General features: G+C 45.0%; 2 protein-coding genes and 2 non-coding genes across 6 annotated transcripts in view; 1 reads left to right on the forward strand and 3 right to left on the reverse strand.

Annotated features, from left to right (window-relative positions):
* Positions 1-5,183: 5,183 nt before the first annotated feature.
* On the reverse strand, positions 5,184-65,532 carry HECA (hdc homolog, cell cycle regulator). Its single transcript, XM_029058163.1, has 5 exons — positions 65,187-65,532; positions 65,013-65,120; positions 23,487-24,530; positions 13,814-13,968; positions 5,184-8,187 (listed from the first exon to the last, which is right to left on the reverse strand). Exons 1-5 carry the CDS (start codon positions 65,341-65,343, stop codon positions 8,023-8,025), a joined length of 1,629 nt encoding a protein of 542 aa, XP_028913996.1. The 5' UTR covers positions 65,344-65,532; the 3' UTR covers positions 5,184-8,022.
* On the reverse strand, positions 40,906-40,978 carry TRNAR-UCG. Its single transcript has one exon. It is a non-coding gene; the product is annotated as a tRNA-Arg (tRNA).
* A 30,824-nt stretch (positions 65,533-96,356) lies between the features above and the next one.
* On the forward strand, positions 96,357-96,494 carry LOC114809369. The gene has a single exon (XR_003757156.1). It is a non-coding gene; the product is annotated as a small nucleolar RNA SNORA7 (small nucleolar RNA).
* A 1,996-nt stretch (positions 96,495-98,490) lies between these two features.
* ABRACL (ABRA C-terminal like) overlaps positions 98,491-106,195 on the reverse strand; it is a 14,739-nt gene continuing 7,034 nt past the window's right edge. For all 3 annotated transcript variants that reach the window (XM_029047759.2, XM_039911166.1, XM_029047768.2), the window contains exons 2-3: positions 101,270-101,344; positions 98,491-99,083 (exon numbers count right to left, since the gene is read on the reverse strand). In XM_029047759.2, the coding sequence (XP_028903592.1) occupies positions 98,899-99,083; positions 101,270-101,330 (246 nt within the window). In that variant the 5' untranslated portion in view covers positions 101,331-101,344 and the 3' untranslated portion in view covers positions 98,491-98,898. The remainder of the gene's footprint in view (positions 99,084-101,269; positions 101,345-106,195) is intronic.

A 106,195-nucleotide genomic window follows, 5' to 3' on the forward strand; every position in this document is an offset into this window, starting at 1 on the left:
TTGTAAAGTACAATTTGGCAGCAGATAGAGACAATCCCTCACAATGGGCTTACAGTCTAGAAATTTGATATTCGCCCCACTCGCAACCCACAACAGTTCTGGTACATACCTTTATATTTTATAAAGTATTTATATTGTCTGTTTCCCACTTTAAACTGTAAGTTCATTAGGGGCAGGGAACATGTCTAATTGTATTGTACTCTCCCAAGCACTTAGTACAGTGCTCTATAAATAGCAAGCACTCAATCAGGTCTGAGCTCCCCAAAGTCACCCCTCCGCCTCTCCCCTCCCCCCCAACAACCCCCTCCCCTACTTTCCCATCCTTCCCTGCAGTATCCTCAGAGGACATCTCCTCCCTCCTCGCAAGTGCCACCCCCTCCACCTGTGCCTCGGACCCCATTCCCTCTCACCTTCTTAAAACCATCGCCCCTGCCCTCCTCCCTTCCTTAACTTCTATTTTTAACCACTCGATCTCCAAGGGCTCCTTCCCCTCTGCCTTCAAACATGCCCACGTCTCCCCCATCCTAAAAAAACCCGCTCTTGACCCCACTTCTCCCTCCAGTTATCGTCCTATCTCCCTACTACCCTTCCTTTCCAAAATCTTAGAACGAGTCGTCTACAATCGATGCCTAGAATTCCTTAACTCCCATTCTCTCCTAGACCCCCTCCAATCTGGCTTCCGTCCCCTCCACTCTACCGAGACTGCTCTCTCTAAGGTCACCCATGACCTCCTTCTTGCCAAATCCAATGGCTCCTACTCCATTCTGATCCTCCTTGACCTCTCTGCTGCCTTTGACACTGTCGAACATCCCCTCCTCCTCCATACCTTATCTCACCTTGGCTTCACGGACTCTGTCCTCTCCTGGTTCTCCTCTTACCTCTCTGGCCGATCATTCTCGGTCTCCTACGCCGGAGCCTCCTCCCCCTCCCATCCTTTAACTGTTGGAGTTCCTCAAGGGTCAGTTCTTGGCCCTCTTCTGTTCTCCATTTACACTCACTCCCTCGGTGAACTCATCCGCTCTCATGGCTTTGACTACCATCTCTACGCAGATGACACGCAGATCTACATCTCCGCCCCTGTCCTCTCCCCCTCCCTTCAGGCTCGCATCTCCTCCTGCCTCCGGGACGTCTCCACCTGGATGTCGGCCCGCCACCTAAAACTCAACATGAGCAAGACTGAGCTCCTCATCTTCCCTCCCAAGCCCGGTCCGCTCCCAGACTTCTCCATCACCGTGGATGGCACGACCATCCTTCCCGTCCCGCAGGCCCGCAATCTCGGTGTCATCCTTGACTCGTCCCTCTCGTTCACCCCACACATCCTATCCGTTACCAAGACCTGCCGGTTTCACCTCTACAATATCGCCAAGATCCGCCCTTTCCTCTCCACCCAAACGGCTACCTTACTATTACGGGCTCTCGTTATAGCCCGGCTAGACTACTGTGTCAGCCTTCTCTCTGACCTCCCTTCCTCCTCTCTCGCCCCGCTCCAGTCTATTCTTCACTCCGCTGCCCGGCTCATCTTCCTGCAGAAACGATCTGGGCATGTCACTCCCCTTCTTAAACAACTCCAGTGGTTGCCTGTCGACCTCCGCTCCAAACAAAAACTCCTCACTCTAGGCTTCAAGGCTCTCCATCACCTTGCCCCTTCCTACCTCTCCTCCCTTCTCTCTTTCTACCACCCACCCCGCACGCTCCGCTCCTCTGCCGCCCACCTCCTCGCCGTTCCTCGGTCTCGCCTATCCCGCCGTCGACCCCTGGGTCACGTCCTCCCGCGGTCCTGGAACGCCCTCCCTCCTCACCTCCGCCAAACTGATTCTCTTTCCCTCTTCAAAACCTTACTTAAAAATCACCTCCTCCAAGAGGCGTTCCCAGACTGAGCTCCTCTTCCCCCTCTACTCCCTCTGCCATCCCCCCTTTACCTCTCCGCAGCTAAAGCCTCATTTTCCCCTTTTCCCTCTGCTCCTCCACCTCTCCCTTCCCATCCCCACAGCACTGTACTCGTCCGCTCAACTGTATATATTTTCGTTACCCTGTTTATTTTGTTAATGAATTGTACATCGCCTTGATTCTATTTAGTTGCCATTGTTTTTACGAGATGTTCTTCCCCTTGACGCTGTTTAGTGCCATTGTTCTTGTCTGTCCGTCTCCCCCGATTAGACTGTAAGCCCATCAAACGGCAGGGACTGTCTCTATCTGTTGCCGACTTGTTCATCCCAAGTGCTTAGTACAGTGCTCTGCACATAGTAAGCGCTCAATAAATACTATTGAATGAATAAATACCATTGATTGATTGTCCAGGGTCACACAGAGGCACAAGGTAGAACAAGGTAGAACCCAAGTCCTCTGACTTCCAGGACCGTGCTCTTTCCGACCAATCTACCCTTCTTCCTCATGATACCATGCATATTATATCTTTACACTTACCTCTTCCCATTTTCAACAATATTGGTAACATTTCCAGCCTATTTATGCACACTAATCCATATTAATATTGTATACTTAGGAATGTTTGTGAAATGCCCTAGGGTTCCACTGTGGGTTGTACTTGGCTTATAGCCTCAATTTGGGAACCCTTGAACTAGGGTTTCTCTAAAACAGGACCTCTACAATCACAGCCTCAAATTTTGGATGAAATCTTCCGGGAGTCAGAAGGTCATGGGTTCTGATTCTGGCTCTGCCACTTATCTGCTGGGTGATCTTGGGCAAGTCACTTCAGTGCTCAGCACATAGTAAGCACACAGTGAGTGCTTAACAAATACCACAATTATTATTATTTCTTCAAGGATTTCAACAGTGGAATTGGTCACTTATCAGTGAAAACAACTTTAGTGGTCTACCTTATTTGAATGTCATGACAGAAACATCTCTTCTTGGCTCTGTACAACTTTCATATGGTAACTTTCTGAAAGCACAACTGGGGGGTCTTAAGAAAACTCAAAAACATTTTACTACAGCCACTTACCTAAATCCTATCACAAATTTTCAATTATAAAAAGGAAGTGATGTCACAGGGTTAGTTTTCTGTGATTTTATTACTTTTTGGTACAGACAGATCACATACAAAATTCCTCTAACACCACACACAAATGATACCATAATCAAATATTTCATTCATCAACATTCATTTGCTATATACATTGTCTTCCCTCTGCAAAAGTGCAATCCAAGACATATTGACAAGAAACCTTTACTGACAATATCTTTTTGAGTTGGTTTTAGTGATGTTTGTCCGTTACAATTACCTTGTGTAACATTAACGTCCACAGCATGTGAAAGTCAACTTGGTAGAGGATATCCACAAAGTAAAAATACCACTTTCTCCACACCCATCCCTTCTCATTCCCCTGCCCCCGCTTCCAATTAACCTTATCGAAGAAACTGTTTTTTGTAGTCACTACTCAAACCAAGGATTGTACTAACGTAGCGGTTTGGGTGGAGAGGAAAGGGTGGATTTGGTGATGTTGTAAAGGTGAGAAGGGCAGGTTTGATTACGGAGTGCAGTTATGGTAGCAGTTGGGCTGGAGAGGAAGGGGTGGATTTTAGCAATGTTGTGAAGGTAGAACTGACAGGATTTGGTGACATCTTGTCTTTTCTGGATGTGATAAAAAAAAAACTTCAGCCCGGTCCTCTTAACGGCTGTCAAATTTCATGGGTGGTATTACATTTATAAAATATACCATTCTGTCGGGATCAAATAATTTGTAAACCATTTTAGAACATTCAGTAAAAATATCTCCTTTGAAAAATGGGTTTTTCTTGAGATGGCTTGAAAATGAAAGGAAGTTTTTTTTTCTTAATGTCCTTGTGAGTCTCTCCCATTGACAACATGGCACAGATTCTACCCTAGGATTGGAGCACAAAATTCTACTGCTTAGAGGGTAAACTGGGATAGGGGAAAGCAGAACCTGGCTCACAGAGGGAAAGGGACAAACACCAAAAATGAACTTTCCATGTACAGTGCTAAGGTTCGCTAAAACTGAGAGTTTGAGTTGCCCATAATGTAACTTCAAAAAATTGAAATGAATAGTAAGATTAGGGCATTTATTAAGTGTTTATTATGTGTTAAGTACTGGGGTAGGTATAAAGTTATCAGATCAGAAATAGTTCCTGTCCCTCAACGTGCTTACAATCTGTTTTATCCTCATTTTACATTTGAGGAAACTAAGGCCCAGAGAGTTTACTTGATTTGCCCAAGGTCCCTCAGCAAATGAGTAACAGAGCTGGTAATAAAACCCAGACACGTCTCCTGACTCCCAGTGCTCTTTCCCTTAAGCCAGTTTTCATCATTACTTAGCAATGTTAAGTAAGGCAAAAACAAATGTTGAAGCAGGCAAGCAATGCCATTCTGAAGTGATTAATCCCTCTGAAGAAAGAGATGTTTCACGATGTCACCTGGCCTTATCTTCCTAAGGAAGAGAAATAAAATCTCCAGGGTAGGTATCAGTGGCTTTTACTCCAGCCTCTGACAAGAGTACTTCGAGGACAACAGTGTGGGTGTCAAGCACAGACACCCACACCTACCTACAAGCAGTGGCAATGGCAGCAAGATCACAGCTTCTGCAGGGAGCTGAGATTGTGATTTACCCACAGCTCCCAAGTTTTATCTCTTCTCTTTACCCATCTGCCCAAGCAGGGACAAAGAGCTCTGGTGTGGGGTACTCAGGGCTGCTTTTTGGGTTTCAGGAGCCATAACCTGAACCCAGTTCTCTAGTATGCGGAATGTGATACATGCTTCTCCCCCTCTAAACTATATGCTTGTTGTGGGCAGGGTATGTGTGTTTATTATTGTATTGTATTCATTCATTCAATAGTATTTATTGCGCACTATGTGCACAATACTGTACTAAGTGCTTGGAATGTACAATTGGGCAACAGATAGAGACAATCCCTGCCCAATGACAGGCTCACAGTCTTATCGGGGGAGACAGATGGACAAAAACAAGACAACATATGATAAATGTAACAACAATAAATTGTACTCTCCCAAGCACTTAGCAAAGTACTCTGCACACAGTAAGCACTCGATATGTAGTCAGGGCTCATGAGTTCGAATCCCAGCTCTGCCACTTGTCGGCTGTGTGACTGTGGGCAAGTCACTTCTCTGTGCCTCAGTTCCCTCATCTGTAAAATGGGGATTAAGACTGTGAGCCCCACATGGGACAACCCGATTCCCCTGTGTCTACCCCAGCGCTTAGAACAGTGCTCGGCACATAGTAAGCGCTTAATAAATACCAACATTATTATGATTGGCTGACTGATCTCAAACATTTCACTGGCCTTTCGACCTAGTCCAACCCAACACAGTGGAATGATGACCCCATGTGGGACAGGGACTGTATCCAAACTGATTATCTCATTTTGACCCCAGCACTTAGCAAAAATATAAGAGCTTAGCAAATGCCACAGTTATTATTATTATTATTATTATGGCCATGTTCCTTCACAGATCGCTGCTTTACAGTAATCTATGTCCTGCATACACACACAACAAAAATGTACCTTCAACAGGTGATGGCCCAGTTCTCAAGATATTGACAAAAGGAGAAAGCATTTAATGGCATTTTACTTTGGAAGGGAATGGGGAACAAAGAACTGAACCTGTCTATTTATTACAATGGTACTTAAACCCTGCTCTACTTTAGTCTCCAAAGCAGAAGAATTTTGGCAATACCTAGACTCCTGTAAATCAAAGGATCACTTGAAGTTTGAAACCAAATGACAGTGTACAGTTTTATCCCTTCATACAACACAGCAACAACACATCCTGATTTCATCTTAAAGATAAAGATGAAAAGATCATTTTCTTTCACAGTAAGACCTTGTTTTATCATTTTTCAAGGGATCAAGAAAAATAAAAACTAAGAGGAAAAACAATGTTAAATGCCAGAGGCCCGATGACTTGTGGGGTTTAAAAAGAACATTAAAAATTGAATGCCATTCACAAGAAAACGTGTTAAGTACAGAAGTTAAGCAAGTTTCACTGTACACACTTTACTAGAGTAAGAAAAATGAGTGGCAAACGATTTTACCATTCACATTAACTTCAGAAACAAAGTCCAAATGGTACTCTCAAGACAGAAGTTCGTCTGAGGTTAATGTTTGGGCATATAATGGGTTCATCACTGGAACACTGAGTGCAACTTCTCAAGGCTTGTTTCCTCTATATACCTCTTCCAGTGAAGTTAAAAATTGGCAGATAAGAGAGCTGTGTTTCTCCTCTCACAATATCTCTAGCACTTTGCCCTGCTGTGGCATGTTTTCAGACCACCAAAAATCAATCTGGAGGCAACAGTTGACACTTAGAAGCACACAAAGTGAGAAATAAAGGGCATTATTCAAACGCTGTGATCCTCAAATGCTGGAGTCTCTAAATACGTCATGGAGTGTATCTCTAACTCATTGGCAGTCATGCCCAAACACTTCTGAAAGCAAAAAGGAACCCGGTTTCTCTGAGAATAGAAAAACGGAAGAAATTATTGTTCAGGAATAAAAAGGACTTGCCGTAACATAACATGCATCTATCAAACACTTTATGCATTCTCTTGTTAAGTTCCACTATACCCAACTATAGTCTCGCCTGCAAATTTGTAATTCCCAGTTCACCTTAATTTGAAAAACCGCAACCTAGTTCTATACTTATGTTTTAGGGCCATTCTTTGAAATCGGCTTTCCAGAATCTAAGGTTTTATTTCAGTCATACTCTTGAGTGGAAGTGTATCATGGAAGAGACCACAATCCGCTTGAAAACCAGATTTTAAACTGTCTCAGTGATAAGAGTTCTCTAGGAAATCTACTAGTGGCAATGGTTTGTTCTGCCCATAATTTCCCAAATGATGACGCTTTGATTGTGAGTTCTGCGTGGGACAGGGACTAAGTACAGTCGAGTCATCTTCTGTCTGCCACTGTGCTTAGCACTACAGTATTATAAAAGGTCAAATTGGTACGTTTTCTCTTGCCCTATCCTTTCAAGAAAACCAGTCCTTCCCACAAAGTCAAACACTATGATTTCAGTAGTATTTGGAAGGCAATTGGAGGGAATGGCAGGATCCGAAAGTCTATCGACTTAGATTATTGTAGCTCTGAAGTTAAACAAGTGTATCACTCCATTCCAAAATTGTTATAAAGAACTTACCTGACAGCTAAATTACAATAGCGATGAAACGGTACTCCAACAATATCCACCTCCAAATGATCTGTCAGTGAGGGTAACTTTCATGTCAATGTATACTGCAGAACACTACGCCAAGATACAGACTAATACACAAAACGCCTCTCCTGGCACAGATTTACATTCACTTGTCACATAGTTTAGTTTTCTCAAATCCCAGGCAAAACCTGAGAATGAAGCTGAAACCATTTCCTGTTTGAATGGAGTTGGCCTCCCTACCCCAAAAAGCAGCTGAACTCCATCAGGCTTCCAGTCTATGCGTTTACACGTTTCCTTCCTTGCCTCCCCGCCTTAACTTAAAGCTATTTCAAGCACAGGCCCTCACTCCACGGGGCCAGGCCAGGGTGATGGTCTCCCTCAGATTTCTGAGCTGGACACCTAGGTTTGCTCATCTCAAATCTCTGACAAGACCTGAGAGTTTCCCATCAGGACCAAAAAGAACCAAAATTTTGGCTTTCTGATCTATCCGCTCTCTGAAGGCTTTCCAATCCCCACCCCCTACTAAAATCCCTGCTCCCATTTTTTGTCCCCACGCTTAAATTTAAAAGTTGGCACCTCTGTTTCAAAGATCATTAAACATGGTTTTCCCCTCCCCCAAACTCACGTGAGACACACCGGGGCCCAGGACTAGCTAGCCCTGGCCTTGGCCCTGGGCTAAGACCTGGGGGGTGTGGAGAAGAGGTTAGGAGTGCTGGGGGGGTGGGGAGTGTCAGTCCCAGATTTAGTAACATACATATACAAGAAACCTGTTCTTTAAATTACAAAAGAAATTAATGTCACAGAAGTTTCCTATAAAAGATATGTAATAAAGTAGTAATACCCATAAAACAACTAATACTAAAGCAAAGTTTTTGTCAATAAGCCTCCAGAACTTTAAAAGAAGAAAATGGCTTCACAAAGTGGTAGTCTAGGTTCCCACAATGTGGGCACTGCTGGACATTGCTGTACTCTGAGAAATACTGCATTCCAATCCGAACGTCGATTACTGGTTTTCCACAGTGCTTACAGTTCAGTCGAGCCTGTGGGAAAAGAGGAAAGACACCTTTGAGACACGGCTTCATCTACTTCTTACAAATCCATAAATATAAAAATAAAGTTGGACCTTCCTCTACTACAATAATGCCAGAAAGGTGTTGGTTATCAGGAGTACCTATGCTTGCATCAGCAAAGAAAAATAGCTATTGGTATTGTGTCTTAGTGCAAAGCATAGTAAAAGTTGTTTTGTATTTTAAATCAATCATATTTACTGAGTGCTTACTGTGTGCAGGACGCTGTACTAAGCACCCGGGAGAGTGTGACACAACAATATAACAAGATACAATCCCAGCCTACAAGGAGTTTACAGTTTTTATGGTACTTGTTAAGTGGTTACTATGTGTCAAACACTGTCCTAAATGCTAAGGTAAGTACAAGTTAACTAAGTTGAACACAGTCTCTGTCCCACATGAGGCTCATAATAGGAGGAGAACAGCATGGCCTAGTATACAGAAGGCGGACCTGGGAGTTAGAAGGACCTGGGCTCTAATCCTGACATCACCACCTCTGCTGTGTGATCTTGCATAAGTCACTGAACTTCTCTGAGCCTCAGTTACCTCAATTGTAAAATGAGGATTAAGACAGTGAACTCCATGTAGGACACAGACCGTGTCCAAACTGATCACCTTCTATCTACCTCAGTACTTAGAACAATGCCTGGCACAAAGTAAGTGCTTAACAAATACCATTAACAAAAAAGAACTGGAGAAATGAGACAGACAAGTTAAGTGATTTGCCCAAGGTTACACAGCAATTGGCACTGCCATGATGAGAACCCCGGGCCATGCTCTTTCTGCTGTGCCACACGGCTTCTAAGTCAAACTAAATGACATCGAAGGGTAGGAGGGAGTAGGGAGAGGGCTAGTTTGGGAGCCCTGATGAAGCGTAGCAAGAGACTCCCATGGCTGGATCTCTTCCTAGCCCTCCTACCTCTCCTTCCCCAGATCTCCGGTCGTTCCTCCAACCAGCCGCCCCCAGTGCAGCTGCTGACCACCCACCACCCCTCAGCACTTCCCCTCTGTTCCCACTACCCTAATTTAGAGGGCCCATTTGACTATATCCCAATGTTTAGAAGATAAACAATTCAAGCGTTTAGTACAGTGCTTTGCATACAGTACGCACTCAATAAACGCAGTTGAATGAAATATCATAGAAAGCTGACGTTACCCAGGTGAACTGGGCTTGAGACTAAAATGGAGAATGAAGAATTTAACTACACGAAACCAAATTTAGCAAGCTCAGAGGCATGAGTTAAATGTTTTCTGGTGACCTGGACTCCGCCTTTTTTCCAATTAAACCCAACCAGCTTCAGTCCAATCAGATTCTCATCTTTCCACTTTATTCTATGGCCCAAAAGAGACACCTGAAATATGAATCACTCAATTCTGCAGTGTGGCTCAGTGGAAAGAGTACGGTCTTAGGAGTCAACAGTTATGGGTTCTAATCCCGGCTCCGCCATGTGTCAGCTGTGTGACTTTGGGCAAGTCACTTTACTTCTCGGTGCCTCAGCTCCTTCATCTGCAAAATGTAAAAAGCACTTTTCTAAGTGCTGGGGTAAATACAAGGTAAACAGGTTACCCCATGTGGGGCTCACAGTCTTAATCTCCTTTTTCAGATGAGGAACTGAGGCACAGAGAAGTTAAGTCACTTGCCCAAAGTCACACAGCTGACAAGTGGCAAATCTGGGATTAGAACCCATGACCTCTGACTCCCAAGCCCATGTTCTTTCCACTAAGCCATGCTGTTTCTCACTATGACCAGTATAAATAACCCAGAATTTGCAGTTGTTACATTTACACCCTTTTATAACCACGACTCTCAGTGAAGTGAATTCATTTTTAGAAGTTTTTGTGCAAATCAGAAAAAGAGCATCTCCTAATGGATATAGCATGGGCCTGGGAGTCAGAAGGACCTAGGTTCTAATTCTGGCTCCTTCACTTGTCTGTTGTGTGACCTTGGGCAAATCATTTAACTTTGTGACTCAATTACCTCATCTGTAAAATGGGGATTAAGACTGTGAGCCCTATGTGGGACAGGGACTGTGTCCAACCTGATTAACTTTTATCTACCCCCGCGCTTAATACAGTGCGTTACATATCAAACTCTTAATATTTTTTTAAAAGTGCTTTACTGAACAAAGGGCATAAACATTGTTGCCGAACATATCCTACTTGATCACTATCTCCTCAATATCCCATCATCATCATCATCATCAATGGTATTCATTGGGCTTTTACTATATTCAGAGCACTGTATTAAGCATTTGGGAGAGTACAATACAACAGTCCATTGAAAATGCCATTTTCCAATTCAAAATGTCCTTCAAACACCACCATTATCAACAGGGAGATCTGGTCTCTTCAAGACTCTTAACTCCATATTTCATTCTCAATATAGCATCCTGGTTTCTTTTTGGTTCCAAACCCTTCAAAAAAGCTTTCCTTTCCTGCCTTAATAATCTCCATTTAGGAGACAGTCGATCAAAAAGAAATCAGTATGTAAAACAGAGACTAGCTCTGTTCCTTCTCTAGAAAGGACAAATGAAGACAAGACAGGCTTAAACTGTGCCAGGAAAAGTTTTGCATTGGTATAAGAAAGGACTGCATGTTTGCATGATGTGAGGTCTTGGAATGGGTACCAGAAAAGGATCTAGAGTCTTCTACTACAACCCAGCCTTTAATGCCAACCTACTCACTGTACTTCCATTTTGTCATTCTTCCATCTCACTGCCAACCTCTTGCTCACATCCTCTCTTCTGACCTGAATTTCCCTCCCCCTCATATCCAGACGACCACCACTCTCCCAACCTTCAAAGCCTTATTAAAATCACATCTCCTCCAAGAGGCCTTCCCTGACTAAACCCTCATTATCCCTTCCCTCTCTCCCTTCTGTGTCACCTGTTGCATTTGGCTATGTGGTGTAGGGAGAGAGCACAGGCCTGGGAGTCAGAAGGTCATGGATTCAAATTTCTTCTGGGCTTCCAGTCCCGTGTTTTATCCACTAGGCCATGTGGTTTTTCATGTTTTTATATTTTTTCATATTATATACTTGTTTATATATGTACATATATGTATGTATATGCATATATATATATAGCCCTTATGTCTTTAAAGATTTCCTCCCCCTGTTGCCACTGAAAATCGATCTATTGAGTGCTCACTGTATTCAGAGCACTGTACTAAGTGCTTGGAAGAGTACAATACAACAATAAACCATCACATTCCCTGCCCACAATGAGCTAACAGTCTAGAGAAGGGGATAACTGTGGTATTTGTTAAGCACTTACTATGTGCCAGGCACTGTACCAAGCATCGGGGTGGATACAGCACTTAGAGCAGTGCTTTGCACATAGTAAGTGCTTAACAAATGCCATCATTATTATCACAAGCAAATCAGGTTTTGATTTAAAAAGCCACATGGACTACTGGATAAAGCACGGGACTGGAAGCCCAGAAGGCCTTGGTTCTAATTCTGGCTCTGCCACTTGTCTATGTGACCTTGGACAAGTCACTTAAATTCTCTGTGCCTCAGTGACCTCATCTGTAAAATAGGGATCATTCATTCATTCACTCAATCATACTTACTGAGCACGAACTGTGTACAGAGCACTATACTATGTGTTTGGAAGACTAAGGTTGTGAGCCCTATGTGGGACAGGGACTATGTCCAATCTGATTAGCTTGTATCTACCCCACCGCTTAGAACAGTGCCTGACATACAGTAAGCACTTAAATACCATTATTATTACAATATAACAATAAGCAGACACATTCCCCACCCACAACAAGCTTACAGACTAAAGAGAAGCAGCATAGTGTAGTGGACAGAGCACATGCCTGGGAGTCAGAAGGTTATGGGTTCTAGTCCCGGCTCCGTCACTTGTATGCTGTGTGACCTTAGGAGAGTCACTTCACTTCTCTGGGCCTCAATTCCCCCACCTGTAAAATGGGGATTAATTGAATCTACCCAGCGCTTAGAACAGTGCCTGGTACATAGCGCTTAATGTATATCAGTATTATCATAATTATTATTATTAGAGGGGGAGACATTAGTATAAATTACAGATATGTACATAAGTGCTATGGGGCTACAAGTAGGGATAATATTAATAATAATAATAATGGTATTTGTTAAGCGCTTACTATGTGCCATGCACTGTTTTAAGCACTATTAAAGGAAGTTGGGAGCCCCGTGTAGGAAATGAACTGTGTCCAACCTGATTATCTACCAGCGCTTTGTGGAATATTTGGCACATAGTACGTGTTTCACAAATACCATTAAAAAAAAATAACACAGTAACTACTGATCAATTCAGAGAGGGATATAGAGCACCTTTTAAAATGTTCTTTAAAACCCCATGATTCTGCAGAGAAACTCTGTCATTTCATGGAGAAAATCTAACAGAAACAAGCTCTCTGAGGTTTCAAACACACTGTCAAGGCATTGAACTCCTCCTGAGAAGGGACTTTATCCTCCACATCTCTCATCTTCCAAATCTCTCGATTCTAAAATCTTAAACGCAAAGCAGACTTTACTAGCCAGTGTAGCTCCCAGATGTACTGGAAGCCATGAGAATTTTGTGTCTGACTGCTGGACTGTTTTGTTCTTCTCAAAATTATCCTATAAGCCAGAAGGAGGAATATTTTAGACACTAACAAAATTACATTCCAAATCACTTATCCTGAAAATAACAAACAACTTTTTGGCACTTTTTTAAAGTGTTATTTGTTACACACTTACTATTGGTCAAGCACTGTTCATAGCCCTAGGGAAGAAACAAGTTAATCAGGACAGATACATCCTGCCCTACATGGGGACAGAAGGCAGCGGGGCTCAGTGAAAAAAGCACAAGCTGGGGAGTCAGAGATCATGGGTTCAAATTCCAGCTCTGCCGCTGGTCAGCTGTGTGACTTTGGGCAAGTCACTTCACTTCTCTGTGCCTCAGTTAGCTCATCTGTAAAACAGGCATTAAGAGTGTGAGCCCCACCTGATCACCTTGTATCCTCCCTAGCGCTTAGAACAGTGCTTTGCACACAGTAAGCGCTTAACAAATGCCAACATTATTATTATCATCATTATTATTATTATGGGGCTCACAGTCTAAGTAGAAGGGAGAATAGGTACTGAATCCCCATTTTAGAGTTGAGGAAACTGACCCATACAGAAGTTAAGTGATTTGCAGCAGATGTGTCAGAACCAGGATTAGAAACCAGGTCCTCTGCCTCCCAGGCCTGTGCTTTATCCACTAGGCCATGATGCTTTCCACTTGACAGTACTGTCTGTCAACATCCTCTCTCCAAACAGGGTCATAATTGTTATTGTTTGGAAAGCACCAACCAAAAAAACCCCTAAAATTGTTTTTAGAACAGTATTTCACATGGATCCTACTGACTCTCTCAATGAATACTTATTAATCCTCTGCTCCTTCCATTCTAGGTTCCAGCTAAAGATTCTCAGGCTCCCCAACAGCTCGAGAAGCATGGTAAACATGTAAACCAAGTGGAAATCTCCTTCAGGAACAATGTGTATCCCCATAGGTCAGAATCCCATTTGTCAATCCAAGCTACCCAGAGAGCTCATGTACTTTTGCATTCCAAGAAGGATACCTACCTGACAACATGGAGAGGCTGCCAAAATATCATAGGTGTACATGGTGCCCAGTTGGTGCCAACTTCCATCCCATCGTGACTTACACTTAATGCAGATTATTTTATGAACCCCTTCTAAGCAATCCACGCACACAGCATACAGATGCATGAGTCTCCCTGAGGGTAGAAAAACACCATTTTTTATGCAGAAATGATTTTAATAATTATTACACACAACTTTTATTCTAATCATAATAATCATCATGAATCATCCTCTGAAAACAAAGATTTGCTCCATACACACTTTATCCCACATGGATAGATAAGAACATGAAGACACTGGAACACCAACCAGAGCAACTAATCTTCTAAATTAGATTACTGGGTTTTCAGTCACCCCCAAATTAAAATACTTTAATATACATAATGGATCATCTTTAATAATTAGCAGTTCTCAGTGCTTTAGCAGTCCAAGTGTAAAGAAACTGGACTACAGATAAATAATTTGATTTCATTTCCCTTCTTTTCTATCACATTTTTCTTTCACATGTAAAACAGAGTAAGCATTGTACAACAAACCTCTTCTCCAGTTCTCAACAGTTCAATCCACCTAGAAAGTCACATACATCATTCAAAGTCTCTGACACCCAGGAACTGCTTCCTCTGCAATTTTAGCCAACAGATGTGAATCTCACAGTATAAACCAAGGAGTACCAAACTAGCAATCCTGTGTCCACTAAACCATTAGTGTTTTCAGCCAAATAAACTAAACATGGGCCTAGGAAGAAAAGTCTGAACTCTAATCCTAGGTTTTTATGTCCATCCTCAAGGTGGTCTGGCAGAAGGATGATCAAGTGATTACCTTATCTAATCACAAGAACAAACTTCCCCGTGTTGAAAGGATCTTACGGTAAAATGGTGAAAATGCAGTAGATTGACTCTATAAAGACTTAAATCTGGTTCATTAAGGGTTTAAGCTGTATTAAGTGTTCATAGAGAGACAAAGAGAGAAAGAGAGAAATGGAGAGGGAGAAAGGGGATGAGAGAGAGAGAAGCAGTGTGGCCGAAGATAAAGCACGGGCCTGGGAGTCCAGAAGGACCGGGAATTCATTCATTCATTCAGTAGTATTTATTGAGCGCTTACTATGTGTAGAGCACTGTACTAAGCGCTTAGAATGAACAAGTCGGCAACAGATAGAGACAGTCCCGGCTCTTTGACGGGCTTACGGTCTAATCGGGGGAGACAGACAGACGAGAACAATGGCAATAAATAGAGTCAAGGGGAAGAACATCTCTTAAAAACAATGGCAACTAAATAGAATCGAGGCGATGTACATTTCATTAACAAAATAAATAGATTAATGAAAATATATACAGTTGAGCGGACGAGTACAGTGCTGAGGGGATGGCAAGGGAGAGGGGGAGGAGCAGAGGGAAATGGGGGGAAAACAGGGTTAAGCTGCGGAGAGGTAAAGGGGGGGTGGCAGAGGGAGTACAGGGAGAAGAGGAGCTCAGTCTGGGAAGGCCTCTTGGAGGAGGTGAGTTTTAAGTAGGGTTTTGAAGAGGGGAAGAGAATCAGTTTGGCGGAGGTGAGGAGGGAGGGCGTTCCGGGACCGGAGGAGGACATGGCCCGGGGGTCGACGGCGGGATAGGCGACACCGGGGGACGGTGAGGAGGTGGGCGGCAGAGGAGCGGAGCGTGCAGGGTGGGCGGTAGAAAGAGAGAAGGGAGGAGAGGTAGGAAGGGGCAAGGTGATGGACAGCCTTGAGCGGAGGTTGATAGGCAACCACTGGAGGTGTTTAAGAAAGGGAGTGACATGCCCAGAGCGTTTCTGCAGGAAGATGAGCCGGGCAGCGGAGTGAAGAACAGACCGGAGCGGGGCGAGGGAGGAGGAAGGGAGATCGGAGAGAAAGCCGACACAGTAGTCTAGCCGGGATATAACGAGAGCCCGTAGCAGTAAGGTAGCCGTTTGGGTGGAGAGGAAAGGACGGATCTTGGCGATATTGTAAAGGTGAAAGCGGCAGGTCTCGGTACTGTATAGAATGTGTGGGGTGAACGAGGGAGACGAGTCAAGGATGACACCGAGATTGTGGGCCCGAGAGACGGGAAGGATGGTCGTGCCATCCACGGTGATAGGGAAGTCTGGGAGAGGACCGGGTTTGGGAGGGAAGATGAGGAGCTCAGTCTCGCTCATGTTGAGTTTTAGGTGGCAGGCCGACATCCAGGTGGAGACATCCCGAAGGCGGGAGGATATGCGAGCCTGAAGGGAGGGGGTGAGGACAGGGGAGGAGATGTAGATCTCCGTAGAGATGGTAGTCAAAGCCGTGAGAGCGAATGAGTTCACCAAGGGAGTGAGTGTAAATGGAGAACAGAAGAGGGCCAAGAACTGACCCTTGAGGAACTCCAACAGTTAAAGGATGGGAGGGGGAGGAGGCACCTGTGAAAGAGACCAAGAATGACCGGCCAGAGAGATAAGAGGAGAACCAGGAAAGGACGGAGTCCGTGAAGCCAAGGTGAGATAAGGTATGGAGGAGGAGGGGATGGTCGACAATGTCAAAGGCAGCAGAGAGGTCAAGGAGGATTAGAATGGGAATCTAATCTCGGTTCTGCCACTGGCCTGCTGTGTGACCTTGGGCAAGTCACTTAACTTTTCTGTACCTCAGTTACCTCATCTGTAAAATGGGGATTAAGATTATGAGTCCCATGTGGGCCATGGACTGTGTCCATCCTGATTAGCCTGTATAATAATAATAGTGATATTTGTTAAGCGCTATGTGCCAGGCACTGTATTAAGTGCTGGAGTAGATACAAGGTAATCAGGTTGGACACAGTCCCTGACCCATAAAGGGTTCACAGTCTTAATCCCCAATTTACAGATGAGGAAACAGGCACCGAGAATTTAAGTGACTTGCCCAAGGGCACACAGCAGACAAGTGGCAAAGCCAGGATTAGAACTCTGGTCCTTCTGACTCCCAGGCCCTTGATCTACTCCACTGCATATAAGAAGAGAGCGAGAAGTTACCATTAACAGTGAAATTCATCTATGGGAATGTGTGTGACTGAAGAGGTCAGTATAGGACCCACAGTCCTAGCCACGCTGTGCACAAAGACTGAACCCTGGTAATTTTGAAAAGTAGTATCTAAGCAATCTATAAACCATCCAGTCCACTTTACAGACAAAAATTAAGGAGTCTCAAGTAGTTCTAAAATCTACCATCATTTCTTTCTTTCAATAAATGCAATTCTTATTCCTGGGGGGAAATGTGGTTAATTTCTTGCAAGGAAAATGCATTTTAAAGGAGACCAATTCAAGTTCAAAACCAACAAAAATTTTCTCCTTTAAAAACTGGGCATTAATTCATTCTACTGAGTCTGGCCCTACACAGTGAGCACCTAGGAAGACCTTCAGTAATAAGTATTTTTCAGTTTTAAGGGCAGATACAATCGATTCTTGGCAGGAGAATTTCTTTTTCAGATCTCAAAGTTAAAACAAATACTTTACCTTAAGCTTATGTTTTCTTTACTCTAGCTAAGTATCAATTTGACCAATTCTAAAGGATTAATTTTCCAAAGCTGAATTGTGTAGTTCACTGTACTCACAGCTAAAACAGAACAGGCTTGTTACCATTCAACCAAACTTTACTGTAAATGGAAAAGAACATCCCGGATCATTTTTCAAGGTTGAAAATCACCATATGCGAAAGAGCAATCTTAAAGAGGAACAAAATTCCTTCTGGGAAAGAGTTAATATTTGTGATTTCTCGGTCAGAACAACAAACTATCTTTGGAAAATGTCAAACACGACCATATTACATGTTTGAACCGAAAACCTCTTACATTTCTTGGAAGTGAAAAAGAGCAAATTTGATGTTATTTTTGTCTCCCCTACTTTCTCCTTAAAATATCACAAAATATTAAAGGTACCATAGTAGGCCCCAGGCTCCTTAGTTAATTTTTAATTTAAAAAGTGAGTGTTTCTAACACACTCTTTAGCGAGGCACTAGCATGTCTGCTGTATTGAAAACTCCTGCTTGTCTGAACAGGACATCTTCTCAGGATTTTTTTTTCAGAATAAATGACTACTGCTCTGAGTCTAGACAAAGCCTGGAGCAAGACTATGTCCCAATTCACTACTATTATTTAATCTTGAAATGGTGAGATATAGTCAAATTCACCTTTGGGCATGACTGAGTAATTGTCCCAACTGTGGAAATGGTGGAAACTCACTATTCCGACCATAAATGATGATAAGAAGCTGTCATAAGCTGTGCTTTTATAGTCATGAATATACACCTAGAGTCTTTAATCTGTCTTCAGTTATAGTTTATACAGTATCCTCAGCATTTCTGATTTATAGGAGGGGGATGTGAATGACATCTGATTATCCTCTATCAATCTTAGCACTTAAATAGTGCTTAGCTCATAGGAAGCACTTAATAACCACTACCATCGTTATACCTGAATGATTTATTCTTCAAGTCCCTAAAAAAATTAAGCTGGAATTTCAAAATAGGGGAAGCCATGCCTCTCAGTTTCAATATATGTGAAGTAAATGAAGATAAAGATAACCAAAGGTTACACATTAAACCACAGAAAAGCCCAAGAACCAAGAAAAAAGAAAACGAAAATCAGCTAGTGTATTTTTAGGTCATTTCACCCATGTCATTTCTAACGAAAGTGGACAGAGCACGGGCCCTGGTTCTGCCCCTTGTCTGGTGTGTGACTTTGGGCAAGTCACTTTACTTCTCTGTGCCTCAGTTCCCTCATCTGTAAAATGGGGATTAAGACTGTGAACCCCATGTCCCACATGGACATAGACTGTGTCCACCCTGTTCAGCTTGTATCTACCCCAGCACCTGGTACTGTACCTGGTACATCATAAGCGCTTAATAAATCAATCGTATTTATTGAGTGCTTACTGTGTGCAGAGCACTGTACTACGTGCTTGAGAGAGTACAACAATATAACAGACATATCCCCCACCCACAATGAGCTTACAGCTAGGGGAGGAATCAGACATTAATATAAATAAACTAGATACGTACAAAAGTGCTGTGGGGCTGGGAGGGAGGATGAATAATGGGAGCAAGTCAGGGCAAAAAGGGAATGGAAGAAAAGGAAAAGAGGGCTTAGCCAGGGAAGGCCTGATAGGAAAGGCCTCTTGGAGGAGACATGCCTTCAATAAGGCTTTGAAGTGGGAGGAGAATCTGCCATATTGTCTGTCAGTTATGAAGAGGGAGGGTACTCCAGGCCAGAGGAGAATGTGGGCGAGAGGTCAGCAGCAAGATAGATGAGACTGACAGGTGAGTAGATTGGCATTAGAGGAACAAAGTGTGTAGGTTGAGTTGCAGTAGGAGAATAGTGAAATGAGGTAGTAGGAGACAAGGTGATTGAGTGCTTTAAAGCTGATAGTAAGAAGTTGCTGTTGGATGCGGAGCTGGACGAACAACAAATGACACTTAAAAAAAAATACCAAATTCTGGACAAAGGGTAGGAATCTGTAAAGTTCAGACATTCACGTAGCATTATGCCTACTCAGAACACTACCCATGATAACTGAATTACCCTCATTTTACCCATCAGAAGCTTGTGTCTACAGTATGTACATCAAAGCTGTGATCAGTGGGTCCTTTGTGACCCAAAGTGAGGTTATCTGTGGCCCTCAGAAAAGCTGTCCACAGGAGGGAAAAAGGAGGAGAGAGAGAGCAATGTGGCTAGGGCAGTCAGCCACCATCTTGGTCAGCAGTTGAGCTGTGCGCTCCAAAGTCCTCTGCAGCCAAAAACAGCCAGGCTGCTCAGCAGGGGAAGGGGGAGGCAGATGCTGCTGTGCTTCTCCTGCTGCTTCCACTGTCCCAGGGAGAAAGACCATCTGGGTGTTTATGTGAGAGACAAGAAGAGGAAGAGAGAGGGAGAAGAGAGAGGGAGAGAGATAGGGAGTATGTCCCTAGGTCACACCTGCCTGTTTTCTCATCTATTTCCCTTTCCTGTTTCCTTCTGCCCTGATTCTTGGACCACTGGTCCCAAAGGCTCGGAGCCCCTGGCCGTTAAAAATTGTATTTCCCAGAAAATAATAAAGAATTCTACTCATGAATATTTATTTTTGTTCTATTCAATGTACTATGTTCCCATTAATTTTACAAATTATTTAATGGTAATGTGGAGGGTTGAGGTGTGGTCCACATGACACTGCATATTTTCATAAATGGCCGATCCACAGATGTGAGCTTGACAATTCTAGTCTAGAGAAGTAAAGTAATTTGCATATACCCACACAAAGAGTTCAAGGGCAAAGTTTTGAATGAAACATAAGTCTGCTAAAGTAGTCCCCATGCCCCAGAACACTAACCCAAACTACTTGTCCATGTTGGCTTTCTCCCTCTTTTCTCTTCAGTCATAATTAACTCACATTCACTGATCCACTTGATGATAAACTATTAGAATCAGCACAGCCTAGTGGAAAGAGCAGGGACAGGAAGTCAGGAGACTTGAATTCTAATCTCAGATCTCCCACTTCCCTACCCTGCAACACTGAACAAGTCATGTAAATCACCTGTGCTTTAGTTTCTTATCACCTATAAAATGGAGATTAGATACCTGCTCTCCCTCTCCTTTAGCATGTGGGACAGGGGCTCTGCTTCCACTCTGCTTATAATGCATCTACCCGAGAGTTTAATTCCTGCTTGAACATAGTACATAGTAAGGACATTAGTATAATGATTATTATTAGATGCCACCTTGTCTTCAATCAATCAATGGGACCCATTTTTTCAATGTTTTATGGTATTTATTAAGCACTTACTATGTGTCAAACACTGTTTTAAGTGCTGGAGTAAATACAAGTTAATTAGATGAGACACGGTCTCTGTCCCACATGGAGCTCGCAGTCTAGGTAGGGGAAAGAACAGGAGGACTGAGGCACAGAGAAGTTAAGTGCCTTGCCCAAGGTCACACTTCAAGCACTGAACGCTTATTGTGTTCACAGCACTATGCTACTCACTTGGGAAAGTATACTACAACAGACTTGGTAGACACAATACCTGCCCACAAGGAGCTTACACTCTACTGGGGCAGACAGACACAAAAACAGATTCAGGATAGGAGAAACGGTACTATTTACATAAGTGTTGTGGGACTGGGTTGAATACCAAAGTGCTACGCAGTCCAGTTCATAGTCGACGCAGCGAGGAGGGCAAATAGGGGAAATAAAGAGCCTAGTCTGGGAAGGCCTCTTGGAGCAGATGAGATTTTAGGAGGGTTTTGAAGGTAGACGGTGGACTGTAGGACATGAAGGGGGAGGGAGGTCTAGGCCTGAGGGAGAACATGGGCAGGGAGACAGTGCCAAGAGATACCGTGTTGAGATACAGAGAGCAGGATGGTGTTAGAGGAGCAGAATATGCAGATTGCATTGCAGAAGAAAATCAGTAAAGACAGATAGGAGGGAGAGAGCAGACTGAGAGCTTTAGAGCTGAATGTAAGGTTTCTGTTTGATGCGGAGGTGGATGGGCAACCAACGGAGGTTCTTGAGGAGTGGGAAGAATAAACACAACAGTTTTTCAGAAAAATGATCCAGACAGCAGAGTGAAGTATGGACTGGAATAGAGAGTGACAGGAAGCAGAGCAGTCAGCAAGATGCAGTAATCAAGACAGGAAAGGCTAATAATGATAATTATGGTATTTGTTAAGAGCTTAGTAAGTGCCAGGCACTGTATTAAACACTGGGATAGATACAAGCAAATCGGTTTGGATACAGTTCCTGTCCCACGTGGGGCTCACAGTCTCAATCCCCATTTTACAGATGAGGTAACTGAGGCACAGAGAATAATAATAATTATGGTATTTGTTAAGCACTTACTATATGCCAAGCACTGTTCTAAGCACTGGGGTAGATAGAAGGCAATCAGGTTGCCCCGCGTGGGGCTGTCTTAATACCCATTTTATAGATGAGGTAACTGAGTCACAGAGAAGTTAAGTGGCTTGCCCAAGGTCACCCAGCAGACAAGTGGTGGAGCCGGAATTAGAACCCACATCCTCAAGCCCGTGCTTTCTACTAAGCCACGCTGCTTCTCGATGCCATGCTGCTTCTCCTTGCTGCTTCCAAGGATAGGTGCTTGGATCAGAATGATAGTAGTTTGGATGGACAGGAAAGGGCAGATTTTAGCCATGTTGTGAAGGTGGAACTGACAGGACTTAGTGAAAGAATGAATATATAGGTTGAAAAAAAGAGATGAGTTGAAGATAATGCTAAGGTCATGGGCTTGTGAGACAGGGAGGATGGTTGTGCTGTCTACAGTGATAGGAAAGTGAAGGGGAGGGCAAAGTTTGAGTGGGAAAATGAGGGTTTCTTTTTTGGGCATGCTGAGTTTGAGGTTTCAGAGGGACATTCAAAGTAGAGCTGTCCTGAGGTGGGAAGAATTGTGAGGCTGCAGAGAAAGAGATAGGTCAGGTCCAGAGAGGTAGCTTTGGGGATCATTCTTGTAGAGATGGTAGTTAAAGCCATAGGAGAGAACGAATTCTCCAAGGGAATGGGTGTAGTGGGAGGATAAAAGGGGACCTAGAACTGAGCATTGAGGGACTCCCATAGTTAGACGGTGAGAGGGAGAGGAGAAACTTGCGAAAAAGACTGAGGAAGAGTAGTGAGAGAGAGATAAGAGGAAAACCAGGAGGGGACAGTGTCAGTGAAGCCAAGGTTCTAGACTCATTGAATAAATGTCCCCGTGAAAGAAACAGGCAAATCAATCAACAACACGAAAATCAGTCGAAAACAAGACATTTTTACAAGAATTGGGGAAATCATCCCCACTCATGGGCCCTCATAAGACAGAGAATGAAGGATCCTATCTTTTATTTTTCTTAAAACTCTTAACCTAAACCAACTTTGAAGGACCTAACTGGATTTTCTTCAATCAACAGCTCTCTCACCAGCCCAGCATTCACTCCTCCCATCTCCTGAGCAGCCCCTTTAACCAGTTTAGGGATGGGGAGAACAAAAGTCTGTCTATCCGTGCTCTTCATAGATATGGAGAGATTCTTCAAACCTTCGATCATCACTTGACTCTGTCTTCCATTTTCATACTCTCTTTTCCTTGCAGTAGCCTCCATCCATTGTCAAGGACCACAAGCTTAGGACATGTGATCCACTTCCTCCCCAGATCTGACTTACACCAAGGCAGAAAGTTCTCTTTTTTATATATTCAGTTCTCTAGAATGTAAGCTTGTTACAGGCAGGGCATGTGTCCACTAATTGTGCTGTATTATACTCTCCCAAGAGCTTAATACAGTGTTCTACACATAATAAGTGCTCAATAAATACCACTGATTGACTGATACAGAACCACTTTCACTGCAAGTTGAACTTTCAGGGTAACCTATCGATTCTTTAAAATTTTTTTCCCAATCAGATGGGGAACTACATGCTCAAGAAACCCTGAGGGAAAGCCCCCTCAACATAGGTTAGAAACAAACCACAAAATTTCCCCAAGACCAAGGTCACAGGATGGAACATAAAAATTGTATAAGATTGAAACGTTTCACCCAGTGAAACAAATGTCAATCTTCAAATTTTATCAAGCTTCTGACTAGGAAAAAACCAAAACTATACTCAGTACAGCTAAAATCAGACCTGAAAAACAATTTACAGGTTTTTTAAACAAAGGGAGAGTTAGCGGGGCAGGGGAAGATGGGACTGATACCTGTACCTTGAAGGTGACAAGGAACATCGTATTCAATCTCATCGTGTCTCGATGGGCTCAGAAAAAGAGTTCCATCCACCAGAGGGAACTGTTCAAACACCGGGAGGGTCCGGTGACAAAGGGCACAGTTTACCACGTTCCTGTGGCTGGCACTAAGGGCAGCGAGAATGAACTTCCGGAGATCCTCCCCCTGACCCACATGAGCGTCGTCTTCCATCCGAACGTGGAAAGTGTTCAGTTTATGGCGGGGGATGTGGGCAAGCAGCTCGGACAGGTCGAGCCTCCTCAGGAATTGCACTGGAGCGTCAAAGTGTCCAGCCCTGTGGGCCTGTAACCCAGCCGCCCCGTAGTCAAAGTGGGCGTTCCGGAACATGCCGCCACCAGCAGCCATGTTTTTCTTGTGAGGCTCGAGGTGAATGGCATTCTTTAAAAACTCCCCCAGGTATCGGGAGGAGCGGGGGCCACTGAAATGAGCAGGGGAGAGGATAGCGTAGCCTGTAGGAGGGGTTTGGCCAGGGGAGCCGCAGGGGGAGCGCATTCCATAGCCGCCAGCATTGACGCCTTTCTCCTGCGAGTTCTGTCTGTCCATCGAGTGTCTCCGCTGGAGGTCATGGTTCAAACCCTTCTGTGGCTTGTTGAGAGGCCTGCATTTTTTTGCCTCCTCTGCCACCTCCGCCCCGGCCCTGCCCATGCTTTTCTCCGTCACGGCCTTCTTCTTCTTCTCATCGTGCATGCGCTTCACCTGGTACCAGTCCGTGTCCTTCTTCAGGTGGCCCTGCCCGCAACGGCAGGAGCAGAAGCGGAAGGCCAGGTCGTAGCCCTTCTTGGTCCACATGTTTTGACGGCACTGCTTTTCGTTCCAACTCCGGGCTCGGCCAATGCAGTTGAACTGGACGAGGATGCTGCTCTCCCACTCGTAAAAACACTGGAGGTGCATCCAGTTGCTATAGGGGCAGTGCTCATTGTTGCACACCACCTTCTGGTAGTCGTCCTTTTCGAGATCTACCGGCCTTCCGAAGCTGCAAATCAACGGTGTGGCGCAAGGAGCTTCTGGGAGCAATAGAAATGGGCAAATTAATCACAGTGTATGCAGCTCACAATTCATTAATCACAATATTTAACTTGAGGCTGGCACCAGCTAACAAATCAAAGCTAATCAAATTAAGGATGTGCCTATTTAAGCAAAAAAAGCATGATTTGTCACCTGTCAAGATTCTGCAGCTTGAGATAAACAATAGAGATAGGATTGGACAGGAACTGTCACTTTTCCCTAGCCTTCTGTTTTCCAAAAAAATTTCCTTTTCTGATTTTATTTCCAGAGGTACAGGGAAATGGGCTATGTAGAAGTCAAATCCTCCAAAGTTCATCTACCTATCACTGGGATCTGTTACACCCATTTGATGGGAAAAGCCCAAGAGAATGTATTTATCAGACAAATAAATTTATTAATTCAACAGTATTTATTGAGCACTTACTATGTGCAGAGCACTGTACTAAGTGCTTGGAGTGTACAATTCGGCAACAGATAGAGACAATCCCTGCCCAATAATGGGCTCACAGTCTAACGGGGGAGACTGACAGCAAAGCAAAACAGAACAAAACAAAGCAAGTAGTCTAGCACAAACATCATCAAGATAAATAGAATCACAGAGATATACACATCATTAACAAAATAAATAGGGTAATATATAATATATACAAATATGCACAGTGCTGAGGGGAGGGGAAGGGGGAAGAGCAGAGGGCGGGGTGGAAGGGAATAAGGAGGGGAGGAAGAGCAGAGGGAAAGGGGGCCTCAGTCTGGGAAGGCCTCCTGGAGGAGGAGAGCTCTCAGTAGGGCTTTGAAGAGGGGAAGAGAGTTAGTTTGGAGGATGTGATGAGGGAGGGTATACCAGGACAGTGGTAGGATGTGGGCCAGGGGTCATCGGGGGGACAGGCGCGAAAGGGGGACCGTGAGTGAGTGGCAGAGGAGAGGAGTGTATGGAGTGGGCAGTAGAAAGAGAGAAGAAAGGTGAGGTAATAATAATGATAATAATAATGTTGGTATTTGTTAAGCGCTTACTATGTGCAGAGCACTCTTCTAAGCGCTGGGGTAGATACAGGGTAATCAGTTGTCCCACGTGAGGCTCACAGCTAATCCCCATTTTACAGATGAGGGAACTGAGGCCCAGAGAAGTTAAATGACTTGCCCACAGTCACACAGCTGACAAGTGGCAGAGCCGGGAGTCGAACTCATTACCTCTGACTCCAAAGCCCAGGCCCTTTCCACTGAGCCACGCTGCTTCAAGGTGATGGAGAGCTTTGTAGCCAAGACTGAGGAGTTTTTATTTCGTGCAAAGGTTGATAGGCAACCACTGGAGGTTTCTGAGGAGGAGAGTGACACACACCCAGAGCGTTTCTGTAGGAAGATGATCCGGGAAGCAGACTGAAGAATAGACTGGAGTGGGGAGAGACAGGAGGAAGGGAGATCGGAGAGGAGGCTAACACAATAATCCAGTCGGGATATTACGAGAGCTTGTACAGCACGGTAACAGTTACGATGGGGAGGAAAGGGCAGATCTTGGCGACATTGTGAAAGTGAGACCGGCAGGTGTTGGTGACAGACTGGATGTACAGGGTGAATGAGAGAGCAGAGGCAAGGATGACAGCAAGATTGCGGGCCTGTGAGATGGGAAGGATGGTATTCATTCATTCAATAGTATTTATTGAGCACTTACTATGTGCAGAAAGTAATCCTCTCTCGGATATGAGGGAGGGCATTCCAGGCCAGAGGCAGGACATGGGAAACAGTGTTTACTGCGGGCATAACACTGTACTAAGGATTTGGGAGACTTCAACACAACAAAAGAAATACATACCATCCCTACCCTACCCTGTTTCCCCTATCTATATTTTAATGTCTCTCTCCCCCTTTAAACTGTCAGCTCCTTGTGAGCAGGGTTCAGGTCTACCTACTGCTTCCCCTAAACACTTAAGAAAGTACAGTGCAATAAGGTCAAAGGATTTAGAAAGGGAACTATGGAATGTGTCTATCAACTCTGTTGTATTGAACTCTCCCAAGTGCTCAGCACAGTGCTCTCCATACAGTAAGTGCTCTATAAATACCACTGATGATGATGATGATGATGATGATGACAACTGAAGGACTGCTTTTAGGTCCATTTATTGCAAACAAATGGAGTTAAACTTCAGAGACAACAGCATGACGTACTGGAAAAAACACAGGCCTGGGAATCAAGAGACCTGGGTTCTAATCCCAGCTCTGACACTTGCCTGCCTGGTGACCTTGGACAGGTTACTTAACTTCTTTATGACTCAGTTTCCTCATATGGAAGATGGGGGATTCAATACCTCCTTCCCTCTTAGACTGTGAGCCTCATGTGGAACACTGACTGAGTTCAATCTAAGGAATAATTTACTGATATTGCATTTACCCAATGAGACAAGGACCGTGTCCTATCTGCTTATGCCGTATATGCTAAAGGATCTAGCACAATGCTTGCACTTAGTTAGCTCACTGTGGTCAGGAAATGTGTCTACCAACTGCCATTTTGTACACTCCCAAGCACTTAGTACAGTGTTCCACGCACAGAAAGCACTAAATAAATACAACTGATTCACTGACTGATAGGAAGTACTTTCAATCATATTTACTGAACACTTACAGTATGCAAAAGCACTGTACTAAGTGCTTGGGAAACTACAACATAACAGCAGGCACATCACAGTCTAGAGGGAGAGACAGACATAAAAATACATAAATAAAATACAGATATATACATATACAGTGGGGATAGGAGGGAGGATGAATGAAGGAGCTAGTAAGAGCAGCACAGAATGGAATGGGAGAAGAGGAGAGGAGGGCTTAGTCAGGGAAGGCGTCTTGGAGGAGATGTGCCTTCAATAAGGCTTTGAAGTGGGGGACAGCAATTATCAGGCTGATATGAGGAGGGAGGGCATTCCAAGCCAGAGATAGGATGTGGACAGAGGTCAGTGGCAAGATAGACGAGATTGAGGTATAGTGAGAAGGTTAGCAAGAGGAGCAAAGTGTGCAGGCTGGGTTTTAGCAGGAGAGTAGCAAAGTGAGTAAGAGGGGATAAGGTGATTAAGTGCTTTAAAGCCAATGGGCAACCACTAGAGTTTCTTGAAGAGTGGGGAAAAGTGGACTGAAAGTTTTTGAAGCACCTAACCAATACCATGATTATATTATTCAAATTAATAACATTATTTTAGTATTATTAGCCAGTAGCATCTATTGGGCACTTACTGCATGCAGAGCAATAAAGAGAGATAATCCCTCTCCACAACGGGTTTACAGTCTAGAAGACGGGTTTACAGTCTAGAAGGTACCTCAGTGAGGATTGAGACTGTGAACAATACATGGGACAGGGTCGGTGTCATATCCAATTTGCTTGCATTCACCCTTGCGCCTAGTAAAGTACTTGGTACATAGTAAGCACTTAAATATCATCATTATTATCCTCTGGACTGTAAGCTTACTGTGGGCAGCGAATGTGTCTGTTCATTGTTGTACTGTACTCTCCCAAGTTCTTAGGACACTGCTCTGCACACAGAAAGCACTCAAAAAATAAAGCTGACTGATTGATTGGTAATGGGACCCTGTTTCCAAACGTCTTTTTCCCTTATCATTCAATACACTTAGCTCGCCTTATTCTAGCCATTAAAGTGATATGTATTTCCCGTGGCCCTTCAAACTAGAAAAAGAAGACACTGAGGGTAAAGTTCACCTGTGAGTGACCGTGCGGACAGAAGGGCCAGTGAGGGGTCCAAAGTCCTAAATGCACTGTGCAAAGGTTGTCGCTTGTACCATCCTGCTTGCTAACTGCAATTCCTGGCACTGTTTTCACTTTTGCCTCCTTGATTCACGATCAAGAACAGCCACTCCTTTCTTGATGGTAGCGTGGGAAATGGCTCAGCTGGGGTGCCATACCACCCGAAGCTTTGTTTTATTGTATCCTTACAACTTTTCCTCTGTCTTCCTGACTTTAGGTTTCCCAATTTCAGCTCATCATTAAGCAGCTGTTTGGGCTCCTACCATCATGCAATGGCTCACGTCCTTCCCAGGGTGGTTCTGGTGAGGTGAGGAACACTAACTTCATTCTAAGCCTTCACTGCCTGTGAAAGTCAAAGTGATAGGTCATAGGGGATTTAACAGGGAACATCCGTTTTTGATGTCAAACTAGAAACTGTCCTCTAACCTGGATTTGAAAACAAGTCCCTCTTTTGCTTTTGACTTTGGAAGTGGAGAGAGTGGTGTCTGCCATATATGGAAAGGGAAGGAGTTCCAGGCTCAGGGGAGGATGTGGGAAAGGGGTTGGTAGTGAGAGGGACAAGATTTGAAAGAGAGGGACAAGATTTGAAAAAACAAGTCCAGTCAAATCCTGATGACCCAACCCAATGGAGGGAAGCAGTGTACTAGATTAAAAAGAGCACAGGAAGACCTTAGGAGCCAGCAGGTGTAAATCTCCTGTCATGACAAACGAGCCTTGGCTTGTGGGGCTCTGGGACAGAGAAGCACTATGGCCAAATGTATAGATCACAGGCCCGTGAGTCAGATGGACCTGGATTCTAATTCTAAAACACTCGTCTACTGTGTGACCCTGGCCAAGTCCCTTAACTTCTCTATACCTCAACAAGTTCATTTGTAAAATGGGGGTTAAAACTGAATCTTGAGCGGGATAGAGACAGCGTAAACCTGATTAACTTGTACCTACCCCAGCACTTAGAGAGTGCCTGGCACATACTAAGGCTTAACAAATACCCTTAAAAAAAAGGAATTAATTGTCTTGGCAGTGATTTCTGTAACAACAAGACTAGAAGTCTCTCGCCCTTGCCAATCATGTTCCTGCCTGCTGGGGCACAGAGAGCGACAAGCTCATCTCTAGACTGCCAGCTCATTTTGAGCAGGGAATTAATCTGTTACAGTGTTATGTTTTGTACTCTCCCAAGCACTTAGTACAGTGCTCTGCACATAATAAGCACTCAATAAATACGATTGACAGACAACCAGAGAGTAGGCAGGCATGGATGCAAGTACTTTGCGAAGGCATTTTCCATGCAGGATTTACTGACAGCCAAAGCAACCACAACACACAGTACCAATGCATTATGATCCAGCAGACAAGGGGAGCTACTGTGATTTTCACTGCCCACATTAGCCTGCTACTTTTCAGGATTTCTGCTGGGCCTATGCACCTCGCAGAATGCCTTAAGTGGATCTTCAGTCAGAAATTTTCACCACTGCTGACAGAGCCCCCTAGCAAGCATTCCCTTACTTATGGAGCTAAGATGGAACCCAGTTCTCCCCATTCCCAGGGGGTTCTCTAGGCAGCAGTCAATCAGTCAATTGTATTTACTGAGCACTTATTGTGTACACAGCACTGTACTAAGCATTTGGGAGAGTACAATAGAGCAGACACATTCCCTGCCCAAAACGAGCCAACAAAACCTGGGCCGTTCACAGACAGTGGCAGGGAAGAAAGGAGATGGCTGGTGAAGAGTGACGCCCCGGACCAATGGAGGCCAGAAACTGCCACATTAACAGTCTGGCAAGAGCTTAAAATCTATGGCAGATAATCCTCACAATGAATGATCTACCCATGGGCAATCAACACAGGGTGAAGAAGTGCACTACCTCTGCCATCTTCTTCCTAGCAGGTTCACAAGTGGCAAATTGAAATTAGCAGACTTATTAATAGACCATAAAAATCAGCTAGAAGCAGCTGGAAATCACCGAGAAGCAGCCTGTATGTCAAGAAGCAGCATGGCTTAGTGGATAGATCATGAGCCTGGGAGTCAGAAGGACATAGGTTCTAATCTAGAACTGTAGATTAGACTGTAAATTCATTGTGGGCTGGGAATGTGCTTATTGTTGTATTGTACCCTCCCAAGCGCTTAGTACAGTGTTCTGTACACGGACCACACTCAATAAATATGAATGAATAATTCCAGTCCTGCTACATTGCTGCTATGTGACCTTGGGCAAGTAACCTACTTCTCCGGGCCTCAGCTACCTCATCAGTAAAAAGGGGATTAAGAGTGTGAGCCCCATGTGGGACAGGGACTGTGTCCAACCTGATTAACATATCTAACCCAGTGCTAGTACAGTGGTTGGCATATAGTAAGTGCTTAGCAAGTACCAAGTGGGGGAAGCAGCGTGGCTCAGTGGAAAGAGCCTGGGATTTGGAGTCAGGGGTCATGGGTTCTACTCCCGGCTCTGCCACTTGTCAGCTGTGTGACTGTGGGCAAGTCACTTAACTTCTCTGGGCCTCAGTTACATCATCTGTAAAATGGGGATTAACTGTGAGCCTCATGTGGGGCAACCTGATTACCCTGTATCTACCCAGCGCTTAGAACAGTGCTCTGCACATAGTAAGCACTTAAATACCAACATTATTATTATTATTATTACCATAATTATTAGCAAGAAGGCTCTCCACCAACGTTCCCCCTCTTACATACCAGGTCTCTTCCCCAACTACTCCCCAGCTCCCGTTCCTCCTAAACTAATCTAACTATCCCTTGTTCTCAACTCTCCCTCCTCCATTTCCTTACTCAAGCAGTTCTGTGGCCTGAAACTCCCTCCTTCCTCTTAATCTGACAGGCCACAGCTCCCTCCACATTCAAAGCCTCTAGAAACTGCATTTCCCCCAATAAATCTTCTCCAACTAACCCCATAGCAACCCAAAATCCATCTCTGGGAACCTGTATGTACTTATGTATGCTTTGTCAGCACTGGAATATATAGAATCAATTGTACAGTTAATTATTCTGATTATTTTTAGGTATTATTATGTTTGTCTTCCCCATTAGAATGTAAATTTATTGTGGAAAAGGAATAGGCCTTGTTCTTCTGTTGAACTTTCCCAAGCAGAGCACAGTGCTTTGCACAAAGCATTTTCAATAAATATTTCTACTACTACTACATCCATCCCAGGTAGGTGGCTATTTGCAAAGACACTTAATCTAACATTGTGGCAAACTCCTTTGTCACTCCTGTTTTTAAAGCATTTGCAAATTAAAAACAAACAAGGGGAGACTATACTGATTCAGCCAGTAGGGATGCACCAAGGCTCATGACATTGTGGCTAGGGAGATCATTTAATCAATCAGTCAATGGTATTTCTTGAGCACTTACCTTGTGCAGAGCAATAATAATAATAATAATAATGCTGGTATTTGTTAAGCGTTTACTATGTGCAGAGCACTGTTCTAAGTGTTGGAGTAGATAAAGGGTCATCAGGTTGTCCCACATGAGGCTCACAGTCTTTATCCCCATTTAACAGATAAGGTGACTGAGGCACAGAGAAGTGAAGTGATCTATCCAAGGTCACAGAGCAGACAAGTGGCGGATCTCCCGGGCCCATGATCTATCCACTTGATCACATACTCAGTTTTCCAGATCAGCTATATTGGGGTTTAGACAAAGAGCCATCTAGAGCAGACCTAGAGTCACTTTTCCCAGACTGCTCCAGATCTAACCCAAGGGGGCATTGCAGCTTCAGGAGCTGCAATGTGTAGAGAGGAGGAGGAGGAGGATGTCTCCGACAGCCCCTTATCACACATTAATGACTCCGTGTCATGGGAGATGGCTTTGGGAAAGTCCCAGCCACAAGTTTAAAACTATTAAATTCGGGATAGGATTTAGTTTGATCACTTCCTTTCTTTTTAGTTTGTTCCTCCTCCGTGATTTACAAGTTGTTTTCAAAGATGATCAATGAACTACAGAAAGCTAAACCTGAACCTCATCAAGGGCCAAGTATACTGTGCCGCCAATAAATCGTCTCACTTAGAAAGATACCCTAAAGAGAATAACCTACTTTGTTTTAAACCTTTAAGGTAGAATATCAATCATATTTATTGAGTATTTACTATGTACAGAGCACTGTACTAAGCACTCGGAAGAGTACAACACAACTAGCACATTCCCTGCCCATAACAAATTTACAATCTAGAGGGGGAATACCATTGTGGAAGTGAACAGTTGTGGCAATTTCATGCCATCCAGTGCAAATTTACCATTCCAAAAGCCGCTTAAGGATTTTTTTCCCCTCTTCCAATGCTATTTATTAGTTTATTTTAAGAGCACTTTAAGGACAGGATGTAATTATGAGATTTTATCCTTTTTAATATTAACAATAATAATAACAGTGGTATTTATAAGTGTTTGCTACATGTCAAGCACTGGGGTAGATACAAATATGCAGGTTGGACACAGTTCCTGTCCCTCATGGAGTTCATGATCAAAATGGGAGGGGATAACAGGTATTTAATCCCCATTTCACAGATAAGGAAACTGAAGCTGCCCAGGTAAATTAAGTGACTTTCCCAAATATGTATTGGGACTTTCCCAAATATGTATAATATGTATTTCCCAAATATGTACCAAGTCCATTTGGTACATGGTGCAAACTTATCCAGCTGAGTTTCGAAAGAAGATTTTGGCCTCCTTATTCATAGGCACCAAACCAAATTAAGGTAATGGAATAAAAGAACAATACACAAATCAATATTTTAGATGGTAAACTTCTACTATATCTACATATACTTTTTCTTTGATCTTTCTGTCTATACCTAGTGAATATTTTCTTAATACAGTGATTTTGAAAGAACGCCAACTCCATTTTGACTTCAAGAACTAGAGATTATTTTAGTTGCTATAGGCCTTTAGAAAGAAACACAAAAACGGTAAGGATGGCAAAATCTCACATCTCCTGGATCTTTTTTAACAATACTGACAGTGATTATGCAGGAGACAGATCCAGATCTAAATCCTATCTTCACGGGCAGACTTTTGTCATAACATGAAAACCCTGTGGCTCTCGAAAACATCAATTTGGATGACACATATAAATGCAGTTTCATAATAGGCCCACAAAGGTTTTTCAAGGAGAAAAACAGCCCGGAATAAGATGCATGTTTTCAAAACATTTTGATATGGGTACTTGATGATTCTGACATAGGCGGTGAGATAGACCTGTACTAGTATAGAGGGTGGGGGGTGGAGGTTTATTAAGTTTTACTAGGACAACAACGCAAAAGAATTAACCCATTTGGAGCAAGAACTTAGTGCTTCCCACAGTACATACTTTGCCACAGGATGATTACCTGGTATATTGCTCTCGCGTAATATCTGCTTAATAAACCTTCATGGTGGTGATGATAATGATCATTAGGGTTTGGAGAATTGGGAAAATGATTTGCTAATTCTTCCTTTCTTGAAAAAAAGGCTTCCTTTCTTAAAGTTTGTCCATCCCTGTGTATTTTTCATATTCAGATAGTCCAGATATTAATAAAAAGATGCTCCACGTAGTCTGCCTCTTCCTTTCCTTTCTTACATTTTAGTGTCATGTGCTGTGTCATGTGCTAGCTGGAGGAAGCAAGCGGACATTCTGACAAGTCCAGGATGTCCCAGAGCAGGCTGCACAATACCTCACTAAATGGAATGACTGGAAGGGATCCTGATTGATCACTTAGTCCGATCTTTCACCTAAGCCAACTCACAGCTAATCTATCTCACCAGTCAAATCTTCTTTCTTCACAATTTCTCCAGAATCCACCCCTTACTCTCCGCGCAAACTAGCACTACCTCGGTCCAAGCACTTGCCGCATACCATCTTGACTACTGCATCAGCCTCCTCGCTGACTTCCCAGCCTTCAGCCCTCTCTAGATCACACTTCCTTCTGCTTCCCAGATCATTTTTCTAAAACGTCCTTCTGCCCACTCCTCAAATGCCTCCAGTGGTTGCTCATACATCTCCGCATCAGGCAGAAACTCCTCACCACTGGCTTTCAAGCTCTCAGTCAGTTTTCTCCCCCATTACTTATCCTTGACACTCTTTCACCACTACCAAGTCTGTTCACCTCACTTATTTATTCCATCGCAATTAAGTGCTTACTGTGTGAAGAGCCGGGTACTAAGCGCTTGGTACAATACAACAATAAGCAGTGACATTCCCTGCACACGCGAGCTCACAGTTCGGGGGGTGAGGGGGGCGGCGAGGGGGCGGCATGGAGGAAGAGGCACAGACATCGATACAAATATATAAAATTACAGATATATACATAAGTGCAATGGGGCTGGGAAGGGGAGCAAAGGGAGCAAGTCAGGGCTACACAGAAGGGACTGGGAGATTAGTGGGTTTAGTTTGGGAAGGCCCCTTGGAGGAGATGTGCCTTCAATAAGGCTTTGTGGGGGTGTGTGGAAAGAGTAACTACTCTCTGTGCCTTAATCTCATCTCTCCCACCTTTGACCTGTTGCTCACACCTTCCCTCCTGCCAGGAACTCCCTCCCCTCATATGACAGACCACTGCTCTCCCTGTCTTTAAAGACCTTCTGAAAGCAAAGCCTCCGTCCTGCAGGAGTCCTTCCTGACTGGTCTTTCATCTCCTCATCCTATTTCCTCCCACTGAATCACCTATGCACTTGAACCTTCCCCTGCAAGCACTTAATCCACCCCCAAGACACTTTCCTACCCCAACAATACTTCTGTACATGTCTTTAAACTCAACTTATTTTTAAACTCAACTCAGTTGCTTCCCCCAACCTTTAATTTATTTTAGTTATCTGTCCTCCCCCACTAAACTATAAGCTCTTTGAAGGCAGGGGATTGAATCTACTAACTCTATTGTCTCCTCCCAAGTGCTCAGTACAGTGTTCTGCCCAGATACAAATTTATTTATTTATATGCATATAAATAATTATCATTGATTTATTTATCCCATTTTTAGAGGTTAGCAGGAATGGTGAATACATAAGTTCCCTCAGTAGCCCATTCTAGTAATAACCCATCCTGCCAAAATGTTCTTGTTTTTAACTAACCTTACACAGCAGTTTGAGCCCATTTAGTAATAATTGTGGTGTTTGCTAAGAGCTTATTATGTGCCAAGCACTGTACTAGGTGCTGCGGTAGATACAAAATAATCAGGTTCCACATGGGGCTCACAGTCTAAGTAGAAGGGAGAATGGATACTGAATCCCCATTTTGCAGATAAGGTAACTGAGGCACAGAGAAATTATACAACTCATCCAAGGTCTTTCAAATACAATCCAGCCACACACTTCATGCTGTTGAAATTTACTGAAATTTATTTGTCTTTACACTTCCTTCTTGTGAGACAAGAGCGCTATTCTAACACAGAGACCCTCAAAAGAAAAGCCAACCTGAAAACCTTTCATTCCAGGCTTGAAAACTTAGTCCAGAAGAAGAAAATACAAAAATCCCAAATGTTCAAACTACCAGATTTTTCTTGTAGATCCAGAAACACATATTCATATTATTTTGTCAATATATGTGTAATTGTACACAAAAATTTCCTGGATGGCATCAGAGTGCCCTAAATCCTAGTACAGTGAAATCTGCTTTAAAACACCAAGCATCAGAAAAAAGTGCATTTAAAATAAACTACATTTCACTTTTATTAAAGAAAAACAGAATGGCTATTTAAAAACACTTTAAACATGTTAGACAATGAGGATTTTTCTTTTTGCTTTTTAGAGCTTTCTTGAGCAATGAGAAGGAGCAGTATAATATAGTTTTATGACAGGCTACAAATGCCAAACACTGGTCACTTTGCTCTAACTTCCTCCTCATCCTATAAATCTAGCAATACTAGGCATAAATTCTTTGTATCAAATTTTATGTTTAATTTAGGAATTGTCCATTCTAAGGAATAAACAAAGTTTTAATGTGTGGTTCTTATCCAGTGGTCTGGACAACAGGAATACTATGGAAGCAGCATGGCCTAGTGGACAGACCCCAGGCCTGGGAGTCGGAAGGACCTGATTCTTATCCCGGCTCAGCCCCTTGTCTCCTGTGTGATCCTGGGCAAGTCACTTCACTCTCTGTGCCTCAGTTTCCTCATCTGTAAAGTGGGGAATGAGACTACAAGCCCCATGTGGGCCATGGACTGTGCCCAACCTGATGAGCTTGTATTCAACCCAGTGCTTAGCACAGAGCCTGGCACATAGTATTATTATCATCGAGTGCCACTGAGTTGTTTCCGATTCAGAGCGACTCTACAGGCACATTTTCTCCAGAACATCCTGTCTTCGGCCATAATCCGCAACCTTTCTAACAGTTCTTCCGTTATGACTCTTAAGGTCCCTGTCCCTCTAGCTGCTGAACTGCCTCTTTCATGTTTTCCTGCATTAGTGTCTTCTCCAGAAAATTAGTCCTCCTGATTATGTGTCCAAAATACGCTAATCTAAATCGAGTCATTTGGCCTTCCATGTGGGACAGAGACTGTGACCAACCTGATTAGCATATATCTACCCCAACGCTAAGAACATTGCCTGGCACATAGTAAGTACTTAACAAATACCATTTTAAAAAAAAGAAAACCGACTGATTGGGCAAGAAAGCAAGGCTAATCACAGCCTGTTAAAAGGCTGGACTCCACCCAGCCTGCAGGCTTACCCACAAATAAAGTCCTGGGCCTTGAGTCACTCTAGCTGCTATATGAAACAGGCTGATGGCAAACCAGGAATCATAAGCACCTTAACTGAATCATCAAGGAAATTTGGGAGTATCACAAAGTTGCAACTGGATGGGAGAAAAAAAATGCAGAATGCTTAGCAAGTGCTAGGTTGCTGAACCTATAAGCTCCTCAATCAATCAATGGTATTTATTGAGTGCTTACTGTTTAAGAAGCATTGTACTAAGACCTTGGGAAAGTATTATAGAGTTGGTAGACATGATCCCTGCCCATAAAGAGTTTACAGAGTGGATGGGAGACAAATAATACAGTGAGACAAGGGAATTGGAATTTGTATATAAATGTAGAGGGTACAGATCCAAATGCATAGGCAATGCAGGAGAGGGTGGACAGGGGAAATGAGGACTTAGTCACAGTAGCCCTTTGGAGGAGATGTGATTATTAGGAGGGCTTTGATACCCATACCAGATGTCTTTTTTTACGGTATTTGTTAAGCATTTACTATGTGCTAGACACTATACTAAGTGCTGAAGTAAATACAAGATAGGGTTGGGTACAGTACTTATCCCACATAGGGCTCACAGTCTTAATTTATTTACCCCTTCCCTCAGCCCCACAGCACTTACGTACATAAACATAATTTATTTACTGACTGATTACCTGATTGATTGAATCCCCATTTCACAGATGAGGCAACAGAGAAATTAAGTGACTTGCCGAAGGCCACACAGCAAACAGTGGCAGAGCCAGGATTAGACCCCAGGTCCTCAGAATGTAAGAGAGGTTGCTGCATTATCTGAGGATTAGGGGTCTCCACAGACTTAGCTCGAGCCCAATTTACAGATGCAGTCTGAGGTCAAGCCAGATGGTGAATATCAATCAATCAATACCTTCAAAACCTTATTGAAGGCACATCTCCTCCAAGAGGCTTCCCAGACTAAATCCCCCCTTTCCTCTTCTCCCCCTCCCTTCTGTGTTGCCCTGACTTGCTCCCTTTGCTCTTCCCCCATCCCAGCCCCACAGCACTTATGTACATATCTATAATTTATTTACTTGTACTGATGTCTGTCTGCCCACCCCCCGCCACCCAGCCCCGCACCACCCCAGAGTGCCCCAGAGTGTAAGTGCTCATTGTGGGCAGGAAAATGTGTCAAAAGTGTCAATAATCGCTCAGTAAATACATTTGAATGAATTAATTTATTGAGCTCTGACAGTGGGCAGAGCACTATACTGAGTGCTTGGGAGATTAAAAGACAGTAACAATAAAAACTACTAATAATTACAGTATTTGTTAAACTTCATCCATTCATTCAATCATATTTATTGAATGCTTATTGTGTGCAGACCACTGTACTAAGCGTTTGGGAGAGTACAATACAACAATAAGCAGACACATTCCCAAATTTACTATGTGCCAAACGCTGTACTAAGAGCTGGGCTAGATACAGTACCATAAGATCAGACAGTGTCCATAACCCACATGGGGGTCAAAACTGAAGGGGACGGGGAGAACAGATTCTGAATCGCCACTTTATAAATGACTTCAGTGACTTGTCCAAAATCACCTAAGAGCCAAGTGGTAGAACTGGGATTAGAACCCAAGTCTCCTGACTCCCAAGCCTGTGCTCTTTTCACTAAACATGATCCCTGCTTTCAAGGCACTTACAATCTAGGAGTTTAAAACCTATGTGTAAACAAAAGTTCCTGAATCTAGACTGAACCAATCCAGGGAGACAAGAAAGAATAGAGATGCTATTTGTTATGAAGGTGTTTCATGATGGTGGGAAGCAAACAACATAGCAGAAGAGAAGAAAATGCACAGAATCTTCTGAGTTAAAACTACAGGGTCTTACTGGACAGTTCTAATAATAATAATAATATCATTATTAAAGTGCTGTGTGCCAGGCACTGTAGTAAGCATTTGGGTTGAGGGGACAAAGGGGTATACAAGCAAATCAGGTTGGACATAGTCCCTATCTCATAAGGGGCTCACAGTCTTCATCCCCGTTTTAGAGATGAGGTAACTGAGGCTCAGAGAAGTGAAGTAACTTGCCCAGGGTCAGAGAATACAAATGGCGGAGCTGGGATTAAAACCCATGATCTCCTGACTCCCTGGCCCATGTTCCATCCACTAGATCATGCTGCTTCTCTAAACTTGGGATGTGCCAGACTTCCAAGGAGCACCAACTGGATTACTGCATCAGCATCCTTTCTGATCTCCCAACCTCCTGTCTCTCCCCTCTTCAGTCTATACTTCACTGTACTGCCTGGATTATCCTTCTACAGAAACACTCTGGGTATGTCATGCCCCCTCCTCAAAATTCTCCAGTGGTTGCCTATCAACCTTTGTAGGAAGCAAAAACTCCTTACTATTGGCTTCAAAGCTCTCCATCACCTTGCCCCCTTCTACCTCACCTCCTTTCTCTCCTCCTAAACCCAGTCCGCACACTCGGCTCCTCTGCCGCTAACCTCCTCACTATGCCTTGTTCTTGCCTGTCCTGCTGTAGACCCCTGGCCCACTTCCTATCTCTGGCCTAGAATGTCCTCCCTCCTCACATCCACCAAACTAGCTCTCTCTCACCTCTTTCAGGAGTTCTTCTGAGACTGAGCCCCCCTTTACCTCTGCTCCTTCTCGCCTCCCCATCGCCCCATTCCCTCCCTCCCTCTGCTCTACCCTCTTCCCTGCCCCACAACACTTGTGTAAATTTGTACATATTATTCTATTTATTTTACTATGATGTGTATATTTCTATAATTCTATCTCTTTGGATGCTATTGATGCCTGTCTACTTGTTTTGTTTTCTGTCTCCCCCTTCTAGACTGTGAGCCCGTTGTTGGGTAGGGATTGTCTCTCTCTGTTCCCGAATGGTACTTTACAAGTGCTTAGTACAGTGCTCTGCACATAGTAAGCACTCAATAAATACCACTAAATGAATGAATGAGCAGAGCCTGAAACACGCCCACCACTATCCCTTACCCATTCATGTGTCAAATCACTTCCCAAGAATATTTCACAATCAATATAATTGCAAAGCAGTATAAACGGGTAAACTGGGCAACCATGTTTAAAATTAATTTCCATCTGACGTCCCCCACCCCCCAAAAAAATTATCAGATGATACTGGACTCATCTGTTTCTTATATTACAACCTCAAATCAATCACCTGAAACCATCCATCCCCATTTGACAGTAACTGAATTTCAAGCAGTGTGGCCTAGTAGATAGAGCATGGGGCTGGGAGTCACAAAGACCTGGGTTCTAATTCCAGCTCTGCCACTTGTCTGCTGTGTAACCTTGGGCAAGTCATTTTACTTCTCTGGGCCTCGGTTACCTCATCGTAAAATGGAGATGAAGACTGTGAGCCCTATGTGGGACAGGGACTGTGCCCAACCCCATTTGCCTTTGTCCATCCCAGGGCTTAGTATAGTGACTAGCACAATGTAAGTGCTTAACAAATACCATCATCACCCTCCCCTGCAGCCTTTCTGCTGGATTTCACTTCTACTCTCTTGGTGCTCTCATAAAAAGAATCCTGCAGCTCTAGGGCCAACAGAAAATCCACCAGAGCTGCTCAAATACTCAAAGACTTCCCAAAGGACAAAAAGTTCATGGCATTTGGCCTACCTAAGTGAGAATTAAAACAGCATAATCAGAGTTCATAGCATGATCCCCTCCCTCAGCCCCACAATAATAATAATAATAATAATGTTGGTATTTGTTAAGCGCTTACTATGTGCCGAGCACTGTTCTAAGCGCTGGGGTAGACATAGGGGAATGAGGTTGTCCCACGTGGGGCTCACAGTCTTAATCCCCATTTTACAGATGAGGGAACTGAGGCACAGAGAAGTTAAGTGACTTGCCCACAGTCACACAGCCGACAAGTGGCAGAGCTGGGATTCGAACTCATGAGCCCTGACTCCAAAGCCCGTGCTCTTTCCACTGAGCCACGCTGCTCCTCTAAGTGAGCGACCACGAAGGGACTCGAACCCTCAATCTTCTGATCCGAAGTCAGACGCCTTATCCATTAGGCCACGCGGCCCCGGGCACAACTCCACGGTAATATTCATAATTTACTTATTTATATTGTCTGCCTCCCTCTCTAGGCTATAGGTAGGGAACGTGTCTGTCAACTGTTATACTGTACTCTCCCAAGATTTTAGTACAGTGCTCTTCACACAGGAAGCACTCTATAAATACGAGTAACTGATTGAAAATACCTTGCCTCCGTCAAACCTGGTCCTTCACACAGGTAGTAAATAACACACATAGTTGGGATTCAAATTAAACTTTCTACTACACAAAGTGAAACGTTCCTTAAAAACAACACCAGTTGTTAACATAGCAGCACTATAAAACACTCCTTCTTTTATACCATAGTTATAATTTCACCATGGGACACTATTAAAGTAGCCATTATGTGACTGAGTTACATCTGCTGAGAAGAACCTATAAACTTTTAAATTTCCATAACCTGGAATTCCAGAAAGTTGGACTTGATCCAGCCAAGAACTCAGAGCTAATATTTTTACAAAAAACATTAATCATTCAATGATATAGAGTATTTAATGTATGTTTAATTACTACAACAGAGTCATCTAAAATGATAACCCTGAACTGAAGTGTTTGGGTTTTGTTTTTTTTCCAAATTTCCTCTAATCCTTTAGGTCTGTAAAAAGCAGGGTAGGAAAAAAACCCAGAAACCTTCAATACTTTTTTCTTTAAAGGAAATATGATCAAACCTGAATTGTTTAAAACTGTCTCCAGCCTAGGCTCAAAAGATATTTTAATCATTTAAATCACAGGAAAAATACTATCATTTGGGTATGTTGGCTCAGCACGTCAACCAAGACATGTCTGTATAATTGTCATTTTCTACTACAACATTTTAATGAAACAGAATAAATTGGGATAAATAATCATCATGAAATCTGTACTTCTGGGCGACTGTTGGTACTCCTCCAAACTCAGTAAAGTTATATGCCTCTCACACTCTTAAAAACCTTATTCATAAAGCCTAGAGGATTTGGGGGGGAGCTGTTTTTTAAGAACTGAAACTTCATCTGCTGGGTTTTGTTCCTGTTCCAAGCAAAGACCATCTGCTTTTCAACTTTCTAATTTTAACCCCTTTCAAAAAGAGAATCAATTTGCCCAAATGAAAAAATGGTTCATGCTTCACCTAGCAAACCATAGCTGGTTATTATTTCACCAATTCTACCTCTAGAAGCCTGACGCATAGAAATATCTGAACAGCACTCCCTTTGGGAGCAGCAAACTTGCACTTTATCATTATTTAGTTCCATTCCTCAAATGAATGGTTTGGTGAAGTGAAGGTATGCTGAATCCATTAGCATCTTGGTTCACATCCAATTTAGGTAGGAAAGAGTTAAGTCATTCTCACACTCTAACTGACAAAGTTTATTGAGCAGGTGTGAACCCAAAAACATAAAGGGGAAGGAGCATGGCCTAGAGGAAAGAGTATGGGATTGGGATTCAGAGGACCTGGGTTCTAATCCCAGCTCTGCCACTTGTCTGCTATGTGACCTTGGGCACATCACTTCACTTTTCTGCACCTCAGTTACTTCATATATAAAATGGGCGTTAAGAATGTGAGCCCCTTTGGGACATGAACTGTGTCCAACCAGATTATTTTGTATCTACCCCAGCACTGAATACAGGGTCTGGCATGTCATAAGCACTTAACAAATGCCATAAAAATAAAATTTAAAAAAATCCAGGGCTATGCCATTCAAACCCCTGGTCCATCTCATTGAGTACAGACTGTTCTCACTCAATGTGTGGTTTCACTCTGTGTTCTATCTTTCCCAGCGCTTAGTCTAGACTTGTAGGTTTATTGTGAGCAGGGAACGAATCTACCAACTCTGTCATACTGTACTCTCCCCAGTGCTTAGTACAGTACCCTGCACGCAGTAAATGCTCAATATGACTGATGATTGACTGATTCACTGAGAAGAAGCATGACCTCGTAGAAAGAGTTCAGGAGTAGGAATCAGGAGGCCTGGCTTTTAAGCCTAGCTCACTTGACTACTGTGTGACCTTGGATATGTCACTTAACTTCCCTGTGCCTCAGTCTCCTCAGCTATAAAATGGGATTTCAATACCTGTTCTCCCTCAGACTGCGAGCCTCATGTGGAACAGGGACTATGACCGATTTTATTTCACTGTATCTACACTAGTATGAATATGACACACAGTAAGCGCTTAATACCACAATTATTATCATCCTCATTAATTAGGGATATAATCCTAAAAGCCCTAATTTCTGTAATAACCTACTATGGTCACCTCAAACCTGAATATAGCCAAACCCTTTTGGAAGCTGCTATTTTCAATGAGAATGTCACGCCTTCCGGATAGTAAAAGGATACTCCTCCTTTAGTTCTCCTCCTCTAAACTCTCAGCTCATTTTGGGCAAGGAATAGGTCTGCTATATAGTTACACTATACTCTCCTAAGAGCTTAGTACAGTGCTCTACATACAGTAAGCACTCAATAAATATGATCCTTGCTGAGGAAAGGCAGCAACAATGGAATCTGCCCAAGGTTGCAGGCAAATTCTGAGGTTCTGAGTGCAAGAACTTATTCCTGTCACTTACTTAGACTGTGAGCCCCATGTGGGACAGGGACTGGGTTTCACCTGATTAACCTGAATCTACCCCAGGGCTTAGAACAGTTCTTGCCACATGGTAGGCACTTAACCAACACCACAAAAAAAAAATTATCTATCCCCAGAACTAAGCAAGCTTCACCCACACAAGTGGCAGTGCTATAGCGCTTAGTGCTTAGAACAGTGTTTGGCACATAGTAAGTGTTTAACAAATACCATCATTATTATTAAGCACGGGCCCCAAGGACTGTTCCATCCAGATGGTGCCACAGCCACTAAAATGCTCCAGCTCAACCCTTGGGAGTTCATCTTCATGTTATCTCTTAAAATAAAAACCTTTGCAAAAGCACCAGAACACACTAACTCGAACACACAAACCCCTCATTTTCTAGAATGCTGCTTTGCCCAGAATAACCACTGCATATATCCCAGAAATAGATGTTATTTTTTTCAGTCAAAGATAGAATGTATATATTAAATTATGAACTTGGAGAAAGGAGTGTTTGAGCTTGTGGGTGGGTTTGCAGAAGCTATCCTGCCCCCTGCCCACTCCCACCAACCTAAATGCGCCACCAAACATATTTCATGTACACTAATTCTGTTAAAGTGTACTCTCCCAAGTGCTTACTTCAGTGCTCTGCACATAGTAAGTGCTCAATAAATACCATTAAATTGATTAAAAGGTTTTATTCATTTAAATAACTACAGTGGCCTATTTGCACGAAAATTCTGCCATTATTTTCATTCAATACAAGTCTAACCAATAAAATTGCCGACACATTTGACTAGAGCTTCCTCTTCAAACTTTGCTAATCTCTATGCTTTGCCCACAGGCTTCAAAGTTACTCATACACTGCTTCCACATTTGTACTTACTTGATCATTACTGCGAGTATAGCAATTTGAATATAATGCCTTCTATTTAAAATATATAATATAATATTAATAAAACTTTGTTATTACAGCCAGCCAATCTCCTAACTTTTGTTGAACTTATAGGGAAAGAAAATCCAATCAACTGAAGCATCCTGTTAAATTACTTTATAGCTGTCTTTGGCATTCATCATTTATTCAATCATATTTACTGAGTGCTTACTGTGTACAAAGCACTGTACTAAGCACTTGGCAGAGTATAACAATAAACAGACACATTTCCTGCCCACAATTAGCTTATGGTCCAGAGGGTGTTGGTATTAGAAGACTCCACTGATAGTGAAGTTCACCTAAGTGTGTGTGTGACTCAAAGGACCAATGAAGTTCTGGTCACATTGTACCTCCAAAAAGTTTGTCTCTCATGGTAGTGTTGTACCAAATGTTTGTAGCAGCTGGCACTGTTTCCCCTTTTGCCTCCTTGCAGTAGTAGTAGTTGTAGTGGTGGTAATAATAACTGTATTTGTTAAGCACTGTACTAAACGCTGGGGTACATACAAGACAATCAGGTTCCACATGGCCACACAATCTAAGTAGGAGGGAGAACGGATACTGAATCCCCATTCTATAGATGAGGGAGCTCAGGCACAGAGAAGCTAAATGACTTGCCCAAGTTCACAAACCAGACAAGTGGCAGGGCTGGGATTAGAATCCAGGTCTCCTGAATCCAAGGGCTGTGCTCCTTCCACTAGGCCCCACTGCTTCCCAATGTGGAGTAGTGGTAATTGTATTTATTAGGTGTTGTTACTGAGAGTGGGAATTAGGCAAGGTCCCTGACCCTCAAGCAGCCAAAATCTATGAATATAACTGGGGAAGAGGGCACTGGCAAAAGACAACTCCAGAGTGATGAAACACTAAAACACTATGGCAACATAAAAAACAAGGACAAACTTAAAGAACTGAAACAAAATCAGTATGGTGCTGTGGCTAGAGGGGCAGAATTTCCAGCTCCTCGTGTCTCAGAGTCCAAGGCATTCCCGAGGCAGAGCAATCAGTCTTCCTGAGGTTTTGTGGAGGCCTCATGCTGCAGGCACTTTTCTCTTTCCTGCCAGGGTGGTGGAAAGCATCCTTTCTCTGTTATTCCTTAAGATTTTGCTCAAGACAGCCTAAATGAATAAGGTAACCTGTGGCTCCTTCAACCAAAACCAAGAACTAGGAACTTTTAAAAAGTACAGAAATTAAGAACAACAAAATACTCCTCCTTTGAAGTACAAAATTCCCAAGACTGATTAAAATGCAATTTTTAATTAAAATGACTTCAATCACAGAAATTAACCCCACAGGGTATAAACAAATAAGGCAATTTCTACTGAAGCCTGAAAATATACAATAAACAGGCCCCGTACCCACAACCCATGAGGAAACCCTTTCAACTCAGTTACTGATCATCTCATGTCACTGAATTATTGGACTGTTGTGTGACCCTGGGCAAGTAACTTACTTCTCTGTGCCTCAGTTATCTCATCTGTAAAATGGGGATTAAATCCTCCTCCCTCCAACTCAGACTGTTAGCCCCATGAGGGACAGGGACCTGTCCAATCTGCTGATCTCAAATCTATCCCAGAGCTTAGTACAGTGTCTGGCACATAGTAAGTCCTTAACAAATACCATTTTAAAATATATACATTAAAGTCTTCCATTAGGGTTCCTCCAAAAGGAGCAGAAAGGTTTTAGTGCTCATTATGAAGGTGGACTTCCAGACCCAAAATTTAGGTGCTCTGAAAAAATAAATCCTGACAAAGGGTTTGGGGCAGTAGGTTTCCTAGACTGTGGAAATTCCAACACTTATTAAAGCACCTGTAATCAATTGTATTTACTGAGTATTTACTGTGCGCAGAGTTCTGTACTAAACACTTGGGAGAGTACATTATAACAGAGTTGGTGGACACGTTCCCTGCCCACAGTGAGTTTTTAATCTAGTAGGGAACTTGTATTAGGTGCTAACCTTAGAAAGATATATTCTGTGCTCCAAAGGAAAGGGAAAATTACCTTGGCTTGTCACAGCAGATCTGTCTTTTGAAATAAAACTTTGGGAAATAATTATAGTTCACTCACCTATAAAATAATTAATAAGCAGCTATAAACATGTTTTATTTTGCAAAGTGCTTTTCAATCATTTTATTAGTTAAGTTTACAAGGCTGCTGGGAGAGAAAATAATAGCATCCTCATTTTACAGATGAAACCAAAGAAGGCAGGAGAAATCAATAGCTGTATAACTTGGTCCTCACCGAAGCTACTCTCATTCATTGTGCAATCACTGCTTTGAGTGCAGCATATTAGGCATTAAGGGATGGAGGATGGGGAAAATTTACAAATGAAAAAGAACTGTCCTACTACATACACACAAATATTTTACAATTGAATGAAATGCTTAGCAGTCATTTCCGGTACTCTGCATTTTATAAAATTGGGTACATTATGTGAACAGCTATCAATAGTATTTATTGAACACTTACTTTGGGAAGAACATTGGACTAATTATTTACGAGATCCCTGGCTTCAAGGAGCTTACATTCTAATGTAGGAGACTACAAATGCTTCAATAGAAGGTGGTATTTTGTGAAAAAAGGCTTGAGAGCAATTTACAATATCAACACAATTTTTAGTGGCAGAACATTAGCAAAATCTGGACAATTTGCATCTAAAAGGAGTTCCTTGGTCAGTATGTGTTCACATGCATTTGCATAATGAAATAGAATTTCCAGCAGGGGCAGTGGCTGGAATGCAAACAACAACCTAAAGGGGAAAAAAAAAGCTACAGCTCCCAACCTGATGGCTCAAAGCTTTGGCTTCACATACTCCATGTTCTGTTTTACTGACCTGATCCTGGTTCATTCATTCATTCAATCATATTTATTGAGTGCTTACTGTGTGCAGAGGACTGTACTAAGCACTTGGAATGTACAATTCGGCAACAAATAGAGACAATCTCTGCCCAGTAACAGGCTCACAGTCTAAATGGGGGAGACAGAGAGCAAAGCAAAACAAAACAGAACATCATCAAAATAAATAGAATCATAGAGATATACACATCATTAACAAAATAAATAGGGTAATAAATAATATATACAAATATGCACAGTGCTGAAGGGAGGGGAAGGTCCTCCTCTGACCCATCTGGTTATGTTTTGCTATAAGGCTCTAAGGCAGACAAATGGTAGGAAGGACAAATGTTTAATCAATCATATTTATTGAGCAATTACTAAGTGCAGAGCACTGTACAAAGCGATTTCAAGAGTAACCCACAGCCTGTCTCCTTCACTCTTGTGCACAAGCCACAGAGCACTGCTCCCAGAAATCTAGATATCAGTCCAACTTCATCCACTTCAAGTTTATCCTTGTGTGCTTTGACTGCCCAGCAAAATTATTTCTCCATCCTTACTGACACCCATGCCCACCCTCGCCAGTTGTTCCACATGTTTAACTCCGTCCTCAAACCCGTCTCCCCACCTCCTCCCATCCTTGCCCCCAATGACCTGGCCACCTACTTTATTAAGAAAATTGACATTATCAGGCATGATCTCCCTAAAATCTCCCCTTCCCCTGCCCAGGCCCTCCCCACTCCTGCCCCTTCAACTCTCCCACCTTTCTCAGTAATATTCATTCACCTGTATTTATTGAGTGCTTACTGTGTGCAAAACACTGTACTAGATCTCCTGCCTTCTCTCAAAATTCACCCACTCTACCTGCACATCTGACCCCATTCCTTCACTCTTTCAAAACACTTGCCTCCTCTCTACCTGCAATCTTCAACTGCTCCCTCTCCAACGGTTTCTACCCCACTGCTTTCAAACATGCCCTTATCTCCCCTATCCTAAAAAAGTCCTCCCTTGACCCTACTGCTCCCTCCAGTTCACCCCATCGCTCTCTTACCACTCCTCTCCAACCTCCTTGAGCCAGTTGTCTACAGCTGCTGCCTCAAATTCCTCTCCTCCTATTCTCTCCTTGATCCCCTCCAATCTGGTTTCTGACCCCTTCACTCTACAGAAACTGCTCTCTCAAAGGTCATCCATGATCTCCTTCTTGCCAAATCCATCAGCTTCTATTCCCTTCTAATTCTCCTCGACCTCTCAGCTGCCTTCGACACTGTCTACCACCCTCTTTCTCCTGGAAATGTTATCAAACCTCGGCTTCACTAACACTGTCCTCTCCTGGTTCTCCTATTTCTCTGGCCACTCATTCTCAGTTTCTTTCGCGGTCTCTTCCTCTGCCTCCCACCCTCTAACTGTGGGGGTCCCTCAAGGTTCAGTGATGGGTCCCCTTCTATTCTCCATCTATACCCAATCCCATGACTTCAACTACCACCCCTAAGAGAATGATACTCAAATCTACTTCTTCAGCCGATCTCTCTAGTCTCATATTTCCTCCTGCCTTCGAGGCATCTCTACTTGATGTCCGCCCATCACCTCAAGCTTACCATGTCAAAAACAGAATTTATCTTCCCACCTAAACCCTGTCTTCCCCATGATTTTCCCATCACCGTAGAGAGCAACACCATCCTTCCTATCTCATAAGCCCGAAATCTTGACTCCTCTCTCTTTCAACCCACATACTCAATCCATCGCTAAATCCAGTCGGTACCACCTTCACAACATCGCTAAAATCTTCCCTTCCCTCTCCATCTAACCTGTTACTCCAAGCACTTAACCTATTCCACCTTGATTACTGTATCACCCTTCTTGCTGACCTCCCTGACTCCTGTCTTTCCCCACTCCAGCCCACACTTCACTGTATTGCCTGGATCATTTTCTTACAAAAATGTTCAGAACATGTTTCCCCACTCCTCAAAGAAATTCCCGTGGTTGCCCATCAACCTCCACATCAAACAAAAACTCCTCACCATTGACTTAAACACACTCAATCACCTTGGCCCCTCCTACCTCATCTTGCTACTCTCCAACTACAACCCAGCCCCCACACTTCCTCTAATGCTAACCTTCTCACCCTACCTCGATCTTGTTTGTCTCACTGCCTCCTGCCTCTGACCTGGAACGCCCCCTTCCTCAAAGCTGACAATTACTCTTCCTGTCTACAAAGCTTCATTGAAGGCATATCTCCTCCAAGAGACCTTCCCTGAGTAAGCCCTCCTTTCCTCTTCTCCCAATCCCTTCTGCATCACCCTGACTTGCTCCCTATATTCATCTCCCTCTCCTAGCCCCACGGCCCTTATATACATATCTGTAATTTATTCATATTAATTTCTGTCTCCCTCTCTTAGACTGTAAACTCATTGTGGGCAGGGAATGTTTCTATTCATTCATTCATTCATTCAATAGTATTTATTGAGCACTTACTATGTGCAGAGCACTGTACTAAGCGCTTGGGATGAACAAGTCGGCAACAGATAGAGACAGTCCCTGCCGTTTGACGGGCTTACAGTCTAATCGGGGGAGACGGACAGACAAGAACAATGGCAATAAACAGCGTCAAGGGGAAGAACATCTCGTAAAAACAATGGCAACTAAATAGAATCGAGGCAATGTACAATTCATTAACAAAATAAATAGGGTAATGGAAATATATACAGTTGAGCGGACGAGTACAGTGCTGTAGGGATGGGAAGGGAGAGGTGGAGGAGCAGAGGGAAAAGGGGAAAATGAGGCTTTAGCTGCGGAGAGGTAAAGGGGGGATGGCAGAGGGAGTAGAGGGGGAAGAGGAGCTCAGTCTGGGAACGCCTCTTGGAGGAGGTGATTTTTAAGTAGGGTTTTGAAGAGGGAAAGAGAATATTGTTATACCATACTCTCCCAAGCGCTTAGTACAGTACTTTGCACACTGTAAGCACTCAATAAATACTACTGAATGAATTAATAAAATACAGCAGAATTAGCATTCCTTGCCCATAATGAGCTTCCTGCCTAGAGAGAGTTTAAGATTCTCTTTTAAACATTACCGCCCAGCCCTGCCCCGCCATCACCACCCTACCTGTTGGAGCTCTGCATAAGCCTCTGAACAGAAGAGGTGGGTCAGGAGGCTTGGCATCCCTCTATTTGGGGTTACTCTGGACCAACTGCTGGTGAACCTTACCCTGGCAGTCCTGGGTCCCTGGCCAGAGCAGTGGCTAGGGGCCTAACGGCACCCAAACATGCAAAACTCACCTACCTGAGGCTCAATCTCAGGGCCTCCACCAAGAACGCATCCCAGCAGCACTCAGGGACGATGGAGATACACTGGAAGTCAGAGCCAGCCCCAGAATTCTATATGACAGGCTCTCTATTTCTCCATCCCTCCCTCAGCCACTTTTGTAAAGCAAGTGGCAAAGGCAAATGCTAGGAACTTCATTTTTGTTTTAATATGGTATTTGTTAAGCACTTACTATGTGACAGACACTGTACTAAACAGTGGGGTAGATTCAAGATAATCACTATGGACGCCGTCCATCTGCCACATGGGGCTCAAAGGTTTAACCCCGAATTTACAGATGAGGTAACTGAGGCACACAGAAGTGAAGTGACTAGCCCAAGGTCACACGACTGACAAGTGGTGGTACCGGGAGTAGAACCCAAGCCCCGTATCTACCCAGTAGGGCTCACTGCTTCTCACTAGGCCAGGTTGCTTCATTCAAGGTTTTCCCCAATCTTGCCCACAAGGCACATCAACCCCCAACCCTCTACCACCTTGGTACATTAAGATTTCCCCCCAGGACAGAAATGTTTGATCACTGTTATTATACTTCATCATCCACTCCCCATGCCTCAACTCCAACTTCCTCTTGGCTTCTCTTCAAGTACAATTCCGTGTTCCCACTGCCCTCTGCTTTCCTTCCTAGCTGCTCTAACTAGAAGCACTACTGCTGAATTTAGGTGGGGCCAGACTTCAAAGTCAGGTGAATTCTGTAACCCTCCAACGGTGTATCTTACAACCTGGTCTGAAACAGGAAATGAGTTCTATAAGCTCCCCTCTAGACTTTAAACTCAATGTAGGGAGAGAAAATGTCTGCTAATTCTGCTGTATTGTACTCTCCCAAGCACTTAGTGCAGCACTCAAAAAATGCCATTGATTGATTGATTATACCTTGTATCATGTGGGGAGGGGACCCCATGCCCCCAGTCCTCCCTACTTTCCCAGTAGTCACCACAGCACAGTTACTTAACAGGGTTTGCACAGAGAAAAGGTGTGGACACAAATACCATAAGGTCATGGGCCTTAATCCCAACTCCACCATTTGCTTGTTGTGTGATCTTGGGCAAGTCAATTAACTTCTCTGTGACTCAGTTACCTCATCTACAAAATGTAGATTGAGGCTGAGTCTCACGTAGGACAGGGACTGCATCCAACTCGATTTGCTTGTATCCACCCCAGTGCTTAGTACAGTGCCTGGCTTAGTAAGCGCTTAACAAATATCACAAAATTATTACCAGCCTTGTCCAAGAAAAAAGGAAAGTGGCAGTTGAGGACCAAATTCATTCATTTAATCGCATTTATTGAACGCTTATGGTATGCAGAGCACTGTACTAAGTGCTTGAGAAAATACAACATAACAGTAAACAGGCACATTCCCTGCCCACAATGAATTTACCATGAAAAATCCCAGCTTCCTGCTCAAAGTCTACTTTTTTTAATGGTATCTGTTAAGCAGCTACTGTGTGTCAAACATCTTTCTAAGCACTGGAGTATACAATAATAATAATAATAATGGTATTTGTTAAGCTCTTACTATGTGCCAGCACTGTACTAGGCACTGAGGTGGATACAAACAAATCAGATTGCACAGGGCTTAGTCTTAATCCCCATTTTATAGATGAGGAAACTGAGGCACAAAAAAATTATGTGATTTGCCCAAGGTCACAGAGCAGACAAGTGAAGGAGCCAGAATTAGAACCCATGACCTTCTGACTCCAAGGCCCATGCTCTATCCACTATGCCAAGCTGCTTCCAGTTACTTAGGTTGGACTAAATCCCTGTCCTGCATGAGGCTCACAGTCTAACCAGGGAGAAAAATAAAACTGAGACACAGATTAGTTAAGTGACTTGCCCAACCACACACTAAGTGGAACATGGATTAGAACTCAGACCCTTTAAGTCCCAGGACTGTGCTCTTTCCACTAGAACATGCTGCTTCTCCATGCTGCTGTGTTGCTCTGCACTCAGCCATTACTACTTTCCTAGTGACCACTTGCTAGTCACCATTTTCCCTTAGCATATATAAACAGAAGAAAAATGCCATATTTACTACTGAGGAAGTAGAGCAACTTCCCCAGACCTTCCTGCTATCCTTTCACTTAATAATAACAGGGGTATTGGTTACACCCTTATTAAGTGCCAAGCATTGTACTGCCAAGCAATCTGGTAGATACAAGATCATCAGGTCCCACATGGGGCTCAGAGTTTAAGTAGGAGGGAGAACAGGTATTGGATCCCCATTTTCCAGATAAGGGAACTGGGCACAGAGGGGTTAAGTGACTTGCCCATGATCACACAACAAAGAAGTGGCTGAACCGGGATTAGAACACAAATCCTCTGATTCCCAAGCCTTTGCTTTTTCCACACTGCTTCTCTTCCATCTCTCCTACTCCAACAGAGAGAGTCCCCAAACTCTGATGAAGTCTTTACATCACAGCAAATTCTGTGAGAATATTTTTTTTCCAGTCCACGAGGACCTTAGATCCAGCCTTGGGGCTCGCAAATGAAACCAGCTGGAACATTAAGTATTTTTTTTTAACCAAGTCTTGTCTCTGTGACCTTGAAGTTTCCAAACTAAAAGGTTTCTCATTTAGAGAGCTCAGCTAAATGTGTATTATGACTGCTTGCAATGCAGAAGATCTTTTCCAGGATGAGCTTTCATTTATAATTCATGGTTGAATGCTAAATCTGCTAAGATGGGCAGCTTACAATCTATAAGAATTGTAGGCAAACTCATTCTCACACTAAGCTTTCTTCAATCAATCAATCTATCAATCATATTTATTGAGCACCTAACTGTGTGCAGATCGCAATACTAAGCACTTGGGCGAACACAATAACAGAGTCGGTAGGTATGTTCCGTGCCCACAAAGTCTTCATAGAAGAATGAATCAAAAAGCGTTCATTTCCAGCACTGGTAATCAGAAAAGAACTCAAAACAAACAATCAGAGAGAGTAACAAGGAGCTATGGGGCAGGAAGGGAACACTATTACCAAAGACCCGAAATCCTCATTTCTCCAATTCCTCCAACCCTGGGGAAAACCATTCCAGAGATGTAGGTGATGGGCAGGAATGACCCATCAGTGCAAGGAACAGGGGTGTCCTAAATGCCATCCAAAGGCAAAGTTGTGCAAATGACACGAATTATCCTATAGCCAAAGAATCTGAATTTTTAATCACTTTATAGCAAAGACTTTTTTAAAAAAAATAATGTAAATGTTTCCATGTCTTAGAGCTCTTCAGGGACCCCATTTTTGAGACTTGATCCACCAAAGGCAATCACCGACAGTCAGGGCAAAATTTGGGGTCTGGCCAACCTAACCCTCAATTTTTAAGAGACTCACAAGTGTCGACAGCAGTATGGCTAACTGCTTAAAGGGGCAACAGTCCTACTGAATGGTATTGGGCAGCTCTGGCTGTTTATAAGGGCTACATAAGGGAGGGGGCACTGGATTCATGAAGGTTATGTCACTTGGCATAGTGGATACAGCACTGGCCTGGGAGTCGAGAGGTCAGGGGTTCTAATCCCAGCTCCTCCACTAGTCTGCTGTGTGGCCCTAGGCAGGTCACTTCCCTTCTCTGGGCCTGAGTTACTTCATCTGTAAAATCGTGATTAAGACTGTAAGCCCTATGATGGGCAGGGACTGTGTCCAACCCATTTTGCTTGTATCCATTCCAGAGCTTAGTAGAGTGCCTGCCACACAGTAGTGCTTATCATCATCATCATTATTGTTACTATTATTATTACCACTGTCCCCCTCCACATCACTGAGCAAACTGCAAAACCCTCTCTATTGGCTCCCTGCAGTTCCAGGATGCATTAGGCACTATCATTTTGAAGATCAATAAGGGCAACCTAAAATCCTGAAAACAAACCACAATGGCAAACATATTTGGAAAATAATAATAACAGTAACAATATTGTTATTATTAATAATAATCATGATAATTGTGGTTTTCATTAAGTGCTTACTCTATGCCAAGCACTATACTACGTGCTGGGGTAGACATAAGATCATTAGGTCCTACAAGGGACTCACAGTCAAAGTAGGAGGAAGAAGTGGTACTCTATCTGTTGCCGACTTGTTCATTCCAAGCGCTTAGTTCAGTGCTCTGCACATAGTAAGCGCTCAATAAATACTATTTAATGAATGAACTGGTACTGAATCCCCATTTTGCAGATGAAGGAACTGAGGCCCTGAGAAGTGAAGTGACTTGCCCAGCTCACATAGCAGGCAAGTAGTAAGGTCAGAATTAGAACCCAGGTCCTCTGACTCTCAGGCCCATGATTTTTCCACAAGGCCTCGCTGCTTGCCATGTATATATGGCACTTTTACCATTTGAGCTGATACAAACTATGAAAATCCCTTAACCATTTCAGCTACTCACGTTTCCTCCCTTGCAATCTTGAAAATACCAAAAATTTATAAACTCCAAGGATTTTTTTTTAATTACCATTCCTCTTCCTTAGAGGTAGAAAAGTTACCACCACCATTATTTGATTTTAAATCAACTGGTATCAAACACACATACTGTATTTTAATGGATCAATCAGTCCTACTTATTTGAGCACTAACTGTATGCAGAGCACTGTACTAAACACTTGGGAGAGTACATTATAACAAAGTTGGTAGATATGGTCCCTGCCCACAACGAGTTTAGAGTCTAGAGGGGAAGACAGACATTAATATAAAGTTACCGGTAGGTACATAAGCGCTATCGAGCTGAGGGGTGAAAAAACGGGAGCAAATTCAAGTGCTAATGCAGAAGGGAGTGGAAGAAGAGGAAATAAGGGCTTAGTCAGGGAAAGGGCTCTTCGAGATGTGACTTCAATAAGGCTTTGAAGGTGGAGAGAGTCAACTGTCTGTTGGCTTTGAAGAGGGAGGGTTTTCCAGGCCAGGTGCAGGATGGTGAGAGGTTGGCAGCGAGACAGATGATATCGAGCTACACAGTCAGTAGGTTGGCTCCAGAGAGGAGCCAAGTGTGTTGGTTGGGTTGTAGTGGAAGAGCAGCCAAGGTGATGTGGGGGGCGCAAGGTGACTGTTTCAAAGCCGATGATAAGGAGTTTCTGTTTTAGTTTCTCAACTCTAATCAATTTTAATCCATTACAAACCACAGCTTCCAAGAACTATTCACTGTGGGCAGAGAATGTGTCTACCAACTCCATTATATTGTACTTTCCTCTAAACACAGCAAGCACTCGATAAATGATTGGTTGATCATTTGGATTTTCAGTTATGAAAACTAACTGAACTTTTAACTGAGAAAACTAAAACTTAGCTTGCAATAAGTCACTAAGACAAAACAATCTGAATTTTGCAGGCTTGAAAATGAATTTAACTCTCCAGTTCAACTTATATGCAATAGTGGTGATTTAATAACAGTATTCTTTCCCTACTAAACCCCAAATCTGCTGGGACCGATCAATCTATCCAATTTTTGAATAAGTATAATTAAAAGTTCTTAATTTCATTTACACTCTAAGTCCCTCGTCAACAAATCATTACCCTCCCCTCCTCAAAGTTCTTCTAAAATCCAACTTTCCCAGGAAGGCTCAAGTTTCTCCAGATTAATTCCAACTAGTTCCAATCGTTCTGAAGTCCTTCACCACTGTACACATAAATCCAGTTGATATACTTCAATTGTGGTTTTGTATTTTCACATGTTTTTGCTTGTGCCCCCTGTATTTAAACGTCAGTATTTGCATTTAAATGTATTTAAATGCACAGACCTTTGTTTTTTCACCTGTATTGTTTTTGTTCTTCCTTAACTCCCTACAGCCTTTCACAGCTCTACAGGTTGCGGGAGAACCAATAAATATTGCTGAAAAACCCGGAATGTGCATCATTTAATGCCCCAGAAATAGTCACACCATTAGCCAGAAGAAGGGAATGAAGACTAAGGTGATCCAGGTGAGTGATCCCTGGGCAGGGAACGTATTTAGTGTTTCTGTTGTACAGTCAATCGGGGGCATCTACTGAGTGCTTACTGTGTGCAGAGCACTGTATTAAATGCTCGAAAGAGAACAACACATTAGAGTTGGGAGACATGATTCCTGCCCACAAGGGGCTTTTGGTCTCAGAGGGGAGTCAGCTATTAAAATAAATTACAGGTAGGTAAAGTGACAGAATATAAAGATACATACATAAGTGCTGTGGGGGTAGGGTGCCTGAGTGCTTAAGGGGTAGACACGTAAGTGTATAGGTAACACAAAAATAGGATGGAGAAATAAGGTTAATCAGAGAAGAGAGATGTTAATAAGAGGGAGATGTTATTTTCAAAGGGATTTGAAGTTGGAGAGGGCAGTGGTCTGTCTCGGATGTGAAGGGGGAGGGAGTTCCAGGCCAGAGGGAGGATGTGAGCAAGGTGTCAGCAGCAAGAGACTAGACTTTGGCATAGTGAGTAGGACACTGCATTGCAAACATCAAGCGCTCAATAAATACCATTACCAGTATGCATCTGACATTTATCTCATACTCAGCCCGAGAGCACGTATGTACATATCGATAAATCATACATTATTCATTTATATAATGTCTGCCTCGCCCCTCTAGACTGTAAGCTCATTGTGGGCAGTTAACATGTCTACCGATTCTGTCATATTGTACTTTCCCAAGAGCTTGGTACAGTGTTCTTCCCACAGTAGGGACTCACGAGAAGCAGGGTGGCCTACTGTATAGAGCACGGTCCTTGGAGTCAGAACCTGGGTTCTAGTCCTGGCTCTGCCACTTGTCTGCAGTGTAACCTTGGGTGAGTCACTTCACTTCTCTGTGCCTCAAATACCTCATCTAAAATGGGGATTAAGACTGTGAGCCCTATAGGGGACAGGGACTGTGTCCAACTGATTACCTTGTATTCATTCATTCACCTTTATTGAGAGCTTACTTTGTGCAAAGCACTGCACTAAGTGCTTGGGAGAGTACAATACAACAATCGATAGACACAGTCCTGCCCACAACAAGCTTAGAGTCTAGAGGGGAGGAGACAGACATCTACCCCAGTGCTCGGAACAGGTACCAGCAATATAGTAAGTGCTTAACAAATACCATTAAAAATAAATAAATGCCATTGATAAATACCCTTGACTGCTGCATAGGCCACGTGACCCACTGGGTTACTTGAGGTGGCCCATTAACACTTAAACTTTGTCAGCCTCTCTGTCTCCCTACCCTTTTCCAAATGGTAAAGGAAAATATATGGGAATATATACCATCCCTCAGCAGCACCCCATCTAATTAATCAATCAACTCTATTTATTGAGTGCTTACTTTGTGCAGAGCTTTCAACTAAGCGCTTGGGAGATGGCAGTACAAGAGAGTAGGCAGACACGTTCCCTGCCCACCAAGATCTTACAGTCTACAGGGAGAGATGAGAGACATCAGCAATTTATTTTCCTGTCTGTACGTAGGTGCTGTGGGGCTGAGGGGAGGGTGACTAGGTGAGAAGCAACCTAGCGGAAAGAGCATGGGCCTGGGCCCTGGGTTCTAATCTCGGCTCTGGCACGTGTCTGCCATGTGACCGCGGTCAAGTCACTTCACTTCTCTGTACCTCAATTACCTCATCTATAAAACGGGGATTAAGACTGTGAGTCCTATGAGTTAACATGTCTACCAATTCTGTCATATTGTACTTTCCCAAGAGCTTGTTCTTCCCACAGTAGGCACTCATGAGAAGCAGGGTGGCCTACTGTATAGAGCACGATCCTTGGAGTCAGGACCTGGATTCTAGTCCTGGCTCTGCCACTTGTCTGCAGTGTAACCTTGGGTGAGTCACTGTGACTGTGTCCAACCTGACTGACTTGTATCTACCCCAGCGCTTAGTACAGTGCCCGGCATAGACTATGTGCTTAACAAATACCCTAAAAGATGTAAATAAAATACCAAGTGCTTAAAGGGTACAGATCTGTGGGTCGAGGCAAAGCAAAAGGGAGAAGGAATAGGAAAAATGATGGTCTAGTTGGGGGAGGCCTCTTGGAGGAGATGTGATTTTAATAAGGCTTTGACGGTGGGGAGAGTGGTGGTCTGCTGCATACGAAGCAGGAAAGGAGTTCCAGATCAGAGGGAGGACATGAGCAAGAGGTCAGCAGAGAGGCAGACAACACCAAGGTACAGTAAGTAGGTGACCAGATGCGCGAGAGTCTACATGTCTACTCCCTGTCCCTGTGGGTGTGTCCGTGTCCACCTCGCTGGCCCCGTGTATTTGTGTTTTTCCAGGTCCTGCACCCTGGATATGCAAGCCTGCGGGCCCAGCTCCTTAGTCCCATATGTGACCCCCAGCCCCACCACACTGGAAGCCCCCAGGCTCTATATGAAAAGCTGACATGCCTGCTGCTGTTCCATGGCTTCTCGGTGCCAGTTTCGGAACCGGCCTGATATTAAGGGACAGAGGCTGAGGGGCAAGAGGCTGGTGGGAGCAAATGAGAATCCTCCTACCTCTTACTGCCCATCTTCCTCCTCCTCTCCTCACCAGCAGCCTAAATGGAGAGGGCCGATCTGAAGGAGGCAATTCTTAGGGGCTTCATCACATCACTTCTTTCATCCCTTCCCACCCATTCAGTGCTTAATCTGTAATGGAAAAAAGGTACCAGGGCTCAAGCGATAATTTATATTATAAATTAATAATGACTTTGAATAGGTGACAGCATCATCAACAGTGACACTACCGGGGCTAAGAGGTGCCGCATCTTAGGCAAAAATTAAGCCCTGCACCAATCTCTGGTTTGAGCAACGCTGTGGGCCCTGACAAATAATGAGTAACCAACAAGGAAAAAACCCCACCTGAACAGAAAGCTTTCAAAGCACCATTTTGATCACAATAGAATTAATCCCCAAATGAAAACATCTCACCTAGGATTACGATGCAACATCTATTAACTCACCACCAGAGAAAAGGGATTCTTATCAGAAAAATCCGTTTATCCACTGATGCAAGAGAAAGTGGAATATGCACTGTCACTGATCATAGCATTTACAAAGCTATTTAAAAGAAAGGTCGGGGGGAAAGCCGGCTTCCCCTCTTTCAATTGCTATGCTCCAATTCATTGCACTGGAATTGGAAAGCAGAATATTTTTCTGGTCAACCCATCAGATGAAAGCTACTCCTATAAAGACACGCTGATTACTTTATCCTGGCAAATGGTCCTTGCATCAGGATGGCTGAGGACCTGATCGACGCCACTCCACCACCACTAGACTCTGCAGACTCTTTCCTAAGGCAAGGAAGAGGGGGAAACAGCCAGACTGGAATTTCGGTATTTTCCAGCAATCGCTGAAGAGAGATCTGGAGCAAATACTAGAGAAAAATAACCTAGAGAATAGATCCCTCACTCGGAATCTGAAATCATCTGGAATAATCCCAAATGAGAAATTGAAGTTTACTCCTCAATGAGATTTAGAGCAAAAGATTCTCAATTTGTCAGTCCACTCTAGAGAAGCAGCAGCGAGAAGGGGTTCAAAAACCCGTTGGCAGAATAACTGAAGACTGCAGAGTCATGAATAATTTACAAGATGGTAAATTTCTCCCAAGAAAACCCATCCTAGAACTCCCGCTTAAACACTGATGCTATTTCAAAATGATGTGGTTCTGAAGAGTTCAGTTTTCTAATGCTGTGCGTCAGTCTTTCACATTAGCAAGCATATTCACCGGGTTCCTAGGGGTTCAAACTTCCAACTGTTTTGAAATTAAATATTTTAAAAACCACATCAACAATTATCCTGATTAAGTAACCGGGCCCCTAATGCTCTCACCTTATCCCCTTGATTGACAAAAGCCCAATGACACTCCAATTTTCACACTAACAGGAGCTGCACAGCTAACGGTTATACTTTTTCAAAAGATTTAAAAATGTTCTTTTTAAAAAAAAACCATCACCTGAACCCAGGAGCCATGTTGCACATCAAGTCATTCACTCATTCATTCAATCTTATTTACTGGGTGCTTACTGTGTGCACAGCACTGTACTAAGCGCTTGGGAAAGTACAATATAGAAGAGAGACATTCCCTCCCCACAATGAGCTCAGTGTAGAGGAAAATACAGCTGCTCCTTCCGAATCTAGGTTTCCTTCACAAAACATAAAGAAGAAGGAGAAGGAGGAAGGAAGGAGAAGGAAGGAGGAACGAGAAAGAAGAAGGAACGAGAAGGAAGAAGGAAGAGGAAGGAGAAGGAAGAAGGAAGGAGAAGAAGGAATGACAAGGAATGAGGAGAAGGAAGAGAAGGAATGAGAAGGAAGAGAAGGAATGAGAAGAAAAAGGAAGAAGGTAGAAGGAACGAGAAGGAAGGAGGAAGAGAATGAGAAGAAGAAAGAGAAGGAAGGAGGAAGAGAATGAGAAGAAGAAAGAGAAGGAATGACAAGGAAGAAGGAAGGAAGAAAAGGAATGAGAAGAAAGAAGAAGGAAGGAGGAGGCAGCACCAATTTTACTCTGAACAGGGCCCGGCGATCCAGGTGGCGATTTCTCTTCCTCGCCCCCGCCCGAAGCGAGCAGACGAAGCCTGGTCAGGCAGTGGGCGTCGGGGGAAGGCGGAGGTCCCCAGAGCAGCCAGCCCCTCGTCCCTGGCGGCAGGCGGGCCTGCAGGCCGTGGTCCAAATTACGCTGTGCTTCTCTGACTTTCCAGGGCCCGCTTTAACCAGGGTCCCAAAAACAAAGACATCGAAAAAGGGGAGGTAGAGAAGCGGCGTGGCTCAGTGGAAAGAGCACAGGCTTGGGACCCGGCGGTTATGGGTTCTAATCGCGGCTCTGCCACCTGTCAACTGTGTGACTGTGGGCAAGTCACTTCACTTCTCGGTGCTTCAGTTACCTCATCTGTCAAAGGGGGATGAAGCCTGTGAGTCCCACGTGGGGCAACCTGATGACCCTGTATCTACCCCAGAGCTTCAAACAGTGCTGGGCACATAGTAAGCACTTAACAAATACCAACATTACTATTATTAGTGTCGTGTTTCCAGAGGCTAAGTTTGCAACAGGGTCTTTTTGGGGGAAGAAGCAGTTCTTCGCCCCCAGCGCCAGCCCTGCCGCTCTCCCGGGCCCAGGGCCCAGCTCCGGCACTACAGGAGGGCAGGAGGGCAAGAGGGCAAGTAGGGCAGGAGGGCAGGAGAAGCTGCACAATCCCGAGGGGCTGCACGGACCCCCGGAGTTGGATAGTCCCCAGGGGTTGCATCGACACCCGGGGTGGGCACCGACACCAGAGGGGCTGCCCAGACCCCCCGGGTTCATTAATGCATTCATTCAATAGTATTTATTGAGCGCTTACTCTGTGCAGAGCACTGTACTAAGCACTTGGGATGTACAATTCGGCAACAGATAGAGACCATCCCTACCCAATGACGGGCTCATCGTCCAAACGGGGGAGACAGACAGCTGAGCAAAACAGAACAAGACATGACAACATCATCAAGCTAAACAGAATCACGGGGATGTACACTTCATTAACAAAACAAATAGGGTAATACAACATTATTATTAAGATGGGCACAGTGCTGTGGGGAGGGGAAGGGGGGAAGAGCAGAGGGAAAGGGGGTTGCACGATCCGCGGGGGCTGCACGGACACTCGGGAGGTAGGGGCACCGACACCCGAGGGGCTGCATGGACCCCCGGAGTTGCACGATCCCCAGGGGCTGCATGGATCCCGGGGCGGGGGGGGGGGGGGACCCCGACCCCCGAAGGGCTGCACGGACCCCCTAGGTTGCACGGTCCCCAAAGGCTGCAAGGACCTCCTGGGCTGCACGGTCCTGAGGGTTGCATGTACCCTCTGGGTTGCACGGAGCCCCGGGTTTGCACGGTTCCGAGGGGCTGCACGGTCCTCAGGGGCTGCATGGACACCCGGGGGGGAGGGGGGCACCGACACCCGAGGGGCTGCACTGACCCCCTGGGTCCCCAGAAGCTGCACGGACCCACAGAGTTGTACGGCCCCGAGGGCCTGCACGGACCCCCAGAGATGCACAGTTCCGAGGGCCTGCACGGACCCCCGGGGTTGCACGGTCCCCAGAAGCTGCAGGGACCCCCCGAGTTGCACAGTCCCGAGGGCCTGCACGGACCCCCGGGGTTGCACGGTCCTGAGGGGTTGCACGGACGCCCTGGGTTGCACGATCCCGAGGGGCTGCACGGACCCCCTGGGTTGCACGATCCCGAGGGGCTGCACGGACCCCCTGGGTTGCACGGTCCCCAGAAGCTGCACGGACCTCCAGAGTTGCACAGTCCCGAGGGCCTGCACGGACCCCCGGGGTTGCACAGTCCCGAGGGCCTGCACGGTCCCACGGGGCTGCATGGACCCCCTGGGTTGCACGGACCCCCTGGGTTGCACGATCCCGAGGGGCTGCACAGGCCCCCCCCAAGGCCCTGCACGGAGCTCGGCCCGGCAGGTCCTCCGGCCGGGAGGGAGCAGCCTGGACAACGCACCGAGGCCCAGCCGGGGCACTTGAGCCTCCGCCCCGGGCCCGAGAGGCTGCAGGACGGGGAAAAAAAGACACTTTCCCGGGGACGGGGGGAATCCCAGGAGGGGAGGGAGGCAGGGAGGGCGGCAGGGAGGAGGAGGAAGGAGAGAGGCACTTCCTGACTCCCGCCTAGCTGCTGCACGCACTTGCTGCGCCACGCCACATCACACCGCGCCACGCAAGGGCCCCCGCCTGCGGCCCTGCCAGGGGAAACCTCGCGTCCGTCGCCCCCTTGCACGGTCCGAGCGCTTAGCCCAGTGCTTTGCACAGAGCAGGTGCTCCATAGGAAGGCAGGAAGGACTGGCCCACGTCCCCCGGAGCCAACGGGTGGGAGCCGGGGTGCCCGGTCCCGGCGCATCTGTTGCCCAATTGTCCGTTGCAAGCGCTCAGTGCAGTGTTCTGCACCTACTGACCGCTCAATAAAGACGATGGAAGGAATAAATGGCCCCCGTGCCCTCGGTGCAAATGGGACGCCCCCGGGGTGCCCAGCCCTGGCGTGTCCAAGCTTGGGGTGTCCAGGCCCGGGATGCCCGACACGGGGTGCTCAGCCCCGGGGCGTCCAGGCTTGGGGGGACCAGTCCCGATCTGCCCAGGCTTGGGGGGGCCTAGGACCGGCCTGCCCAAGGTTGGGGTGCCCAGCCCCGGCCTGCCCAGCCCCGGGGTGCACAACCTTGAAGTGCCCACGTTGGGAGTGCCCAGGCTTGGGGTGCCCAGCCCCGGTGTGCCCAAGCTTGGGGTGCCCAGCCCCAGGGTGCCCAGGCTTGGATACCCAGGCCCAGCCTGCCCAGGCTTGGGGTGGCTAGGCCCTGAGTGCCCAGGCTTGGGGTGCCCAGCCCCGGCCTGGCCAGGCTTGGGGCGCCTAGGCCCGAGGTGCCCAGGCTTGGTTGCCCAACCCCGGTGTGCCCAGGTTTGGGGTGCCAGCCGCGGGGTGCCCAGGCTTGGGTGCCCAGCCCTAGGTGTCTAGCCCCGGGTGCCCAAACTTGGGGCGCCCAGGTCCGGGATGCCCAGCCCCAGCGAGCCCAAGTTTGGGTGCCCAGGCTTAGGGTGCCCAGCCCCAGGGTGCACAGGCTTGGGGTGCCCAGCCCCAGGGTATCCAGCCCGGGGTGCCCATATTTGGGTGCCCAGTCCCAGCGTGCCCAGGCTTGGGTGCCCAGCCCCAGGGTGCCCAGCCCCAGGGTGCCCCAACTTGGGGTGCCCAGCCCCAGCGTGCCCAGGCTTGGGTGTCCAGCCCCGGGGTGCCCAGGCTTGGGGTGTACAACCTTGGAGTGCCCAGGTTTGGAGTGCCCAGCCCCAGGGTGCCCAGCCTTGGGGTGTCCAGCCCCGGGGTGCCCAGGCTTGGGGTGTACAACCTTGAAGTGCCCAGGTTTGGAGTGCCCAGCCCCAGGGTACCCAGGCTTGGGGTGCACAACCTTGGAGTGCCCAGGTTTGGGGTGTCCAGCCCCAGGGTGCCCAGGCTTGGGGTGTCCAGCCCCGGGGTGTCCAGGCTTGGGGTGTCCAGCCCCGGGGTGTCCAGGCTTGGGGTGTACAACCTTGGAGTGCCCAGCCCCAGGGTGCCCAGGCTTGGGTGTCCAGCCCCAGGGTGCCCAGGCTTGGGTGTCCAGCCCCAGGGTGCCCAGGCTTGGGTATCCAGCCCCGGGGTGCCCAGGCTTGGGGTGCACAACCTTGGAGTGCCCAGGTTTGGAGTGCCCAGCCCCAGGGTACCCAGGCTTGGGGTGCACAACCTTGGAGTGCCCAGGTTTGGAGTGCCCAGGTTTGGAGTGCCCAGCCCCAGGGTACCCAGGCCTGGGGTGCACAACCTTGGAGTGCCCAGGTTTGGAGTGCCCAGCCCCAGGGTGGCCAGCCCCGGGATGCCCAGGCTTAATGTGCACAAGCCTGGAGTGGCCAGCCCCAGGGTGCCCAGGCTTGGGTGCCCATCCCCAGGGTGTCCAGGCTTGGAGTGGCCAAGCCCGGGCTGCCCATCCCCGGCTCACCGGTCTTGGTGTCGCTGCTGGCGGTGGCGGCGGCGGTGGCGGCGGCGGCGGCGGCCACGGATCCCCCGGCTCCGGCCGCTCCTCCTGCGGCCGCTGCTGCTGCTGCTGCTGCTGCTCCTGGTCCTCCTGGGGCGGCGGCCGGTCCCGCTCCGGCTCCGGCCCCGGGCCCCGGGCCCGACCCCGACCCTGCCGCCGCCGCCCCGGCCCCCGGCCCGGCTCCCGCCCCGGCCCCCGGCGCGGCCCCCGCCCCGGCTCCATTTTCCTGCTCGTCCCCGCTGCTGTTGGCGCGTTTGTTTTTCCGTCCGCCCCTGCCGGCTTTGGGGTTGGGCATGTCGACGGCGAGCGGGGCCGCGGGGCTTGGCTGCTCCGGCGCTGCGGCTTCAGCCCAGGACGCCGCCGCCCCCGGCCCGGCTGCTCATGCCGAGCCCGGACGGAGCTCCCCGCGGCCTCCGGGAGCTCGGCGGGAGGAGGAGGAGGAGGATGCACGGAGCAGCGGGAGGAGGATGCACGGAGCAGCGGGAGGAGGATGCACGGAGCAGCGGGAGGAGGATGCACGGAGCAGCGGGAGGAGGATGCACGGAGCAGCCGGAGGAGGATGCACGGAGCAGCCGGAGGAGGATGCACGGAGCACGACGAGCTACGACGCGTCGGGCGGCAGCAACACTCTGCAGCCGGAGGGAAGAGGCGGCTCTCCTCCTTGTTTTGATTCCCTGCGCCCGGCCCCGCCCCCCTCCTGTGACATCACCCTCCTCGTGACGTCACCGGAGGCCCTCCCCCTCGTGACGTCACGGAGGACCGCCCCTCCGCCCCCCCGTGACGTCACACCGGCGGCCCCTACCGGCCAGTGTCCGCCCGGGGGCTTCGCCAGCGCTCAGTCCAGTGGCCGGCAGGGGCTCAGTCGATGTGGGTATTTGTTAAGCGCTTCCTAGGGGCAGAGCGCTGTTCTAATAATGTTGGTATTTGTTAAGCGCTTCCTAGGGGCAGAGCGCTGTTCTAAGCGCTGGGGGAGATACAGGGGAATCGGGTTGTCCCACGTGAGGCTCACACAATCCCCGTTTTACAGATGAGGTCACTGAGGCACAGAGAAGTGGAGTGACTTGCCCACGGTCACCCAGCTGACAAGGGGCAGAGCCGGGAGTCGAACTCATGACCTCCGACTCCCAAGCCCAGGCTCTTTCCACTGAGCCAGCGCTGGGGGAGATGCAGGTGGTTCCACGTGAGGCTCACGGTCTTCATCCCCATTTTACAGATGGGGGGACTGAGGCACAGAGAAGTGAAGTGACTTGCCCACCGTCACACAGCTAAAGTGGCAGATCTGGGATTCAAACCCACGACCTCTGACTCCCAAGCCCGGGCTCTTTCCACTGAGCCACGCTGTTTCTCCGACTGAAGGGTTAAGACCGTAGCATGGTATCTGTCAGGGAGGGATTGTCTTGGTTACCAAGTTGGACTTTTCAAGTGCTCAGACCAGGGCCTTGCACACCGTAAGTGCTCACTAAGTACGATAATAATAATAATGATGGTATTTGTTAAGCGCTTACTATGTGCAGAGCACTGTTCTAAGCGCTGGGGGAGATACAGGGTCATCAGATTGCCCCACGTGAGGCTCACGGTTAATCCCCATTTTACAGATGAGGTAACTGAGGCCCAGAGAAGTGAAGTGACTTGCCCACAGTCACACAGCTGACAAGTGGCAGAGCCAGGATTCGAACCCATGACCTCTGACTCCCAAGCCCGGGCTCTTTCCACTGAGCCACGCTGCTTCTCTACGATGGAACGATTAAGACTGTAACACACTATGTGTTGGGTAAGGATTGTCTCTGTTACCGAATTGGACTTTTCAAGCGCTCAGTACAGTGCCCTGCATGCCGTAAGCGCTCACTAAGAAAGATTGAATGATAAAGACTGTATATGTGTTGGGTAAGGATTGTCTCTGTTACCGAATTGGACTTTTCAAGCGCTCAGTACAGTGCCCTGCACACCATAAGCGCTCACTAAGTACGATGGAATGATTAAGACTGTAACACGCTATGTGTTGGGTAATGATTGTCTCTGTTACCGAATTGGATTTTTCAAGCGCTCAGTACAGTGCCCTGCACACCATAAGCGCTCACTAACTACGATGGAATGATTAAGACCGTAGCACGATAATTGTTGGGTAGGGATCGTCTCTGTTGCCAAATTGTACTTTCCACAGTGCCTTGTGGAAAGAGCACGGGCTTTGGAGTCAGGGCTCATGAGTTCGAATCCCAGCTCTGCCACTTGTCAGCTGTGTGACTGTGGGCAAGTCACTTAACTTCTCTGGGCCTCAGTTCCCTCATCTGTAAAATGGGGATTAAGACTGTGAGCCCCACGTGGGACAACCTGATTCCCCTGTGTCTACCCCAGCGCTTAGAACAGTGTTCTGCACATAGTAAGCACTTAACAAATACCAACATTATTATTATTATTATTATTGCACACAGTAAGCACTCAATAAATACGACTGAAGGGTTAAGACCGTAGCATGATAGCTGTTGGGTAAGGATTGTCTCTGTTACCGAATTGGACTTCCCAAGCACTTAGTACAGTGCCCTGCACACAGTAAGTGCTCAATAAATAAGAATAATAATAATAATTTTGGTATTTGTTAAGCGCTTATTATGTGCAGAGCACTGTTCTAAGTGCTGGGGTAGATACAGGGTAATCAGGTTGTCCCATGTGAGGCTCTCAGTTAATCTCCATTTTACAGATGAGGTAACTGAAGCACAGAGAAGTGAAGTGACTTGCCCACAGTCACACAGCTGACAAGGGGCAGAGCCGGGATTCGAACCCATGACCTCTGACTCCCAAGCCCGGGCTCTTTCCACTGAGTCACGCTGCTTCTCTGACGATTGAATGATTAAAGACTGTAGCATGATATTTGTTGGGTAGGGATTTTCTCTATCTGATACCAAATTGGACTTTCCAAATGTTTAGTACAGTGCTCTGCACACACTAAGTGCTAAGTAAATATGAATAAATGAATGAATGAATGAATGAATGAATGAATGAATGAATGAATAGAGAAAACCTGGTCTAGACAAGATTGGCAACCCCTTTGCCCTCCCCGAGCCCCCACAGTTTTATTTCACTCGGCTGCCGCATCCTTTTTTCTGGGGTAGAAGCCAGGCTCAACAGACACAAGCAGTGTGGCCTAGTGGAGAAAGCAGGGTGCTGGCAGTCGGGAGGACCTGGGTTCTAATTCCAGCTCCGCCTTTCGTCTGCTGTGTGACCTTAGGCAAGTCACTGCACTTCTCTATGCCTCTGCCTCCCATCACCAATCTGCGGGATTCCTTCAAGGTTCAGTTCTGGGTTCCCCTCTATTCTCCATCTACATGCATTCCCTTGGAGAACTCATTCGCTCCTATGGCTTCCACTACCACCTCTATGTGGATGATTCCCAAATCTACATCTCCAGCCCTGATCTCTCGGCTCCTCTCTGCAGACTCATATTTCATCCTGCATTCAAGACATCTCCACTTGGATTCATTCATTCATTCATTCATTCAGTAGTATTTATTGAGCGCTTACTAGGTGCAGAGCACTGTACTAAGCGCTTGGGATGAACAGGTCGGCAACAGATAGAGACAGTCCCTGCCGTTTGACGGGCTTACAGTCTAATCGGGGGAGACGGACAGACAAGAACAATGGCACTAAACAGCGTCAAGGGGAAGAACATCTCGTAAAAACAATGGCAACTAAATAGAATCGAGGCGATGTACAATTCATTAACAAAATAAATAGGGTAACGAAAATATATACAGTTGAGCGGACGGGTACAGTGCTGTGGGGATGGGAAGGGAGAGGTGGAGGAGCAGAGGGAAAAGGGGAAAATGAGGCTTTAGCTGCGGAGAGGTAAAGGGGGGATGGCAGAGGGAGTAGAGGGGGAAGAGGAGCTCAGTCTGGGAACGCCTCTTGGAGGAGGTGATTTTTAAGTAAGGTTTTGAAGAGGGAAAGAGAATCAGTTTGGCGGAGGTGAGGAGGGAGGGCGTTCCAGGACCGCGGGAGGACGTGACCCAGGGGTCGACGGCGGGATAGGCGAGACCGAGGGACGGCGAGGAGGTGGGCGGCAGAGGAGCGGAGCGTGCGGGGTGGGCGGTAGAAAGAGAGAAGGGAGGAGAGGTAGGAAGGGGCAAGGTGATGGAGAGCCTTGAAGCCTAGAGTGAGGAGTTTTTGTTTGGAGCGGAGGTCGATAGGCAACCACTGGAGTTGTTTAAGAAGGGGAGTGACATGCCCAGATCGTTTCTGCAGGAAGATGAGCCGGGCAGCGGAGTGAAGAATAGACCGGAGCGGGGCGAGAGAGGAGGAAGGGAGGTCAGAGAGAAGGCTGACACAGTAGTCTAGCCGGGATATAACGAGAGCCCGTAATAGTAAGGTAGCCATTTGGGTGGAGAGGAAAGGGCGGATCTTGGCGATATTGTAGAGGTGAAACCCCTGCCATCACCTCAAACTTAACATGTCCAAAACAGAACTCCTGATTTTCCCTCCCAGATCCTGTCCTCCCCTTGATTTTAATAATAATAATAATGTTGGTATTTGTTAAGCGCTTACTATGTGCTGAGCACTGTTTTAAGCGCTGGGGTAGACATAGGGGAATCAGGTTGTCCCACGTGGGGCTCACAGTCTTAATCCCCATTTTACAGATGAGGGAACTGAGGCCCAGAGAAGTTAAGTGACTTGCCCACAGTCACACAGCCGACAAGTGGCAGAGCTGGGATTCGAACTCATGAGCCCTGACTCCAAAGCCCGTGCTCTTTCCACTGAGCCACGCTGATTTTCTCATCAGTGTAGACATCCCTACCATTCTTCTTATCTCATAGGCCCATAACCTTGGTATTATCCTTGACTCATCTCTCTCATTCGACCCACATATTCAATCTAACACTAAATCCTGTTGGTTCGACCTTCACGTCATTGCTAAAATCCATCCTTTCCTCTCCATCCCAACTGCTACCACATTCACATCCAAGCACTTATCCTACCCCACCTTGATTACTGTGTCCACTTCCTTGCTGACCTCCCTGCCTCCTGTTTCTCCCCACTCTGGTCTATAGTTCATTCTGATGCCCAGATCAGTTTTCTTCAAAACCATTCAATCCATGTTTCCCAACTCCTCAGGAACCTCCAGTAGTTGCCCACCCATCTCCACATCAAATAGAAACTTTTTACCATCAGCTTTAAAGCATTCTATCACCTTGCCCTACCTCACCTCGCTGCAGTGCTACAAGCCAACCCTCCCACTTCATTATCTTAATGCCATCCTACCTACTGTATCTCAGTCTCATCTATCTTGCCGCCAATCTCTCCCCCACATCCTGCTTCTGGCCTGGAATGCACAACCTCATCATATCCAACTCTCTCCACCTTCAAAGCCTTATTTGAAAGCCCATCTCCTCCAAGAGGTGTTCCCAGACTAAACCCTCATCTTCTCTTCTCCCACTCCCTTCTGTGTTATCCTTGCACTTGGATTTGCTCCCTTTATTTATACCTCCCTCAGCCCCACAGCACTTATGTACATATCCGTAATTTATTTATTTATATGAATGTCTGTCCCCCGGTCTAAACTCACTGTGGGCAGGGATCATGTCTACCAACTCTGTTACATTATTATGTTGTACTCTCCCAAGTGCTGAGTACAGTGCCCTGCACACAGTAAGCACTCAATAAATACAACTGATCGATTGTTCTGTTCTGGGAGGAGGTTTTTTGGTATTTGTTAAGTGTTTACTATATGCCAGGTACTGTACTAGGTACTGGGGTAGATACAAGCTATTCAGGTTGGACACAGTCCATAACCCTCATGGGACTCACAGTTTTAATCCCCATTTTACAGATGAGGCAACTGAGGCAAGGAGAAGTGAAGTGACCCGCCCAAGGGCACAGAGCAGAGAAGTGGTTGAGCCGGGGACTAGAACCCAGGTCCTTCCGACTCCCAGGCCTATGTTTTATCCACCAGGCCACGCTGCTTCCCAGCCCTCCGTAGTCAACTCTCTTAACAAACCACCAGAAGAACAAACTCATTTGCAAAACATTTTTTAAGTGTTTTTGTCTCTCTGTGGTTCTGAAATAAATTGAGGCTATTTCAGGAAAATACATTTTCAGATTCATATACCCAATGCTAGGGCCCCCTTAGGTTTACTGTTTTGATTGAAATGAGAGTTTACTGCTTTGGGTTTTTTTTTTTCATTTTAGGAGAATTTGTTTCAGCCTATTTCTCAGATCTGTTTTCTTAGTGGGGTGGATCAGTGGGAAGCAAAGATGAGTTTGGGCAGGGAATATATCTGTTATATTGTTATATTGTACTTGAGAAGCAGCGTGGCTCGGTGGAAAGAGCACGGGTTTTGGAGTCAGGGCTCATGAGTTCGAATCCCAGCTCTGCCACTTGTCGGCTGTGTGACTGTGGGCAAGTCACTTAACTTCTCTGGGCCTCAGTTCCCTCATCTGTAAAATGGGGATGAAGACTGTGAGCCCCACGTGGGACAACCTGATTCCCCTATGTCTACCCCAGTGCTTAGAACAGTGCTCGGCACATAGTAAGCGCTTAACAAATACCAACATTATTTAGTACAGTGCTCTGTGCACAGTAAGCGATGACACGCAAATCCGTGAAGCGTCCATATTTTTATTTATTAGTATTAATGTCTGTCTCCCCCACTCTAGGCTGTGAGCCTGTCGTGGGCAGGGAACGTCACCATTTATTGTTGTGTTGTACTCTACCAACCCCTTACTACAGTGCTCTGCACACAGTAAGCACTCAATAAATATGACTGAATGATTGACTGACTGACCGAGTAGAGGGGAGGGGAAAGAGACTCCGGAAGACAGGTCAGCCAAGGGCTCGGGAATCCACTGACAAAATAAACCAGGAGGGCCCCGGAGTTAATTCTCTCAGTGTTATCAGCATGTCTCAGGCCACTCCTAGGAGCAGCGTGGTCTAGTGGCAAGGTCGTGGAGCTGGGAGTCAGAGGAACTTGATTCTAATTCTAGTTCTACCACCTGCCTGCTGTAACCTTGGACAAGTCACTTAACCGTCTCTTTGCCTCAGTTTCCTTATCTCTACCATGGAGATTAAATGCCTGTTCTCTTTCCTATCTAGTCTGTGAGTCAGATGAGGGTCAAGGACTATGTCCAACCTGATTATTTTGTATCTGTCCTAGCGCTCAGTATAATACTTGGCATGCGGTAAATTCCACCATTATTATCATTATTATTATTATTATTAGCATGTCCAACCTAGGGCTCCACAGTTTAAGAAGGACGCAAAGAACTGGGAGATGATTCATATGGTTAACGGGCAGCCACAAGGCAAGGGGCAGCAGAGGCAGATGACAAGGTTAAGGGTGGAGGAGAGTTTGGGGGAGAATACAGCTACAGTAGGGGTGGTACCAGCAAGCATTGGCGGAACCTACCAAAATCTCCACTCCTCACTGTTTTAGGCAATAAACCTTATCTCCAACTGCCCCAGCCTCACCAGGGCTGGGAAAACTGAAAGCCTTCTGTTCCCCATCTAGACTGTAAGCTCATTCTGGGCAGGGAATGGGTCTGTTTACTGTTATAGTCTTCTCTCCCAAGTGCTTAGTACAGTGCTCTGCACACAGTAAGCACTCAATAAGTATGAATGAATTAATGAATTAATGAATTGTGGTTTCCCACTAGACCGTACGCTCACTGTAGGCAGGGAATGTGTCTTCCAACTGTTATACTGTACCCTCACAAGCTCTTAATACAGTGCTTAATAAGCACTCAAAAAATACCCTTGATTGATTGATTGTGGTGGTCAGCGGTGACTGGTCAGGGAATACGGTGGATTATCGTCTACAATCTAAAATGTCATTCTGAACCTTTCTTTCCACTCCTCAAGAACTTCCAATGCTTATCTCGTTCACGTCCATATCAGAAATGAGGATTTCTGTTTTGGCCATTTTGAGCTGGAGGATCCAGTGGGACATAATAATAATTGTGGTATTTGTTAAGCGCTTACTATGTGCCAGGCACTGTACTAAGCACTGGGGTGGATACAAGCAAATTGGGTTGGACACAGTCCCTGTCCCATGTGGGGCTCACAGTTTCAATCCCCATTTTATAGATGAGGTAACTGAGGCACAGAGAAATGAAGTGACTTGTCCAAGGTCACAAAGCAGACAAGTGGCGGGGGCCAGAATTAGAACCCAGGTTCTTCTGACTCCCAGCCCACACTCTATCCACTACAGTGCCTTGCCTCCTTTCCACGTACAGATGTCCTGGAAATAGGAGGAAAGATGAGATTGCAGAGGAGAGAGATCAAGGAGACAAGGTAGACTTGAGAGCCAACCCCAAAGAGGTGGTAGTTGAAACCATGGAAGTGGATGAGTTCCCCAAGGGAATGATCATCCAAGCAGCAAAATGAAGAATGAAGGCTGGGACAGATGAGAGGTTGGAGGCAATTGATTAATCAATTGAATTTAGTGAGCATTTACTATGTGCAGAGCACTGTACTGAGTGCTTGGTAGAGTACAATAAAACAGAATTAGCAGACATATTCCCTGCCCATAACGAGCGTATAGTCTAGAGGAGAAGACAGTGAAGTGAAGGTCACACAGCAGACAGGTGGTAGAGTCGGGTTTAAAACCCAGGTGCTCTGACTCCCAGGCCCTTGCGCTCTCCACTGGGCCACACTGCTTCAACAACTTACCCATCACAATCAGCAACACCACTAGCCTCCTTATCTCTGAATCCTGCAAATTTGGTATTACCCTTGACTTCTCCCTCTCTTTCAATGCCCTGTTAAAGCCTGTCAGTTCCTCCACCACAATATTTTCAGCACTGTTCATTTAGTCACTGTAGCGATTTTTAAATTTGTTTAATTTGTGTTTTATTTTTATCCTGAACTTTGCTGGTATTGTTCTCTGGATCTGTCTTTTCTCACTTGAACTTGTTCATCCCAAGCGCTTAGTACAGTGCTCTGCACATAGTAAGCGCTCAATAAATACTATTGAATAGGGGACTGCTATCTTGTCTGAGAGCCCCTTCCTCTCTGTCTGTCCAAACTGCTACCACATTAATGCAAGCACTTATCCTATCCTGCCTTGTTATTATACTGGCTCCTTGCTGATCTCCCTGCCTCCTCTCTCTCCCCACTCCAGTCTATACCCCATTCTGCTGCCCGAATCATTTTGCTTCAGAAATGTTCAGACCATGTTTCCCCACTCCTCAAGAACCTCCAGTGGTTGCCCATTCACCTCCACATCAAACAAAAACTCATCACCATTGGCTTTAAAGCACTTAATCACCTTGCCTCTTCCTACCTCACGTACTAACAACCCAGCCCACACACTTCATTCTTCTAATGCTAACCCTCTCACTGTACCTCGATCTCGTCTATCTCGCCGCCAACCTCTCGCACACATCCTACCTCTGGCCTAGAATGCCTTCCTTCCTCATATCAGACAGATAATTGATCTCCCCCACTTCAAAACCTTATTGAAGGCTCATCTCCTCCAAGAAGCCTTCCCTGATTAAGCCCTCCTCTCCTCTTCTCCCACTTCCTTCTGCACCATTCTTACTTGTTCCTTCATTCATCCTCCCTCGCATCCCCACAGCACATATGTATATACTGTAATTTATTTATTTATTCATATTAATGCCTCTCTCCCCCTCTAGACTGTGAGTTCCTTGTGGGCAGGGAATGTGTCTGTTTGTTGTTATATGGTACTCTCCCAAGCAATTTATGCACAATAAGTGCTCCATAAATACGATTGAATGAATGAATGAATCTGACCTAATAATTCTGTATTTAGCCCAAAATTTAGCATAGTGTTCAGCACATAAGAAATGCTTACTAAATACCATTGCTACTACAATGTAACCACCTCCTCGACCAAATCCAACCCAGCCTTCCCTGCCTTGGAGAGGGGAAACAGGCAGGTATAGGGAAATGCCTGCTGAGAGTACGCCATCAGTGGTTACTCCCGAGCCTAGTTTAAGTTACTGCTGTACAACTACTGCTATGGCTTAACGCTTTTTCTGAGTAAATACTGGGTATCTGGTTATATAATTGTGGTATTTGTTAGGAGCTTACTATGTGCGAAGCACTGTACTAAGTGCTGGGGTAGATATCCAAGGTGTCTGTGCAATATGAGTGTGGGTACTACTTATTCGGCAACTCGCCACCCGACGGGGGTAGTGGGTGATTGACATTCTTCAAAGCTTAATAGCCAGCATTTAGGTCTCAGGACCAGCTAGCTGAAACCCAGATGCCTTCTGGTAGTTCCAAATCCATGGGTCATGAGAAGGAGAAGAAAGAGAAGGAGACAGCTCGCATCTCCTCCTGCCTTTCTTCCCAGCCAACCCAGGTGGGTATTACATGCCCATTGATAATGGACCTTCAGATCCTGCTTACCCCAGGAGCCAGTCTCTGGTTCCAGTCCTACGTTATGCCTTATTTCTCTCCTTGAGTGCTGGGTGGAAATTGTCTGAAAATGATAGGAAAATTACAAAGACTCCTTTTGATCAAGGTATATTGTCTGTGATATAATAGTCTGGGTACTTGTTTCCCCTTCATTTTCCTTTCTACAACGTAGTCCTTTTTGAACATGGATTAATTTTTTGTTCCTTTTCACCTTCCAGAGAAGCAATCAAGCATCATTTTCAAACACTGATAGTTAATCTAAAATATCATGACACCCATCTACCTGTTTTTTTTTCTCCTCCTACCTCTTAAACTTTTGGTTTATTTTCCATTGCATTTTTCTCATTCTATGGGCTATGACAACTGTATTTTGTGGGTTAAAAAAACCTTTTCATTCATTCATTCAGTTGTATTTATTGAGCACTTACTGTGTGCAGAGCACTGTACTAAGCTCTTGGGAAAGTACAGTGCAGCACTATAAAGACACAATCCCTGCCCACAATGAGCTCATAGTCTAGAGGGAGGGGAGGCAGACATCAATACAAGTAAATAGACATCAATATAAATAAATAAAATTACAGATATATATACATAAGTCCTGTGGGGTGGGTAGAGGCGGGGAAGAGCAAAGGGAGCAAGTCAGGGTGATGCAGAAGGGAGTGGGAGATGAGGAAAAATGGGGTTTAGTCTGGGAGGGCCTTTAGAAGGAGATGTGCTTTCAGTAAGGCTTTGTAGCAGAGGGAGAGTGATTGGCAGATTTGAGGAGGAGGGCATACCAAGCCAGAGGTAGGATGTGGGTCGGGGTCAGTGGTGAGACAGGCAAGATGGAGGCATAGTGAGAAGGTTAGCAAAAGAGGAGCAAAGTGTGCAGGCTGGGTTGTAGAAGGAGAGAAGTGAGGTGAAGTAGGAAGGGACCAGGTAATGGAGTGCTTTAAAGCTAATGGTGAGGAGTTTTTGTTTGATACAGAGGTGGATAGGTGACCACTGGAGATTTTTGAGGAGGGGGGTGACATGTCCTGAATGTTACTGTAGAAAGATAATCTAGGCAGCGGATTGAAGTATGGACTGGAGTGAGGAGAGGCAGGAGGTTGGAAGGTCAGCAAGGAGGCTGCTTGCAGTAATCTAGGGGGGATAGGATGAGTGATTGTATTAACGTGGTAGCAGTTTGGATGGAGAGGAAAGGGCAGATTTTAGCAATACTGTGAAGGTGAGATTGATAGGATTTGGTGAAGGATTGGATATGTGGGTTGAATGAGAGAGTGGAGTCAAGGACAATGTCAAGGTTAAAGGGCTTGTGAGACGAGAAGGAGGGTGGTGCCATCTACAGTGATGGGAAAGTCCGGGAGAGGTCAGGGTTTGGGTGGGAAGATAAGGAGCTCTGTTTTGGACACGTGAAGTTTGAGGTGATAGGAGGACTTCCAAGTAGAGATGTCTGAAGGCAGGAGTAGATATGAGCCTGAAGAGAGGGAGAGAGATCAGGGAAGGATATGTAGATGTGGATGTACCAGCCACATAGAGATGATAGTTGAAGTCGCAAGAGTGGATGAGTTCTCCAAAGGAATGAGTGTAGATGGAGAAGAGACCAAGAACAGAACCTTGAGGGACCCCCACACAGATAGGGGGTGGGAGGGAGAGGAGGAGCCCGCAACGGAGGCTGAAAATGAATGGCCAGAGATAAGAGGAGAACCAGGACAGGACAGAGTCAATGAAGCCAAGGTTGGATAACATATCCAGGAGAAGGGGGTGGTCCACAGCACCAAGGCAGCTGAGGGGTCGAGGAGGATTAGGATGGAGTAGGAGCCATTGGATTTGGCAAGAAGGAGGTCATTGGTGACCTTTGAGAGGGCAATTTCAGTGGAGTGAAGGGGACAGATGCCAGATTGGAGGACATCCAGGAGAGACCTAGAGGAGAGGAATTTGAGATAGCAGGTGTAGACGACTCTCTCAAGGAGTTTGGAGAGGAAAGGTGGGAGGGAGATGGGGTGATACTGGAGGGAGCTGTGGGGTCAAGGGTTTTTTGTATCTGTAAGTACTGCCTAGTTCTACCTCAATTATCACCTTATTAAGACAGTTTCAGAAAAACTTGACACTTGTCTCTGCATTTGCCCTGATTATACTCTCAGACTGTATGACCTCTGGCCAGGTGCAAGGACCATAACTGTCTATTAAATTTCCAACACACCCAGCTGTTATTCCCAGCATTCTCAAGGACTAAACCCTGCTGATGAGAACTCTGCTAACATACTCAGTGTGGGTGATTTTACTTAAAATCTCATCTTTTGCCATTTCTTTTGGAAAAAAATTTTGGTGTTTAACAGATTTCATGGTGAAAATATTTCCTAGTCAAATTTTCAAAGAGCACATGATATGACTCCAAGTCTCTATGAAGTACAGTATTCCATGTAATCTAATCTTTATGCTTGAAGTATAGATGCAAGTAAATACCAAGATGTTCTAGTCTTTTGTACTAGTTTTTTTTTTTTTGCGGGGGGGGGGGCAGTTTATGGTATTTGTTAAGTGCTTACTATGTGTCAAGCTCTGTTTTAAGTGCCAGGGTAGATACAAAGTAATCGGAGACACAGTCTCTGTCCCACATGGAGCTCACAGTCAAGTAGGAAGGAGAATCAAATCGCCATTTTTTGCAGATGAGGAAAATGAGGCACAGAGAAGTTAAGTGACTTTCCCAAGGTCACACTGCAGGCAAGTGGGAGAGGCGGTATTAGAACCCAGGTCCTCCAACTCCTAGACCCTTGATTATTTCACTAGGCCTCACTGTTTCCCTGGGACATGCCCAGAAATGTATTATCAGATGGTGTGATTTAACTTCATTTTCTGTTGCAGGAAAAATAGGTCCTTGCTTCAGAAATACTATGTAATTGAGTATAATTTGATATCAATTTCAGCACAGAAAGAATGAGGAATAAAACAAGACCTTCATATCAGCCATAAGGGGAACTGAATGCTATGAAGCAGTAATTCCAACTCTAATGTCCTAAGAGAGATTTTGGGTCAATAGAGATGTATAATAGCAGATCTATGGTGCTGTCTTACTGCTACTAATTAATAGGACTTCATCTCCAAAATTCAAATGCTGATAGCTAGTATAAAATATCACGACCTCCATTTACCTCTTTCTTTTCTCCTCCTCCCTCTTAAGCTTTTGGTTTATTTCCCTTTTCCTCTAATGTCTCACTATGGAATCTATCTAAATCCTTCTCATCTGTATTCGTCCCTCTTCCCCCTCCACATGATATCCTTAAAATTTCCCTTGACTAACCCCAACTATAATTTTGAGCCTGATGAATCGTAAAACTGAAACAAAAGTGGCAGGAGTTGGAGTTGTTTTGGTTCAGTTTTAAGATTCGTCAGGCTGAAAATAGGTTTAAATGGCAGCTAAATCCATGATGTGTTCTTAGAAGAAAAAGTTGAGGCTATTCAAGGGGAATTTTAAGGATATTATGTGGATGGTGGAGGAAGGGGGAGTATGGATGAGAGGGATTGAGATAGATTCCATAGTGAGTTATTAGAGGGAAAACTTAAGGCTGAGGAAAGATACATCTATAACCATGAAGATAGATGTCCAAAAGTTCGACTATTAAATAGGTCTTCCGAACATCCTTTGGTGCCACTGTGAGAGACTAAATATGGGTTGAGTGGACCATTAGTATGACTCATTTTGGCAATGCTTATCAGTAACATAAAACCAAAACAATTCTTAGTACTTTTTAGCCAAGAAGAATCCATGCATTTCCTAAAGGATGCTTTTTCCAACAACAGTGCTCAACCTCCGCTAGTCTAAGCACACCCAGTGCATAATCCCACCATACTAAATGAGGTTATTCCTCTTGAGGCTAGCATGTGGTCCACTCGAAACAAAAAAAAAGTTCATCTTTACATTTGGAGTGGTAAGCATATGGAATTTATTGCCAGTGGAAGCTGAAGGCACAGAACCTAGCAATATATTCAAGAGAAGCAGTGTGGCCTCTTGGAAAGAGCACAGGCCTGGGAGTCAGAAGACCTAGGTTCTAATCTCTGTTTTGTCACTTGTCTGCTGTATGTCCTTGGACAAGCCACATAGCTTAGAGAAGCATCCTGGTGTAGTGGATAGAACACGGGCCTGGGAGTCAGAAAGTCATGAGTTCTAATCCTGGATCTGCTACTTGTCTGCTTTGTGACCTTGGACAAGTCATTTCACTTCTCTGTGCCTCAGTTACCTCATCTGTAAAATGGGGATTGAGGCTGTGAGCCCCATTTGGGACAGGGACTGTGTCCAACCCGATTTGCTTATATCCACCCCAGTGCCCAGTACAGTGCCTGGAACTTGGTAAGAGCTTTCCAAATACCGTAATTATCATTATTAGTTTCTGTGCCTTATTTACCTCATCTGTAAAATGGGGATTACGACTGTGAGTCCTATGTGGGACAGGGTCTGCGTCCAACCTGATTATCTTGTACCTACCTCAATACTTAGTACAGTGCCTGGCACACAGTAAGCACTTAGCATATACCATAAAAAAGAGGACTGAATTTAGGGATGAGCAGCCCATAATGGGGTCCTGAAGGGGAAAATTGAGCTATAGAGAAGAAAGGTAAGGAACGTAGATGGTGCAAGCCCTAAGCAAAATGATGAATGACAAGGCTTTGCTCACAGTAAGCATTCAATAAATATGGTTGAATGAATGAATGAATGAAAAGGAGAGCAATCATCACACTGCTGTTGCTCCAAAAATTCTGTTGTCATTGTTGGAGAAAGAATACTAGCTTGGATGGACCATCATCTGACCCAGTAATGGCATTTCATCTGTTCTTAGGTCTTTAGGTTCAGTAATGATTAATCAATCAATCAATCATATTTATTGAGCACTTACTGTGTGCACTTACTAAGTATACCATACTAAGCTTACCATATAACAGAGTTGGTAGACACGTTCCCTGCCCACAACAAACTTACAGTATAGAGGGGGAGACTGACATTAATATAAATAAGTAGTCAGAGAGAGGATAGAATTTTCTTGGATGCTCTGATAAAAGCCAACAAAGTAGATAATTTAAGGAGGCATTCCCCTATCAGTAATGGTAATAATGGTGTTGGTTAAGCACTTAATATGTGCCAACCACTATACTAAGCTGGGTGACAGACAGTAATATTAAATACATGGATGATGAATATCAAGTGCTTAAAGAGTACAGATCCAAATGCATGGGCAACCTAAGGAGATGGAGTCAGGGAAAAGAGGGCTTAGTTGGGGAAGGCGTTTTGGAAGAAAAGTGATTTTAATAAGGCTTTGAAAGTGGGGAGAGTGGTGGACTGGCATATATGGAGCGGGAGGAAGTTCCAGGACAGAAGGAGGATGTGTGAAAGGGACTTCTTGGTGAGATCAAGACACAGTGAACAAGCTGGTACTACAGGAGCAAAGTGTGCAGGCTGGGCTGTAGTGGGAAATCAGTGAGGTAAGTTAGGAGGCAGCTGATTTCTTTAAAGTGCTTTAAAGTCAGTGGTAAGGACCGTCTGTTTCATGCTGTGGTGGACATTCAACCGCTGGACCTTCTGGAGGAGTGGGGAGTCATGGGCTGAATTTTTTTTTTTCAGAAAAATGATCTGGGCAACAGAGTGAAGTATGGATTGGAGTGGGGAAAGACAGGAGGCAAGGAGGTCAGTGAAGAAGCTGATGCAGTAATCAAGGTGGTATTATGGTAAGTGCTTGAATCACCATGGTTGTAGTTTGGATGGAGAGTAAAGACTGGATTTTAGCAATGTAATGAAGGTAAAACTAACAGGATTGCAGACAAGGAATGTGTTTATCAACCCTGTTATATGATACTCTCCCAAACGCTTGTACAGTGCTCTGCACACAGTAAATGCTCCATAAATATGATTGGTTGAATGATTTGGTGACAGATTGACAATATGGGTGGAATGAGAGATATGAGAATAACGCCAAGGTTATGGGCTTGTGAGACAGGGAGGAGAGTGGTACTGTCTACAGTGATGGGAAAGACAGAGTTTGCATGGGAAGATGAGTTCTGTTTTGAACATATTTAATTTGAAGTGTTGGCAGGACATCCAGGTAGAGATATCCTGAAGGCAGGAAGAAGTATGAGACTGTAGAGAAAGGAAAGAGGTCAAGGCTGGAGAGGATGATTCAAGGTAAAAATATTTTTGTTTTCTCAGTTATCTGAATATTTGATAACCAATAGTAATAATATTTTTTAAGTGCCTACATTGTGCAAAGCACTGCATGAACTATATCGCATTTGATCAAATCACATATCCAGATACTGGAGACCAAAACTGCTGTGATACTGAGATTGTGTTCTCAACTCTCTACTTTACTTCGCTGTTGAAATTCTGGCCCAAGTATACAGATGTACCAGATGGTGTTCCCAGGCAAATATTTTGTCGCTGAAGAAGCCCTATATTTATCTATCAAGCAATCAATCAATCAATGGCATCTACTGAGCGCTTACCATGTGCAGAACATTGTACTAAGCACTTGGAGAGTACAATCCCTGGAGAGATCTAATCCCAGCTCTGCCACTTGTCTGCTGTGTAATGTTGGGCAAGTCACTTAACTTCCATGTGCCTCAGTTACCTCATCTGTATAATGGGGATTAAGACTGTGAGCCCCACGTGAGACAAGGGACTGTGTCCAACCCGATTTGCTTGTATCAACCCCAGGGCTTAGTACAGTGCCTGGAACATAGTAATCGCTTTACAAATACCATAATTATTATTATAATCCAGCGAAGTTGGTAGATATGGAAGTGGAAGCAGACATTCAAATGAATTACGGATATATACATGATAATTATTATAATAATTACAGTACTTGTTAAGTGCTTCTATGTGCCAAGCACTGTTTTAAGTGCTGGGGTAGAAATTAGTTAATCAGGTTCGACACAATCCCTGTCTCACGTTGGACTCACACTCTTAATCCCCATTTTTACAAATGAGGTAACTGAGGTCCAGAGAAGTGAAGTGGAAGTGACCTGCCTAAGTTCAGCCAGCAGACATGTGGCGGAGCCAGGTTTAGAACCCAGGTCCTTCTGACTCCCAGACTTATGGTCTATCCATTTAAGCCACATACATGAGTTCTGTGAGGCCGAGGGTGGGGTGAATATCAACTGTTGAAAGAGTATAGATCCAAATGTGTAACGACACAGAAGGGCGAAGGAGTGGGGGAAATGAGGGCTTACTTGGGAAAGCCTCTTGGAGGATAATAATAATAATAATGTTGGTATTTGTTAAGCGCTTACTATGTGCAGAGCACTGTTCTAAGCGCTGGGGTAGACACAGGGGAATCAGGTTGTCCCACGTGGGGCTCACAGTCTTAATCCCCATTTTACAGATGAGGGAACTGAGGCACAGAGAAGTTAAGTGACTTGCCCACAGTCACACAGCTGACAAGTGGCAGAGCTGGGATTCGAACTCATGAGCCCTGACTCCAAAGCCCGTGCTCTTTCCACTGCGCCACGCTGCTTCTCAGGAGGAGGAGATATGATTTTAGTACAGCTTTGAAGGTGGGGAGAGTAGAAGTCTGGAAGATATAAAGGGGGGAGGGAGTTCCAGGCTAGGTATCAATATAAATAATATACAGTGCCAGACATACCTCTGTTCATCTGGAACAACACAGCAGCCTGGAGAGTGGGAGAGACAGAGGAGGAGGAGCTTTTGAGGCCAACGTTGCCCTAAGGCAGGCTGGGAGCATGGGGCAGTACAGGTCTGGGAACTGGCTCTGCCCTACGAAAAACAGGTCATGAAAACCTTAGTTCAAACCATATTGTTCTGCCTTATTGAGGAAAGTGATGCAGACCAAATCGACAATCAGCACCTCTCTCATTCATTCAGTTATTCAGTTGTATTTGTAGAGCGCTTACTGCATCCAAAGCACTGCAGTGCTTGGGAGAGTACAATACCCATCCCAACTCTAGCTGATGAAGACAAAAAAGATGGAGTAGAGTATTGCCTCATGTAGGTGAGACTAATTACATGTTCCAAAGAAACTTCGGAAGAGGGATACTTAAGTTTAGGAGAACAATAGCCAAAATCATGTTTTATTAATGAGATTCAATAATGAATACAGAGTACGGGTAGGAGATGGGTGGCAGCACTGCTCCTCCGCTTGAGTTAACCCTTGCCAACTGGGCTGCCTAGGATATTCTGGTCATTGGTCACTGGTCTTTGCTCGCTCTGAGTCTCTTATGAGACAGTAAAACCAAACCAGTCTTTCTCTTGCAGGCATTTTTTTCTGGGATGTTAATGATTTGATGTATCTTCTCCAAACCTCAGAACCTTTCCACTAACATAGTGCCATAACGATAATGGGCAAATATTTGCTGCTGATGGAAAAAGACTCACTGTAATTTGAGTCATTTTCTTTGGTGTTCTCTATTTAACAAGTTAATGGACTCCAATTCTCCTACTCTCCTCTCCATAGAGTGTCTGGTGGGAGTGGGGAGTGGGGAAGAGGGAGAGGAGGCAGAATTTCCTTTTTCTGGATGTCAGGGAGGGATTATGAATGAGTCAGTGGAAATGAGGAGGAAAGTCATCAGTGTGTGTGCACAGAGGATTTCTCTCCAAGAAATTTCTTACTACACCTTCTGCTCCCCTACACTATGCAGCCCCAAGGGGAAGGGCATTGTCCAAGCCTGAAAGATTGGATTTGGAAAATACAGTGGACCTAGCCAGTGTATAATGTCACTGTGAAACTGCTTTGATTCTCTTTGAGGGTGAGGCTGGGGGAGTGGGTAGCTATGAAAAATTAAACTGAGTACAGCACCTCAGCTCCTCAATGAGTTCCAGTGAATATTAGAACATCCTAAATAAGTGAAAAAGCTGTACTTATATCTCAAGCAATTTCCAAGATTAGCCAAGATATCTTTGAGTTTTCCATTTATAGTTAGAAAATGTTTTTCATCTTTTTATGAACATTAAAATGAATAAAGGCAAGTAAAATACTGTCAACTACTGCATCAGCCCCCTCGCTGACCTCAATGCCTCTTATATCTCCCCATTTCAGTCCATACTTCACTCTGCTTCCCTGATCATTTTTCTGAAAAAGTGTTCAGTCCATATCTCCCCCCTCCTCCAAAACCTCCAACGGTTGTCATCTACCTCCTCATCAAACAGAAACTTCTGACTATTGGCTTTAAGTCACTCAATCAGCTTTCTCCTTCCTACCTAACCTCACTGATCTCTTACTACTCACTTTCCACCTCTAATGCCAATCTGTTCTCTGAACCTCAGTCCCATCTATTCCACCACCAACCCCCGGCCCACGTCTTCCTTTGGGCCTGGAATTCCCTCCCCCTTCATATTTGTTGCCGACTGTTCCCTCCCCCTTCACATCTGTTGCCGACTTGTTCATCCCAAGCTCTTAGTACAGTGCTCTGCACATAGTAAGCGCTCAATAAATACTATTGAATGAATGAATGAATATCCAACAGTCCACCCAAATTCAAAACCCTCCTAAAATCACATCGTCAAGAGGCCAGTCATCCCTGACTTAGCCTATTTTTCTCCTATGTGCTCTCCCCTTGGTGTCCACTATGCACACGGCCTTATTACCCTAAGTATTTTCATACTCACTCCAGCCCCACACCACAATGTTAAATATTCTTTTACTCTATTTCTCCTATCCTTAATCTTTCCCAAGTACTTAGTAAAGTGCCCCCCACACAATAAACACTCAATAAATACCATTGATGGATTGATTGAATCTTGTAATTTTTGTATTTTCCTTTCTCTCCTTCCCATTCTCCATTTCTTTTCAGATCTCCTTCCCAATCTTCTTCTCAGCCATTTCCCTGTGAGAAGAATTTTCCTCTGTCTCCTTCTATCCTGCCACTACTCCCTTGTCTCCACATCTCTCTAAGGCCCTTTTCCCCAATCCTTCCCACTAAGGAAGTCACTGATGGAACACACTCAGGAATACTAGATATTGACATTTGCATGATGTCATATGTGATATACCGGGCACAGGGTGTATTGGGATGACACTGTACATGCCATGACCAATTTCCTCAAACCTAGAGCATTTCTTTGAGGTTGGGATGAGGGGGTGGGGGGGGCGTTTAAAGTCTAGCATCTCACTTGCTCAAGGGCCTTTGCGTTCCTCTCCTGGGCACTGGATCTAAGCCATGGAACTCGACAGCAGGAGCTATGGTGGAGGAGGGCTGGGTACTGAAAATAAAATGATCAATCATAAAGGTGTCTGGTGTCATATGTATACCAGACAGGACAGAGACCAGCTGAAAAAGAGGCAAATGGCTTACCTACTTCCAGCATCTATTGGCCCAACCAGCTCCAGCTCACCTAATCTGAGGCCTTTTCTCCTCTTCTCACTGCCACACAGCCTTATATGAGAAGGCAAGTGTCAGGTCTCTTTGGCCAGTTTACTCTATGTAATCCTCTTGCCCTAATCCCAGCCCTAGTCTCCTCCCTGCATTATCACTGCCTCCCAGCCTAACAATCAATGTGGCATTTACTGAGCACTTAATATATACCTGAGAAAATACAATACAGTTGGTAGACATGATCTCTGCCTTCAAGGAGCTTACAATCTAGTGGGGGGAGGCAGACATTAAAATAAATTACATATAGAGGAAGCGACAGTACCTCTGAGTGTATTTTGCAGTCCTCTTTGTTAGTATGACAAGAATCAAGCAGAGCAATTCAATTACACACTGAGCTGAGCCTGCCCTCTTATATGATCATTGCTTTAACCAACTTACCCCATCTTACATATCTGTTCTCTCTGCCCATTACTCCCCAGCTCGCTGTCACTGCTCCTCTCAAGCCAACCTCTGAACTCCTCCTCACTCTTGCATCTTCCACCTCCGTCCCTCACCCACGCTGTTCCCACAGCCCATAATTCCCTCCTTCCACAAATCTGACAGACCACATTCAAATGGTTAGAATACAAATGCAAACTTTTTTTAATGGTACTTGTTAAGTGCTTTCTATATGCCTATGTACTAAGTGCTGGGGTAGGTACAGGATAATCAGGTTGAAAACTGTCCCTTTTCCACATGGGGCTCACAATCTAATTGGGAGGGGATAGGATTCAATCCCCATTTTACAAGTGAGGTAACAGACACAGAGACGTGAAATGACTTGCCCAAAATCACACACAGATAAGTGGCGTGCTGGGATTAGAACCCAAGTCCTCTGACTCTCAGCCCCGTACCCTTTCCACTAGGCCCACTGCTTCTCTTCTCTAAACTTAAGTTGCTTTCCACGCACCACAACTAAAGGCCAAAAGCAAGGTAGTGTATTGCTGTTGGTTTGTACTTCCTGAGTGACTACAATATAGGAAGTGCTATACAAAACATGCATCTAATGCCGAGCACGCCCTCAAAGAACATAAAGTGGAAGTCAGCCTTTTTATGACTAATTTTATCTATTTGCTTTTATTTTTTTACTCATCACTTTTGTTCCCTGAGGGAGTTCAGGGTGTCTATAATATAAATGCTTTTTCCAGGTCTCAAGCTGAATAGCTTTAATACTGGTCTTGGGGAAAAAGCAGCTGTAGCCTTCTGGAATCCTCAGTCTTGGGTAGTGAATAGAGAACGGGCCTGGGAGTCAGAAGGTCATGGGTTCTAATACCTACTCCACAGCTTGTCTGTGGGCAAGTCACTTCACTTCTCTGTGCCTCAGTTACCTTATCTGTAAAATGGGGATGAAGACTGTGAGCCCTAAGTGGGACACCCTCATTACTTGTATCTACCCCAGAGCTTAGAACAGTGCTTGGCACATAGTAAGTGCTTAACAAATACCATTAATATTATTATCTTGTATCTACCCCAGCACTTAGTACAGTGCTTGATACATAGTAAGAACTTAACAAATACGGCCCCCCCCCCCAAAAAGCCACTTAGTGGTTGACATGTAGTAAATGCTTAACAAATATCACCAAACAAAACCAAACAAAAAACCTTGCTAGGTTTCAGTTTCGTACCAGTAAAGTTGGGATAATAATACCTCTCTTTCTTACCTCAGGGAGATTGGGAGCAAAGCTAATGTAAAAATGCTCTGGTAAATGAAAGTACTATGCAGATTCAAAGATGAGAAATGCTGGACTGGAGGAAGACAGTGTTCCATATATGACATTGCTTCTACCACATAAACAGCTTGACAATTTAAGCAAGATAGAAAGACCAAAAATGGGCATTAAATCGTTATGGATGCATCCTCTTGTTGGCTCAAAACCAGAAGTGCAGAGTGTGAGGATAAGCCATGGTCAGAAGGCAGAAGGGAAAAGGAATCCTTAATCCTTAAGGGAAGGATGTTCAATTAAGTCATCCCCCAATTCAACACCTCAGTATATTGTACTGTACTGTCCCAAGTGCTCAGTTCAGTGCTCTGCACAGAGTAAACACTCAATATATATGATTAATTGATTGATTTGCCAAGGATACATATTTTTCAGATATTTGTTAAGCACCTATTGTGTGTCTGGCACTGTAGAGAAGCAGTGTGGCTCAGTGGCAAGAGCCCGGGCTTGGAAGTCAGAGGTCGTGGGTTCTAATCCCAGCTCTGCCACTTGTCAGCTGTGTGACCTTGGGCAAGTGACTTCACTTCTCTGGGCCTCAATGACCTCATCTGGAAAATGGGGATGAAGGCTGTGAGCCCCATGGGGGACAACCTGATGACCTTGTATCTACCCCAGCACTTAGAACAGTGCTTGGCACATAGTAAGTGCTTAACAAATACCAACATTATTACTATTACTAAGGGCTGCGGGAGATACAACCAAATCAAGTTGGACACAGTCCCTTTCCCACATCAGACTCACAGTCTTAATCCCCATTTTACAAATGAGGTAACTGAGACCCAGAGAAGTTAAACTATAAGGTTACATCGCAGACACAGGGTGGAGCCGGGCTTAGAACCCAGGTCTTTTTGATTCCCAAGTCCTCAGGGAGCTCTATCCACTAGACCACACTGCTTCTCAGGATATGCTGACAGGGTATGATTTGTAGAAGCAATCCTGTCAGCATCATTTCCTGAACAGCAGGGTAAAGATGGGATGAAGCTTCATGGACTCCCTGGTGTTTTGAAACCTTCAGATGAAAGGTGCGAGAGAAAAACAAAACATGATTATGGACTCATTTAAAACAAACCTGAACACTAATGGAGTGTGCAATTTTCTGTTCTCAGAATCAGTAATTCACATGCGAATAAGGCTCAGTCCATTAATGCCCCTCAACCTTGCTCCTCACAAATCACCTCTAATTGGAAGAGTGTATCCCACTTTCTCTCCAGACTGCTTGGGTCTGAAAAGGGTCTTAATGGGAGTGAGATGTGATGATGGAGGTGGTAGTAAAATGTAGAAGGATGTACCTGCACTTAGATCTCAAAATTATTTCTTTTAAAATATTACCTTGGATGTTTACTGAGCATCCGAGCGGAATGTGAGGAAGTGATGTTGTTCTTAATATTTTCAATAGTCTCCCTGATGGAGAATGAAATCCTAGTCTCCCCATGACACATTCAAACAATATACATAAGAGGAAGAGACAGAGGGGATGGGGTGTGAGAGAGAGAAACTACCACTAAACTACTACTACTAGAAGAAACTACTTTTCTTCCCTCATTGACGCCCATGCCCGTCACCCCTACCAATTGTTCTGGACTTTTAATTCTCTCCTCAGGCCTCCTGTTCCTTCCCTTCCCCCATCCCTCACCCCCAATGATCTGGCCACCTACTTCATCATGAAAATTAACACAATCATGTCTGAGCTCCCCAAAGTCACCCCTCCCTCTTCTGCCTCCCCCCCGGCAACCCTCTCCCCTACTTTCCCATCCTTCCCTGCAGTATCCTCAGAGGAGATCTCCTCCCTCCTCACAAGTGCCACCCCCTCCATATGGCTTCTTCCCCTCTGCCTTCAAACATGCCTATGTCTCCCCCATCCTAAAAAAACCCTCTCTCGACCTCACTTCCCCTTCCAGTTATCTCCCTATCTCCCTACTACCCTTCCTCACCAAACTCCTAGAACAAGTTGTCTACACTCGCTGCCTTGAATTCCTTAACTCCAACTCTCTCCTGGACCCCCTCCAATCTGGCTTCCATCCCCTCCACTTTACCGAGACTGCTGTCTCAAAGGTCACCCATGACCTCCTTCTTGCCAAATCCAATGGCTCCTACTCTATCCTAATCGTCCTCGACTTCTCAGCTGCCTTTGACACTGACGACCATCCCCTTCTCCTCCACACCTTATCTCACCTTGGCTTCACGGACCCCGTCCTCTCCTGGTTCTCCTCTTATCTTTCTGGCCGTTCATTCTCAGTCTCCTTCACAGGTTCCTCCTCCCCCTCCCATCTTCTAACTGTAAGGGTTCCTCAAGGGTCAGTTCTTGGCCCTCTTCTGTTCTCCATCTACACTCACTCCTTTGGTGAACTCATTCCCTCCCAAGGCTTCAACTATCATCTATGCATATGACAACAAATCTACATCCCCTCCCCTGTTCTCTCCCCCTCCCTTCAGACTTGCATCTCCTCCTGCCTCCAGGATGTCTCCACCTGGATATCTGCCCGCCACCTAAAACTCAACATATCCAAAACTGAGCTCCTTATCTTCCCTCCCAAGCCCTGCCCTCTTCCTGACTTCCCTGTCACCGTGGATGGTACAACCATCCTTCCCGTCTCTCAGGCCCGCAGCCTTGGTGTCATCCTTGACTCAGCTCTCTCATTCACCCCATACATCCAATCTGTCACCAAGGCCTGCCGGTCTCAACTTGACAATATCGCCAAGATCTGCCCTTTCCTCTCCATCCAAATGGCTACCTTCTGGTACAAGCTCTCATAATATCCCGACTGGATTATTGTGTCAGCCTTCTCTCTGATCTCCCTTCCTCCTGTCTCTCCCTGCTCCAGTCTATTCTTCATTCCACTGCCCGGATCATCTTCCTGTAGAAATGCTCTGGGCATGTCACTCCCCTCCTTAAAATCCTCCAGTGGTTGCCTATCAACCCCCGCAAAAAACAAAAACTTCGCATTCTGGGCTTCAAGGCTCTCCATCCCCTTGCCCCCTCCTACCTCTCCTCCTCTCTCTTTCTACTGCCCACCCCGCATGCTCCGCTCCTCTGCTGCTCACCTCCTCACCGTCCCCTGTTCACGCCTATCCCACCGTCGTCTTCTGGCCCAAGTCTTCCCCCTGTCCTGGGATGCCCTCCCTCCGCCAAACTAGCTCTCTTCCCCTCTTCAAAGCCCTACTGAGAGCTCACCTCATCCAAGAGGCCTTCCCAGACTGAGCTTCCCCTTTTCCCTCTGCTCTCTCTCTGACCCCCCTTCACCTCCCCTCAGCTAAGCTCCCTTTCCCCCTTTCCTTCTGCTCTTCCCCCTCTCCCTTCCCCTCCCCTCAGCACTGTGCTCATTTGTATATATTTTTATTACCCTATTTATTTTGTTAATGAGGTGTACATCCCCTTGATTCTATTTATCATGATTAAGTTGTCTTGTTTTTGTCCATCTGTCTCCCCCGACTAGACTGTAAACCCGTCAATGGGCAGGGATTGTCTCTGTTGCCGAATTGTACATTCCAAGCACTTAGTACAGTGCTCTGCACACAGTAAGCGCTCAATAAATACTACTGAATGAATGAGAGAGGAAATGAGGAAGAGAGGAAAATAAAGGGATTTAGATGGGAAATGAGGAAGACAAGAAGAGAGGGAGAAGAAAATAAAGGGGCAGAGAGGGAAAATGAGGAAGGGAGGGAGAGAGAAATAGTGACAGGGATGAAGGGGAGAGAGAGAGAATGAGAGAAAACCAACTGTGAAATTTTATCGGCTGCTTACAAACACATTTTTGTGTATTACTTTAATGATTGTCATTAGGTGAGTCTTTGAATGTCATTAGAGAGTAATAACTTGCAGCAGCTACTTTAATCTCAGACAAGGTTTGAACTAATGACTTAAATGTTAGAGTTTCTGAGTTCCAGTAACCACCCTGCTCCTAGGCAGTAAGACTACTGTTGAAGAGAAAGTTGGAACTTCTTGGAAACTCCCATCCCAATATGAACACAGACTAATAACAAAGACCAAAATATTCACTTCATGTCAGGTGCCCAGGTCCAAGCTTTTTATGTTCATTTATATGAAAACACATTGTCTTACAACTATGAAGTGTAATGCAGGGGATAGCATAACAACTAGATCACCTTTCTTTAAGTAATAATAATAATGGTTATTATTTGCATTATGGTACTTGTTAAGTACTTACTATGTGTCAAACACTATTAAGCTGTGGGGTTTTAAACGAGATAATCGGGTAGGACACGGTCTCTGTCCTACAGTCTAAGTAGAAGGGAGTAGGATTTAATCCCCATTCTACAGATGAGGAAACTGACGCACAGAGAAGTGAAGTGACTTGCCTAAGGTCACAAAGCAGCCAAATGGCAGAGTTGGGATTAGAACCCAGGTCCTCTGACTCCCAGGCCCATGCTCTTTCCACTAGGCCACACTGTAAGATTTCTACTTTAATATTTTGGATTGCTTGAGTTTTTCCTCAATTAAAGGGCATATACGTACTGAAGTCTGCGGTGCGAAAGTTGCCCAACAGACTCTGCAAAGGTTTTTAAAGTGATCTTGAAAAACAAAGGCTGGGCCCTGGTCTTGTCACTTCCACCATGCTCTGAAGCCCAGAGAAGGAGGCTGAGACTTGAGACACCCAGGCAACTTCAGGCTGTGAACGTGGAGGTCAGTACCGGTCATTCCTCAGCTCCTGAAAAAACGCTTTTTATCTAGAGTGTTTCTCCTTTACCCCAGCATGTATTTGTCCTTAAAGGAATGAATAACCAAATGGCAAGCCTGATACCAAGAGCAACTGTCCTGGGGCCCCGCGCTCCCAGCCCTGGCATTACCAATCGGTCATATTTCTTGAGCTCTTCCTGTGTGCAGAGCACTGTCCGAAGTGCAGTGCTTGGGGAAGTACATTTTCACAATGTAACGAGAATTGGTAGACATAGCTCACAGCCTAGAGGGAGTTAGTGGAGAGCAGGCCTAGTGGATAAGAGCAGGCCTGAGAGTCAGAAGGACCTAAATTCTAATCCCGGCTCTGCCACTTGTCTGCTGTGTAACCTTGGGCAAGTCACTTCACTTTTTGGTGCCTCAGTTAGCTCATCTGTAAAATGGGGATTGAGACTGTGAGCCTCACATGGGGCAGGGACTGTGTCCAGCCCAATTTGCTTGTATCCACCCCAGCGCTTAGTATCGTGCCTGGTACATAGTAAGTGCTTACAAATACCATTATTATTAGTAGTAGTATCATTATTATTATCCTATGTTCTAAGCCTGAATTTCCCTTCACTGTTGCCCCGGTTGCTTACCACCTCTCCCACTCGCATCTCCCAACTGCCCCTGAGCACCATCACCCTAATGCTAGGCCCATAACATCAATTTACCAGTCCTCTCTCTTCTCCTCCCCTCTTCTGGCCCTCCATCACTACTCATCTGGCATGACTCATGCAAGCAGTCGAAAGTGGTCCGTCCTGGAGCTCTGCACACAAGACGTTGATGAGGAAATATTGCCTAATTTTGTATTGACATTTGTGAGTCCATGACAATGTCTAGTTTACCACTGTAGCCTCAAGTAATAGGAATACCTTGTATTAGATTTGGACCAGATACAGTCACTGATAATAGTATTGCTTTTTCATTTATTAATTGCAAACAGGTCTCTGGGAAATGGTAAATCTCTTTTATGGAAATAACGATGCTGTCAACCCCTGCAGAATGAAAGCACCTCGACTATTTGAATTGCCCTAACCACCCTTCAAAAGATTCACTGAAGTATTGCCAACAAAAAGCGTGGCCTACTCAACAGCTTAGAGTCTCCTTCGTCTCTTCATTCATTCAGTCGTATTTATTGAGTGCATACTCTGTGCAGAACACTGTTCTAAGTGCTTGGGAAGTACAATTCAGCAACAAATAGAGACAATCCCTGCCCACAACAGGCTCACAGTCTCTTTACACAGTGTAAACTCACTGTGGGGAAGAAACATGTCTACCAACTCTGTTATGTTGTACTCTCCCACGTGCTTAGTTCAGTGCTCTGCACACAGTAAGCACTCAATAAATACATCTGCAAAATGTATTTTACATTTGTACAATGGGGATTAAGAAAAAGAAGGGCCTGATAAAGAAGGGCCTGGGAGTCAAAGGATCTGGGTTCTAATCCCAGCTCCGCTAGTTGTCTGCTGTGTGACCTTAGGGAAGACCATTTAACTTCTCTGTGCCTCCGTTACCTCATCTGTTAAATGGGGATTAAGACCGTGAGCCCCATGTAGGACATGGACTATGTCCAACCTAATTAGCTTGTATCAACTCCAGCATTGAGTTCAGTGCCTGGCACAAAGGAAGTGCTTAACAAATACCACAGAAAAAATGCACAACTGCCTTCAGCTATAGACATATAACTAAGTAATGCTATTGGTCCAGATATCAATTATTAGCACAGAATGGCACTGCTAATACAGGCAGACTTCTGTTTGAATTCATGCCCCAAACTTCTTAATGATCTCAAGACTGCTTATGAATTTTCAGTGCCAGAAAATAATCAGAGCCCTACATCCCAAAATCAATCAATGGATGGTATATATTGAGCGCTAAGTACTAAGTGCTTGGGAGAGTACAGTACAACACAACAGAGTTATCAGACACATTCCCTGCCCGCAGTGAGCTTACAGACTGAAGGGGGAGACAGACAATAGTATAAATGAGTAATTTATAACATGTAATTTAAAGATAATATACATAGGTCCTGTGGGGTTCAGGGTGGGTGAATAGGGAATAAAGCAGCATGGCTTAGTGGAAAGAGCACGGGCTTGGGAGCCAGAGGTTGTGGTTTCTAATCCCGGCTCCAATACTTGTCAGCTATGTGACTTTGGGCAAGTCACTTAACTTCTCTGTGCCTCAGTTACCTCACCTGGGGATTAAGATTATGAACCCCACATGGGACAACCTGAATACCTTGTATCTATCCTAGTGCTTAGAACAGTGCTTGGCACATTGAAAGCGCTTAACAAATACCATCATTATTATTATTATTATAGGGAATGTGTCTTGTTTATCACTGAATTGTACTCTTCCAAGTGCTTAGTAATGTGCTCTGCAGACAGTAAGTGCTCAATAAATGATTGAATGAATGAATAAATCAAATGTCTAAAGGTAACAGATCCAAGAATGTACAGTGGTGATACCACCTAAGTAACAAGGCCCAAAAAAGTGTTAGATGCAGGTAAATTTTACCCACAGTGGTTGTTCTGGTTGTCAGGACACTAACTGGACGATATATGATCCTTCATTGGGCAACTGGTTGTTAAGCAAGCACTCCTCAGCAACTGCTTTTCTTTAAAAGTGGGTGACAAACCTGTTTTTCATATCCTTCCAGAGATCTGGCTACAGATCAGAATTCTACAGAATCATCTTGGTTTCTTGCTACAATATCTGTAGCCACATATTACTTTAATCTTTCTTTTCTGGAACTGCAAGGAATCCTCAGGTCCTGAAAGAATTTGGGTCCTTACAACTAAATGAACAAATCCAAAAAAAGTAGGTATTTTCATTCCCCTTTAAAAACATCTAAGCTGTCCGCATCCCAAAAGGAAATTTATTTCTTGTTTAGAGGATGGAGGAGTGGGTACTGCTTGGCACATAGTAAGTGCTTAACAAATGCCATTATTATTATTATTCTAATTACAAAGTATCAGCCCCAGTCAGATGGTGGGTACATCATGAATAAGACAAATTTAAAGAATTCCTAATTTATCTATTAAGTTAAGGTTCTAAGGCCGGCTCTACCATTTGTCTACTGTGTGACCATGACCAAGTCACTTTGCTTCTCTGGGCCTCAGTCACCTCATCTGTAAAATGGAGATTGAGAGTGTGAGCTCCATGTGGGACAGGGACTGCATCCAATCCAATTTTCTTGTGTCCACCCCAGCACTTAGTACAGTGTCTGGCATATAGTAAGCACTTACCACAATTATTATTATTTCAATTATTACTGAACTCTACAAGTAATCATCCACATAATTCAAACAACAGGTATAAAACTGATATGGTCACAGATTCTATTAGTATCTTTTAAAGAATAATCCTGGAGTCAGATATAGGGCCATATTAAAAGCTGGGGCTATAGGGGCTGCAGTCTGGGACTGCAAGCTCTTAGCCCGCCCACCAAATTGCAGGAACCACCCCCACTCTCACCATTGTTTGCAAGCACAACCAGACAGAGCACAGTCCCGGACCACCCACGCACCCAGCCTCCATCCCCTTGTGCCACAGCATCGCCTCGGGCAGCCTTGCTCCCACAGTTCCTTCTTGGGGTTCTGCCTTCCCTCCTCAGCCCCAGCCGTGACACGGAGACAAGAACAGACCTGGGAGGATGGAGGCAGCTTCTGCCAAGGGTTCGGCTTCCCGGGCCACATTGTGTCTCCCGTCTAGCTTCTCTTACCCCACCGCTGGCTGGGGTTCAGGCTGAGAGATGGAGATGAGCAACAGAAGTAGCCCTAGAGCCAAAGAGAGCAGAAGCCAAGGGTTGTGAGGGCCTGGGAGGTGCCATTGGCAGCTCTGGGCAGCCCCAGGAGGGAGACACCAGCAGGGGGACAGCACCAACCTACAATGGGAAATTAGTATTTGCCCTTCAGCCTGAGATGCAGGAGCCGGAAGGACATGGCTCTGCTGAAGGGCCAAGTGGAAAGTTTGGCTGCTGTTCCATCCAATAATAATAATGATGGTATTTGTTAAGCACTTACTATGTGCCAAGCATTGTTCCAATCAGTCAGTGGTATTTATTGAGGGCTTACTGTGTGCAGAGCACTGTACTAAGCTCTTGAGAGAGTAAGGTACAAATAGGTAGACATGACTTCTACCCTCAAAGAACTTAAAATCCAGTGAGAGAGACATAGTAAAATGAATAGGTAGGGAAAGCAAACTCCTACTCAGGGTCACACCTGGAGAGTTTCCAGTTCCCTACCAGTCTCGACTACGGGAGGGAGAATCAGGCAGAGGTCTACCCATTCCATTCCTAGCTTGGGCAGTGGCTAGCGAGTGGAAGCCAATCTGCTACAAGTCAAAACCCACCTGTGCTGGGCAGCAGCGGTATGGGAAAGAGTCAAGGGTAGATACTCAAATTTACTGCATGGAAGGAGGCAGTGGTAATCCACTTCCATATTTTTACCACAAAAACTGTGTGGATACACTACCAGAACGATTGCAGATGGGAGAGATGTGTCCATGGCATCGCTATTGGTTGGAGACAACTGGACGACATTAGACAAGGAGAAGCAACTGACTCTGAAAATAGTACCTAAGTGTTGTGGAGGTGGGGTAAATGTGCTTAGGGGTACAGGCCCAAGGGTATAGATGATATTTAAAATAAATTGGGGGGGGATGACAGATTGAGACCTTGGGCAAGTCACTTAACTTTTCTGTGCCTCAGTTACCTCACCTGTAAAATGGGGATTGACTGAGAGCCCCATGTGCCTCATGGACTGTGTCCAACCCGATGACCTTGTATCTACCCCAGTGCTTAGAACAGTCTACTCCAGTACTTAGAACAGTGCCTGGCACATATAACAAATCTAAAAATACCATTAAAAAAGGGAAGGCTTTCTGGAAGAGATGTGATTTAAATTTGGTTTCAAGATGAGGAAGAATGGTGGACTGTGGGATATGTGATGGAAGAGGGTGTTCAGGTGGGAAGGAGCAAAAGAGAGAAAAGAGAGAAAAGAGCAAGGCACCATGAGTAGATAGAACCATCCCTGACCATGTGCGTCCATCTAGGCCCCGAGACTCAGTGGCATTTTCTACCTAGTCCCAGGCCTATCCTGGAAGTAAAGAATCTCACAAAGCCTCAAAAAAAAAAAACCCCAAAAAACCTGTTTTGCTCTAAGCATTGCTTTGATGTGGGGAAATCTATGGTCCAGGGCCCTAGATGCCTGTGATCCTTTCTTGTCAGTTGGGGTTATGACTTATTGTTGGCAGAGATATAACTGTTTGGGAAGTTGGATGGAGCATTTGTGCAGGTCCAGGTTTTACAATGATATAGAAGGTTGGACAAAACTACAGCTCTTCGGACTTTCAATTTGATGATCTGAAGCTTGAAGCCACGTTGTCACTACCCTCTCACAACTTCCCAAGGCTATTTGGACCTTTTTGGTCCTGTTTTCTATTTATTTGCCAATCACGATTCAACAACGTGCACCCCAGGGAGCAAAATCCAGTGATAACCTTCATCTGTCTGTTGCCACTGAAAAATCTTCAAATGTGGATAAGATATCCCACAGACAAAACCTGTCTTCTTCATGATCCTCCTCCTCATCAAATCCTGGCACTTTGCTGTCTTACAGAGTGGTTAATAAGCACCTCAGTGCCATCTTATACACGTCCACCTCAGAGAGCTGATTGCCTTGGGGGTTTCAACAATGTTCTTAGAGCATCAAAAGTATTCTGTAACATCAGATTCCAGGTCACTTGTTGCTTCAGCAACTGCAAATAAATTCTGGATTCAGGTGGGAGAGAAGATTTTGAGGTTCCTTCCAGTTCCGATAAGATTAATTGCCCTTCACTGCATCCAGAGAGTAGTACTGGCAAGCCTCCTAATTTATAGGTGCTTGAATCCCTGTGCTACTGTTTGGAAGCACTAGAAAAATTGACAGGTGGGGCTTGGGTGAGGAAGTTGGGAAAAGAAAGGAGCCCAAGTCAGAGGACTTGGGTTCTAATCCCAAGTCTCTCATATGCCTTTTGTGATCTTGGGCAGGTCAAAGCTTCTGTGCCTCAGTTTTCTCATCTGTAAAATGGGGATTAAACACTGCTCTTCCCTCCCTCCAACTGTGAGCCCCCTGTGGGACAGGGACTATGTCCGATCTGATGATCCTGTATCCACCGAAGTGCTAAGTAAGTGCTTAACAAAAACCATTATCATTAGTACGTTTCAGCCAATTTCCACCAGGCAAATCCTGCTCCCAACAGTTGGAGAGGAAACAGGGAGGCATAACCTAAGCCACGTTAGACCTACCGTTCCTTTCCCCCCATTCCACCCTAAAACGTTTAAAGACAAAATTGAAAGAGAGGATGGTAAAACAATTTATAAACATAGTCACATGGCTTTTATTACATATTCACTGTATGGTTCTAGTCAACGGATAAATTACCGTTATACCTCATCTTTGCATGATGGCGATAATCTTGAGAATACATTTTTTTTAAATGGCTTTGTAAACAGACACATTTTCCTTTTCAAAGTGTCTTCCTGAGAAAAATAACAGTTTCTTGTAACCTACACTGTAATCTACTCAATTTTTCATAAAGTATAAAAAGGATTGTTTTCCAAAATATGAGATCTTCTTTTGATTATCAAGGTATAGAAAAATACATGAAACACTTTAATAGGGCTTTTTTCCCCCAACTTGAGAATCCTTTATGTAGTTTACCCCAAAATGAAATCGTTAATACACATGGGCTAGACAAACCACATCAATCCTGCAGCAGTACAATGTCAGTGTTGTCATGAACACCTTGTAAGAGCAGCTCGCCTTGGTAAGTAACAATCTTCCTGCGCTTTGCAGCTTTGAGGGTTCCCACAAGGGCTTCAAAGAGGTTGGCACATCTATCATCAAGAAAGAGCACCCCGAACTTCACACTCAGCTTCCCATCTGCACCTAAACAGCAGAGAAACAAAATTGGAAAAATGCAGTCTTTTTTTTAAAAAATGGCATTTGTTAAGCATTTAGTATGTGCCAGGTACTATACTAAGTGCTGGGGATAGACACAAGCTTATCATGGTGGACACAGGCCCTGTCCCACATGGCACTCACAGTTTTAACCTCCATTTTACATGTAACCAAGACACAGAGAAGTTAAGTGATTTACTTGCCAAGGTCACACAGCAGGCAAGCGGTGGTACTGGGATTAGAACACTGGTCCTTCTGACTTCCAGGCCTGTACTCTACCCACTAGACCACACTACTTTTTTTTTTTTTTGACCTAAACAGCAGGAGCCCTGGCTCAGCTGGAGTCATTATGCCCACCTGGAGTCACTGCTGAAGCTAATGCTGGCAGCAGTGCTGGGCTAGTGCTCTAGGCCAATCGATCAATAGATCGCCTGGGAGAGTACAACAGTACAGTACAACATAATTAGCAGACATGTTCCCTGCCCAAAACGAACTTCAAGTTTCGAGATGAGCTTACAGGAAACAGTGTGAGGTTTAAACAAGCTGCAGATGCTCTGCTCCACCCACCCCCAATCCTTGGCCACCTAGCGTCCCCAAATGATCCCCCTAGGGGGACTGGGCACACCAGGAGTGAGGCCATCCCTCTAACCCATCTCCAGCATATGAGAAAACCTAGAGGGCAATGACAGCGGCAGTGGAAGAAGAGGCGGCCATGAGGCAGAAAGGGTGAAAGAAACCCCACAGGGGCCAGGGTGGCCTGCTGGCAGAGGCTAAGAGTGAAAGCAACATCTCCTCCAACTCTGCCCCCTTCTGCCTCGGAGAAGTTACCAACGCCCCCCAAATACTGAGTGGAAGAGCACGGTACTGGAAGTCAGAGGATCTGGGTTTAATCCAGCTCTGCCGGTTGCATGACTTTGGGCAAGCCCCAACTCTGTGTCTCAGTTTTTCTCATCTGTCAAGTGGGGATTCCATGCTTATTGTCCCTCCCCCTTAGACTGTGAGCCCCCATACGGAAACAGGGACTGTGCTGACCTCATTAATCTTGTCACCATTCCAGAGCTCAGAGCAGCGGTTGACACATAGTAAGCACTTTATATAATACTACTCCTCCTAATAATAATATCCTGAGGAAGGTGGACCCCTGCCTTCAAGGTAATTTACCCCAGAGGTGGTACCCCCTGCCTCCAAGACGCACTAGACCAGGACAACAAAACCATTTAAAATAAAAATGAAGTTTCTTAAAAAAAAAAAAGTGAGACATATGATCTTTGTGCCAATCCATTTATCACGCTTACCAAGGCTTTAGTGACTTTCAAAGTTATACTAGCAACCTACACTCACCGTGCTGAGCGACTGTGGTACACTTTGTTTTTCCAGGTCAAGGGGGCTACTTTTTGATGAACCCTGCATTAAGGATAAACACACGGTATATGCCCCATACAGACACGCAAACGTTATTCCGACACTGCACCACATTCTATGCGGATGTTCGCAGGTCGAGGGAAACCCAGGCACCAGGCTGAGCTAGTCCATCTCGAATTCATCTTTATTTGCTATAACCACCCACTTCTTCTTTCCTTATTGACTCCCATCACCAATGCCCGCACCAACTGTCCCCTAATTTCTTAGCAGTGCTCTATCCCAAATGTAACCATGTTTTCTGGAAGAAAGGGGGTGTATCTGTTTATTTTTATACTGCATGTAGGGCTGCCGGGTAGAAGGGTGTTAACCCAATGTGATTTAAGTGTTTTAATAATAATAATAATAAATAATGTTGGCATTTGTTAAGGGCTTATTATGTACCGAGCACTATTCTAAGTGCTGGGGTAGATACAGGGTAATCAGGTTGTTCCACCTGAGGCACACAGTCTTAATCCCCATTTGACAGATGAGGGAACTGAGGCACCGAGAAGTTAAGTGACTTGCCCACAGTCACACAGCTGACAGGTGGTGGAGCCGGAATTAGAACCCATGACCTCTGACTCCTAAGCCCGTGATCTTTCCTCTGAGCCACGCTGCTTCTCTAGGATGTAGGATGTTTTCTGGTATTGGGCTAACTCAGGATAAATTCCAAGCACAGGTGAGCAAGATCAATTAACAGTTCAAAAGAATTTTCCAATTAGAGACTCCTCAGCATCCCTGGAACAAATGAAGCTCTGGTTTGTAGTATTTACCTCTTTTCCCAAGACGACGGATTTCCTCGACCAAGAGATCAATTTCATGTTCCACATTCATTGTTGTCTATAAGACTGGTGAAAAAGAAACATAACTAGTCTTATTGGGTTGCAAGAACATTCAGTACTACATTTGTGCCTTGTACTTTTGTCAATTGACAACTTTCTAGGTACAGTCTTCAAACAGCACATATAAACAGAGTTTTAAGATGCTTCAAATGGGTTTATTACAGTGGACTCTGTACTCACATGTAACAATAATGTAATATTCAAGATTACGGACTGGTGGTGGGGAAGAATTAAAGTCTGCATTTGCATTCCCAAATAGAAACTGAACTACAAAGCGGGGAAAGTCAAAATAAAAAATGCTAGTTGTGTTTTCCCCTCTGCCTCCCTCCCCCGCCCCCAAGACAAAAAAACAAAAAACCTCTACATCTGTTGGGCCAGGAAAGGACCATTAGAAGACATTATATGCATTCACTTTAAAATAAAGGACATTAATTCTATGGTTTGCAAATAACAGTCTTAAAAACAGGAATAATTTTTGCTTCGTCACCCTTCCTACAAGGAAATAACACAGGAAATTGCCATTCTTTATTTCTCATCCTGAAAAAATTGCTACTTCCCCATGGCAAGATGCTAACACAAGGCTTATAGCCTCATACTACTATATTTTTAAACTCTGAAAAGCAGTTTCTGGTCAGGAACAGATATTATCCCAAACCAATATTTCCTGTAAAATGGTGGTTTCAGCCACAACTCCTCTTGAGAGAATCCTGTGCCTTTCACACCTCTCTCTAGACTGTAAACTCATTGTGGGCGGGGAATCTATTTACCAACTCTGTTACATTGAACTCTCCTGAGCACTTAATGCAGTGCTCTGCACACAGTAAGTGCTCAATATATACCACTAATTGATTGATATGGTGTTGAGGTTTTGCAAATTCAGGTCTCTGTAAAGGCCCTGAACCTCACTTACCCCTCTCTAAACCCATCCCTGGAATCCCGTCACCCCACATCATCCTGACCAACAGCCACCTTGCCCTCCCTGTCCACGCACCTACTGGTGGTTCAATTGCCCCAAGGTTGTCTCTGGAACCTAGAGTCCTGGCAAGCTTGTTGGGATTCAGAGGCCTCCAGCACTCCCAGACATTGCCAACTGGGTGTAGGATTTATAATATTTTGGGGACCCTGTCCATATGGAGTGGTGACATGTACTGATGGGCAAGTTTAAGAAGAAGATCTGCAGCCATTTAATCACCTAAACAAGGTTGGCTTTCTTGATATACGAAATACGTATTCATTACAAAACTATTTGTTTTACTATACACAGGTCATGGCCTATCTTTGCAATTTCGAGAAGGAATTATTCTTCGGTTACTGAATCACCCTAAACACTGAAATCATGTCATTTTAGGAATCCCTAAGAATCTTCTAATCAATTAACCAAGAGTATTTATTGAGCACCTACTATGTGCAAACCACTGCACTAGTTCCTGGGAGAGTATAATAGAATGAGTGAAGATGACCCTGGACCCATGGACCTTACAATCTAACAGCGAAGACAGACACTAGAAGTTACAAAGAGGAAGAAGTAATGAGTGCAAAGATGCAGATATAGTGCTACGGGGGATTTAGTCAATCAGTGGGAATTACTGAACACTTACTGTGTGCAGAGCACTGTACCATGCGCTTGAAAAAGTCCAATACAACAGAGTTGGTAACACAATCCCTGATGCTGAAATGGCCACTGAAAATAATCAGGGAAGTTATGGAGATGTGACTTCTGAGGGGTTTTGAAAGATTGTGTCCCTTTTCCTCAGCTCCCCCTCCCCTTCACATTGCCTCAACTCGCTTCCTTTGCTCTACCCTCCTCTCCCCATCCCGCAGCACTTGTGTAAATAGCTCTAATTTTATTTATTCATAATGATGCCTATTTACTTGTTTTTATGTATATTTAGCTATAATTCTACTTATTTATATTGATGCCCATTTACTTATTTTGATGTCTGTCTTCCCCCTTTTAGACTGGAAGCTGGTGTGGACAGGGATTGTCTCTCTGAACTATACTCTCCAAGTGCTTAGTACAGTGCTCTGCACACAGTAAGCGCTCAATAAATACGACTGAATTAATAAATGAACAGAATGAGCAGTGGTCTGCTGGATTGAAAGCAGAGGGAGTCCCGGGAATGCTTTTCGGGGAGAGCGTGAGCAAGAAGGTCAACAGGAGGAAAGAGGAAAATGAGGTACCGTGAGTAGGCTGGCTTAAGAGGCACAAAGAGTGCAAGTGGGGGTATAGTAGAAGAGAGTGGATAAGGAAGGAGAGAGAGCTGGCAGAATGTCTAAAAAAAAAAAACATGGTCAAGAGGTTCTGCTTGATGCTAAGAAGCAGTATGGCTCAGTGGAAAGAGGATGGTCTGTGCCTGGGACTAATTCGGACTCTGCAACTACTTGCTGTGTGACCTTGGGCAACTCGCTTCACCTCTCTGTGCCTCAATTTCCTGTTCTCCTCCTGTTACCCTATGAGCCCCATGTAGGCCATGGTAAGGACTGTGTACAACCTGATTAATCTGTGCCCACCCCAATGCTTAGAACAGTGTTTGACACATAAGCACTTAACAAATACCATTAAAAAATAAAAAAGAATGGGACAACCGTTGGAGATTTGAGTGAAGAGTCATGTGCAAAACAGCACCTGAGGAAAATGTTCCAGGCAGTAGGAAGTATGGACTGGAGAGGGAAGAAGCTGGAGGCGGGAGATCATTAAGTAGGCTGATGCAATAGTCAAGCTGTCAATTTCACTCTAAAATTAGTTTTTTAAGAACAGAATGATGTTTTGGCCTTGGCTCCTGATAAGATGAACACATTCCAGCACTTAGAAAGGTACTTGGCACATAGTAAGTGCTTAACAAATATCATCATTATTATTATTCACTGTGGCAAAGAATATGGGTCTTTTTAAAATAGCCAAATATCCGGGGTAACAAGAATACTATTTTATCAATGTTAAAATTCCCCTGAAATAAGGCATTCACCTCTCCTTTATGAAGTTTCAGACCAATTATATCTCAATGTTTTCAAAGGGAAATAGAAAACAGTTGGCATGCACAAGAAATGATTACAAACTACGGATAAAGAAGAAGGATTTAGAGCAGTGGAAAGCATTAAAAGAGGTACTCAGATGAGTCTTGAAATAAGAATCTATACAAATGAGGTGGAAGTGAAGGGACAACTCTATGTGGAAGGTTTTTTTATGATTTTTGTTCAGGCCTTAGTATGTGTCGAGCACTGTTCTAAGTGCTGGGGTAGTTCATGCCAGATGCAGTCCTAGGGGGAAATGCACAGGCCTGGGAAGTCAGGAAACTTGGAACTCTCTGTCTAAACAAGAAGCGGTGTGGCCTAGTGGATAGAGCACGGATCTGGAAACCAGAAGGACCTGGGTTCTAATTCTGGCTCCAAGCCTTTTCTTCTTTGGCCAGGTTACTCTTCTGTGCCTCAGTTACATCTATAAAAGGGGGATTAAGACTGTGAACCCCATATGGGACAGGGACGGCATCCAAACTCATTAGCTTATATCTACTTCAGTGCCTGGCACATAGTAAGTGTTTAACATAGTAAGTGCCTGGCTCCACCACTTGTCTGCTGTGTGTCCCTGGCAAGTCCTTCACTTCTCTGTGCTTCAGTTTCCTCATCTGTAAAAGGGGGCTTGAGACTGTTAGCCCCATTTAGGGCAGGGACTGTGTCCAGCCCGATTTGCTTGTATCCACTCCAGTGCTTAGTACAGTGCCTATCACACAGTAAGTGCTTAACAAATTCCACAATTATTATTATTAAAATGGAGATTGAGACTGAGAGCCCCATGTGGGACAGGGACTACCTCCAAACCGATTTGCTTGTATCCACCCCAGTGCTTAGAACAGTGCCTGGCACATAGTAAGCGCTTAACTAATTCCACAATTATTATTATTACAAGGGAGTGCAAGTCATGCTGCATAAACCACCAGCACCATAATCCATTCCTCTCAACATGTTTTCAGCCCTCAAGTCTCAGGGCTGAGGCTCATCTGTCATTCCTGATTTGGGACTCTACCACCTTATATGGGGAAGGTTCATTTTTTTTTTTTTTAAATGGTAGCTATTAAGCACTAATTATGTTACAGTTGCTGAATTCCCATTTTACAGTGGAGGAAATTGAGGCATAGTGGAGTAAAGTGACTTGCCCCAGGTCCCAGAGGAGACAAGTGTCAGGGCCAGAATTAGAACCCCAAGTCCCCTGACTCCCAGGTCTGTGCTTTTCCCACGAGGCCTCACTGCATCACCAAATGCTGGAGGTGGCTTCTTTTTGAGCTGCTTCAGACACTGCAGAGTGTCACCCTAAAAATGTCCACTGGATGACCGATCAAAGATGTTCACCAAGCCATTCCCCCGGTTTCCCACCAAAACAGAAGGCGCGACACCTATTACGTGGCCCAAAAAACCTGACATCTATTACTGGCCAAAAAACCCCTATGCATTTTATGGCATAAAGTGCAATTCGGAGACAAAACAAGGATTTCATCTTGCTTCACAATGTGGAAACCAAGAGGCAAAAATCTGCATAATTGCATTCACCCCCACTAAGTTCCCAAGGCAGTCCCAGGATCACGACAGAATTACTCGCCCTGTTTTGTGAAACAATTCTATGACACATGCTCCACTGCCACTCTTCAAAGGACTGAGCTTAATTCCATGGTGAACCAGAATTATATTGTACTGAATTAACTGCAGATCAAGTTAAATGCTACCAATCTGCTGCTTAATCAGTATGTATGATGTCATTTAAACTGCTGTTTGACTTGAACAAAAACCTGTGTGAATGCATCTGTTCAAGATTAGAGTCTCTTCTCAGTACCAGTTCAGGTAGCACACTGCAATAACTTAACCAAG

The sequence above is a fragment of the Ornithorhynchus anatinus genome, chromosome 2, assembly GCF_004115215.2.
Source record: "Ornithorhynchus anatinus isolate Pmale09 chromosome 2, mOrnAna1.pri.v4, whole genome shotgun sequence".
Classification (NCBI taxonomy): domain Eukaryota; kingdom Metazoa; phylum Chordata; class Mammalia; order Monotremata; family Ornithorhynchidae; genus Ornithorhynchus; species Ornithorhynchus anatinus.

What these genes read in the sequence shown, in the direction of transcription:
- HECA (XM_029058163.1), bottom strand. Translation starts at nt 65,343, where the DNA reads ATGCCCAACCCCAAAGCCGGCAGGGGCGGACGGAAAAACAAACGCGCC. An exon ending in CAGCAGCGACACCAAGACCG is followed by an intron (nt 24,531 to 65,012) that starts GTGAGCCGGGGA and finishes TATTGCTCCCAG; the next exon opens with AAGCTCCTTGCGCCACACCG. An exon ending in TGTTCCTTGTCACCTTCAAG is followed by an intron (nt 13,969 to 23,486) that starts GTACAGGTATCA and finishes TTCTACCCTCAG; the next exon opens with GGAGACTCATGCATCTGTAT.